This window comes from Squalius cephalus (genome assembly GCF_949319135.1).
Source record: "Squalius cephalus genome assembly, chromosome: 4".
NCBI lineage: Eukaryota > Metazoa > Chordata > Actinopteri > Cypriniformes > Leuciscidae > Squalius > Squalius cephalus.
The window spans coordinates 5,461,637-5,605,815 of NC_137125.1; the positions used below are offsets into that span (position 1 = coordinate 5,461,637).

The 144,179-nt window shown below is 38.1% G+C and overlaps 1 protein-coding gene and 3 long non-coding RNA genes across 5 annotated transcripts; 3 read left to right on the forward strand and 1 right to left on the reverse strand.

Annotated features, from left to right (window-relative positions):
* Positions 1 to 31,418: 31,418 nt before the first annotated feature.
* On the reverse strand, positions 31,419 to 31,859 carry LOC307157898. Its single transcript, XR_013821115.1, has 3 exons — positions 31,782 to 31,859; positions 31,594 to 31,696; positions 31,419 to 31,517 (listed from the first exon to the last, which is right to left on the reverse strand). It is a non-coding gene; the product is annotated as an uncharacterized lncRNA (long non-coding RNA).
* A 14,492-nt stretch (positions 31,860 to 46,351) lies between these two features.
* Positions 46,352 to 48,511, forward strand: LOC307157577. The gene is made up of 3 exons (XR_013821040.1): positions 46,352 to 46,465; positions 47,833 to 47,941; positions 48,410 to 48,511. It is a non-coding gene; the product is annotated as an uncharacterized lncRNA (long non-coding RNA).
* Positions 48,512 to 77,419: 28,908 nt separating this feature from the next.
* On the forward strand, positions 77,420 to 89,501 carry LOC307157205 (uncharacterized protein). Of its 2 annotated transcripts, none has more exons than XM_079869053.1 (3): positions 77,420 to 77,499; positions 78,535 to 78,691; positions 88,516 to 89,501. In XM_079869053.1, the coding sequence occupies exons 2-3, from the start codon at positions 78,607 to 78,609 to the stop codon at positions 89,358 to 89,360; spliced, it is 930 nt and encodes a 309-aa protein (XP_079725179.1). In that variant the 5' UTR covers positions 77,420 to 77,499; positions 78,535 to 78,606; the 3' UTR covers positions 89,361 to 89,501. The 2 variants fall into 2 exon arrangements, with proteins under 2 accessions (XP_079725179.1, XP_079725180.1); XM_079869054.1 differs by lacking the exon at positions 77,420 to 77,499 and adding an exon at positions 77,828 to 77,874 and having other exon boundaries at positions 88,516 to 89,494.
* Positions 89,502 to 99,544: 10,043 nt separating this feature from the next.
* On the forward strand, positions 99,545 to 119,851 carry LOC307157305. Its single transcript, XR_013820925.1, has 3 exons — positions 99,545 to 99,729; positions 100,138 to 100,294; positions 118,372 to 119,851. It is a non-coding gene; the product is annotated as an uncharacterized lncRNA (long non-coding RNA).
* Positions 119,852 to 144,179: the final 24,328 nt, after the last annotated feature.

The following is a 144,179-nucleotide window of genomic DNA, read 5'->3' on the forward strand; positions in this document are numbered from 1 at the left end:
TAAGATTATCACAGTTAAGAAGGGGTATTTACAAACTCCAAGAAAGTTTTATCTTCTGGCCACGAACATCAAACTTTCTGAGTTTATGAATTAAAACTACTCAATGTAGTCTATAATATCGAGCTTGTAGCTTAATTAGATCTTTTTGTTTCATTGACTTTAATAAGGTGGGTTTTCAAACACAGAGACAGTGAAAAGTATTTTATGGATTTTAATAAATGCAAAACTAGAGAGATTATATGAGCTACGAATATAAACGTACGTAAAATGCAAACAATAAAACAAACCAACATTTAAACAAACATGACGTGATCGGAATAAATAACATGAAAGAAAGAAAGAAAGAAATAAAGAGATAAGAGATAGAGGGTAACTTAATTCACAGACTACGAGCTAGACACCAGGAATCAGCTGTTAGAGAGAGAGATACTTGCGAGCTGTTGTACTCTTTCAGTGTGATGCTGGAAAAGGGACGCGCGCGTGTCCGGCTGGTTTGCGTCTAGCTTCGTCTTCTGGGTCGTTTTGCAAGACGATGTAAAGGCTCACTTGAATTTAACATTACCGAGAAAGTTCAGATCATTTCCCTTTTGGAGGGGAAAGGCACGTATGAGCTTAGTTGCAACGGAACCGCAGCTTCTACATGACGCAGGGTATGCGTCCCAGAGGCCAAGGCAAGGCCTGTCCAGCTGGTTGCGTTGGAGCAGCGCTGCGCGTGGAGAGGAGGAGGTCAGAGCGAGAGCAGGAGATGAGAGAGTGAGCGAAGTGAAGGTCTCTTCTTTTTAAGAGACATCTGTTTACTCCCTCTTTTTGGGACACAGCAAATCAGATTTTCTGATCTGGAGCGGGAAAAAGTTTCTTTGTTTGTGAAAGAAACGCCTACTTTGACTTTGTCGTATGAGCGATAGAATTAGTTTTTTTCTCTTACGATTGTACACACAGAACAATACATTTTACTGTAATCTCCTCAACCTGGTCTCACAGGATTCCGTGAAATGTCCACGGGCCCTTAACTCAAAATCCGTGGAGCCATCACGGAATCGCCCCAAATTCCGTGAGGCGGCCACGGATATTACTCCAACGCAAGTCAATGACACTGACCTTCCGTGGTCCACACACGGATACCCGTTTCAATGACGGAGTACAGATCTCACTCAATCGACGTGCTTTCTCATTTGGAAACGCAACATTTGAAGTATTTGTGAACTTTTCCAACATCAAATGCCATAATGACGTTAACCTGACTGTTATTGAAGCTATTGCATTGTCCTGTCATCATAAAATTTCGGTTTGTTTCAGTTAGCCTAACCAAAGTCCCGTGATGGCACCACGGACCTCAACAACCTGACCTCACTCATGGACGTTGTAATGTTGCTGGCTTGTTTAGGAACTTATAAGCTTTAGGTCGACTGTGTTGCAATGGCATGTAATTAACTTGACATTTTGTCTCGTCCTGTCATCATAAAATCCAGTTTGATGGCGTTTTTACACCTATTGCTCGCTTGGCTATAGTCAGATCTAAAATCTGTGGTAGGAGCACGGATTGAGTCTGTGGTGAGACCACGGATAACTCCAACGTTCGTGGTATGGTCACGTAATTTAATCTATTGATTCGTGCCACGGACACGTTTATTTCGTAATTTTTCGTCTTTCGAGATCACAGCTCGATTATTTCTGCCTGTCGGCTGCAGCAGAGAAGCTGTTTAATCAACATTTATTCACAAGATCTTATCGTGGTTTATGTATTTTTTTAATGTTATTATTTCGGTCTTATTGCCAGGGGAGCTGGATTGCTTTGCTGTTTATTGATATTTTTAAAATGATATTTTATTAGTAGGAAATCGCGCTGAAGAAGTATCGTTCCGAACACATCGCGATATTTGGCATCAGTTCACGTGTGTCAGCTGTTGGTAAGTAGCCTAGTAAATAAATACCTAAATACGCTGTCCTAATAATGTGTGATATAATGTCTTTTCTGTTTTTCCATATTAATCTGCCATTATATCTGCCATTTCCACGGAGACTTTGCGTTTCATTGCTTTCTAAATATAAACACTGCCTGTCACGTGACGTGCTATAGGCTTAGATATTCATATCAGATTAAAAATAGTAGCCTACAATTAGTTCCAAAGTTGTATTTGTAGTAGAAGCACAGTAAAAACAACACTTACCATGCTTTTACCACAGTAACATTAGTTTTACTGTGATAAGTGTAGTAAAAAGACAGTAATCACAAAACTTACCATGCTTTTACCACAATATTGGTAGTTTTAATGTGATACTTATTGTAAATGCACAGTAACCACAACACTTACCATGCTTTTACCACAGTAACCCTAGTTTTACTGTGATAGGGTGTGGTAAAAGGACAGTAACCACAAAACTTACCATGCTTTTACCTCTGTATTGGTAGTTTTAAAGTGATATTTGTTGTAAATGTATATTAACCACAACACTTGCCATGCTTTTAATGCTTTATAATGTAACATCCAACATTTGTAAGGTAAATCAGTACTTTTTCCTTTAAATAATCCTATATATTATACATAATGATATTTTCTTTTCTCGTTTTTCAGCTGAAAAGACCAAAAGGGCCTTTCGGACTCAGTCAGCCCATTATTGTTTGAGGAGAAGTAAACGGAGGAGACGGAAAGCTGCAAAGGCAAATATTCACAATGGTATGTATGTGTTGGTTTTAACCCTAAATCAAACATTTTATCAAGCATTTGTTGTTTCTTAAAACTTTTCTCACAAAACCCATAGCCCAATCAGTACAAACATAGTCTGAAAGTCTTAATAATTCACAAGATTTAACAAGTTGTCAAATTCGTACGATACTCGTACATATTTGTATACTCATACACAATCCTGCAGCTTTTACTCCTGGTGCTGTCATTGGCTACTGCCTCAATTCCTGTACATATTTATCGCGATATTTGTAAATCAGTTGCGCCACTTCTTGGAAAGTTGTCGGATGTCACACACACTGTCAGAAAGTTTATATTAATTGCAAATTGGTCCCCGTCTGTTAATGTTCCAGTGATACATGATGTCTCTCCACACCTCATAACCTACCTCTGTTTGCAAGAGTGGAAAAGCTTATCTGACTTGTCACATGACGTCAAATACTCGATTATTTTGTCATAATCAGATCAGTTAAACTGCTGATAACTGTCCCGTTTGCATGTAAATCATTTTCATATGATTATTGCTTGCTATTAAAGACATACTTTTATTCATAGAAATGCCCACATATCAGTGAACTTATAAAATAAAAATGCTTTTAACATTTAATTATGCAACACTCTTTACAGAAAACATATCCCACGGTTATGGATAAACTCACAACGTCATCATCAAGTTCTGTGCTGGGCACACTGGTCAACAAGTGTCCTCCAATGTATTCGATCCGTGGCCAGGTTCTTCACATCTTCCCATGGGACACTGACATTCTTCAGATCTTCGTGAAACATCTGTCTCCGTGTCTTCCTTGGTCTTCCCTGTCTCCTGCATCCTCCTGGCGGTGTCCAGTGTCCACTTCATCACTGTGTTTGGGTGTTGTTGTTTGGGCATGTGTAGGATGTGTCCAGCGAGGTGCACCCTTTGCTCTGTCTCAGTTTCTGAAAGTCTTCATGTGGAGTCCCACTCCTCCTCAGGATCTCTTTGATATATGCAGAACCAATATTGAATATAGTGATTTATCACTTTCCATATTGTTAAAGCATTTTGTTTTCTCTTTTCAGCTTCATAAACTGTACTTGATTTCTGCCTAATGCCTTTATAAAAAAGGGTCAGTGCTCATCAGGTGTTTTGCTAAAGGACATATTTATTGCATAGTTACAATAAAAGTGACCAATAATCACAAGGATATAGAATGAAAGTTGAGAATGTAAAATGTTGTGCTTATGTTTTTGCCTATTTGTTCTTTAAAGCGACGAAACAAATGTATTTTCACATAACAAAGTTGAATCTCATCTTTTGGTTTGTAAATATATAACTTTATCATAGCAATTTTTTTAACGTTAATGTATGTGTCACTATAATAGATTGCCCCTGTATCTGGATATTTTAAATTAACTGATTTGTATACTGTTGTGCAGTAGTTTTGGCGCTACATTTGTCTTTAAACAGTTTGACATTAAATATTGGAATAAGCTTTCAAAATTGTGTCCATTCATTGTGCTTTTGTTACATTTATTTGAATATAATTGATATATGTTTGACTATACATACACTGTAAATGTTAGAAGCACTTTAGTAGGCCTACATGCAATTATCTTTAATTAAAATACTGCAAAACTACCCTGCTGTAGGTCATTGCTTAGAAAAAAGTTTCTCTTTCAAATGTATTTATGCATCAGTCTAATAAAATAAGCAAATTTGTGTCATTGATCATGTGAACTCGTTTTTGGACGGTAACCACACAAAGAGTCTTGTTTTTAAATATGAGTTTTATAATTTAATTAGAAATAATACATGTTTAACAGCCTAAATATTAAATATTTAAGGTATCTATCCCTGCAGCCGGAACCAGAAGAGATCTGTCATCATTTGCCATAAATGGGCATGTAAGTGTGACGCATTTGTTCAGCTGGGTTTGTATTGGCTGTGACTTTATCGCAGAACTCGCTGTGATTGGACAATCGTTTAACCCATATAAACTGGCGCTTCATGTTACAAAGTATATATTGGTGTTATTATTACATTAGTTATACATTAAGCTAACTATAAAGTGTCTCTATAATGTGAGAAATTACTCCTTTACCGAGATCCTAACCCTAACCCTAAGCATGTCTGCACATTTCAATGAACTACAGAACAATGCTTCCTGTTCCACTGATAGAATGACAGAGATATGTGGGTAATGTAGTATAAAACGTTTAGTAATAAAACAATAAATGTTAAATATAAATTATATATTTAATGGACAACTGGATATCTTCATTGCGCAAACCTTTATGACATATATGAGGGACAGGCTGAAATTTGATATTTTACTGTGAGCACTTTAAAAATAACCTTTTATGCCAGCTTTCCATATATGGGCCATTCTACAGAATTGGTGCAAACTGCTGTCCCTCATCCAAAAAACACATTTGAAAAGCATTTAATTATTAAAATCTTAGATGTTTACTAAGATCCTTCAATTATCTATTGAAACCCACAATAATATTTAAGATATCAGTAAGCTTTATATATATAAAATCATAATTTATGGGCTACTTTCAATTAGGAGGTGGCTGTCCCAAACCCTAACCCCTAAATTTCAACTTGTGAAAATGATATTGAATAATTTTTTGCAAATTTTTCCATTCTTGTTTTAAAAAAAATATTTTTGTTTTTTTTAAAAAAATGAAGTTAAAAAAAATATTTATTTTATATTTTATTTTTAAATCATGAAACTTTATCTAAAAAAACATGTCCCGCATTTTCATGTCACTACCAAAACAGTGAATGTTGTAGTCCATTGGCTGAGACTGATTTTAACCACACTCCTACATTTTTGATCAGGAAATATTCCTGTGTCCCTCTCTCTCATGTGCTATATGGTGAGTAGATTGATCCCATCATTTTGAGGTAAATGTGTTCTAAAGTCTAAAAATCTGTGTGTAACTTTAAGGAATGTCACTACCAAACTCATTTTTTCTGCTATTGAGTATTTTTTTTGGGATGTTATTCCATAAAATTTAGTTGTTATATGTGTTCAACTGTTCTGACCAGTGATGGCTAACCATGTGCTGATTAGCATCTTCGAGCTAGGCTCAAAAGTTATCTAAAATTGTCACTACCAAAACAGTCACAACCGAAACATTTTCTTGAAGTTTCGGTTGTGACATTGTTTTGGTAGTGACAAAAGGGAACACATAATCCTTTATTTGGAGGAATAAACTACATTTTAGTACAGTTATGCAAATAATTACTACTGTAGTATGTTTTAGTAGTGTTTTAGTATGCAATATTCTGTTAAAATTCTGTAATGTGATGAGGTTACAATTACTTAAGGTTGCAGTCCATGATACTAGCTTAGGTGTAAGGTTGTTGTCAGTAATGTTAATTTCTATGATTAACTTGGCAAGGAGAATGACATAAAACACCAACATGCCTAAAAAAAATAGAAAAACTACAACAGAGAGACAGAGAGAATACAAACAAAGGTTGAGGGAAGACCCAGTGAAGTACGAGGAATACTTAAGGAAAGAAAATGAAAGAAATAAGAAACGAAGGGAAGAAGGAAAGTTGAAGAGTATCAGTGAATTATCTGACAGGGAGCAAAGACATGTCAGAAAAGCATGGAGGAAAAGACAGAAAAGACACAGGATGATGGTGAAAAGACAAAAAGAGATGGAGACATTTTGCAGGGCTTCCACACCACCTAGCACTTCCAGTGAGGGTGATCAGACACCAGTACACACACACACACACACACACAGTTCAGTGGTTCTGGAGATTTATCTGAATGAGGAAAATTATTCTGAAATTAATGTATTATGTAAACACACACACACACACACACACACACACACACACACACACACACACACAGAGTTCAGTGGTTCTGGAGATTTATCTGAATGACTCATAAACAAAATGTTGAAAATGTGAAAATAAAACAAAGTGGTTCTGAGTCTACATTGTAAGTTGTTGTTTTTTTAGGAAGAAAAATCTATGAGCATACCTCTTCTCACTTGCACCTCAAGACCAAAGTATAGAATAGCTCGAGGTGTTCTTATAAGATATTTACTGTCAGATGTGTGTCTGCTATATGTACTGACTGCATATGTGCATCATAGTTATTTATTTATATTAACATAAAATGTGGACAGTCTGATTCAGCCATGGCAAACTAATTATTGTGGTCACTACCAAAACATTACTGTCACTACCAAAAATGTGCAGTCACTACCGTAACATGGGATGTTTTGTCAAAAATAAAGTATATTGAATTATCAACTAAGATGTTATGATAGTGTTTGGTTCAATGCATATTAATACTAATGAATCCTTAACTTTGAAATCAGTACGATAAACTTTATGCCTTCTACAAAGAAAGATTGGGTTCAAAATACAACAAATCTCATAAATCACACTTAAAATATTATTAAAATTATAATCTTTATTGATTTAACCAGTAAAAATATTTTTTAAAAATAGAAAAAATATATATTTATAAGGTAGATGTAAACAAAATCTTAATAGGTCATTATAAGCCTTCTTAATAAATTATTTAATATTGTGTTTCGGTAGTGACAAATTTGGGGAGAAGGAAAATATTCCAGCATTTTCTGAAAATACAATATGAGAATTAACTGCACAATTACTAGAAAAGCATACCTTGGATATTATACAATTTGCATACATGCAAAATTTGTGGGAAAAAACAAAAAAATTTCAAGATGTTTCCAACTCTGACTTTGCACCAATTCTGTAGAATGGCCCATATATCTGAAAACTGTGGCCAACATTATTTATTATACATAGCATAAGCAGTCGTCCTGCCGATTTTCTCTTTGATACACTAACCGGACTTCGAGTTACAGCCATTTGAAATGTGCATTTGTTTGCTCTTCTGGGGGCAATTGCTGGGCCATACAATCTACACAGATCTACACACACTATTACTATTACACAAGGGTAATGCACCATTCAGTAAAACAACAAAAAAACAGTGCCAACATTTCCTTTTCACCCCCTCTGATTGCTGCTTATATGCCTGACATCAGTGATATATGCTTTCATTCGAAAAGCAGTTGTAGATGTACTAGAATGATCAACATGGATCATCTTCAATTAAGCGTTAAGTATTTATAGCAAGATAGCCCACTGGAGCCTCTTGTTATTCACATAGCTTCCTTTTATTTCACTGCAAACTGGCATACATGCAAGTATGTGCAACTTTTGTTGCATTGTTGTCCCAAATATCATTAACCAGATCTACATTTTTTATGTCCCAAGTAAAAGAATCATGGTAATTAATTATATGTAGTAATTTATAAGTTATTAATTATATGTAGGCCTAGTTATTTTTTTAATTAATTAAACTAAAGAAATAAGAAATTAAAATTTCTCAAATAAAAATGTCTATTTACTGTACCAAACACCACTTTCAATACACAATAGTCACCATACTTTATTAAACAACACTTTATTGGAGGACACAGAATAAAGTTGATAAAGTAGCATAAAGACAAATGAGATTCAAGATAAATAAAAATGTGTCTTCAAAAATACATTAACATCATAATAGTCCATTCACAGCTGCTGAAGCCATAAAATTAGTGCCAGAGAATCATATTCAGTCACCTACAGAAAACAGATTTGATATTGTGTTGGAAAATAATGATTCATTATCACAGCTAAACTGGTTTCTTGCTCTTCCCTGAACATGTCTCTATCATGTTCATGTTCTTCTTCCTCGTCTAAACAGTTTGTTCAGTTGAAGAACAGAAGATGTGATCACTGATGTGGTGTAGCTTTTTCTCAACCAGAAGAAGAAGTCTCAACATCCCATTGTCAGGCGTTCTCCAGTCCTGGTCTGAAAGTAAAACAGAAAACAGAAACCATTCAAATAAAGTTGTTTAATGGACAGTCGGGTCAGCTTATGTTCTTTGTTATTTAAAGCAGTAATGGGCTACTCTGGCCCTCAGCGTCCACTGTCCTGCAGGTTTAGCTCCGAACTCAAACCCTCCTGCCTATTGTCTAGAAGTAAACCTGAAGACTTTGGTTAAAATTTTCAGATGTGCTCGATTAGGGTTGGAGGTTAACTCTTAATTAACCTCAAAAAGTAGAATGCAAAGGGCCAGAGTTGCCTGTTCCTTACATAAATTTACAAAGCAGCAGTCAGTACATTATATAATATACACATTGAAGTATTATATATATATATATATATATATATATATATATATATATATATATATATATATATATATATAGGAGCACATAATATAAGCTAAGTACTGAACAAAAACAGTTTTACCCATATCAACTGCAACCTATTTTAAAAGATTTTTAAGAAAGGCATGGTCTCTTTTGAGCCTTTGCCAGTGATGCTTGATTTCTTTCCAGACAACATACTTTTCTGTCAATTGTTTCAAGAGCTTCACATGATCAAAAACCAAGGGAAAACCTGTACAATGTAAAATTGTCAACATCAAATTATGTACTACATTTTACAGCATTGTTTCAATACAATACATACCAATGGACTCGCTCACTTTTCTGTCTTCTTTGGGCACCAGATGTTCCTTCCTCACCCGAAACAAAGGACTTATTCGATTAGCTTGCGTTGATATAAGGACTGGTCTTCCTTCTCTGCTGTAAAACAAGAAAGTCTCGACTTACTCTATGTGCAATTACTATTGTTCCTGAAACATAAATTAAGACAGTATTAAATAAGTTAATTTACCATATGATTCAGGAGAGAACATTTAATGAGTAAATACTGATTGCAATATTCTAGAAACTTCACCTGGGAAGGGCTGATCACGGCAAGATTCGCTGCGACTAACTGGTAGCTCTTGTAATGGTTGGCTCTTAAAAGAGCTGTTGAGTTTGATATTGTAGAGCTTTAAAAAAAGGACTAAGTAATCCTGCAAAACAGAAAGGAAGGTCATTTTAATACATTACTTGCAAATAGTCAGTTTATAACTGTATGATATGTTTTCTGTAAAGAGTGTTGCATAATTAAATGTTAAAAGCATTTTTATTTTATAAGTTCACTGATATGTGGGCATTTCTATGAATAAAAGTATGTCTTTAATAGCAAGCAATAATCATATGAAAATGATTTACATGCAAACGGGACAGTTATCAGCAGTTTAACTGATCTGATTATGACAAAATAATCGAGTATTTGACGTCATGTGACAAGTCAGATAAGCTTTTCCACTCTTGCAAACAGAGGTAGGTTATGAGGTGTGGAGAGACATCATGTATCACTGGAACATTAACAGACGGGGACCAATTTGCAATTAATATAAACTTTCTGACAGTGTGTGTGACATCCGACAACTTTCCAAGAAGTGGCGCAACTGATTTACAAATATCGCGATAAATATGTACAGGAATTGAGGCAGTAGCCAATGACAGCACCAGGAGTAAAAGCTGCAGGATTGTGTATGAGTATACAAATATGTACGAGTATCGTACGAATTTGACAACTTGTTAAATCTTGTGAATTATTAAGACTTTCAGACTATGTTTGTACTGATTGGGCTATGGGTTTTGTGAGAAAAGTTTTAAGAAACAACAAATGCTTGATAAAATGTTTGATTTAGGGTTAAAACCAACACATACATACCATTGTGAATATTTGCCTTTGCAGCTTTCCGTCTCCTCCGTTTACTTCTCCTCAAACAATAATGGGCTGACTGAGTCCGAAAGGCCCTTTTGGTCTTTTCAGCTGAAAAACGAGAAAAGAAAATATCATTATGTATAATATATAGGATTATTTAAAGGAAAAAGTACTGATTTACCTTACAAATGTTGGATGTTACATTATAAAGCATTAAAAGCATGGCAAGTGTTGTGGTTAATATACATTTACAACAAATATCACTTTAAAACTACCAATACAGAGGTAAAAGCATGGTAAGTTTTGTGGTTACTGTCCTTTTACCACACCCTATCACAGTAAAACTAGGGTTACTGTGGTAAAAGCATGGTAAGTGTTGTGGTTACTGTGCATTTACAATAAGTATCACATTAAAACTACCAATATTGTGGTAAAAGCATGGTAAGTTTTGTGATTACTGTCTTTTTACTACACTTATCACAGTAAAACTAATGTTACTGTGGTAAAAGCATGGTAAGTGTTGTTTTTACTGTGCTTCTACTACAAATACAACTTTGGAACTAATTGTAGGCTACTATTTTTAATCTGATATGAATATCTAAGCCTATAGCACGTCACGTGACAGGCAGTGTTTATATTTAGAAAGCAATGAAACGCAAAGTCTCCGTGGAAATGGCAGATATAATGGCAGATTAATATGGAAAAACAGAAAAGACATTATATCACACATTATTAGGACAGCGTATTTAGGTATTTATTTACTAGGCTACTTACCAACAGCTGACACACGTGAACTGATGCCAAATATCGCGATGTGTTCGGAACGATACTTCTTCAGCGCGATTTCCTACTAATAAAATATCATTTTAAAAATATCAATAAACAGCAAAGCAATCCAGCTCCCCTGGCAATAAGACCGAAATAATAACATTAAAAAAATACATAAACCACGATAAGATCTTGTGAATAAATGTTGATTAAACAGCTTCTCTGCTGCAGCCGACAGGCAGAAATAATCGAGCTGTGATCTCGAAAGACGAAAAATTACGAAATAAACGTGTCCGTGGCACGAATCAATAGATTAAATTACGTGACCATACCACGAACGTTGGAGTTATCCGTGGTCTCACCACAGACTCAATCCGTGCTCCTACCACAGATTTTAGATCTGACTATAGCCAAGCGAGCAATAGGTGTAAAAACGCCATCAAACTGGATTTTATGATGACAGGACGAGACAAAATGTCAAGTTAATTACATGCCATTGCAACACAGTCGACCTAAAGCTTATAAGTTCCTAAACAAGCCAGCAACATTACAACGTCCATGAGTGAGGTCAGGTTGTTGAGGTCCGTGGTGCCATCACGGGACTTTGGTTAGGCTAACTGAAACAAACCGAAATTTTATGATGACAGGACAATGCAATAGCTTCAATAACAGTCAGGTTAACGTCATTATGGCATTTGATGTTGGAAAAGTTCACAAATACTTCAAATGTTGCGTTTCCAAATGAGAAAGCACGTCGATTGAGTGAGATCTGTACTCCGTCATTGAAACGGGTATCCGTGTGTGGACCACGGAAGGTCAGTGTCATTGACTTGCGTTGGAGTAATATCCGTGGCCGCCTCACGGAATTTGGGGCGATTCCGTGATGGCTGCACGGATTTGAGTTAAGGGCCCGTGGACATTTCACGGAATCCTGTGAGACCAGGTTGAATCTCCTATATGTGACTGGTTGAATTAAAACAGGACGGTCAGACAGACACCAAGAATGACAGGTAAAGGATAAAAGGATGACAGGGTAGGAGAACATAAGGTTACATTCATATGCATCATTACACACAAATAACGTTGGATTAAACACACAATAAAATTGTCAGTGTTTCCGTTATGGCCAGTGACAACACTTGAGAAACACAGGAGTACATATCAACATTGCTATTGGATCACATGTGTGGAAATGTCTGTTTCAAAGTCCAGAGTGTGTTTTGTGTGTGTGCGTCTGTTGGAATGTCACAAGGCTGTAAAGTCGGGGGGAAGGTCATGCTGAACTGGGGGGTACCAGCCACACGGGCGCTGGTAAATTGCCCCGTGGGGAATTATTAACCAGCGCTGTTTTCCTAAGGACAAAGACGATGTGTTCGACATCACATGATTCACTTAAAGGGGGGGTGAAATGCTCATTTTCACTCAATCTCCTGTTAATCTTGAGTACCTATAGAGTAATATTGCATCCTTCATATCTCCAAAAAGTCTTTTGTTTTATTATATTAATCAAAGAAAGATAGGGTGTACCGAGTCTTTCTGGAAAAAACCGAGCGGCTGGGGGCGGGCCGTGTGGGCGAAGCTTAGCTGTGCTAACGAGCCAAGCTAGTGACAACACACAGAGACATTTGTTCAACAGTTACTCACCGTCCGGTTCCAACGCACGAACCTTTATCATTGCGACTGCTCTATCCTTAAGCATTAGACGATCTGGGCTTTGTTTATAAAACAATCATCGTCGAAATGTAGGGAACAAACAGTCTACAACTCCGTTTATGCTCAGGAAAACAAACTCCATCCACGGGTTCCTTAACGCTGGGTTCTTTGGGAATCTGTGCAGGGTTGTCTTGCCCTGGCAACCAAAAACACACTTCTTTGGTGACATTGACTTCCCAAAAGCCGGGCAGGGCGCTTTGATGGCGTACTGCTTTCACTCTCTTGCTCTGGTCTGAGTGCGTGCGCGCGGCCGCGATCTTACCGGAGAGGTGCCCTTAGGACCCATATAAGGAAATTCCGCTCTATCTTACGTAAGACAGAGCCATACTCGAAAAAAACTTTCCGGAACTTGTGACAAACCGGAAGGAGTATTTTTGGAACAAAAATACTCCTTCAAACGTACAACTTAGTTTTTGAAACTTTGTCCATGTTTAGCATGGGAATCCAACTCTTTACCAGTGTAAAAAACTCAGTATGCATGAAATAGCATTTCACCCCCCCTTTAATGTGAAAAGCAGATGTCATTGTTGCTACAGGGTGTAGCCTTTTGCCGATTTGAATAGGCCAGGAAAAGCACTGAAAGTTGAAAGGGAACTTGTAAGATAAGTAAGGAATAATTGACGACAGGCCGTTGAATTTTTAGAAAAATAATGCACACCCGAGGTGGTAATGCGGTCACGACGCGAAGCGGAGTATTATTCCACTTATACTACAGTTACCACACCTCGAAACATTGTTCAGATTATGTATTTCAAGACGTTTGTAAAGTTTTTGTCATTAAAACGCTCTTGTATGTAGGACTAATTTCTTACGCATCTAAACCAATGCCTCCGTTGCTAATTCCAAAACGTAATTTTAGAGTTAGTAACGGAGGTTTGAGCCACTGATAGCAGACTAATGCTGGGACACACGACTAGCTGACACATTCTCTGACTGTTTTCATCGACTGCAGCAGATTTTAAACACCGACTTTGAACACAGACTGAACGCGCTGAACACGCGTTTGGGCATGATCAGTCATAAGTATCAAATTACATTCATAACCGGCCTTAAAGTGTGTCCCCGGCTTTATGCAGTTATTAGAGAGGGATGTTGCAATAATGAGACAGAAAAGCATGTGCGTCAATATTATTATTTATTTATTAATTCAATTCGTTTTAATTAATTCGTTCATTCTTTTTTTTCTATTATTGACAGATGACAGACTAGCCAAATAAATAAATAAATAAAGCCTTTTAACAAGTAGGCCTATCAATAATTATTTATTTGTTATATATTATCTGCAATAATAATCCGTGCTGCAGGACTATCCATTTATTTAGCCTATATTCAGTTTAATTTTCTATTGATTATAGATGGGACTGTATACTTTATTAAAATTAAACTGCATGTTTCTATTGATTGTGAAGCTAGACATTGAAAATTGTAGATCAAGCGCATGGGGCTAAATGCTTTTTCTTGTTATGAATTGTATCCTATTTTCCGTTATTACAGTTGACTATGCGAAGTGATATGGAACTGTAATGCGGTCAAGACCTGCCTGGATCTACTTTAGCTGTGCGTTTCCCTGAAAATAATGCACACCTTAGAACGTTCGTCAACCAATCAGATTCAAGCATTCAACGGCCCTGTAGTATAAAGGTATTTAAGAAGCTGTTATACAACATTAATTTTAAAACATCTTAGGTTCCAGTTCAAGAAGACCCTGAACTTTATTGAAGAGTTTTTACAATGACCATCCAGTTCAGGATGGCAATGATGTTCCATCAGGAGGCTGTCTGTTGCCACCTGGCACCTGCTCTTCCTGACCCTGTACTTCATCTGTGAAAACAACTACATAGGTCAATAAAATCCTCGGAGCTACATATAATGAACAAAACATAGTTTTGCAGCTGACTCTCTGTGACTCCCCCTACCAAAGCCATAACAGCGCAGTGGGCTCCAGTTTGGATCCCACCTTTGTTGATGTCTTACCTTCTTTTGATTTTTTTTGTGCATCTCATCATGTGTCTTTTGTATTTTATGTGTCTTCTGTGTTTCATCTTGTAAAGTGTATTTGGACCATGCATGCAATTGTTTTTTTTTTTTAGGTATTATTATGTGGGCAGTTTATTTTTATAGCAAGGGGGGAAACTCAGTTTTAAAAAATACCCGTGAAACAGTTAAAATTACGTCTGGACATGATAAATAGTCACATGACCTGAAAATAATAAGTTTTGTAAAGGTTTCAGTGGTCACATTGATATTATGTTTTGTTGTTACTTACTGTGCAGCCATTATTAACAATAAAACGGTATCTTAAGGAATGACACACAGCTAAATAATCTTAAACAATGTTAACAGCACACTTACGGTTTTGTGAAGATGGTTCAGCTTCATTATCCAGGGCACTCCTTAACAAGGCTACCACCCGCCTGGCAGCGTTTTGTAACTGTGCCTGTTACACGTTACAGACATAAACAACAAAAAAGCTAACGTTAGCTTACGTCAAGTCTACAACATGCTGCTGGCAGATAGCGGCGGCAATGTAAAGTAAGCTAGTAAAATATTTAACTGAATGCCAAGCTAAGGAAATGATAACACTGCATGAAAAGTGGGATTTTCGTCAGTAAGCGGCACTGTAGATTGTCGTGGAAGTTCAGGTTTACGACTGCACTCGGCAATTTGCAGGCAACACCGAAAACTGACGTGAATTGTCGGAAATTGACGTGGACCTTGCTTGGCAGTTGTCCCCCCATGACCCCCCTAACCCTAATTCTAGGGGAGGCTTTAACATGTAAATGAAAATGCTGTGAGCTATACATGTAAATCAGGGCAGGGGGAGTTTTACCCCAGGTAACATTTTTCTAAAAGGTATTTACTTCATTCTAAGAAAATCTCTGGTATAAATAGATCAGGCTCAGTATAGCCTAATTATAGACTCTTAAATTTTAGCTTAAATTGATATATTTAATGAAAGTAGCTAGATTAGTTACTATGTGTCATTAGCAATGGCCAAAGTTATGTAAAAAAGACACAAAACCATTTATTTCAACAATTAATTTCAATCAGGCTTTGCCACAAATGTAAAATGTGCATTCCATGCAAACAGCATCACAATCTCCTAGAGCTCAACCACTGTGCATAATACAACTGTTCACGAACAGAAGATTGTATTTGACTCATGCTGCATACACATACGCAATGACAAGAATTATGCCTACTGTACATATAGAGTTACAACTACGATTAGAGTTGTTTGCATAAAATGTACCGTGAACATTCACATGTTTGCCCTGTGATAGGCTACAATTTATCTCTATAAATACTATTTTCTCAATTCGCGTGCGCGCGACCAGAGAAGCCATTTTTCACTGTTCAGGAGAGCTCCATGTGGTGCGTGCATCGATCGGATTTACTGTGTTATACGATCTTCTTTCTTGGTAAATATTACTCCAATATCTTTATTATGCACAAATAAGTCGTGAAGCGAAGTTAAAAGAACATGTGATGTGTACATTTGTTTATAGATTTATTTGGAGCGCATGTGTGACGAGTGAACCTCGTGGTGATCGGACGGTAAAGGATTGGGTATGTACGTTTCATGGTTTATGGGGGAAATTACTGATGGCATGTTAATTTGATAAATCTGTTAATGAGTTGAATCTATATTCTGTGATTATACAGTATAACTTTATGGTTTAATGCATATTTCTGGTTCCGCATGGCATGATTAAACGTGGGTTGTGGCTTTGTTAAAGTGCTTTTATTTCTCTTGTAACTTAGGCCTACCTCGCCACTGCCGTATTCCAGTTTGTGTTATCCTATTTAATTGTAACATATTTTGGTTTGGAGAAATCAATTTAAATCTGACCAGTTGCAGTGTATTACACTGTATTTCAGTTTGAATTGAGTTAAGTATTCTGTGGATTTGGGCATTGATCCACTGGTTAAGCTTTTTGTGACATTTGATTGTCATCTTCAAATTTACTGTTTCTACAATTTCTTTTATTTATTTTTTTTAACTTAGTGAAATCTAAATTTTTCTTGTGAAATCTCTTCGAACAAGGCAAACTTTTTTCTTAATCAGACTTTTATCTGTTTAGTTGTGCTTCCATTGACCCTGTCACTTATTTTAAACAGCAGTCAGAATAAAACCCCAATTTCAAAAAGCATAGTTTGCTTCCGGTGTGTATTTCTTTAATTTCACCCGGTTGCATTTTTTCTCCTTTATTGTTTAATTTTACTGTGACTTATGTTGTTCTTATTAATTTTACTGTGACTTATGTTGTTCTTATTAATATCACTCTCAATTAATTGTTTTCCAGCTGCCTTTAAGACATATTACGCGGCAGTGCGCAGGAGCTTCAGGTACAAACAACCAGATCTTGCATTGCAGGCGGAAGCTGTGGTGAATTCAGCTTGGAGTCGAGCGAGAAGAAAGACGGTACGATTTATTAGGTTAGATTAGTTTTTGGTCAATGTGACTATTTTTCAGGTACATTAATAGATGTGTGTTGTCCATACGCAGTGCATTGCGCAGTACTGATTGCCTTTATTGATTTTTACTGCTAGTAGAAGCGAGACAGAGTGTGCTAGCTGAGGATGAGGTGGGCCTTCGGAAGTGTCGCTATCATAGACCTGATGTCTGATGAGGAAGACGGCATCGTCGGCGGGGTGTCTGGATGGATTGTGCGACCTCCGTCCTTTCACAGCCAGGAGCTCACCGAGCTAAGGGTATTTAACAGGGCTGATCACTCACAGATATTCTTATGTTTTGAGGCCTGTTCTCTACAGATATTGAATAGGATAAAGGTTTTTAGGATAAATAATTACTTTTTTATTTTACTCTCAAATGTGTATTATTGATGAATTCAACATGTACACATGTTTTCAGGGAATTTCTGTCAGCAGTTTCTACAGTACAAGAAAGATAGAGGTGAAGTCTGTAGTTTTGCCATCTGATGGTTCATCAGATTCAGAGGAGGGATCCAGTGAGGAAGATGAGCTGTATAGGCCTACAGAGGGACGGTGTGAGGATGACAGCAGCAGTGACCATTTGAATGGCAGCTCTAGTGATGAGGCCGAGGAAGGAGCAAAGCAGAATAAATGAGGGAAGATGTTTAAGTAATTTAGGTAATTAATGTTTAGATGTTTAGAGGAGTATTTCAAATCGTTATGTGAAAGATCTAGTGGTTTTGCTGTACATATTGTATCATATTTTTATTTGTAATAAGCTCAATACTGAGCGTTTCTCAAGTTTTGAGCTTCAAGTATTTGAAATGCAACTGTCATCTCCTGTGCTTTGTGCTATTGTTTACTGACCACCTGGACTTCATTTCAGAGCTGTCTGTGTTTTTAACGGATATTATTGGGAAATATGACAAAATATTAATACTGGGTGACTTCAATATTCATATACGTTGTCCAACAAATTCTCTCTCAAAAGACTTTTTAAATCTCATTGACTCTGTTGGCCTTCAGCAAATGGTTAACGGTCCTACACATATCCATGGACACACGCTGGATTTGATTCTGTCACTCGGCTTATCAGTCAGTGACATTATCATAGATGATCTTCTGGTTGCTGATCAGAATCCTGTTCTATTTACTGTTCTGTCAACCGAAAAAATTCTGTATTAAAAGAGACTGGTTCGTTCGATAAAATCAACTATACATGGGGATTTCAATAATATACTCTATGCAGGATATAAAAACGGACTTCCTATCGCCCCATTTTAGCGTGGAGGAGTCGGTTAACGTTTTTAATTCTGTATGTTTGGACACATTTGATCAGGTAGCACCTCTAAGGCAGGTGCATAGAAAGCACAAACCAACTCCATGGTTAAATGGACAAATTAGGTCCCTAAGAAGGGAATGTAGAAGATCTGAACGGAAATGGAAGAAAGATAAGTTGCAAATCTCTTATGAAATGTTGAAAGATTCGTTGTCTAACTTTCAACGGGCTGTAAAATCTGCTAGGACGAGCTTTTTCGCAAATGTTATTGAAAAAAATCGCCAACATCCACGAGTTCTTTTCTCAACAATTGATTCTGTTTTGAATCCTAAATTAGAGGCACCTGCTGTTGTGTCTATTGATTTATGTGAAAGTTTTTTACACTTTTTTGTCGATCGCATATCAGAGGTTCGGAATAATTTACAGCAGTGTACATTGGTGCCTTCGAATGCACTAGAAATCATTGCTAATTTATCGCAATTTGAGCCTATCACTATACTTTTAACAATATTGTTTTTAAGCTGAAGTCTACATCTGCTCCTCAAGACATTGTTCCGACACCTCTGTTAAAGCAAACCATTGAATCGGTTGGCCCATATATGGTTTCTATAATAAATAAAAGCTTACTTTCATGGATTGTTCGCGAGTATTGTAAACATGCTGTAGTCAAGCCTATGTTGAAAAAAGAAAATCTGGATAAGAGCGTTCTTTGCAATTATAGACCTATCTCAAAACTTCCATTTCTGGCAAAGATCTTAGAGAAATGTGTTCTGATTCAACTGGAGTCATTTACTGATGAAAATCATATCGGTGAAGTACTTCAGTCGGGTTTTAAGAAGCACCGTAGCACAGAAACAGTGTTATTGAAGGTTTTTAATGATAATTTTTGGCAACCGATCAAGGGAATGTGACGGTTCTTCTGCTGTTGGATCTCACAGCAGCGTTCGACACGGTTGACCACAATATTCTTATTTCCCGGCTAGAAACATGTGTAGGCATTTCTGGAAATGCCTTAAATTGGTTTAAGTCCTATCTCTTAAATAGACGATTCTCTGTTTGTATGGGTGAGTGCACATCAGCTTCATCACCTTTATCATGTGGTCTTCCACAAGGGTCCGTTTTAGCACCACTTCTCTTTTCTTTTTATATGCTTCCTTTAGGTTCAATCTTGCGTAAATACAGTGTGTCATTCCACTGCTACGCAGACGAGACGCAGCTGTATATATACCACTTAAGTCAAATGACTCCACTGCCATAGAAAGATTGTTGGCATGTTTAAATGAAGTTAAGGCTTGGATGTCTACAAATTTCAAAATAAAGTTTTAGATAGACTGCAGATGGTCCAGAATGCGGCTGCAAGATTGCTTACAAGCACTCGCAAATTCGATCATATTACTCCGGTGTTAAAATCACTACATTGGTTGCCTGTCACTTTTAGGATTCATTTTAAAATTTTGTTATTTGTATTTAAATCTCTACATGGTTTAGCCCCATCTTATATTGCTGAACTAATCCAGGAACAAAAGTCAATGAGATCACTACGATCACAATTTCAGAAACGTCTTGTTGTTCCTCGGTCTAAGATGAAGTCTAGAGGGGATCGCGCTTTTTGGTAGCCGCCCCGAAATTATGGAACAGTTTACAATTTATATATCAGGGACCTTCCTACACTCGGTCAGTTTAAAAGCCATCTGAAAACATATTTTTTTTATGATAGCGTAGCGTTTTTTGACTGTTTTATGATGTTTGTACTTTTTATTTAGATATATTGGATATGCATTTTTTTTTTTTTTTGCTTTTCTCTACTTATTATTTTACTGCTTGTACAGCACTATGGTCAACTTTGTTGTTTTATTAAGTGCTTTATAAATAAATTTGAATTTGTGTGTGTCCACATGATGTGTGTTATGGTGATGTGTTAGTAAATGAGTGGAGGGAAGAGGGAAGGAACCCCCCTTCCCAATACTTTCTCTATTTCACACACACACACACACACACACACACTTCCATCATGGGCAGACATCCATCATGTGTCAAGTGCAAAGTGAGGCTTTGCCTGGTCACTGGACAAAATGCTCGCAACTGTTTTCTCAGCTTCCATTGCCCATAGAATATATCTGGTGTGGGGCACCACAGGGAAGATGGCAGAATTAAAAAAAAAAAAAAACAGGAAAAAGGTGTTTTAAAAATCGGCACATAACCTGTTTAAAAAGTTATGAAATGTTAAATGTATATCCTACATAGGCAATGCACCTTGGGAGAAAAAGTTCATTTTTTCCCCCAATTTTTCTAATGTTGTATGGATGTGACGAGTGTATGTTGTTACACTAGATTATTGATATAATTTAATCAAAAACAGTATTATGTTATGGAACTCTTATTTTGAAGACATTCGTTTTGGAAGTTGCATAGTTGTCAATGGTCATGTGATCATAAACTTAATAATTTGTGTTGTTTTAAATTCCTCATACGTTTATTTCTTATTTTTTTGTATTGTTTTTGGTTTCATTCTTGATAAATATTTCTGCACTTAATTAAGGAAGCACTATTACGTAAGCGACGTCATGCGTGAGGGTAATGCTGATGCAATTTGGGTGCGCGCTCTCTCTTTCGCTGGATCTCGTGGCGAGAGGTACGTTTTTATCTGCTCCTCAGAGAAGTGTGTAAATGTGCTTTATTGAGTGTTGTATTGGGATTTTCTGTATGTAATGAGTTTATTTGTTGTCTCTTCTGTACTGAGAGATCAACAATCTGGGTTATAAATGTTATAAGAGTATGTTTGATCGAAGTGCGAATTTGATTAATGGCCGCTGTTACACGTGCGGTATGCTTGATATGCAGGATATGAGTTTAGAACGATATATTTTTCGTTAAGACATTTACAGTTGAATTTAATGTGAGTTATACATTTGTAATCGTGTAAAGTTGTATTTGTTTATTTTGAAGGATCCATGCAATGTTCAAATGTATTTTCTGTATATGAATTTATATTGAGATATCATGTGTTGATTGACAGGCACAACTAGTCCAGAAATGCCAATTACCTGTGACTGTGATCGTGTCTGTTATTTCTTTTGACACAGACAAAGTGAAGCTGAGAGTAAAGCAAAACAACAGTACATCATTGTGTGAAATCTCTTTATTTACAATCAAACACAACGCAGAAGAAAACCCACTACATGGATAACATGAAAAAATGTAGCTAATTATTCATTAAATGTTTTAAAAGTTGTCATATGAACTATAATAAAAAATAATACATTGCAAAATATTACCCTAAATGAGCAATGTATCTCGGGAGATACAGAGTGTAACTTAGAAAATAATGGTCATATTTTGGAAAAAATGCATGAACTGTCATTTTAGTCTAGATACATACAAAAATAGCAGAGAATCATTTTTCCATTAAATGTATTCATTAAAAAAAGGGTTAAAATGAAAAATGTAATACACAGAATATATTATACACCTCGCTCTGAAATGTTTTATAATGAAACTGATTCCCTCCCCTGTGTGGGACAAATGTAGCACTGGGGCAATCGGCAGCTTTCTCCATGTGTTCTGGGAATGTCCTTCAATCCTCAACTTCTGGGTTGATGTCTCTTCTGTATTATCACAACTTTTGGAACTGACAATTAATCCTGAACCATGTCTTTTCCTTCTTCCTTATCCTCTGCTGCCCTTACGTTAATTCAAAAACGGACTCTCTTCTCAGGATTAATAGCTGCCAATAAAACCATAATTAGTTCTTGGTTTCCTCCTCATTCTTTATCAAAACAGCAGTGGTTGTCTTATGTTATAGATATTGTCCGTCTCGAGCGATCCACTGCCTTAATTAATAGGGCAAAGATTAAAACTATTATGCACTGGAGCCCAAGCTCATGACCGCTTGATTTCTATTCTCAAAACCTAAATGATCTAAGTTTGTTTTTCTTTTAATTTTATTGAGGCCTCAATTATCTTTATTTCAATAGACATTTTCTTCCTGTAAATCATGTATCTGACTATGCATATAGTTCAATTTTTATTTTGCATTATTATTATTTTATTAGTCCTTCTGTATGTGTATATGTTTCTCTTCTGTATATCTGTTTTATATTTGTTATCAGTTATGTTTTCCATATTGAAGTAATTTAGTGAAAATTTGTCAGTTTGAATGCTGATAACTTTGTTTGCAAGAAAATCAATAAAGTATTAGTCAAAAATACTTATTTTTATTTATCTTAATCCAGGCCCACCCATAAATTAGCCGCTTCATCATCTGTATAGTGTCTTCAGGCAGACTAAAGAAAGGTATTTGGTCCAACAAATTCTCTCTCAAAAGACTTTTTAAATCTCATTGACTCTGTTGGCCTCCAGTAATTTAGTGAAAATTTGTCAGTTTGAATGCTGATAACTTTGTTTGCAAGACAATCAATAAAGTGTTGGTCACAAATACTTATTTTTATTTATCATAACCCATCAATTATCCGCTTTGTCAGTCTTTCAAAGTCTTCAGGCAGACTAAAGAAGGGGGGGAAAAGAGCAGAGATTAAAATGGATGTAGTATACTTTGTTTACGACACATTTAATTAGCACATAAATTGCTTAAAGAACACTTAAATCACAGGGACGTCTTTCGTTTTGTACAATTGCTGCCCCTGAGGGTTGTTCCATAAAAGCCGCTTAGAAAAGCGGGGATTAAACTCCAAAACCGGACTTGAATGAGCCTAACAAATGAGTTGGGGCTAAAGTGGTTCCATAAAAGGTAATTGAAGCTCACGCAATCTCACTAATTTGATCCAGGTTTATCTAGTCTAGATAATTGCATGTGCACGTGTTTTTGAAGCAGCCCTAGAGGTTGATCATGGATCAAATCGATCCACCATTATTTTGTGCTGTTTTATGCGTTTGTAATATCCCCCCCCCCCCAGTGCAAAACTTACATTTTACTGTTATATTCTACATTTGTAAACGTTAGAAAGTCATGCAAATGTATCCATTTTGCTGCTAATCTTCATATTGAACGAGCGCTGCTGTGCGCATGTGCGCTAAATACGAGCGCAATAATTCTGACTAAAATATACATTTTGGACTAGAAATATCTTCTAATTATAATAATTTATCTTTGGATAAGTTGCAGTGAACTTCTAGCGAACAGAAGTACTTCAGTGAACAGAAGTAGCCTAATTCAGGGAAGTTTATTTTAAGAAACTAAATATATAAAGATACAAAATATAATAATAATAAGTTTTATTTATATAGCGCCTTTCCAGAGCTCAAGGACAAAATATAGTTTTACAAGAATTACAGCTTTTAATGCAATACTTTTTTGGAGAAAGCAAGAATCCCCAGTTTTAAATGAGTAGATTTAGTTTTTAAAGTACATTATTGAGAGGATAACATGAAATTAAGAGCAAATTTTGAAAAGATATGTGCAACTCTAAAATCAAAGAATATTCCATAAAATAAAGGAATATATATTAGCCTACATTAACTACATTTTCATATAACCCTCCCTCCCTTTTATTTCTAGTTATTTGTTATTTTATTTATGGACTTATTTAATATTGAATATTTGATATTCAAATAATATTACTTGAATAACTATTAGGAATTGTGTGTCATTATAAGAGTTTGATATAAATATGTGAATGTTAAATTTTTATTCATATTTATTTGTTTTTTGTCTTTTCCCCCTTAAATCATATCTAAATGTCTAACTATGCACTTTTTGGTTATTGCTCTAATCATGTGTTTTTTAGGCTATGTGTTGGTGGGTATTATCATAAAAGAAAAAAAAGTAGAAGGAAAAATAAATAATAAATAAATATTTATTGGGGGAAAATATGATGTCTTTAAAGGAACTGTCCATTTGTATAATTGTGTTAAATGTATTTGAATTGAAAGCCACAATAAAGTACATACTATATATATATATATATATATATATATATATATATATATATATATATATATATATATATATATATATATATATATGCATTCTAAAAGATTTGTTATTTGGATTCATCTAAGCTCAGATTCATCTTACCAGCTAACATTTATACTCTGCTTTTGTAATCGTTTATTTTTAATTTTGTGATTTTAACTTCTGCTTTAAAAGCTTTTTTTAGATTGTGTTCTAATGTTCTTCTAATAATCATAAACATGTACTACAGTTGCCAAACAAAACCAGAGAGAATTGTATTCATAAATCTTTAAAACAATCTAATTAAATCTTGGGCACAAAACATTCAGCCAGTAAAAAAAGAAAACCTGTAGTATATATTGTATTTATCTATCAATATATCTATCTATATAGATATATATATTGTCTAATTTATCATTGTAGCCTTATTTAAGTTGATTTTCTGTATACTGTGTATTATTCATAATGGTTAATAAAGTCCAATAATGGTATGAGAGAGTGTCAGTGTTAATATCATTGTGTTCTTGTCGGTCAGTGTTACAGGATCTGTGTAACATCTGTAAGACTGAAAATACTGGTTGGGGCCCTGATCTAAGACAAAAGGGCCTTGCTGGCTAATTAGCATTCGACCTCCCCATACAGCCTGACTTCCTCCCAGAAACAACAAAGAACTCACAAAAGAACATAGTTTAATGTAAATGTTTATGATTGACTGGTATGTTTTTGGTGTCATTTGAAATGTCTCAAAGTGAGTGGTACAGATATCTCATATCCAGATAGATAAAATAAAAGGTAATAAGGTTTAGAGAAGTTTAGAGAAAACTGGTTAAGCCATTTGAGGGTGGTCTTCCCCATCCCCCATATCACCTGGGCAAACAGTATAAAGGAAGGTGTGCTTGCTCGATCTGGGGGCTTGGACTTGGCTGGTGAGAAACGGAATAGGTGGTAGCTCTCTCTCTCTCTCTCTCTCTCTCTCTCTCTCTCTCTCTCTCTCTCTCTCTCTCTCTCTCTCTCTCTCTCTCTCTCTCTCTCTCTCTCTCTCTCTCTCTCTTTCTTTCTTTCTTTCTCTTTCTCTCTCCCTATCTCAGGTACAAGCTGGGTAAGATTCTTTGGTGTAACCAATGTATAACCATGTTCTAGATATTTGAATTGATTGTGGAATTAATTTCTGATATCTGAAACATTAAAATGTTACATTCGATTCACAGATATTATTAAAACCTTTCATTTATGGAGTCAGATGAATTAACGAGAGAATACAAAACTAAATGTATTGTAAATTTAACCAACCAAATACTTTGCATGGGTAAGGACAGAGCACGTGATAACCTTCCCTGTGTTATTGGAAAACCTCCATTGGACCAATTTCACGGGCCTTACACAGCTGAGGCTTAGCCTGACAGTTAGCCTGCCCTGGACCAGGCTAGTTTCCCAGCATAAGTTGCCAGGGTAACTGAGTTTGAACTATATTAAGTTTGCTTTATGAAACAGAATCCACCGACAATAAGTCTGACTAACCAAAATAAGCTTGTATTCTAATCTTGTTTTATGGAACAACCCTCTGGAGTGAAAGAGCATGTAAATACTGTGATACTCACTAAATAAGATCAGGAGGAAGATTCCAATAATGACTACCATTAAAATGATGCCAATGGCCCACCTCTGCAAAATCAACAAACAAGTATACATTGTCATTTGGTGCCTATGATGGCGCTTTCAGATCACTTATACATGATTTTTGTTTTATTTTTTGTTTGTTTGTTTAAAAAAAAAATACTGTATGTCGTTGTATGTCGCACCAAGCATGCATTTGAAAATCTCACTGCACGCAATTGGATAACATTATTGTTATCACTGATATTACTGTTACCGTCACCACAAAATATTATTATCATTATTAATTATTAAAATACTTCTACTTATTACTATTATTATTTGTCATTGCTGTGTTTTTCATTACTGTTATTATTACTGCTGTTTAATTGTTGTTTTTGTGTTCTGTTGTTGTGTTCTGTGTTCACCTTATGTAGCCTATAATAAAAAAATAAAATAAAAAAAAGAACTCTGGATTTCCAGGGTACATTACAGCTGCATGAAGAACAAAACTTCCAATCATCTCTAAAGCCTTAATATCTATTATAAAACGCATTTAAAATAAATGAGTGCATGGTATGAGTGCTGAACTCCCTTGTTTTATCTTTATTTTCTTCCATTTTTGCCTCATGGCTGCCAGTAGTCCCAGTGGTGCTGCAGGTGGTGCTTCTACAGGAGGTGCGCTCCTGATAAATGATGGAAAAAAAAGAATAATTTTACCACAAAATGAAAGAAAAGTATAAGATTTAAGTTTAACATTAAACAACGTCTAGACAAAGTGACACGGTCCTTATTCCAAGAATTGTTGGTGCACAGAGCCCTGAAAAGGGAAACCACTTCATTTTGTGGGTATGTGTGGATAAAAAAAAATACATTTTTACTCAACAGTTGTTACTCTGGTTAAAGCAGTTTCTGTTTATTTTGTAAAAGTCTTGGATGGTTTGCTGAATCGTTTTCGAGTTTACGACCCCACTGGCAACTACAAGTCAATTTCTGAAAATACTTGGGACTTGGGAAAATGGACTGTTGAGTACCCAGAACAGTGGAGGCTGGCTGACTCTACTACTGTGGGGTTTTGGTTTGTACAGTAAGTTAAATAAATGATATTATTTATTTATTTTATTTTATTTTTATCAACATTACTTTAACGACTTTTATTGTTTATGTAATATGTTCATTGCATTAGATGGCAGAAATGGAGGTGAGGGACAAATGGACCTCTATGAAAAACGAAGTGATACAGGGAGAAGATCTGTGGATCTGTCCTCATTCATATAAATCAATTTAAAAGTTTAATAATTCAAGTAGATCGATGATTTTTCAAATAAAGGACAGTCGAAGAGGTGGAAAAAAAGGAATTTGTTCTCTTGTCAGTGATACTGAAATTCTGGTACATATAAGACTTTACAAAAATTTAAAATGGCTAGATATTATTTGCTATACTAAATATTTTTTTCAGGAGTTGTTTCAAGGAATTGTGAAAGGCTCGGTGAAACCCATGTGGAACAAATGGTGGCAAATAAAGACTGGGAAAATGACAAAACCTTGGAGCTTTCATCCAGCCTTGTCAGCACATGTTGAGGAACTTCTAGGACACATCGACAACATTGTGTTTGAGCAAAAAAGCTTGAACATACTGACCTTTCATTGGTGAAATCAATTGAAGCGTTTGCGTGAAAATGAAATGAACCTTTTGGCTGGGAAGCCATGGCTTGTTTCGGTGAGCTCCTGATAAATGATGAAAAAATAAGAATAGTTTTACCACAAAATGAAAGAAAAGTAGAAGATTTAACATTAAACAATGGTAAAAAACAAACATATTACATGCAAAACAAGACCGCCGTGACACAGGACTGTTTGCAGACGCTGTGGATTACAGGTAATGTTGTAAATAATGTTCAGTTTCTTTGACAGACCAATTGTTTTGCTTCATACGACCTCAATGAATCGTCAGGAGCCACAGGTATCAATTTTGTTTTGCCTGTAATATGTTTTTTTTTTTACTCAAACTGACTGTAGCTATTGACTTGCATTGTATGAATCATCAAGGACCACATTTTCAGCTAAAAATCTTTACTGTTTAACTTGTAGTTGCGTAGCTGTCAATGGAGGGAAAGAAATCTCAGATTTCATTAAAAAGATCTCAATTAATTTGTGTTCAGAAGATGAATAAAAGTATTACTGGTTTGGAACGACATGAAAGTGAGTAATTAATGACAGAATTTACATTTTTGTGTGAACTATCCCGTTAACGGCAAGTAGAGACTTAAGTGTTTTATATAAACTTTGAGTACTTGTGCACAAATGATCAAAATAAAAAGAAAAGATGCACAGTGGCACTGTTTTGCATTGTTTCTTTTGTGAATTTGTTTTAATATGCTTAATAAATAAAAAATGGATCAAAAGTAAAGCCCTTGAATATGTCAAATTTACTGTCCAAATATTTTTTCTTTGAATGCATGTTTACTGTAATGTAGTGGCTGTGAGTTAGTGCTAGCAATAGATTATCAGGTGGTATTTTAGTGAAAAAAAGTACAGTAATTCAACTTTTTATTGCCTAAGCATTTTGTGTTAAAAACAGAAAAAATATCAGTGGCATAAGATATAAGATCATGTAAATGAGAAGATTCATGAAATTCTAGATATGTAGAGCGAGCGAGTGTGTTTGTGTACTGTCAACAAAATGAGCTGGCCCTGATCCGGCATGATTTTGGACCAGATCCAGAACAGAGCTGGACCAGATCTGGGGCCTCATTTATAAACGTTGCGTACGCACAAAAGAAGGCGTACGCCACTCTCTACGCAATAATTGATATTTATAAAAAGCAAACTTGACGGGAAAATGTGCGGTCCTTCACGCAAGCTCTGACCCAGGCGTACGCACAAAAACGGGTGAAATGAGAAATGGCGACACCGTCGGCAGATGGAAGAAACACGTGAAAGTGTGTGAAACTTTAGACCGTTGTGTAAAAGAAATGACAATACTGCCTCTCATAAATAATATAAAGACTTCACAAAGCAAGTCTTACAATTAATAGCCTACACGAACACCCGTTTGATCGATCTGCAGTGTATAACAAACAAAATCAAACGAACACTACAACAGAAATGCAAATTAACACATATCTGCAAAAAGAAAAGTGAAATATGTTCTGCAATAATATTGGCATGTTATGCAATTCATCCTCATAACACATCTGTAGCTTGTCAGATGCAATCAAATGGGTGGTAATAAAATGCCATGATGCCGTCACAATGCGTAATGACGTACAATGGCCGTCATGACGCACATTAGTAATGCCCACACTGTGCCCTTCAAACAACATTTTACTCCACTTTACTCATCTTTCCAACGATAATTTCTTCTTCACATTGAGTGAAGTTACGTTTCTTGGTTTTCCTCTCTGTGTTTGCCATGATTTCGCAATCGATGAATATTAACTTGTGGGTGTTTCACGGACTATTTATGAGCAACTATGGGCGTGACATGAAGCCGTAAAAGCTGCGCTACATTTAGAATTGATTGTAATTTATTAAGGGAAAACTGCGTAGGATGTGCGTGCGCACGGTTCTCTTACGAGAGGTCTCTTGTACTGCGTAAGATATCTTACGCTAGGGGAAAATCCTTTTTCTGCGAGATATTGAAGCCAAAAATTATCCTTAATTTTTCAATAATGCAAAACGCGTTGCGGCAGCATACAGACATAGGCGAGGTATAGGTGACGTCAGACCCAATGAGGGCCCTTCGCGCCCGCTGCGTCACATCCCGCCGAAATGGGTGAGGCCTAGGCCTATAAATACTGCTCGCAGGCAGCTATTATGATCTGATTTTTCAGCCTTCAAGCGAAGCACACGCATCGCTGGATCCGGAGAGAAGCCGCGCCGTCTGAAAAAGCACCTTCAGCGGGACGAGTCACTGAAGTCGCTGGCCGCGCGGCCTTCCTTGCCTTCCTGCTGCGCTATCCGGCGCTCATATCCTTTCACTCTCTGTTATTGTGTGTGTGTGTGTGTGTCGCCGCCGTGACACACATCCTAAAAGAGTAGCGTCTTTTTTAAGATGCCTTCCTGTGGCTCGTGCAGAGCCACACTTAGCGACGGGGAACGCCACGTGATCTGCGTTTCCTGCCTGGGTGAGGAGCATGCTATTGCCCATGGCGACTCTGAGGACTTGCCTGGCATTTTTCGCCGAGACTGCTCCCCCGCGGTATCCATATTATTTTAAAATTTGTGCAGTGCAGTGTTGACAGAACCGGGCTAATATGGTCATACTTCCTGGTTCTGGTAAGAACTCGAGCTGCTGCGTTTTGGACCAGCTGTAGTTTGAAGGAACTCTGCAAAACACACAAACAGCACGTCACATGCAACTGAACACTTGCACAGTCTTTAGTGCTGTGGAACATCACTCGCTGTTTTTGCTTTGATATGCAAGCCCAAAGGTGCAACGCAGCAGCAGACGCAGCTAGCCCGTTGAACCTGAGGTGTCATGGATGGACTGACTTGAGGGAACTCTGCAAAAACACACAAACAACACGTCACATGCAACTGAACACTTGCACAGTCTTTAGTGCTGTGGAACACCACTCACTGTTTTTGCTTTGATATGCAAACCCAAAGGTGCAACGCAGCAGCAGACGCAGCTAGCCCGTTGAACCTGGGATGTTGTGACATTAAAAGGCCATTTTAATGACACACTCCACAAGATAAGATATATCAGCCCAAAAGTGACTGAAACCTTCCGTTCGTCTCAGTATTATAAGGCTGATCTGTACAACAAAAGATAAAAAAAGTAATTACTTAATGTTAGTTTAATGAGTTAGTTAACCAAAACATAAAAATCAGCCATGTTTCTCCCAACATATTATCAAATGATACCAGGGTGAGAAAATGTGTTTTTTTTGGTGATATAAAAAATTGGAGTACTTATTTGTACCAACACGATCCCATAAAATGCTTACCTCAGGAATCAATTCACACATTAAAAGGTCAAAATGTTCAAGTTTTTTGTCCTTCTTTTGCTCAAACACAATGTTGTCAATGTGTCCTAAAAGTTCCTCAGCATGTGCTGACAAGGCTGGATGAAAGCTCTTAGGTTTTGCCATTTTCCCAGTCTTAATTTGCCACCATTTGTTCCACGTGGGTTTCACCGAGCCTTTCACAATTCCTTGAAACAACTCCTGAAAAAAATATTTCGTATAGCAAACAATATCTAGCCATTTTACATTTTGTAAAGTCTTATATGTACCTGAATTTCAGCATCACTGACAAGAGAACAAATTCCTTTTTTTTCCACCTCCTCGACTGTCCTAAATTTAAAAAATCATCGATTTACTTGATTTATTAAACTTTTAAGTTGATTTATATGAATGAGGACACTCATTTTACACATACCTTTTATATGTCATATGCTGAACAGCATATGCTGCCAGTGATGATGCGTGATATCTTCTCAGATGCCAAAGATCTTCTCCCTGTATCACCTCGTTTTTCATAGAGGTCCATTTGTCCCTCACCTCCATTTCTGCCATCTAATGCAATAAACACAGTTGTTAAACTAATGTAGATAAAAATAAAATAAATAAATAAAAGCATTTTTTAACTTACTGTACAAACCAAAACCCCACAGTTGTTAGAGTCAGCCAGCCTCCACTGTTCTGGGTACTCAACAGTCCATTTTCCCAAGTCCCAAGTATTTCGGAAGGCATTGCTTTTGTACAAAAGAAAAAAGAAATTAATACATGTACATTAGTAAATAAAGATCACAATTTTAACATTTATATGGCACATAATACCATAGTATAGCCAGGTCCATCGCAGAAATTGACTTGTAGTTGCCAGTGGGGTCGTAAACTCGAATACGATTCAGCAAACCATCCAAGACTTTTACCAAATAAACAGAAACTGCTTTAACCAGAGTAACAACTGTTGAGTAAAAATGTATTTTTTTATCCACACATACCCACAAAATGAAGTGGTTTCCCTTTTCGGGGCTCTGTTGTCCACCAACAATTCTTGGAATAAGGACTGTGTCATTCTCATCAAGGTCCTTTAAAATATTTTTAAGTAAATAAGTAAGTAAATGTGTCCCCTGCCACTGAAATTTAATTAATAGATTTTCATTTACCCTCAGACAAGAAATGTGACTGTCATTCACATGTTTCTTGATAGTGAAGGATCGCCACCAGAGCACGAACGTGTGCACCTGTAAAGCAGTTCCACCATGTGCTTTACAGAGCTGTGCAATCCTTGTGTCGAGAATCTAAAAGAAATAGTAGATTTCAATCAAATGTTTTGAAAAATATAAGTAGTACATATAGGAGGTTCGTGTACAAATGACCATACAAATAAGCTGCCATTGGACGCATATGGAGGGCTCGCTTGAGTCCCAAAATTTCTCCAATCATGCATTCAAGTCTATGTCTCAGCACCCTCTAACAGAATCCACGGTTTCGAGAATATCCGATTTTATCAGACAGGAGTGCATGATTGGAGGCTCTAGAGCCTTCCAGAGCTGAGATATGGAGATTCCACAAAGCATTTATTCCATTGGGGCAGACAGTGAAATTTGGGGATAAAATTTGGCCCTTTTTGCAGCTTTTTGTTTAACCGTTTTCTGGAAACCGGGACTAATTAGAGCTATTACAAATATGTTTCAAAAATGTTATCAAATTAAAATTCTAACGTCGTCATTCAGCCATGGGAAACTTTTCTTCTGTGGACACAGTGTCTCGAAATCTTCAACTATGGCCTGGCATCTCGGAAGCTGAATGAGTGGCCGCTTTCTGTCGGTTTCCTCACTCAAAATCCTCATATACATTTCCTAGAAAAAAAAATGCTTTGTAATTGTCTTACATATATAATATTATATATTAGATAACAGACTTCCATTTATTTGACATCTTACCTCTTCTAGCTCCAAGATGTGAAAGCGATCCACTGAAAACTGATTTTTTTTTTCAATTTCTGTATACACATTTGGATCAGTCACAAATCTTTTGTCAAAGTTACTTATTCAACTTTTTTAAAAGCAAATCAAATAAAGCATACCTGTGGGTGATGCATCACCTCCTGCCATGTCTGTCTTCAGGCAGTAAGAATCATGGTCATCATGAATATTCACTGAAAAAGGTTGTATATGTAATATTTTAAATTTGCCATAAACATTTACTTCAAAAAGTGGACCATCTACTGTAATGTACTGCCTTTCTCACCATTCAGGTTAATGTCACGCCGCAGGAATGGTTTGAGTTGGGACACATTGGTTTTCTGGCGGAGAATGTTGCCCGATTTGTCTGCAAGTGTAGCAACCCCTTTTTCGGTAATGTCTTTGACTACAAAAGGGCCTGTCCAGTTCCCCTCTAAACGTCCACCTTTGCGTCCCTCTTTTCTTTTGTTTGCTTTGAGTACCTCCTCTCCTTCGTGGATGTGAAATGATTTCACATTTTTTATTTTCCGGGACTCGTACTCTGCCTTTTGCTTCCCCTGTGCTTTTTCAATGTTATCCCGCACCTTATGAAAATAATGTATAATAAACAGACTTAATAGAATACCTTAAATAATGTGAATTATTACTTAATTATAGTTCATACTACAGACAATTACCTTTGCCTGTACTGCTGTCACCTCTACTATCCGTGTGGGCATTACTATATTCGGATCCTCTGCTACAAAGCAATCTGTCTCAGATACTACCTTTGTGTTTAGAACCTCTGGCGTGTTTGGGTGCCGGTGAAACATCAAAAAGAATGGTGTATACTTTGTAGAGCCCTAAAAAAAAGTGTTTCAACAAATTACATTTACATAATCAATTGCATATAATCATTTATTTTTCAAGCAGTTCCAATCACCTGCTTTGAGGTGTTGATAGCATGCACCACATCCTCCAGTTTTGTGTCCCAGTTATTCTGCATGTCATTGCAGTACTTTGACAATGACCTCTTTATAGTCTGATTAGTCCTCTCATCCTGTCCATTTGACTGAGGGTGGTAGGCTGACGTAACACACTGCTTCACACCCAATACCTTAAATATGTCCTCATTTAGCTGTTATCAAAAAGGTATGCAAGACATGGTAGATTCTTATAACATATAGCCTAAAAATTTAATAATAAAATCTTCTTAACTAAATAATAATAACCTGGTTCACAAACTCCCTCCCCTGGTCTGTGATTATTCTTTCAACCACTCCATATGCATTAAATGCTTGTAAGACCCCTGTAGCCACCTCAACTGCGGTCTTACACTTCAGGGATTTGGCGAAAACCTATTTGGAGAAGAGGTCAGTCATTGTGAGGACATAAATGTTCCCCTGAGGAGTGGTTGGAAATGGTCCCATCAAATCCATTCCTATTACAGTCCAGGCTTTAGTGACCTTGATAGGGTGCAACACTGGAGCCACTGTTTTAATAGTATCAGTACGCTGACACTGTGGACATTGGGCAATCTAAAAAAAAATTTGTAGGTGTTTGTAACATTACAAACAACAGAGACACATTACTTTGTACAACTACATCAGTGGTCTCAAACTCAGCATAGGATCTTGAGGACACGACTTAACACCATTAAGTGTTTATTATAATATGATCTTGTGGCCTCAATATAATATGTCGTGGCCTCTACATAACATACCAATAAGTTAATTATTTACACTTGAGTGGCTGTATGAAACTATCTTGTGGTTCGGGAATTTGAATCTACAATTATCTTACCCAATTCGTGACGTCTGAAAAGATGCCTTGCCAATAGTATGCGCTTGCAATCTTATTGCATGTCCTTGTTCTCCCCTGATGCCCACCTGTAGCTGGGCTGTCATGGCAGTCCCGAAGGACTCGTTCCTTCTGTTGCTCATCCATGACAACTAGACGGTTTGATCCGTCTGCAGTCTTGTAATAAAGATGTCCACCTGTGTTAGAGACATAAAGAGGTAATGTGAGGGAACGCAACACACAGTATATAAATCATGTTATTTATTGAAGAAAATATTATGTAAAATTAGTTGTTTTATCATAAGCAAATGTAGCGGATACTGTAAATCACAGAATACATAACACATTAAAAGGCAATGATATTTTACTACTTCCCCTGCACAATGAACTTCTTAGCAGAACGCCTGACAATTCTCTTCCGTCCGGTGTCGGCGTTCCCTTGGTAAACTCCACGCTCCAGGTACTCCTTCACCTCAGCATGCAACGCGAACTGTAACATAACTTTAACGCAGAGCAAAAGTAATGATATTAGGTTGATTAAACGTATTAATTGTGCAGTCAATCGATCTAAAAAATTAACTAGATTAATTACACTTTTGTTCTGATTAATTGCGATTGATCGCAATCATAAACACTCAAGTTTCAGTAACACTTTATAATAACGTTCAGTTGTAAGTCATTTATAAGTGATTAGTAAATGATTAATTAATCATTTACAAAACATGAATATGTGTTTCATACGTGATCAATAAATAATGTTATTTTTTTTGTATGTAGCTAGAGGGTGCAGAAAGTGTTGTAAATGCCTTGAATACCGTATTTTCCGGACTATAAGTCGCACTTTTTTTCATAGTTTGGCTGGTCCTGCGACTTATATTCAGGTGCGACTTATATATCAAAATTAATTCAGACTGAGATGAACCAAGAGAAAACATTACCGTCTACAGCCGCGAGAGGGCGCTCTAGTTGGCGGAGTTGTTCAGAAGCGACACCAAGGATGAAGAAAATTATGTGGAATGAGATTGCGGGAGCTTGTGAACTTGTTTACTGGTAACTTGCTTGTTATGGCGCTTTTCCACTACACAGTACCAGCTCGCCTCGGCTCAACTCGACTCGGCTCTGTTTGGTTTTCCACTGTGTAAAAGTTGTACCTGTACCTGCTTCCAGGTACTTTTTTTCGTACCACCTCCGGCGAGATTCTAAGCGGGCTGAGGCGAGCCGAGGCGAGTCGAGTTGAGCTGGTACTGGTAATGGAAAAGCGCCAATAGACTCGCTGGCTTATGTTAATTTAGCCTATTCAGCCTCCCAGGTATATGTTCTTTATGCTATTATGTAGCTGAATAACTGTTAATGTGTTGCGTTAACATACCGGACACCTACTCATCCTGTTGTTCTGTCTGTGTGCTACTGTGTAGTTGAATAACTTGCCTTTCCAGATTAAATGTCTGTTCTTGGTCTTGGATTTTCTGAAAAAAAATTCTAAATAAATGCGACTTATAGTCCAGTGCGACTTATATATGTTTTTTTCCTCTTCATGACGCATTTTTTGACTGATGCGACTTATACTCCGGAGCGACTTATAGTCCGGAAAATACGGTACACATACAGATCATTTGTAACAGGTAAGTGTAACACAGCTGTCTTCTGTAGTGTGTAGTGTAGTGTGTACTGCAGTGTAAGTGCTGACTGGTGAGGGTATAGACAGCTGTCTTCTGTAGTGTGTAGTGTAGTGTAGTGTGTACTGCAGTGTAAGTGCTGACTGGTGAGGGTATAGACAGCTGTCTTCTCTGAAACATATGGAGTCTTTAACCACTGTTCACCTGATGTGAGCAAAACATATAAAAAAATGTAACAATGAACATTTATGAAATGCATATTCATGTTGTGTAAATGATTAGTTAATCATTAAACAATCAATTGTAAATGACTTATAACTGAATCTACACAACATACATAAATAATGAACATATCACTTATTAATCATTTATGAATGTTTCATAAATAATTAGTTAATCATTTACTAATCACTTGTAAATGACTTGTAACGAATTTACATATATTGGGTGCTGTCCCTTTAAGACCTGCGTTGCCGACTGCCAACTGCTGCGCAGTGCGCACCAAAGGTGCGCGTGTCTGTCAGGACACGTGTGTGTCTTTTCGCGCTCGAATGTTTTAAAACCATTTGCTTTAATAGCATGATCAATGTAACGCTAGCTAAAGGATGACAGAAAAAAAAAAAAAATGGATAGCACGAGTTATTAATATATATATATATATATATATTAATATATTCAATGCAACTGTGCGCAAGTGCTCAAACTGGTTTTGATGTATTTATGCAAGTGCCTATAACGTTACCGTTACACGAGCTGAGGCCTTTAATTTTTAATTCTTCATTCGGAAACAAAGACTTTCGTCCAAATTGTATTAGGCCTATAACATTGCAAATAGTTTTTCCGAAAGAAAAGCATGCTCATGCAAGAATTATGAACTTAGTTTTAAGTGTCTATAACGGTAAAAAAAAAATTACAGGCCGATAATTGCGCTAATATTAAAATATAACTACAATTAAACATTATTAAAATACATAGGGTGATGGATATACTTACTGAGATGTTGAATGATGAGGGGGAAAAAAACAATAATTAATATGAAGTTAAATTGATAATTAAATTGTATTTTTGAAATAAGTAAGGTAAATGTATTGGTCGCAGAGATGAAATTGTCCAGAGATGTTTGGTCACAGAGATGAAACTGTCCAGAGAGATGCTCAGATGTCCAAAGATGAAATTTTCGCAGAGATACTTGGTAGAATTTCTGACGAAAGGGACCTGTGAAACATGACAATCGTATATATAGTCCCGCATTTAAAAAAAATAAGTGATTAGGCATTCTCATTGGTCATTTTCAAGTGTCTGTAAAAATGACAATATTTTATTGATGAGTCGCGTTAAATTGTTTTAAAAAACCTGTGTAACATATATATTGCCCTTTCGATGTGTGCAAAAATCAATTTCGATGTAGATGGTAAAAAAACGTTATCTCGAATAGTTTTTTTTTTTGTAATGTACAAACGGCATGGCAATATCATCTTTGCATTAGAATATACAGAATAGGGGTGTCGCAATATACCGGTATTGACGATAATCGTGATATTCAAAGCATGAAATATCGACATCGTGTTAATTTAGAGCAATACAATATACCGGTATTGGCGTTTTCTAGACGCAGCGCTCGTCCGCGCCCGCGCAGCTAGAGTGAAACACTCTGTCCACACCCGAAAAAAGTAAGCTGAGCTCGCCAGTATTAACAACAGAGTTCTTCGGCTTCAAAGAAAACAGCACCTTATGTGGTCGCACACCGGACGAGAAGCGCAGCGCCACGTCTTTAAAATTCGAACACATTCTGTATGAGTGTACACACACCGGACGAGAAGCACAGCGCGGTTCTATTCGGCGTCTGTCCGCGGCGCCCAGCAACGGCTCAGGACCGTGTTCAAAATCCTGCCGCGACACAGAGCGCAGAAAAATCACTGTTCAGATCACAGACTCAGCAACTATTGTATTTAATTGTACAGTATAATCATAACATAGTACAGACATTATCTCAATTCCATAATGTCCTTAAACATAATGATATTGCTGTTGGCCATAAACTGAGAAAGTGCGTGTCCGGTGTGCAATACCTCGAGTTGTCATAGACGCGACGCGGCTATTATTTTACTAGTCATCATGGAATGGGAAACGTGACATTAACTGTTAACAGGGGGTTTCTGTGTTCATATATTTAATAAAGGGTGATTATTAAATTTAAGAACCCCTTTTTCTTTACTCATCTTATTTTTGTATTTGTATTTGCACTTGATTTTTTTATTCAAATCTGCTATCTGCATGACTTTATTGGCGCCAGTGCAACAACAGGTTTAAGAGCTTTTCAGTTCTTCAGGAAACCTTCAGACAGTGTTTGGCTTCAGTTTGAAACCAGATAAACTTCACATGCTTGTCTTCCTTCACAAAAAATTGCCATAGATTGAGTACGCAAGAAGAAGTAAAGATGCATGTGCCTTGTGTTTATCAGTATCCTTATGTTTGTTGGGTAAAAAAGAAAAACTATATAGGCTAAACAAAGTAAAAATTAATTTGACTGATAACTACCCCCCCCCTAGCCTGGTAATACCAGACTCTGCTACTTCACTTTGCTTCGTAGAGAGAGTCTGGAATAGCATAATAGAGAAGTGTTTTCTCTCTCGCGGGGGGCGCTTGTCTGAAGTTTAAAATCATTGGTTACCCGTAAGCCAATCACATAACGTTTGGTTATGGCGTGTTATGTGCATGCTCAGCCGCATCTAACTTCCACTGTAAACACATGTATGATGCAAAAACTAAACCATCGAGCGAAATACCGGAGTGAACATGGCTGTGAACGACTTTTGCAGATTATGTGAAGTAAATCTACGCAAGTACGCATCCACCACGGTACAATCAGCGTCTACATCACGGCTCTCAGCCCGCCCTCTGTTCGTTGATTGGCCCGGCTGTTTTCAGGCCAGTGGAAAACTGAAAGATACGCTGCTATCTCAGACTGACTACAGGAGCGAAATGAAATTAGCGGAAGTAGGAAGTCTGACGTAGTCTAATACAGAACAGGTGCATAAAAGAAATACAGATACAGCAAGAAAAATTATAATCATAGTATTACAGTTTTTCTTGATTGCTTAAACACATTTCTTGAAACAATGCCTCATATTCTCAAAACTATAAACACAAATCCATAACGTCTCACCCAATTCCCCAAACATCCTATTTTCAGGTCAAAATGAAGCTCTACACTCAAAACCATTCACTCTTGCTGAAAAACCAAACTTTGCCCTCAGACAGGACACACAAGCCCTCAAAATCACACACACTACAACATAGTTTAAGACACTGGTGCAATAAATTTCCAAAACTGGTAAGTTATGTTGCTTGTGGTTCCCCCCATCACAAACCTTTTCACATGATGAACACAAAAGACACAACCAGTGGATACATTGGCACATTTTTATTCATACACAGAAAACACACACACACAAAAATATTTTTTTTCCTGTTTAACTCTTTTTTTTTTTACTCTCTCCTCTATTTATTTTTTTTTACAGTTTTTCTCGATTCATCCCAAAATTCCACTGTCCGCGAAACCACTAGTCTGCACAGTGTAACAAATGCTTCGTGGGATCTCCATATCTCAGCTCAGGAGAGGTGTAGAGAACAAGGAGTTGAACTCCTCTCTATGCCTCATCACCCTCAATCCGAATCCAGAGTTTCAAGAAGATCCGAGAAACTTTATTTTTCGACCCAAAAAAAACGACAGGGGTAGTAGTGTCCTTATAGTATTTTTGGGTCGAAAAATAAAGTTTCTCGGATCTTCTTGAAACCTTGGATTCTGATAGAGGGCGATGACGCGTAGAGAGGAGTGCAAGTCCTGCCTCTCTACACCTCTCCTGAGCTGAGATATGGAGATCCCTTTTTACAAATAACTTTTTAACGTATGCTTTTCTGGTAACAGGGCTGACACAATGAGCATGTCTCTGTCTTTCAGATATTACATAAACTCAAAGAAAAGAAGAGAACACTTGTCTTCTACCATCAAAGGCAGATGATGCAAGCAGAAGTAGAAAAATCATACTGAGGGACATGCCAGTTTCAACATTTCTGCAAGATGCTTTGCACAAAAATGTGATTAAAATCCTTTAAAAACAAAAGAAACAGAAATTAATTTATTATTATATTATGGAAACTAAATTATAAAATATTTTATTTGTTTTATGGTTTATTAAGATTTACAGAGCTTTTTTTCCCCTAAGAAACACAAAATGGCACGTTTACATATAATGGCCCAACTGTGATAGGACTCATTAGATATTGCTTGATGCTGCAATATTTGTTTTACCTACAAGAGTCTCCTAGGACAGAAGGAATGGGTGGATATTCCGGAGCAATTTGGCATTTCTGACTGACCATTTGCCATCTTGGTTTGGAGGGGAAAAAAAAATTGAAACACAACGGCTTGCCACTTGGTTTAAATTTATATAGGATGATGCACCAGGGTGGGTCCACTGAAGAGGATGATGTGCAACTATGCCATCAAAACCCGTGCAAATTTAAGATTTTTTTTTTTTATAGCTGTCCACTGTAGTGACCACTATGCATGAAAGGGTTAATTGTTATAGAAAAAAATATGTATCTTTTATCTATATTTTATTTTCAATGATTTAACAAATGAATGCTATACATTCATTTGTCTGTATTTTGAGTTTCTTTTATGATGTTAGTACAACTGCAGGGTGTGTGTGACTTCAGAGGTGAGAGAATTCCTGTTCTGTGGAGGGGTCAAGGGGGGGTCCCTTCTGTTCCTTGTGCTGTGGTGGGTGACAAGAGATAACACTATAAAAATGCTGGTCAACCTCTGCTCTGAGGCTCACTCTGCCTGCAGCTGAACTGTGGGTAGACTGGGAACATTTCTTGCAAGAAATCAATATCTTTTAAGGACAATTTGAATCCTGATGTCTCTTATGCCTGATGCTGTTTTGTTAGTTATTGTTTTGCCTTAACATTAATCCATATAAAACAGCGCTTAATCTTGCAAAGTACGTTTTGGTGTTACTGCTATCATTACGTTAGTAATTCATTAAGGCCCCGTTTACACGATGGGAAAACGCAGATATTTCCCTGCGGTTTGGCCTGTCATTTACACGAAAACGCCGTTTTTATCCCTGAAAACGATTATTTCTAAAAACTCCGGCCAAAGTGGAGATTTCTGAAAACGCCGGTTATGTGTTGCCGTGTCAACTGGGAGAAACGGGGTTTTAGGTTCTCAAACGTCACATTATGCGCCAGAAAATGCTTATGTCATGTGAGCACCCTATGTTTATAGTTTGTTTGGCTACTGTTTGATCATGGATGCTGTTAAGGTGGTACTCATTTTTACTTTAGTGAAAAAAAAATAATACTTTTGTGCAAACGCTTTTGGCCTGTTTGCATAAAAAAACACAACTGCTGAACTATATCGAGGAGCAGAGGCGAAGGAGTACACGAAAATCAGCATTTTTACAGCAGCTTTTCCTTCCAAAACGCCGGTACATTGCCTCCCAACGTCTGTTGTTTTGAAAGGAACTGGAAGTCGCTCGTGCTATTTGTTGTTGTCGATTTTGAGGATTCTGATTGGCTTGCATGGCTTTATCCTTCTCCCTACGCTCCCTCCCTCCGCTGCCCATAGGTTATGATGGCGCTCGAAGGCGAATTTATGCGGGTTGATGTAAACGACAATTTTTTTGAAAACGATGATGTGTGTACGATGTTATTTTTGAAAACGGAGGGGGGAAAATATTCGTTTCTCTAAATACCCGGCTATGTGTAAATGTGGCCTAAGTTAACTATAAAGTGTCGCTATGTTGTGAGAAGGTATTCCTTTGCAGAGATCCCAACCCTAACTAAGCATTTAACAAACAGAAAAAAATCGTGACATCTCATTGCTAGATGTTCTCCAGTCCTAAAAGTAAAACAAAAACACAAACAATCTGCATTTAAAAGATCTTTTAGAAAGTCATGGTCTCTTTTGGGCCTTTGTCAGTGATGCTTGAATTCTTTCAAGACAACATAGGCTACTCTGAATTACTTCCCATCCCATACATGAAAAAAAAATACATGCTGTGTTGGTGATATCATAATTATATATATATATTAAAATATTCTTACATAGGCTATATAAAATAAAATGACACAACCCTGTCTCTTTTTGTTAAATTTTAGTTTTATTGATCAATAATAGCAACTATGAAAGTATAAGTAGCCATAGTTATAAAACTAAACTTTGCCCTCAGCCAAAACGATTTGCAAGGGAACAAATTAATGATATCAAAGATCGTCCGTTAGACATAGCCTACACAAGACGAATTATATATATCTCATGTTTAACCACTCCACTAGACTAAGCGGCAAAACGTCAGCAGCTCTGGCCGAGGTAAGGCTCTGCCAGGCGGGATACATGAGCGCTGAGCGCCCGTTGATCCCTGTGGATCTCACATCTCCGAAAACGTCAGATAAAATTTTTAAATAGGCGCTATCTGTATAAACAAACAACATATTTGAGATTAAAACAACTACATTATCGACTGAAAAACTCTTAAAACTACATTTCGTGACACATTAACAGTAGTATTTTTAAATTTCGCGGTCTTTCTCCTGCTATTGACGCAACTTGAGATTTTAAATATTAGCTATAGAATATACACAATTTACATGTACAATATAAAATTTAATTTAATATACATTGCATATAGCGTCTCTCTGAAGAAGCTACCACATAATAACACTAAAACAGCTCACGTTAGCTTCAAGTTATCGCGAGAACATATTTAGATCAGGCATACTACTGGCATACTAATGGGGTACTTCGCCCGGACCCAATACACAGAGTAACCATATTATCCGCCACACCGGACGTACTACATGCGCCATGTTGGTATTGTCACGTAACATGCGCGGTCACATCAGCGCGAAAATTTAAAGAGCCCGTTCCACTGACTGCAATGTTTTTAGTTCTTCTCTCCGCTTTCGTCTGCGTTTTTACGTCGTTCGTGCTCACAATTCAGAGTCGTCGGTCAGTTGCTCGCACACACACAAACCTGTGAACAATGACAGAGGTTGATTTTTGGTAAGGAAAAAGTAATTCATTTGCTTGTGATATCAATGAACCATCAATGAACATGAATGAATCAATAGTATGCGTGTGTTTATCTCTGTCGATTCATTCATGGATGGCAATATCACAATGTACACACACACACACACACACACACACAGTGAACTGTAGGGTAACACACTGAGGTCAGATACAATACACACACACACACACACACACACACACACACATTCATTCATACGTGTATGAAGACTTCAGACGTAAAAGAAAAAAAATTATTCTAAAATGAGCATTTTTATCAAGCTTGTATTATTTAGGTTCAGTAATTTCACTTTAATGACAATTAATAGGTCCTTTTCATTGCCATTAAAGTGAAATAACTGAACATAAACATACAAGCTTGATAAAAATAATCAAACTAGAAGAAAATTCCAGATGGCACTTAGAGGCTTTTACATCTTAAGTATTCATATATATGTGTGTGTATATATATACACACACACACACACACATAATAAATAGATCATATACATATACATACATATTATATTTATAAATAATCCAACACCGAAAACAAGTGTCTTGTCGATTCAAATTGTATTCTAAAATAAACTATGAACACGTTTACAGATTGTGAGCCCTACAACGCCAATTCTTCATCTATATTTTAAAGATGGAGCTGACCTCCACCCCGACCTCCGACTTTCATGGTAGTCACTCCATCCAGTCACTGATTGCGACCATGGGAGGAAAAAAAGGCCATTGAGGTGCTGGTGTTCTAGCTACCTATCACATATTTGAGCTTAATTTTTTACAAATTATTTACTTTAAATTTGGGTAGGAAAAATACAAGTGGAAATCCAAAAATTACCCAAGGTGTAAAGTTCTCATCTTGTACACATGCTTTTAAAGAAACAGATTTTAAATTATTTTAAAGTGATGCCCAACAAATGAGATAGTTAGTAAGAAAGTCCCTTTAGATCTTTTAGAAACCTGTGAAGGTTACCTTACTGAAGCTGCTGACGTTCATTTTCTTCCCTCAAGATGACACTTTAATAAAAAAGTTTTAAAACTTTTGCTTTTGGTGGTGCTTTAAGCTCTATTATACTACTTTGTGCCAAAGTTTTGTGATTTTGTTTTAAACTTTTGTATTCTGTATCCATTTAAAAGTTAAATAATATACAAAAATAAAGCAAATATATTTTAAAGGTGCCTGGGGTGTGTGGGTATTTCTCTTCAGTGTGGCACTCATATTTTTCAGATATACCTGCAATTTGCTTTTCAAAAAAACAAACAAAAAAAACATCTGGAATCTGCCACAAAATAAGTGCACACACAACACCCTTTAAAAATATTAATTACTCCATGCCACATATTAAACACTTTACAACTGACAATCTAACTACTGTAAATCCCTGGGAATTAAGTGTTTTGTAATAAAACTTGCTAAAACAGCATTACAAAATGAACTTACTAACAAATAAATGGAAAGAGAGTGTGTAACATTTGTTTTCTTTATTATCATTTTTTTAGCAATTATTTCTAAAAGCTTAAGGAATCTTTCCCCTCTCTCGTCGCTCTTTCTTTTCTTTCCTCCCTTTCATTAGCCACTCTCCAGGTGTGTTCATCAGCCCCCTGCAAAATCAACACAGAATTTAACATTAGTGATGAACCATGGTCAATCTATATTATTAAATTAATATTAATGTTACATGGACAAGTTGAGGTACACTTGATAACAGTAAGTTAGCTTGCTACGTAGCCAACACATACTACATCAACACTGGTAAAGGAGAAATAAAATCGTTGTAAATTTAAAAAATAAAAGTTTTGTAAGCCTCTCATTTAACTGAGAAACAACGTCGTTGTTTAAATAAAACAGTGTTAACTAACGTTAACTTAGCTGACAGGCATTAGCTCGTTCTGTTCGGTAATAATAATAATGATAAAATTGTCCTTTTGCAGCCAATTCACAAACTTGTACCCTCGATTTATATTATTTAAACTTTTAACAAGTCAATCGTTTATTTATATGATGTTAAACGAATACAATTTAACCACAAATAAACAAAAAGTGTGTTGTAAAGTACTTACACTTGAAAACAGCCGCGTCTCCGTTTTCCGCCATTTTCAAATATAACGACGACAACTCCTCTCCTGTGGCATCATGGGATAGTAAAGTGTCCATCGTATGCGCACTTCAGAATCTCGCCGGATGTAGTAGGTCATCCGGGTACTTCTCGCCTACTGTTTTTCGAATTCTATGATTTCGGACATACTACTCTGCTCGCGTACTGTTTTTCGCATACTATATAGTAGGGAAGTATTCGATTTCGGATGCAGCCATAGTCATTGCGCTTCTTGGCTTGTGCTTCGCAGCAGCCGGTGTAAAGTCCCATAAAATAATGCATACTACTAGTACACTCAGTTTAAGTAAAGTTTTATTTGAGGGACAGATCAAAATTGTTCGTCGTAGTTCAAGAAACATTAATAATTTGTGTCCATTCATGAACGATTCGTTTTTTGAATCGGTTCTTTTTAGTGAACCTGTTGAATAAAATCACAAAACTGTCAGAATGACTCATTTGAAGTCAATCAGTTGACTCGCTGATTAAGTGATCCGGTCAAGCAGTTCCTAAAGCGATGTCTCCACATACAGAATGGATTGATAGATGTAAGTTATCTTAACTAATCAGTAGGCCTATGTCGGTACTGATCGTTTAAAAATTATCCTATATAGTTGTGCCTTTAGGTTAATCAGGTAAAAAGAGATGAAAAGTAATTTATTTTAATCTTTTCATTTTTGTACATTATTAACAATGGTCATGCATGAAGAAACATTACGCTGATGTCCATTTTCACCAGGACTCATGTTTTTTTTTTATCATTTGTTAATTATTTTAAATTCTGCTTTTTAATCTTCTGCTGTTAAATTTCAGATTTCTTTTTTTTTTTTTTTGAGAAAATGGAGAATGACTGAGGAGTGTTACTGGCCAGCTTCCTCCACTGTCAATGTTGATCGATGTGTTAGAGAGGGAAAAGAACCACAAGAAGATTGGACGAAATTCCAAGTGCGAGTTTTGGGAAAAGCTGGTAAGTGGTAGCCTAATGTTATAATTTTAGATTATTCATTTTTTATTAAATAGAAGCAAAGAGTTTGTAATACCCATGTTATAGTAACTTAAAATGCGTGTGGAAAATGTTTACATGAATGGAAAAGCTTAAATGTTCAGTTAATCTTTTTCATATTTCCTTAGCGGACTACACAGCTGCCAGAACAAAGCTGCGTAAAGCTGAAGTGACTTCAGATCTTCAGACGGATCCAGAACCAGAAGGAGCCAAGCGTAAAAGAAAGTAAGATTAATTATGTTATACAATCATGATTATTCAGATGTGTTGCTTTACATTAGGAATACAGATACTGAATGATTATGCACACTTAAATGTAATGTTCACCCCAAAACTATGGGTGTGTCTCAAGCAGTGTGTAGTTTAGTAGTCAGGGCACTGAACAAAGAGTCTGCCTTTTTAGAGGCCATTGGTAACACTTTACAATACGGGTGCAATAATATGCATTAATTCATGCTTAACTAATGCACTGATAATCATGTTTAATAGTGATCATTGACTATTAATAGTCATGTGCCATAATGTAGCTTGTGCACAACGCGCATACACTTTGCTTCTCTCATCTACACAAAAGCAGCAGTTTTCATTTTTGCAAATCATACATTATTACAAGATAAAATATTAAAACACAAGGGAAATCATTGTTGTGTCCATGACGATGTGAAAAATAGGCATAAATCTAGCTTACACATTTACCCAAATTATCATACGCCTGTTTAACCGAAGCTAATCTGGGTGTGTTTCTCCATCCCCAATGTCACTTCTCTGTCTTTTACGGCCCTGACGAGAACGTCGGTCTCCTCGGCTGTGAACCGCTCCTGGCAAATCCGCCGTTATAATAGCAATCCGCCATGGAACAAGCGCGCCTGCTCTTAAAGGGAATGTGAGATGTCGCTCTGATTGGTTTATTTCACGTTACGCCCAAACCACACCTATGAATAATGAAGCTACTTCAGACCAACACATTTTAGATTTGCGTCGGGCACAAGAGTCATTTATCCCGCCGGTATAATAGCAACAGCGCCCGAGATCCGCCCACAAAGATACTTGCGTTTCACGCTTGATACTTGCGTTTCAGATCGTTAAAATAGGGCCCTAGACGTCAGGTTTATTTTTAGAAAAAAAAAGTTTTTTTCCGTTTGATGTTTGAATGCACAATATAAAAAACATGTTTATGAAAATCAATAAAAACTGAGTTTTATCTATCTTGAACTTTTCATATATTTGCTGTATTGCTCTCAATATAGTGGTGTATTGCTGCAGTAGCACCCTTTAATTAAAATTAATTCATTATATATAATTCACTTTCTTGAAAACTGTCAGCAAGAAAGAGGTGGAGACAGCCCTCGGTAAATGGTTCACAAATGCTAGGGATAGAGATGGCAACCGTGCCTTGAGAGCCCAGCCAAACCTTGTGCGGAGAGCAGCACAGTCAGAGGTGTAAGTTACATCATTTATAACAAATAAAGGGAAAGCTAAATTGTTTATTTTTCATTCAATTAATAGTAATTTTTAACATCTGTTAAGTTAAGTTAACCAATCAGAATCAAATATTCAACAGCACTGATTTGTAGGGGTCAAACTGCAAAGGAAGACCCTTACTGTATTTGTTAGGGGCCAATCATTGAGGGTGCATAGGCACCTATTAATTTTGGTACTGGTAGTGTTCTTATTGTTATTAATGATCTTTATTATATTCCAATTTTCTAATTAGGGGTTCAAGCACTAAAATCTAGAATATCTATTGTATTTGCTCAGATCATTTTGGGGGGTATGAGCGTGAAGCTTGGTTATAATTTAGATTATACTCATGTATTTCTTTAATAAATATTCATGTAAAACTGATTTTTTGAAGTTCTGCTAGGATTTTTAAAGTATTTATTTGTCTTTTCTTTCTTTACTCTTTAGGTTTGAAGCTGAGGATTCTGTACAGGCACAGGACTGATAACTTTTATTTGAGGTTTTATCTTGAAGACATTAACTTCAATAAAAGAAACCTTGATTTACACATTCTGAATTGAAGTCATTTTTTTTCCCTGCAATTCAAATATTTTGTAATTTAGATATTCAAATATTAAAGTAACACAAATATCCTCCCACGTGAGGTGAACACAAATATCCTCCCGCGTGACGTCACAGCCATCTTGACGGAATAGAAAATGCTAAACCGCCGGTGATGCTCATAGACAGTACATAAACTACAGTGATACTACAGCTCATCGCGAAATATTCCTATCATGCCCGAGCGATGCTGTGCAGTTGGATGCGATCAGATACAGTACGTGATCATACAAAAGGAATATCTTTATACCATATCCCAAAAGAAACAAAACGGAGAAACAAGTGGTTGGCGGCAATAAACAGGCAAAACGCTGATGGTGGTGTTTGGCTTCCAACTGTTTGTGATAAAAGGTACAAGAAGTAAAATGTAAACAAATTATAAAAGTGCATGAAAAATATACAATAAAGTTTAAATGAAATTATACAAGGTTACTTGACTTTTTACGTCTATTCAGTTTTTGTAACATGTCCATGACAACCAATAGCCTGCTAAGCTTTTGTATGCTTTTAATGAAGCTCCGGTGTAGCGTGATGGGAAGTGAATAACTTAAGGTAGCTGTAAATGTCACCGAACTCAATGTCGGGAAGTTTTTCTACACATTTAATGCCTGTAAAAAGAACTTGTGGTGCTTCATATGGATCTATGATTCCTAATTCCTTTATCTTCCTCTATGTAACGTTATATATATCTTTTTGTGATGCTAATAAGTGCGATGACATGACGTGAAGAGTTAGCTGATGGCCGCTGCGCTAATGATAGTGGTGGGGGAAAAAATCTATTCTGTTCAGTATCGAGATATTTTGCGCACGCAATTATATCAATACTGTAGCGCAAAGTATTGCAATATTTAGGCTAATTATAAAATAATTATACTAATAATTATATTATTATTAGTATAACAATATACTCCCTAATATATTACCCACCCCTAATAATAGATCCATTGCCACTGAGTAGCTGACGGATATATACCGTCAAAATGGCTGACACGCGGCTAGGGGTCACGTGACTGGGAGATCCCTATAGCACAGGGATGGGCAACTTCGGTCCTGGAGGGCCACTGTCCTACAGAGTTTAGCTCCAACCTTGAAAAAATCACCTGCCTGTAATTTTCTAGTAATCCTGAGGACCTTGATTAGCTTGTCCAGGTGTGTTTGATTAGGGTTGGAGCTAAACTCTGTAGGACAGTGGCCCTCCAGGAACGAAGTTGCCCATCCCTGCTATAGCACATTTACTTGAACCACGGGAATCAGGTTTACTTAATAAATGGGGCCCACTGTGGTCCAGTGAGATCACCCATAAGGGTGATATATGGGACCCACCTTCGTTAACTTTGTGTTAAGTTTCATAACTTTTATATAGTAAAGTTATTAGATTTTTTTTTTATTGTTTATATAACTGTTTTATTATGTTTGTATATATTACGTATATATTTGATTTGTATATTTTGTATATGCTTTGGCAACATTGTTTCAAAAACTTTCATGCCAATAAAGTCCCTTTGAATTTGAATTTGTTATTGTGGCTGTGGTGTGTCATGTGACAAATATGACGCGTCGCCATGGAAACATTAAGGGGGAACGTTCTAAAATAACAGTCGCCTTGAAAAAACTCACTCTGGGGAGTCAGTTATAATATTTTATAAAATTAAGCGTGAAAGGGTTAATATATGCATAATAAATGATGCTGGCTTATCTTTTTATTAAGCGAGTTATCAGTGTGTTTTGTTCATTTATGGTATAAAGTTAAGCCCCCTTAACAATTTCACAGTCATTGTCATACAGCCCCCTCAGTCATTTCTTTCTGCAGCCGGGCCTGTATACCAAAACAAAGCACAGATCTCAGCTGAACATTGAGCATGACTTGAGAGCGGCAGTATCAAGCCTGCAACCCTGCTTTGAGGAATTGTGCAATGCAAAACAGGCCCATTGCAGCCACTAATGCAGGGATAACCTGCCGAATGGCTTTCTCTTCTTTTCTTTTCTTTTTTTTTTACAGATTGCAAATTGGCACTTTTATATATTTTCTATTTTTGAAATTAGTAAAATTTTTGACACAGCTGCACTTTTATTTTCTCAATTTTTTTTTTTTTTTTTCATGCAAGTTATTATGACACAGCTGCACATTTTTGAACTTTCTGTTATTTGATGTATATAGTTTGTATTTTAGATACAACTTGTTACTCTGATACTACTTGTTAGTTCAATAAATTGGAGCATGTTAAGCTTGTTGCGCATTTCATTAGCATTGTGTTGGGGCGATGGGGGCAGGTGGGGCTTGAAAATTCTCCCTTGTCTAAAGTGTGGAGTGACCAAAAAAGTTTGAGAACCTCTGACGTAGTGTAATAGTGTTGTACGTCCACACAGCTGTCCACATCTCCCTCTCCCTCCTCTTCCTTCCTGTCCTGAGAGACACACACACATACAGAGAGACAGAATGAGCCTTTAAACCTGTAAATGTGTGTGCGAGTGTTTGTGTTTGTGTGTGAGTGTATGAGTGTGTGTGTATGAGTCAATGTGTGTGAGCGCGAGTGTGAGTGTGTGCGAGTATGTGAGTGTGACCACTGCAGGCGTCGGATCCGGCAGATAAAACATGACATTCCAGCTGGGTCTGAGCCTGGCTTTTTGAGAGTGGGGATGATTGTCGCCATTTTAAAGCTGGATGGTGTCACACCAGAGTTAAGAGATGCATTTATAATGTCTTGCATTGGGTGGCAGAGGACGGGAAAACAGGCCTTGACCAGAGTGGTGGGCATTGGGTCAAGACTGCTGGTTGAGTGTGGAGTAATACTTTGTTTTTGCCTGAGAAAGGGCTTCTTTGTAGTTTGGGACGTGTTCTTTAAATTCTTCACGATGGACAGTGAGTGATTCTGTGAGTGAGTGAGACCCCACCCTCTGGGCGGGCTGAACACATGCGGGACAGCTCCTCCTACTGGCTGTAGTCTCTCGCCTCTGACCAAAAAATCCTCCGATGACGCAAAATGACGATTTGTGCGTCATCAAAGGCAAAAAAAAACATAAATCTCTCATCTCAGGGGGATATGAGGGAGGAAAGCACGGTAATTCAAAAATACTACAGGTTTTCTACTAATACTAAGCTTAATGCAAAATCCTGAAGTATCCCTTTAAAGTGTCATGAGATGTTGTTCTGAAATGAACTCACCCCTGGAGCTCTGACTCCCTTCGGGTCTTTCTTCTTATTATTTTCTTTCTTCTTCTTCTTCTCCTTGTATTTCCCCATGGCAGTGCTGGACGCGGGCGGAGCGGTTCTGTTGTGTCGTGTGCGCTTGCGCTCCTGCACCACTAGCTGGCGGTACTGCTCGTCAGAGTGATGGTCCCACATGGACTGACCCGTGGAGAAATTATAATAGTAACATTGACTTTATAATTAAGTACATCACAAATAAAAGAAATATTAGGTCTGAGAAATTGCATCTCAACACTTATCGCTGATCTGGGCTTGTGCCATTGCTGCTCTGTCTCAGTGCAGGTGTGGACCGGGGCACAACCGGCACATTCAGCTCAGAATAGTGTGCAGTCTGGAAGAGCAAAGCAACTGTGTGGTTACACACTGCAGTGCCAGCTACACATGAGCACTGGTTTCATATGAGGATGACCGAAGCACTATCTGTACAAAAAGTATATATTTTTTTTTACAAACATTGACACTGATTTGAAAATGTTGTTAAGCTTTAATTTATCATTCTTAATGAGTGGTCCAAAACGATGCCACTGATTTGAGTAGCAGTCTAGTTAAGGTCACTAGGGCAAGATTGGCAATGACATTAATACAATAACAGAATTTGTTATTACTGTAATAGTTTTTTTTTTTAAAAGTCTTGGTAGGCCTGATTTATGAATATTAATGACCGATGGCTGGCACTCAAGATCAAGGATTTACAATCAGTCAACTATACCCCAGTGACCTCACTATCCTATAACAAGTACATAAAAAACAACACTGAACTTGGAACAACTGTGCATTAACCAAGCATCTCAGAATATGACAGCTCTTGCTTTTCTCACCATGGTGATTAGATAGTCAAGGGGACCCAGTCGTGATCACTGATTAGTCTGCTTTATGAGAGGCTTGGTAAATACTGTCCCTGAACTGGAACATATTGAGAACTTGAACAGAACACCCAACCCATCCCTAACGTTACTCTCAGGCTGTGTGGCTTCTCCATTCTCCTCATAGACCTGTGACAGGCTGCCCTGATGCTTGTCTTTGTTTGATACTGGTGAAAAATCAGTGACAACGTGATTATGCTGGGGAGCATAGTTTAAAATATGGTTGGCTATTACCTGTACCTGTCTCGCAGTTTGTGTTAGACACTGATCTTATATATATATATATATATATATATATATATATATATATATATATATATATATATATATATATATATATATGAAGATAAATAAACACCAATATACAGCTCTAAAATAGACCTAGCTACCTCCCTGAAATAGCTCTATAGCTAACTTAGCAATCATAAGTTAGCTAACGTTAACGTTCATCAGTGCCGGCCCGAGCCTTTTGGGGCCCGCCCTAAGCAGAATTTGATTTGGGGGCCCCCTCCCACCACGCGGAGTCACCTGTGCTTGACGATTATTGACACAAATGTCACGCTATAATGTTAAATTATAAATTAATACAATGAGGTTATGTATTAATACAAAATAAATACTTAATAAAAAATAGATACTTAAATAAAAAGTTTTAACTTTTTCTTTACTCTTTTACTAACTTTTTGAAACTTCTGAAAACAAACTGTCACAAAACATATTAAACAAATTATTTGCAAAATATCCTCCAACGTTTTGCAACACTTTGCAGTTTGAATGATGTCTTGTATGAACATGACGGAGTATGTTTTTATATTTCCACTGTTTGATCGCGCCCGCGCCTCACACACACACACAAACACACACACACACACACACACGCCTGTTCGTTATAGCCGTAATAGAATATAATAATAAAATAGTCAACCTAACATATAAAAATTACACTGCTCTGTTTAAATAGTCAGTTGTACAATTCGTACATTCAGCGTAAGCACCGCTCCACTGTGATGTTTCCAAGCACATTTTAGCGCAAGTGAAGAGGATGAATTTTTTCCCCGTCAATATTGGAACGTGAGTAAAGTACAAAGCCTATAATAAAGAATAGTTTACCATCCAAATACATTGCGAATGTTGAAACATTTTGATTCTTTTGAGAGAGATACGTGAGCCCAACGCCGCTTACTTTCACTTTCGCTTTAAATTATTTCGTTTTGGCTTTATTGTAGTTATTTTTTTACTCTTGTTCTGTTCAGAATATTATTAAATTTAAAGGATAAATCATTGATTTAAATGTAAATCATCAACCATTGATCAAATCAAATTTTTGTGACATGGCTTAACATGCCGTGACTTTGCGCACGAATTGTCTATGCACGTGAGGTTATGCGCATGACTCAAACACTGGCAGACACAGTTGTTGTAGGCAGGTATATTGATCATGAAATCAGAATTTTCTTGTCTTGAATTAGTCATTAATTCATTCATTTATGTCACTTGTTTAAGTTAATTAATATGTAAAAAAAAACAAAAAAAAAACTCGATTGTCGATTGGGGGCCCCCTGGTGGCCACGGGGCCCTAAGCAGCCGCTTAGTTCGCTTATGCCTCGGGCCGGCTCTGACGTTCATAGATATTGTTCATGCCCTCGTAGTCGCATATGTATGAGGAAGCGTATAGCTTAAACCCTTTATCCATTTTGGTGGCAGGAGTTTTAGATGTCAACCTGCATATGCGATGTACATCAGTTATGCTCATCTTCGGTAGCTCCTGAAGACATCTTGAGTAAAACAGCGCCATAATCAACGTAGCTCGTACAGAACGTTATTTTTCTCGCTGATGATCTGATATGAACACAAGATAATCATTTTAACCAATTAAAAGAACAAAGGGATGAAGTGAAACCTTAAAATTGCCGTCAGTTCATTTGCTGCAATCATACTGTTACCAGAGACACTGCTGTTACCGCGCTGTCTTCGAAAGGCGGAAGTAATGAGACCTGGTTTCCGGTTTGGTCACGTGACGCTCGGCATAAAGCCTATTGAAGGTAGCACACAGCTACCGAATTCCTCAACAGCTGCAGCACTTGGAATTGCAATCCGCCTAAAATTAACTGAAGTTTAAAACTGAGCATACATTCAGGGCTCAAACTGCGCATGCGCTGAAAACAAAAAACCAACAACACACAAACTTAAATAAAAACGATCTATTTAAGCCGATCGACCAAACATTGCCCGTTGTTAACATTTAATCAACTTAGTATGATACATGAACACTTCCAAGAAAAATTTCTGTTCAATTTAATGTTTATGTTTCATATCCTGAACTTTAAGTTTGCTTCAGTGTGTGTACTGGTTTGATCTACATTATTAAAACATTAAAATCCACGCCACAAACATTACTTGGATACGCTATTTCATTGAAATACAAAATGCTGAATAACTAAATTATTTATTTTTTATTTTTTAGACCTATTAAAAATGCAGAAAGATTTTAGGGTTAGGGGCTGGAAAATGTAATTACCTTATTATACAAACATTACACCTGGATTGTCCAATTATTATTATTATAATACAATGCACCAACATCTCTCTGTCTGTCTGTCTGTCTGTGTGTGTGTGTGTGTGTGTGTGTGGCATTATGGAGTTAACATGTAAAATGTGCCATTCTTTTGTGGAGATTACAAGTGAAAAACCAAAAACCCTTTTAAAAAAGAAAACTGAGCCAATGAGTGGTCCTCTAAGACTAACAGATCAGATTAACAAAAAAAGTTAATACATACACATCGATTTTTAAACATTCAAACAATAAGGAGTCGCATTATATTATGATACAAATCTGTTGATACAAATATTATAATACAAATCGTACAACCAACATCACCAATCACCCTAAAACTTCAGAATGCTTAATATCTTTGATGGCTAATCAAATAGCCCTAAATCAAATGTATAGTAGGCTACCTTTTTGAATTTACATTGAATTTTTTTTTAATAAAATTAGTGAAAATAATTTATTCTTAAATAGCCTACATAACCTGTGAAACAATAGAATATTTTTTTTAAACTTCGATCGTAAAATGATGCAAAACAAATTCTAACTAACATAGTCTTAATGTGATAGGCTACCTTTTGTGTACAAAAACTACTAACAGGATTTCAACCAATCAGAAACAAGCAGTTGAATACGCCCATCTCAATTTGAAAAATACGAATATAAAAACAGCTATTTTCAAATATAGCTTCAGATGCGCTCAAGACAGCCAGCCGAATAGAAGTAAAAGAAAACTTCTGCAGAATGTTATGTAAAACACCTTTACTGGAAAAATGGAAAAGAAGACAGACAACATCAGCGAGGATGACCCGATAGTGGGGTACTTTCATGGAGTCTCTCCTATAAAAACCTCCAGAAGAAATACGCGCTATTTCAACGCTACAGTCCAAAGGCAAGACAAGAATATCACCAAGCCGTATTTTTTACACCAGAAAAATACAATAGCATTGTTACAGCTGAGAAGAACAAGACTCCCATCAAACTCAACAATGCAAGAAAAACAATTGGTAAGTACAACTTAATTTAAAAATAAATAAATATTATATAGCCTGCTATATTTATATATTGTTTTTATCAGTGTAATATTTTATTCTATAAACTATTACAAATTTATTTATACAAAACAGTACAAATGTAATTGTTTAACTAAATATAGTCATACACAAGTTAGAACAAATACATTTTTTTTAAAGCTATAAAAATGTCCTTAAAACCACTTGTTCAGCACTCATGTCATTCGCAGATAAATTGCCAATTGAAACAGCAAAATAATGAAAGGTTATCATTCCCACTTTTTTGTCTTGCTTGTTAAACATTAAATAGACTTTAAACAAATCTAGAGACACAAGAGTAGACTATAATAGCCAACTCGCAGCCGCACATACCAAAAGAGTAGGTCACGTACGTTACAGATAGAGTGCGAACTCCGATATCTTTCGCGTATCCGTCTACTTGTCTTGGATAGATACACACAACTGCCGAAATACCCATGTCGGCAAGATTGTCGTAAACAGTCGGTTATGTCTTAAATAAAGTTGAAAAAGAAATCGGATGCATCATTCGGTCTTAAGTGAAAAAGAAATAAAAAAATCCGAAAAATTATTCATTACATGAATTCTTAAAGATTTGTACTGACTTTGAAGTCCTCTTTTAATAGTTTTTTTAAACTGAAATATTACTAATGCCTATAGCCAATTAATAGTTTAGGAATAGGGTATATTTCAAGGCTAGCCTATATTTCACACTGCCATTAAACCACAGATAAATATATAAACTGGACTAGGCTACCTGTTTTCTTATTGTTTCCATATGAACTGAAGTATCTACATATTCTGCTTTTCAGGTTTCAAAGATGATTACGATATACAGTGCACGAGAGAAACATCTATAGACGTCACAACTGGAGCCGACTTCACCTACAGACCACCTCAGGAGACACAGCTAAACATAGCTGAAATAACAAACATGACAAATCACCACCCTGCAAACATGCTGGCTTTTTGCGGGCACAGTGGGCTAGGGCAAACCTAAACAGGTCCAGTGCGGTCTTGCCCAGGCGAGGCATTATGATTATCTTATTGATGGTACAGAGATATGAAGAAGTTATAACTAGTTATTATGATATCCATCACTCTGGCAGAGTCAGAGTCTTTTTGTCTGTTTTATAACATGCCTAAGACTTTTGCACAGTACTGTACATAAATGTCTTTATTCATTAGAACGTTGATCTATCTCTATTTCATTTGGATACAAATATAACTGTTTTCATTAATATTACCTGACATCGTCCCCAACAGTTTGTGAATTTGTTGGACATTGGGATTTAACAGTCAAAACTTTTATAACTTTTTACTTTTTCTTCTATTTATCGGATACCAGACACAGGATTTTTATTCTTGTCATCTTAATTTATTAAATCTCTTAGGGTATAAAAAGGATGTGCACATATTTTATTACAACTATTATAATCTGCCAACTATAGCACAGCAAGTGTGAGAATTAAACAAATTAAACAAATAATAATAATACATAGGTTATTTAGGCTATTCAAAACACTTTGGCCTCGTTGTTTAAATAAAGTTTAAATACGCTACTGATTTAAAATCACAGAATAATTTGTCTAATGAATTATCTATTTAAGTATCTATTTTTTTATCATTAACTCGGCATTACAGTTTAAATTACATTAAATAAAAGATTAATACATGCATGTTAAAAGTATCCAACTTCCGCTCATCAACAAATCAAACGTATTTGATTAATCAACGTCATCGCGCTATAGGCTGGCGCTGCAGTCGTCACTCGCCGCCTTCCTGCCTTCCTAACGGCTGTTTCTGCCTTCACAGTGGAATTCTCCTGACTCTGAGGTATACGCAGTGGGGAAACTACTTTTCCTCGATTTACTGAAGCCTATAATGTAAAACGCGTTTTGCAGCTGCACAGCCTAGCACAGTGAGTGTCTGGCTCACTCATTGGCTGTGCTGCGGCAACTGCACATCCAATGGCGCGGGCGCCTCTGATGTGTGCGCCAATGAGATAGCATCACGCCAGAGCCGTTGAAAAACATCACGCCATTACACGTCAGAGCCCGCCAAGGGGGCGCGGCCTTAGCCTATATTAGTCCCCGAAAAACGCCATTTTAGCAGAAAACATTTGAGAGAAAACTGGATGTGTGGCTGTAGATAGAGCATACAATTTTGGGGTAAGAGTTAACTATCTCTAATATAACAAAACACAAAGAGAAAATCACCCACTGCTCTTGACTAAGAACTTTAACACAGTAGCTTTATTAAGAATCATTGTATAATTTATACAGTGAAGTCTAGTGTTTTACTGTTATATTTTTATTATTGTTATATTTAATTTTGTACTTGAATGCTACTGTTAAATACACCTAAGTTAGCTGAAAAAAATAAAGCACTGTTGATTTGTATAATGTGTAGCCAGGGTTTTATAATTATAGAGGTCCCAATTTTGAGGTTTTTGGAGGGTTTTTAAGACATTTGAAGGCCAAAAAATGGATAAGAAATAGCTTCAAAACCATGTCAGTGTTTTGTCAATATCTGCTCTCTCATCTCCACCACTCTTTACAAGAATCGTGTATTTGACAGTTTAAAAAACAACAAAAAATATGAACGAAGTTACAATGACAGCCAGTGTGTGTGCGTGTGTGTTTTTGCTTCAGATAAGTGCACTCAGAAAACTATCTATTTAAACATATAGCTTTAAAACGTGTGGAAATAAAAACTTTAATAATGAAAGAACTATGAAAATAATAATTGACACGCATTATTATTATTATTTTGTCAGCTTTTGATGAATAGCCTATTCATGTTTTAACCAAGAGAGATAAAGCGCTTACACTGAAGCACTACAGCTATCTACATCTATCACACTGTATTAAAGTTCGACATCTATTGTTTGAATTTTGTTATAAAATAGACTGAATTAGAAAGTTGAGACCTTTTTTCATATTAAAACTAACAAAGCACAAAGATTATTGCGCTCATGATTTATGAGGTGTCTGTAACGGTTATGTCCATAATGCATTATTATGGTTGTTCAGCGCATGTAGTGAGATGAATTGTTGATCCTAATATGCATTTTAAACATAATTTAGCTTTGTATATAAAGTTATTTGCATTTATAATTGTTATATATAAACTTATATAAACGTTGTGATCTCTTTATTTTAGCCCTTATAAATTGCTAAAAAACAGGCAGTGCTGTTATTAGTCTATTTTCATTTTAAAATGGAAAAATTAGACAAAAGTTTATTAGTTTGCCTGATTATTTTAACAGAACATTTATGTTGACAGCATATTTGACTCGGCAAGGGAATGTCTGCCCAAGAAAGTGAAAGTCCTATATATTTTATCACAGGTTACGAGGACATGGCTTCCAGGAGTTATTGGACTAAGCGCAATTCTTTTGATTCATCATCTTCAGTTCAGGAGATTAATGGTGGTGAAAGTTTGGGAAAAGTTCATCCTGAATCCAATCTGGATGTCAATGATGAGGAAGATGATTTTTCATGGATTGCCTAAATTCATTTGATGACTGTGGCAACAGTAGTGATGTGAGTGATGCAGTTGAAGATGGTGATACAGACTGTAGTGATGAGAGTGATACAGTGGAAGATGTTGACAGTAGTGATGAGGGTGATACAGTGGAAGATGAATGTGCAAAACTATCAAAGGTGCTGTGTGAGTGGGCTCTGAGGAATGATGTGCCACAGAACACCCTCTCAGATCTTCTTTGTGCACTACAGGAGTTCCATCCAAATTTACCAAAGCAAGCTCGCACCCTGCTACAAACCGCAAAAATAGCAGCCAATGTTAAAAACATCAAAGGAGGTGAATATATACATTTTGGCATTCTCACTTACCTGCGGACAATTTCAACTCTCATCAACGATGTTAGCAACACTATTGGCCTCCAAATTAATGTTGATGGGTTGCCCTTGTACAAGAGCTCTGCTTTGCAGTTGTGGCCAATTTTGGGCAAAGTGTCATCTGCAGAGGAACCTTTTGTTATTGGAATTTTTGTGGCAATAGCAAGCCTCTGGATTTGGAGTAGTATTTGTCTGACTTTGTGCAGGAGGTAGCTAGCCTTGAGCGAGGCTTTGAGGTAGCAGGAAAGAACTTTACTTTAAAGATTGACTCAATGGGTACTTTGGGTGAGCGCTGCAATCAAGAAGGAGTCTATGTTAAGAACCACATGACTTTCCCAGAGAATATGGCTACACTCCGCACAGATGATCAGTTCTCTAGACAGGAGGATGAGGATCACCACAGGGGCAACTCTCCCCTTGCACGGATTAACATAGGCATGGTTACAATGTTCATTCTGGACTACATGCACCTTGTTTGCCTCGGAGTGACTCGAAAATTGATACGTTTTTGGATGAAGGGGGATTTTTCTTGTAGGTTGGGCTCTCGTGCAGTGATGGCTATCTCTGCGAGATTGCAGCAGCTAAGGCAGTATATGCCAATTGAGTTTCAGAGAAAGCCAAGAAGATGAGCAGACATTGACCGGTGGAAAGCCACTGAATTCCGCCAGTTCTTACTTTATACGGGCCCAATAGTTTTACAAGACATCCTTTCCTCTTCCCACTACAGAAATTTCATGAATCTCTCAATTGCCATGTACTTGATGCTCTGTCCTGCCTTGTGTAATTATTACTGTGACTACGCTGATGCTCTCATGAAACATTTCTTAAGCGAATTTGAGCAGTTGTATGGTGCTGATGAATTGGTGTATAATGTGCACAGTTTGACTCAATTGGCTGATGATGTTAGGAGGTATGGAGCTTTAGATGGAGTGTCAGCTTTTCCATTCGAAAACTATGAGGAAATTGAAAAAAGCTTCCACCAGTGAGCCCCCTTACACCAGCGAGCCGCCTTACACCAGCGAGCCACCTTCAACCAGTGAGTCAACTTTCACCTGAGAGCCACCTTCCACCTGCAAGTCGTCCATCACCTGCAGCCTTCCCCCTTCCTCTGAGGCACTCTCTATCAGCAGGTATTGTTTAGTAAACTGTAAAAAAGCTTCTAAAAACCTGTCTAAACCTGTCATAAAGGCTTAAAAAAGACTGTAAAAACCTCTCTAGCCTTGGAAGCAAAAGTATTTTTTACTCTTTGTGGTTACATCTTGTAATGATGGTTATTCATTGAGAATTGGTTCTTGAAAGAAATGTTAGTATCCATTTCTTTCTTATTAAGCTAGGCCTTACATTACCTAATAATATTTGGATTTTGTCTGTAATGTATTGTCTGTGGATTTTATTGTTTCATTAGTAGAGATGCACTGATTACAATTTTCTAGGCCGATTCTGATTTTCGGTCGAAGTCCACAGTAATCGATTGTCGAGTTCACGCGCATAGGTTTAGTTACCTATGATCACGCGTGTGAACTCGACAATCGATTACTGTGGACTTCGACCGGAAACAGGAAGTAAATACAGGTATGTGCGCTGGCTAAATTAACATCACTTTTATTAATATCTTTCACATCTACTGCAGTCAGATTCACCCGTGTTCACTCTGAAGGAATCACTCACATGACCTGTGCACTTGTAATGACACATCAAGGATGTTAAGAGGCTAAAAGCAGGTTTAAAACTTGCCCCATTGAAGTCAACAGGGTGCAAATTTTAAAAAAGAGGATAACACGGTGTAGGCAACACTGATTTTTGTTGTTGTTCTCTGTACTGACAGCACTCCAAATTTACAAAAAAATGAGCTCAATGTTAAAATTGACCGGAGTTCTCCTTTAACATGCATTTGACCGGCATAAAATCGGCATATGGACTAGGGATCGACCGATATGGATTTTTTAGTGCCGATGCCGATACCGATTTTTTTTCATCAGCCTTAGCCGATGACCGATACGGGCTGCCGATTTTCTTGGGCCGATATTTGGAGCCGATACTGCTTTTGCTCACTCAATTTAAATCATAAAAATGACACAATGATGATAACAAATGTTATAGTCTCAATTTAAAAAAGGAACATTTATTGAACTTAGAAAAGCAATATTTGACAAATATTAAAAACATGTGAGGTAGAACAAGTAAAAAAAAAAGTTCTGTGAAAAAAAACCTCCCACAAATATCACGGAACAACGTCGGCATTATTTAATCCTATGACCAGTGTTTGTAACAGCTGCCGTATACATATGGATAGCCTCAAACTTAGCTATTTGTAGCTCCCTAAATACAATGACGATGAGGCATTCAGCATTCGCGTTTTCCATTTGTACCCACAAACTTGCTTTTGCACGCACATATAGAGCAACGTGTTTCCACTTTCAAAGTGTATGGCAATGTTTCAGCTAAGTCAAACAGTTAAAAGATGCTTTGAAAGTTTAAAACTTGCCGTTGTCTTGAAGAGGCTTCCAGCACTCTGCTAGTGTGGGAGTTATGCTTTCAACACCGCGCATGCTTAAAGGGTTAAATTCTCTTGCACAGATGGGTGGACGTGAAATATGCTTGATGCTAGCTCTGCGATATATGCGAAGATCACCAAACATCACCATGATTTTGAGGCGGAGGAGGACGAAAAGTGCCATCACTGCACATATGCTTCAATTATTGTGTGAGAGAGAGATCTCAGGACTGGTGGGAGCATTTTGGCTTTAAATATTGGCTTTAAGGAGGAGCAGTGGGTCCGAAATTTTGTTGTGTACAACAATATGTTGTGTCAACGTTTTTTCACATTCCTCTCCTACGACGCCACAACGTTTCGTCGGGCCATCCGTCCCTTTGCTGATGCGCGTCGGGGTTTCTCTCGACATTAAAGGGTTAGTTCACCCAAAAATGAAAATTCTGTCAGTAATTACTCACCCTCATGTTGTTCCAACCCTGTGAGACCTTCGTTCATCTTCGGAACACAAATTAAGATATTTTTTATTAAATCTGAGAGCTGTCTCACTCCTCCATAGGCTTCTAAGGCATTATAACTTGCTGGCCCAGAAAATGTATTAAAGACATCGTTAATATAGTCCAAGTGACTACAGTGGCTCAATCTTACGTTTATAAAGCGCCGAGAATACTTTTTAGTGATCAATGCCGTGGTTGCCATCATCGGTAAGTGGGTTACATGCAGCATGTAAACAGGTAACATTGTCAGGATTTAATGTTAGGTTACTTTCTGGAACTATAATTTGCTCATTATCTTCCCGAACTACAGGGCCATCATAGTCAATACCAAAGTCATCAGTTTCTTCATGTGTGAGAAGCTCCAGATTTGGCTGCAAGAACATGCCCGTGTACCACAAAGCCAGGGGTGTCATGGATTGGCCTGAACTTAAAGTATGGTGGTTCCACTGCTGGCAAAATTGTCTCACTGACCGCTGTATCCTCCCGAGGTACACAGAATGCAAAGCCCATAAGTGGACTTCACTTGTGGAGTCCAAGATTTCAGAGTGTTCCATATACTGGAAAAGTTGCTTATAGAAGTCGGACACCACCCCATTTACATCACCCCAAAGGCGTTCAATTCTCTGATTATGAACACTTCGGCCCACTATACAACTCCCTCTTTCACTACCGCGATTATTTATCATGTACCTGGCAACTTCAATGTTCTCACCACCTCTGTCTCCCCCTGACTCTGTAAGGCAAACCAAATCTTTCAACACCCTGCTGAAAAAAGGTAATTACTGTAGATGATCTGTTGTTTGTACAGCACTCAAGGTAAATAACAGTCTGGCTACAACCATCAATGCACCCATGCAACACAAATCTCCATGCAATTAATTTGTGGCTCGAATCAATGTGCCTATAAAAAAAATAAAAATAAAAGTTTTGTAGAAATTGATGTATTTTTGTCTGCATAATATGAGTGGTATGCCAATGCCATTGAAATACATACCAAAGATGAAATTGGTCCTCTAACATTATATTCTCTCCTCCTAATTGCATGTCTTGTACGGATCATGGTACCAGCAGGGTCAACTGCTGCCAGTCACTCCCGGACACGCCTTCTTTGAATAGAGAGTCCTCTACTTCTGAGACTTCCTACAATGCAATTGAACAATGTCAGCATCATCAGTATAGGCACACATGACATCAAAATGACACATGATGAGATATCATTAATATGTATATGCTGTCTACTTGCCTAGGACAAGTGTGACTCTGGCATTATGTGTTTGGCTGATAATCCAACGAATCAGTGCATCGAGGTCAATGTCTGAAATAGTGCTAAAATTAGTCTCAATGTCATACTGAAGACGTCGTCTTCGTACTGTTCGACAGCTCACTCCCAAACAGGTAGAAATAGCTGTCCATGACATTCCTGTCTCTCTCAGCTGGGTCAACTGCTCTCTGGTCAGATCATACCTTTGTAAGGATATACATGAAAATGTATTAAGGACACTTGTAGGGATGTGGGTGCCATTTTTGTTTGAAACTGCTTTTCTCCTGGTTATGTGTAGTCAGGGAGATAGGGAAGTTAATTTGTTATTTTTTTTCTTTTTGTTTTATGTATAAGTAAGTTATGGTTAAAGCAAAGCTAGACACCTTTTTGTTTGTTGTGTTGGCCTTTGCCCCCTCCTGAAGCTTATGTTTCCCTTTATATTTTTCAGAGACAAGAAATTCCTGTGCTCTCTCTCCAAAATGTGTTACTGCTTTGCCTATTACCCCAAGACTAAAAGAGGGCTGGCATGTACCAACAGTTACAGCTTATTAAGAACTACATTTATTTATAGCCACCCACAGCCTAACCACAAGGTCTACTCTTCAGCATGTGTTCGACAAAACAAACTCAAATATAACTGAACATCAAACTTTAATTGAACTATTTACTAAAAATATTACTTAATTTCCACATTCTCCTGATCTATCTGAATGCAAAGCATGTTGGAAATGTCTGATAAATCAATAAAACATACATTAAATATTTTAGCAGTCGGTCCAGTCAATGCCATCTGTACAGCAGTCGCAATCCCATCTGTACAGCAGTCGGTCCAGTCAGTCCGGCAGTCGGTCCTGTCAATCCCATCTGTACAGCAGTCGCAATCCCATCTGTACAGCAGTCGGTCCAGTCAGTCTGGCAGTCGGTCCAGTCAGATCACTAGTCAGTTCGGTAGTCTCTCCAGTCAGTCCCATCTGTACAGCGGGTATGCTTGAGGGTGCTGTTGACGGTCCTTCTTGCACTCCTGTTTGGTCCCTAAGAAGTCGACCCAGTTCCATTATTAGTGCAGATGCCCTGTATCAATGGACAAATAAAAAGCATAGACAAAAATCAAATATAGCTGCGTCAAATGGAAATCAAATCAGCAATCATTGGGGTTCAAGCACTTCAAGGCCTTATCTAAAGACTAGACTAACCTAGCATGTTGTGTGGACAGAGGAGGAAAAAAAGCCAAAGCAGCTACTTGAAGCTGAAAACATTGAAATAATGAAATGGCCTGGTCTACACCTGACTGAAAATCTCTGGAAAACCATTGGTGATAAAGTTATGTCTAAAAAACCCACTGCAGTCACCCAACTGTGGAAGAGACTGGAAGAAGTGTGGACCAAAGTCACTGCAGAAGTGTGAGAGACTAGTGATGTCCAGTGGCCGCAGATTTGCTGAAGTCATTCAAAGCAAGGGGCTCTACACTTCCTACTACCTTTTGACTGCTGTAACCTTCCAAAATGTTAGTTGTAATCTTTCTTTGTGCTACAATCATTGCTGTTGTCTTGGTTAATTTGTAAAACACTGCTCTACTAGCATAGTATAGCCACAACTACAATTACGCCATGGACAACCATTGAATCATGCACTTAGCTATACAGACATGATGTATAAGATAAGTCATATTTACACACACACACACACACACACACACACAAAAAACATTTTATTTCAGAAGTATCATCCATAACAGTACTGCATTCTCTTAAAGAGTCAAGATTCAATGAAAAACACATTTTCAGTCATTTGGCACAACCTAGTGGCGAAAAAATTATCAACACAGTCGTTATTTTATGCGCCATTTTCAAAAGGTGATTTCTATTTAGTTTGCTACCGTGGACATCAGTTTTTATATTTAAACAATAAATCAGTCCTTATGGAGACACGTGATGGCGGCATAAGAGACAGACGTGTTTGCGGGAGTTCCGCGGGCGCCCAAACATTTTGCAATATTCCGTTAGATATTTCCCAATTTTTTGCAAATGCTGACGCTGTATTATGACTTTGGAACACTTTTGGACTAAACAACACGAAACGATGCCCTCTAGTAAGCGAAAGAACGTCAAATTGGATCAACAGGCTATGGACACCTCGGCCACAGTTTTAGCTCAACATGGCGAACAAGACGTCGAAAACAGCAGCAACCCGTCTGAACCTGAACTGGAGCCCGGGCTTGCTAAAGCTTTTGAGGAAATGACAAAAAAGATCATGCTCCAAATCAGCGAAAAGCTGGATCCTTTGGCGAAAACAGTCACGTCGCATACAACCGAGCTGACACGAGCTAATGAGCGCCTGGACGAAGCGGAAGCCAGAATACTACAGCTAGAAACGGCTACCGAGCCTCTCGCTGCTAAAACACAGGCCCTAGAGGAGAAAGTCAAGGCCCTCGCAGACCATATTGACGATTTGGAAAACAGGGGACAGCGAAAGAATATATGTATCTTTAATATCCCTGAAGACACAGAAGGCGAAAATGCTCCAGGTTTTTTTGAACACTGGCTGCCAACTTTCCTCGGCGTGGATATGAAGGGTGGCCGTGTCAAGCTTGAGCGTGCACACCGCTCCCTCGCACCCAAACCCGGGGATGGCCAGCGGCCGCGCCCGGTCATTGTCAGATTCCACTCGTTCCCAGATAAGCAGAGAGTGATGGCGGCGGCGCAGCGGAAAGCGGCGGAGGGCGACATTACTATGGGCGGCAAGCGGATTTATTTCTACAATGACCTCTCTGCTGCAGTGCTGCGGAAACGAAAAGAGTTCGCGGAGGCTAAAAAGCGTCTCAGAGATATTGGCGCACAATACTCCATGCTCTACCCAGCGAAGCTACAGGTGTCGTTCAACGGGATAAAGAAAACCTTCCTTTCGCCGGCCGATGTTTTTTCTTTTGTGTCCAGTGTTGCAAACCAAGGTTGAGGAACTTTTATTTACTATGACGCGGTGGGTTATATCATGTGTGTGTTCACACATCCATCTTATGAAGACTGTAAGTCAGTCCCTGTTGTGTTTAAGATTTCATTTATATTACCCGCTTGCATGTGTTTTATACTACTAATATTGGTTGAGAAAGCGATCTGCATTAAGATTTGATCACATATTTACTCGCGGGCGCTTGCTTTTGTCCCTGCCACGTTTTGTATCAGTTCTGGCAAGTGTTTATGCACCTCTTTAGGGCACATTCTAAAAAGGTGGCCCCCATAAAATCTGGGGGAAGTCTCCCCTCAAAAGAACTTTTATGTTATAGTTTTCTACTGTACTTTACAATTTTACATTTTTCCTTTTCTTCTACTATTGTCCTTTGCTGTTCTTTTTTTCCCTCATGTTTAGTGAGGTTTGGTTGGTCGTTATGCTCAGCTCTGATCTGGTAATTTTTTGTATTTTACGATGCATCATTAGGTTGTCGAAATTGCTTTATTGTGCAAGGTTTAATTACATGTTATATTAATAATCTTGATAATGTCAAATAAAAACGTCAAATTTTGTTCATGGAATGTGAGGGGTTTGCGAGTCAAGGTTAAACAGAGAAAAGTATTTGCTTTACTAAAAAAGGAGAAAATTGATGTGGCACTGCTTCAGGAATCGCATCTTAATGATAGTGAGCATCTTAGATTGAAATATGGTTGGGATAGCCAGGTTTACTTTTCCTCTTTCACCACCAGCAGTAGGGGTGTTGTAATACTTATAAGTAAGAAAATACCATTTCATTTAAAGACGTGTGTCAAGGACACACGTGGAAGATATGTTATTATTAAGGGAATCTTACAGGGAGAAGAAACTACTGTGATGAATCTCTACTGCCCTCCTAATTATTCTCCTGATCTTTTAACAAAAGCATTTTTAGAATTTACAGAAATATCGTCATCTGTAGCTTTAGTGGGGGGTGACTTTAACTGCTTGCTCAATCCCCTAATCGATAAGCATCCCTCGCGTAGCTCTGCTTTAACAAACCAGGCCAGTGCCCTATCTGCGATATGTGATGAGATGTGCTTTCTCGATGTGTGGCGAACTTTACACCCATCCGACAAACAATTTACATTTTACTCCCATCCTCATAAATGCCACACTCGTATAGATTATTTATTTGTCCCGAAGTCCCTCATACAATATGTCTCATCTTGCGAAATCGGGAACATTGTTGTTAGTGATCATGCTATGGTTTGTCTGAAATTGACTACTGTTGGACATTTTGCAGGAAGCAGGAGATGGAGATTTGATTGACGCCTTCTAAGAGATGAGAAATTTGTATCTTATATGACCAGTGAATTTAAAATCTTTATGGATATAAATTCACAGTCTACTGAAGACCCCTCTCTACTTTGGGAGACTTCAAAAACATATATCAGAGGTTTAGTAATTGGCTACTCTGCCTCTAAGAAACGAAGGCAATCAGAGCTCCAGTCAAAGCTTGAGAAAGATTTAAAGGATATTGAGAAAACGTTAACTTCATCATCCGACCCATTATTATTACAAAATAAATGCGCTTTGCAAGCCGCATTAGACGCTTTGTTAACTCAACGGGCTAAGAGTTCTATTCTCTTTTCTAGACAGCGACTATATGAATTTGGTGATAAACCCAGCAAGTATCTATCTTACTTGACTAAAGTCGAATCAGATCCTCAAATAATCACCTCAATAGTTGATACTGCCGGTATTCGTTATTTTGATAATAAAAACATAAATAATATTTTCAGAGAATTTTACTCACAACTTTATAAATCAGATCTTCCCCCAGGGGCCTCTGTGGATATGGAACATTTTCTGTCTCAAATAACTCTTCCTACTATTTCTGAAACTCAGAAGGTTGAATTAAATGCACCTATTACTAAAGATGAAGCCCTGTTTGCACTTAAAACATTACAATCAGGGAAGGCGCCCGGGCCAGATGGCTTGACTGGCGATTTTTATAAAGAGTTCCACCACGTGCTATTGGACCCTTTTTTGACTATGCTAGAGCATTCTTTTACATCCGGCCTTCTACCTCAATCTTTGAGAGAGGCAGACATCACAGTTATCCTTAAAAAGGGCAAGAACGCAGATCACTGTTCTAATTACAGGCCTATCGCTTTGTTAAACCAGGATCTTAAGTTACTTTCTAAGATACAAGCGCTCCGACTCGAAAAAGTTTTGCCTGTCATAATCAAGGAAGACCAGACGAGGTTTATCAAGGGAAGAAGTTCTAACCACAATGTAAGAAGACTCTTAAATATTATTAATATATGTCAAACTCAGAATATCGAAAGTCTAATCATCTCACTTGATGCGGAAAAGGCCTTCGACCGTGTTGAGTGGCCTTATTTGCATCATATTTTACATAAGTTTAATTTAGGAGAGACGTTTATAAGGTGGATTAGTTTGCTGTATAATAACCCTTTAGCTTCAGTTATCACTAATGGCTGTAGGTCTAACAATTTCTCACTTTACCGCTCGACACGCCAAGGCTGTCCTCTCAGCCCCTCCCTCTTTGCCCTGGCGATTGAGCCCCTGGCCGCGGCCGTCAGGCAAGATTTATTAATAAAAGGAATTAGCGCTGGCGACACTCAACATAAAATTTCTCTATACGCGGATGATATTTTATTATATATATCAGAACCAGCTTCAACTATTTCCCGTCTCATCAAACTAATTCGCCAATTTGGAACATTTTCGGGGTACAAAATAAACTTTTCTAAATCTCTTGCGATGCCTCTGGGGGCTCTCAGAGGAAGGACTAATTCCCTTGTACCTTTTCCATTTCGTTGGTCCCTGTCTGGTTTTGTGTATCTCGGTATCCATATCACCCCTATGTTTCACCAAATGTTTAAGGCTAACTACACTCCTCTACTAGATATCATAAAAAGAGATTTACAAAGGTGGTGCTCTCTTCCCTTATCTTTGCTTGGTAGGGTATCTCTTATTAAGATGAACGTTCTTCCTAGATTACTCTACCCCTTACAGATGATCCCCTTACTACTTTAAAACAAAATACTGAAACTACTTAACAGCTGGTTGAGTGAATTTATTTGGAATAAAAGAAAACCCAGGCTTAAATTTTCCAAGTTACAGTTACCTACGTCAAAAGGGGGGGTGGATGTGCCTAACTTCAGATTGTATCAACTGGCATCACATTTGAGGTTTGTAGCCTAATGGGTAAAGGAGGATCCCACCTCTGTTTGGTTATGTCTAGAAAAGTTTCATACTCACTGCTCATTGCTTGGTCTTTTATCCTGTAAGAATATAAAGTCTGTAAGGACTTTGAGCAATAACAACCCTATAGTTGTTAATACTGTTAAAGCATGGTTTGCAGTGCGTAAGTTGGAGGGAAGATCTTTACTGACTCCTTTGCTTTCCCCAGTGCAAGGAAACCCTGACTTTGAACCAGGCATGACAGATACAGGTTATGATATCTGGACACGCCAAGGAATTAAAAAGATGTGTGATTTGTTTGTGGGATCCTCCTTATCCTCATTTGAACAAATTCAGGCTAAATATAACCTCCCTGGCTCTCATTTTTTTAGATATCTCCAAGGGCGAGATTTTATATTAAAAAAAACTACATTTGCTTCTGAAGCCTCTTTATCTCTAATAGAAAAATTATTACTCAAATGTCCAGTTAAGAAGGTGATCACTTCTTTTTATAATGTGCTTAACCAGACATCTGTCATGCTGGCAGTCTCAGACGCAGTACTAACATGGCAAACTGAATTGGGTGTAGCTATTGATAAGGAGAAATGGGATGTCATCTGTAATCAAACAAAACGGATATCTGTCTGTAATCGTGCCAGGCTGTTACAGTTTAAAATTATTCACAGATTGCAAATATTTTCTAGCAAAAGACATAAAATGTATCCTCATACCTCTCCTGATTGCCTTAAATGCAAAACTGTGTTGGGTACATATACTCATTGTGTTTGGTACTGTCCTAAAATTCAGTCATACTGGCAAGATGTTCTGGAAGATATGAGCGCTTTTTTGGAACTGTTTTGACCTGTGATCCTGTCTCGCTACTCTTGGGATATAGAGACAGTAAAATCAGTCCTGGTTCAGGCAGACTATATGATATCCTCACCTATGCTGCACGCAAGAACATTTTCCTGTCGTGGATTAGCGACAAACCTCCTTCTAAAACATCTTGGCATAAACTCATCATGGAGCTCTTTCCTTTGGAATACCTAACTTGTCTTCTTCATTCCACAAAAGGACGTTTCTTAAATATTTGGACTCCCTATCTTCGTTTTACCGACTCTACTGTTGCATCTATATTGAATGGCGTCGCTATAGATTAATCATTTTTATTTGTATTGTGTCATATGTCCTGTATATAGTCCAGATGTATACTGTCCAGATCTATATTGTGCTGAGCTTTGTTCTCTGTTTTTCTGTTCTTGTTTGTTAAACCTAAATTTGTTCAAAAGAAAATAACAAAAAAAAAAAAAAAAAAAATCAGTCCTTATATACCGACAATTATGCCTACAAATATTAATACAGACTGTCCATTAGTAGAGAAGCATAAGCATGCAGTAGAGAATATTATATAGCAAAATGTGATCCAGCAGTAAGTAAAGATTTACGGCCTACCTTTTTTTGATGTCAAAGGAACACTCCACCATTTTTTGAAATAGGGCTTATTCACCTTCTTTCCTACATTTAGATAGGTGGGCAAATGCATTTTTGCCTCAGTGCATGGATTGTTTTAGTTTGACAGGGTCGGTGCTATCTTAGCTTATCTTAATGAATGGAATCCTTTGTTGGCAGCTAGCATGTCCTGAGTAAAAGGGATAAAAAAAACCCCACCTAATTACTTCTTGTGGCCTTCACAACGAATACAAATAGCGATGCAGATTAACACTAGGCGATTTCCTAGGCAGATATTGACTTGGGACTATATTAGGGGGAAGCACAGGCGATGCACTGCTACTTGGGCGCAGAGATATCACGTAATTACTAATTATAATAATAACTCCGCTTCGCGTCATGACTGCATTACCACCTCAGGTGTGCATTATTTTTCTAATAATTAAACGGCCTGTCATCAATTATTCCTTACTTATTGTGCTACGATATACATTTTGTTAATAATCTCTGTTTCTAACGATTTCACGATTCTGGATAAATCATATACGGCAAATCATATCGCAACATTCAAATCGTGCTGTTGCTGAAACAGAGAGAGCAAATAGTAGGAATAGGTGTAGAGCTGCTTCATAACAGTTTGAGGCCTATAATAAAATTTTACCTAGTAGCGTGTGTGTATGTGTGTGCGTCTAGCAGAGACAGCGCGCATCAGAGAGCGCGCGTCAGAGAGAGCTTAAAGTGATATTGATGTTGGTCTCGGGTCGGGTTCGGGCTGAAAAATTGCAAACATTTTCGGGCTGGGGCTGGATTAGGGCTTGAACACCACGGGCCAGGTCTCGGTTAGGGCTGGATTTTTTGCCCTGTGCAGGGCTCTAAGCAGTATGCTAGCTGGAGCCGTTTACCTCCAGTCTTTGTGCTAAGCTAGGCTAGTGGTGGGTGCGTCAGACAGTTATGGCACGCACGGAGATGAAAAGGGTATGTATGGACTTATCTAACTCTGGGGGATACGGTGAATAAGCTAAAGTCCCACAATGTTGGCATGTTCCTTTAACATATAAATATAATACTGTGTAGGAGAATATTAATGCTGTTTATCAGACATTTACATAGACATTATACATATGGAATGAAGTGACACCTTTTGAAGTAAACAGTGAAACAAACTCACATTGTAATTTAAAAAAAGTTAATTAAATGTAAATGTAAAATGAAAATAGTATTTAGATATTTTGGTAATATCACCCAACTGTAATTGTATCCCCTACGAGACGCGTGTCTTAATTGCTACACTGGACTGCAATTGCATTGCATTGTCCATGTTTTGTCCAGATTTGTTGTGTACAGACCACTGCGACAAGAAGAGGAGATATTTTCACTTTTAAATGTTGCATTACATGAGCTACATATCTATTCTATTCCAGTCCAAACCTGTGAAAGATTTTTCTTTCTCAGTGAACAGCAGCTGAAATATTTGCTTGACGAACATTTCACAGTTAAAGAAATTGCTGCAATGTATTCTGTAAGTCAGCGAACAATCTGGAACAGAATGACCCAGTATCAGTTATCTGTGAGGCAGACACTGAGAAAATAGAAAATAGAACACAGTCATCCATATTTACTATGCGGCCTTCCGGCACCTGGAGGACATTGCAGTTCTTGACCCGAACAGTGATGTTCATATCACATGCCTACACTATGTGATGATTCCGAGGCTGAACTGGCATCTGAAGTTCTTTTCTGACAGCTGGGCCCGACATCCCCTGTCTTCGGAGGGCTACAGGTCTCCCCAGCAGTGTCATGACTTCGGTCTGATCAGCTGTGTGTTTGTCTTTTCCCTGTGTGCCTTGTTGTCTTTGAGCGCATGTGCTTGTTTTGACAGCTTGCCATGTGCTCCGCTGTCACTGTGGTGTGGTGTCTTCCCTCCCACTCGTTAACTATAACTTAACTATCCTTGTTCTCTTCACACCTGTTGTCAATTAATCCCTCATTATCTCCCCTATTTTAGATCCTTTTGTGTTCAGTCCTTTGTCAGACTGTTGTTGTAAGGCTTTTCCTGAGTTTGACTCTTGCGTTGTCTTTAGTGATGGGCAGATCGAGGCTTCGTGAAGCAATGAAACAGTTGAACCAAATGGGCCATATTGTTTCGAGGCTTCGAATCAATCCGACACCCGTCTCAACGGTGACACCTAGTGGTCACTTGCAGGTGTTGATCTGAAACAACCTTGACGAGCCATTAAAAAAATGTGTTGTTTTTTTATTATTGTATTTTTCTAATATGTGAAGCTTGTAACCTATAGGCTCCTCACTGTGCATAATGTTATTTTGGTCATGAAAAAATGAATATTAATAAAAGAAATCAAGCCACAATGTCTCACTTTTTTAGAGATTTTTATTCAAAAATATTAATTTCTCTGCTGTGGAAGGACTTAGCCTACTTCTTTTTTTACAGATAATTTCTCCAGCCTTCGAAAAAATCTTCTCACAAGGGACACTTGTTGCTGGCATGCAAAGATATTTTTTAGCAAGGACATACAAATGAGGAAAGATTACTGCTCTCTCTTTCCAGTAAGTTAGTGGATCATGAGTTCTGGGCAAATACGCATCGTTGATGTATTTTTTCACTTCCATTGTGGCATCAGCTGTAGCAATGTGTGTCTCATATGTAGACCTATAAAATGTATATTCACATTAATGTTATATTATATTATATTATATTCACATTGAAGCTATTTTTAACATGATTGGCAGCTGTGATTGGGACATTAGGTTGTAGGGCATTGGGCTATGGACTTTCTAAACAGTGTCCCAAAGGTTTGTAATTATATTTCAATTATAATTATATTTAAAACAATGCATACCTTGCATAGATGGCCCAACAGTGTCAGTAGCAGGCCTAGGTACAGGGGGAATGCCATCCTCTGCACCCTGCAAAATGGCAGGATGAGTGCTCCTCAAATGGCGCATCATGGATGGTGGATTGTTGCAGTAGGCTAGCTGTCGATCACAATACACACACATCTCACTTTATTTGGGGTTTCTAAATGGAAATGCTCCCACACCACAGATGTACGGCATCTCTTCTGGGGAGCCTCCATTTTATATATCTATCCAAATCTATCTATCTATGTATCTATCTATATGAATCTATCTATGTATCTAGATATGTCTCTATAATCTATCTATATATCTAGATATGTATCTAGATATGTACCTAGATATGTATCTAGATATAATCTATCTATATATCTAGATATGTACCTAGATATGTATCTATATATCTAGATATGTATCTAGATATGTATCTAGATAATCTATGTATTTATATATGTACAGGTAATCTATCTATATATGTATCTATCTATTAATCTAGCTGTCTATATATATTTATATCTATGTATCTATTAATGTGTCACTATATGTATACTCTGTCTGTCTCTAGCCTATCAGTCAATGTGTTGTGTAAATTTAAATGTAAGCCTAAATAGCCTATAACTAATCAAATCGCACTATGTCACTATATCATAAAAAATCCGCTATCTCAAAATCAAACTCCTCTCACAAAAACCCACGAGGTCAATATGCGTTGATTTCACTTTTATACAGATGTGCGATTGTGTGGTCTGTTCCCGACCGTTCCAATCAAATGCTGATTCGGTGGACCACACCTGATGAAACACTTAGTGAAACACTTCGAGGCTTCGTTTGGTCATAGTCACGTGACATGGGTGTTTTGAATCACGCTTTGGATCAGTGTTTTGAAACATCTGCGCTTCGGGATCTCGCAAAGCTTCGGAACGACTGTTTCGCGTCAGCCATCCCTAGTTGTCTTGCGTTGTCTTGCGTTGTCATCAGCAAAGGTCAAAATCTTGACATCAAATTGACATTGACACTTGACTTTCATTTTTGACCTATTTCGTGACGTAATTTTGACATCAATGTTGATGTAATATTGATGTTAAATTGACATCAAATGCCCACTGGGGTATTATGGTTAGCTGGGTCATTTATGAGACGAGCTCCAGTTCATGTGCCGGCGCCTCCGTGTCGTGCTTATCTATTATCTGCTATATTTACTTATCTATTAAATCCAGGTAATTGGTTGATAAAACATTGATTAAAATTAAGATACAATTCATACAAAACGAAATTCACTTTAAAGATTTCGGTTTCATGTTGCGTAGACCTATCGTTACAGCCCTATTAATCAACATTGTATTTTTTGTTTTGTTTTTTTGTTCATATATCAATACTTTTAGCATTATTTATTACAGTTGTGTATCTGTATGTTCTTTGTATAGTTGGTTTTGTCAACATGATTGGGAATTAACTTTTGTTATACAATGTATTTTCTTTGTTGATTACATTTATTTTACTATATTGGTTATAATATATAATATAATAAAAGTTCTAATATATTTTATATATATATTTTTTTGTATTAATACATTTTTCTTTTCTTTTTTGAGTACACTTTTGTTTTTTGGACACCTTTGAAGGAAATGTTGTGTAGTTACATAATGTTGAATTAATAAATCAATCCATAACTTTTAATGTAATAAGTTAAGTAAATTCAGTTCCTAAGAATAAACTTACCTCTATATTTCTTGTCCAGTGACGTTTCAATGTTTTTAACGGGTCGACTACGCTTCACAATGGAATCACAAAAGACCATGTAGAACACATGAAGTGTGTGAGGAACACTTCAAGGTCATTTACATCCAAAGCACAACCTGGAAACCTCGTTTTGGTGATTTCGGGTGAATGTGTTAGAAACCAAGACGGCATCCAGAAAGTAAGACGTGATATTTACATTTTAAGAATGTTGCATTAACAATGTTACACAACAATGTTTATGCAACGTTGTAAAAAAACGTATTTATAACGTAAAAAAACCCCTGACATCTCTCGTATTAAATACGTCAGATAAAAACGTTATCACAACCTTTTCACAACGTGAAATAAATGTTTTTAAAACGTTTTTGTGTTTGCTGGGATATCAGCACAAATTCCATTCACCAATTTTATTAAAGTTTGACATTAAAGTGTCATTTAGAAGAAAATATTTCAACCATTATAATTTAAGTTTTCCACTCAGATAGTCACAATGAATTGTTTTAAACCTACAATCAGTGTAATACTTTACAGTCAAGGCCATCAACGAAACAAAGCTGAAATGTGCTTATATTATGTAGATAAACTTAGATGAAATAAGATGATATATTCATCATGATAAGGATTCAGTTTTAGTTAATAAATTAAACAGTAGATCTTTCTCTGCAACCACAAACTTAATTGTTTAGCTACAAATGCTCAGTATTTGGTATAATTATACATAATATAAATATATATCATATAATAATTATATTTAGATATAAGCCAGAAGCTTTTGATAAAATCTCAGTGGCATTGAAAGAATCTGCACTGGGAACCTGCGATTCTTACTTTGAATCCTTTATTTTATATTATCATTTGAATGTGTTTTCTGTGTGTGAATTTCTATTTCGTGTGAACGGGACTTTTATTTTGGCGTGACAACATGACATCATAAGGCTGCGCCGCTTCTGCATCTGTGATTCTGCTGAAGAAAGGTTTGTTTTTTTAATAATTTAAAGTATTTAAACCAATGTAACCAGTTCGGACAATTATATAGAAACATGTTATTTGTTAAATGTAACATTATGTACTTAATAACATTAATGAACATAGTTTTTATGAGTAGAGTGCATAGATAACATTAATGAACATTTTTTGTGAGTAAACATGTATAACACAAAAAATGCGTATCATTTCGCACCCTATATTGTGAATCAGTTCATCATAAACACGCTGTTTGCTCTCTGGCAAGTAATGATAGAGAAGCGGAGCTCTTTGAAACCGGTTTAGATTCAAATGAATCAAATGATTCAGAGTTTGTAAGCGCTCGAATCACCGAATCGCGCTGACGACTCCTGCAGTTCACCAGTGTAAATGCAGCAAGAACAACAACACACACATGTGGAATGACAACTGACATTTTTTTTCACAGTGTAATCTATTAAATATTATTTACAAATGCCAAAATATTTTTTTTGTCTGTATAATATGTGTTCCTTTGTTGATGTGTTTTTAGTCTAATCAGATCATTTAAGTCCATTAACTCTCTCTCTCTGACTGACTCTCTTACCAGTGAACTGAACTACTGAACTAGATCTGATTGACACACACTCAGAGATTTAGTTTAGAGTGTTTTTAGTCTAATCAGATCATTTAAGTCCATTAACTCTCTCTCTCTGACTGACTCTCTTACCAGTGAACTGAACTACTGAACTAGATCTGATTGACACACACTCAGAGATTTAGTTTAGAGTGTTTTTAGTCTAATCAGATCATTTAAGTCCATTAACCCTCTCTCTGACTGACTCTCTTACCAGTGAACTGAACTACTGAACTAGATCTGATTGACACACACTCAGAGATTTAGTTTAGAGTGTTTTTAGTCTAATCAGATCATTTAAGTCCATTAACCCTCTCTCTGACTGACTCTTACCAGTGAACTGAACTACTGAACTAGATCTGATTGAGACACACTCAGAGATTTAGTTCAGAGTGTTTTTCTTACTGTTAACTATTCTCCTCTTAAACAGGACAGAGTGTCCAAACACACAGAAAAACTCCTGGTGAAGCGACTGAGATCCACGTGACACACTATTATAAAGATGGCGTTTATTAAAGAGGAGAGTGAAGACGTGAAGATTGGAGAAACATTCAGAGTCAAACATGAAGAAACTGAGGAACAAACAGGTTAGTTTGTGTGTTTTACTGTGTGTTTTACTGTGTGTTTCATGTGTGTGTTTCACTCCTGTCGATCCCACAATGTGTGTTTCACGTATTCAACCGAAAACTTCTGTTAAAAGGTGTTGTGTAAATACCCCTAAACATTCAGGGGTGCATTTCCCAAAAGCAGGACCAGTGTTGTGCCGAATTTCGACTCCCTGCCAGAATCTGACTCCCCCTCCCGTGCATGGGCAATGACGTCGGTGCGACTGTTTTATTTTTCGTCTGTTTGTGTTACTTAATAAAGTTTGGTGTCTTTTTTTTTATTTATTTTTTTTAAACAGGTGTTTATTATCAGTGTTTTCCAGAAAGCGTTGCGAAAACTGATCACTGGCATACAGGACATTATGTTTAAGTGCACTATACTTACCAAGTCAAATATGAAATGTTAATATTTAACATTTATTCCCATTGTGCACTGTTTACTACTATAGACAGTCCAATAATACCATGTGCAACAAGTTCTACTTAATTCTGCACATAGATTATTCTTAGATATACTCTGCCAGTACATTTATTTAAATCAAACCCCAGAATTATTTTCCTGTCCAAAGCACAGGTGTAAGCAAATTATATAAATCATACTTCCCTAATTTTTCAGGTTTGCAAAATCAAAGACACATGAAACTCATGCTGGTTACACCTCTTACTATGGATGCTAAAATAATTTCTCTGTTTTACACTTGATATTGTATTGTGATAGGCACTTTCAATTCATTCTGGCTGATATTTGCCAGTATAACTGGGTGGCTAGTCATCTGAAGTGGACATAACACTTGTCCATTTCAACATTTACCTACAACTTTAAATGTATTTTATGATGGTGCACACTTTCTGTTTTCAGGATGATTAACTGCATTTTGGTGATAAAAAAACAAATACATGTAAAATGCTTATAACTGAAATCATTCAGGAATGTTTTTATTATTATTAGCTCAATGAAAATGTCATTTCATTGCATTCACCGTTGGTCCCCCTTTTATGTACATGTGTCACAGTAAAATAATAATTTTTATTGAATGTGCAAAGTTGTCTTGAATTGTGGTCTCCAATGAGCTGGTCAAAAACGCATAAGTTGGAGAATAATAACTTAAAGGGATACTCCACTTTAAAATAAAAATTCTGTCATCATTTACTCACCCTCAAGTTGTTTCAAACCTGTAAGAATTTCTTTTTTCTGCTGAACACAAAAGAAGATATTTTGAAAAATGTCTGTAACCAAACAGTTGATGGACCCCATTGACTTCCATAGTAGGAAAAAGAAAATACTAATGAAGTCAATGGGGTCCATCAACTGTTTGGTTACAGACATTTTTCAAAATATCTTCTTTTGTGTTCAGCAGAAGAAAGAAATTCATACAGGTTTGAAACAACTTGAGGGTGCGCATATGATGACAGAATTTTCATTTTTGGGTGAACTATCCCTTTAAATAGGATTACAAACTAAACAATAATAAAAAAAAGAGAAACTACTGCTCAACACTTGAAAATAAATACATTTATTTAATACAAGCTGGACACAAGTAGTTGGTAACTTCCATCGATGTTTTTGCGCAGTCACAGTGGTACCACCGAGGGCACACGCCACAGCCAATCTTAACATAGGGACGAAGTGAATATTAGTATGCACCACAATTATCTTTTAACATCCATTATGATGAAAAAATAAATATGGTGTACTTAAAGACTACTCTTTTCAACAACAAAAAAAGGATCAAATAAAAAGTACAGTTAGAGTACCCACCCAGTCAGTGCCATTGTCAGGACTTTCTTCCTCCCCACAGAGAAAGCACAAATCTTTTAGATCATCTATGACAATGCCAGGGGAGAAGAGCCAATATGACACAAGGCCAAACCTCACAATTACTTTAAAGGTACAATATGTAACTTTTTTGCTTTAAAAATAGCAAAAATCACTATATCTATGTTATATATATATATTTTTAGTTGTGTACTTACATTATCCCGACTGTTTCCAACAACTTTCAAACCAGGAGAAATTTGTAATTTAATTCAAAGACACTGCACGTTTCTTTATTTTCGTTTTGTCGCCGTCAATGGCGTCATATCCGCGCTGTCCCTGGTTTCCGCTCGTACTGCCATAGTAACCAGAGCCCTCTGATAGTAACCAAGGCGACAGATGTGGACAACTGTGGAGTTCGTAATGTCTATCTGCACGCTGTTGTTGTTTCGTTCAAACATTATGGACCATGGCAAGCAGACTTTGGATAAAAAAGGAGAACTAAAACGAGAATCAATATCAGCGCGGTGTTTTCGAGATGCCTAGAGCTCCCATAGACAGTATATAAACGAGAGCTCCACGTCCGAGACTTCGACCGCTTCTACATGTACTTTATTAAACAGGTGAGCACATTTACATAAAACTAATCAATGTTATATAGTTCAACAATGATAAAATGTTAGAATATGATCTGTAAGTTATTCTAATGTTGATCTAGCTCACTGCTAGTCTCATACAGACAAACTAACACATCAATTTCAACACATTCAAATGCAGTTTAGTGTGCTAGTGTAATGTTAGACCAAGTGAAACAGTGCTGCGTTACCTCACAAGTTTAATTTGTCTAATAAACTGACCTGTGAGTTGTAATTCTGCACTTGCGTGTAGTTCGGTAGAATGAAATGTCCATATACCTTTTATATCTGCGGGACTCGCGTCGCGTTTGGAGCTGATAGCTGTCTCTTAGCAATCCCGAACTGCTTCATATCACAGTCATGATAAAAGCATCGATGTATTCACTCATCCATAAACATTATTAGATTGGTCGGCTTGACGTTGACGACAAGATCCATAATTCTTAGCAAATGTTGCGTCATCAAACTACGCCTTTGTTATTGTATGAGGTTAGCGACCCCTAGTGGCGAAAAAATGACATACTGTACGTTTAAACAGACTCCTGAATAGACTACTTTAAAATAGACAGTCTGAATATTTGGATTTTTTGGCAAGGTGATAGTATTCCACACTTACCTGTGTTTTGTAGGAGGCAAGTAGCTATGGCCAATCTGATGGAATTCACATTTGTTTTGCTTGTTGAAAACAGAACTGGCTTTTTGTCCAGCATACATTCAGCAAACTAAAAATAAACAATTAGAACAATTTCATTGTTATAAAGACAAACAGCTGTGTTGGTATCAAAAATTGCAGCCAATACACTGACATCAATAAAGAAAGAACACTATGTAAATCTTACTGTGTAACTGTCAGTGAGTGGTGAATGTGGTCAGCATATTAATGCTGGAGTTTGAACTGATTTTTATGCCATTCATTAGGGACTACTGTCTTTTTAATCAGTACTCTTAGCCAATTCCATAATTCTTACTTTTCCGACAAAGGCCCCACAGGAACTGCTGTCCTTTTGGTCTGGGTGTGGCAGTGTGTCATATGCCCACGTGGACACATGGATGCCTTTTTGATTCATGAATGACCTGTAATCAATAATAAAAAAAAAAGCTCAGAACAGCACCATTTTTTTTTCTATTCAACATTCATTGATAATTTGCCCCATCATAGGACTTGTTTAAAAGGTGTAATTACCTTGTCACTTCTTGGCATCTTTTAAGGTCAGGTTGCCTCTCCCCAAGAGGATCCAAATACAGAACCCACTGTTCCTTTGGGATCATAACCTTAATAATTGGAATATTACAAATGTTTTTTTTACAAAATCCACAAAAAAGTCCCACCTACTCACACATTAGATGTTGCATTATAGGCAAAATTATGATTTAAGCTGTATATATAATATTTAAAGTTACCAAGTTGCTACAAAATATTACCAACAAAGTCCAGTGATGACAGTCATTGATGATCCCAAATATATATTGGTACAGCATTGGATCCATCTAAAATTTAAACAGTTGTAATCTTACATGTAGTTCTGAAATGTCTAAAAGTTACAATGAAGATTTGAGAGTTTAATTAAAAAAAGAAATCCACCAACCTTCACTTTTGCTGTTTCCCCTTCCCAAATGCGCGTCATTTCAAATAAATCAATTGCTGAAGCCCTTTCTGTTGTCTCCCTATTAAATTTTTGTACTAGATAGTACATATAGGCGTTCATGACCTTACAGGAATCAATGGAGTAAGTTTATCCGTTTCAGGTAAAATAGGATAACACACTACCCTGGTAATCCAGAGTTCTCGCGAGAGCACAAGTTGAATTTGCTCAGCGAGTTACTCTGGCGTCGAGCAATGGAGCTCATTAAATATGCCCCTCGATCTGAGCTGCACCAATCACAGCGGGTTATCTGATATAGGCGGGCCAGAGGCAAGATAAACAGAAACATTGCAAGATGGCTATGGATGAATAGCAGTTGTTTGAAATGGCTTTGGCCACTACAATGAACGAGTTAGAATTGGCTTTTTATCTAAAAGAGGAACAGAAGACGGCGCTCGAATCGTTCCTTTGCAAGAAGGACGTTTTTGCTGTTTTGCCGACCGGATATGGTAAGAGTCTAATCTACCAGTTGGCTCCGCTGGTAGCTAAGCGTATGGGGTTTATTGTTGTGATTGGTCATAGTGTTATCCAATTGCGTGCAGTGAGATTTTCAAATGCATGCTTGATGCCGCCCCTCGAGCTGGGCGATTTTCATTGACCGATGCCAGACCATTAATCTTTTAGATTTAGGTCTGGATTTCCAGGCTAATAACACACAGTAATAGACAGTAAATAAATAGTAGATTTTGATGATCTTTGCAATAGAAGTGAATTAATCAAAACTAACTTTAGCTGGACAATAACTTTATTCTAGAGCTGCTGTAAAGCCAAAACAATCTCTGTTACTGTAATTTCCTATTATCACTGTAAAGCTGCTTTGAAACAATCTATATTGTTAAACGCACTATATAAATGAAGGTGACTTGACTTGATACATTTTACGTTTAATGCTTTGGAACAATTTATGTGGATTCAATAAAGGCATTGCACCAAGTACAAATATGAATACCAGACCCATGAAACAGCTAAGACTAACCTCACTTTCAATTTGTAGAGAGGGAGCAGTTTTCCATATGTCTTCAAAGAAAATTTTAAATGGCCCCAATTTTGAGAGGACATGAACATTCTTTCCTTCCCAGGCTTCTCTCACACCTGTAAAATGAATAATATAGAGAAGCATGGTCTTCCTCTGTACATTTTATGATACTGAATATGAAAGGCAAGAGAAAACAAATGTTGGTCTTACATCATTTTGTTTTTCACTTATGGTGAAACAGTGCCATAACGACAAAAAAACAATTCTACAAAAAATTAAGATGGATCTCGTTTCACTACATACATACATTGGTCGATGTCAATTGTGGAGTCTGACAATGCTGGGGCTGGTGTGGAGGCTGGAGCAACAGGAGAGGGACTTGCCAGGGAGGAGCAGACAGTGGAGGCTGGAGCAACAGGAGAGGGACTTGCCAGGGAGGAGCAGACAAGAGGGAGTCTGTGGTGACAGGAACTGCAGATGGGTTGGAAGGCTTTTGTAATCTTTGGGGAACTCTGATCACTTGAAGCACCATATTGATGATCTACCCAATGTTAATTTTGGGGAAAGTCACACCCCTTGCATTTTCAAGATCGGCACTCTTGCCTTCCAAGCAAGTGATTGTAAATGGCCCAAGGTAGTTGGATTCAAGTTTTCCCCCTTTCCGTTGTTCGGCTCTGATGTTTCTCCTCCACACCTTGTCCCCAACTTTGAAAGTTGTGAGAGGTTACTTCAGTCTTTTTTTTACAGTTTCATGGCTTTTTCTAATGTTCCCCTTAACATCCATTAAAATTTTACTTAAATTAAGAGTGGACTCTGTAACCTCCTCAGTGGACACCGTGTCCTCCACAGTCTTGTCAATCTGAAAAGAAAGTTCTTATCTTGGTTAGTATATTGAAACATGTAAGGTGATCGTTAACATATCTGTTTCAAAAGTAAAAAAAAAAAGTCCAGTTACCCTGTAGTGCTCTGCAATTTGAGAGGGATAACGTGCCTCTCTCCCAAACATTAAAAAAAAGGCGAGTATTTGGTTGTCATTTGAACTTTTGTTTTTAGTTTTTGGCTGGCTTTCACCAGTTTGCAGATAGCTCTGTATATCAATACAGTATATTATTACATTTCAAACCTTTCAATTTTAAAACATTTAACGCTTGCACCATGCTCTCTGATTTTATAAATTTTAAATATGTTCTATTATAAATGCATAAATCTAAAACATTATAAATACATTGACTTAGAATGAGTCTTAGATATGCCATTCCATGTTGGAACTAAGCTGACCTCCAGTGTGCGTCCTGGGAATCAAACACATTACCTTAATACCATTCTTCATCTGCTAAACTACAGCAATGTACACAGCTGACTTATGCAGCAGCCAGACAAGGGCAACATCCGCATTGGCAACTTTTAATTACAATCAGTATTCAATATTTAAAACCCACCTCTGGATCGTTCCATTCATTCTTTCCACGAGTCCATTGGTCTGCGGGTGGTACGGGGCGCAGAGGGACATTTCAGTGTTCAGCACTTTGCAGACATGTGCATTGAGCTGCAATTATAAAAGAAAAGGGACAAGGACAACGCTTCATGAGATCAGTGTATTTATGTAAATGTTTGCATGTAAACTAACCTCATTGACAAACTCTTTTCCTTGGTCGGTGAGTACCCTTTGAGGGGCCTCAAACTGATACACAAATTTTAGTAAACAGTCTGTGACTTCTTGCGCTGTTTTTGTTTTCAGTGGGTATGCCTGGGGCCACTTTGTAAGGTAGTCGATTATAACGCAAATATACTGGTTTCCATTACTCGTAACTGCGAGCTTGCCTATCAGGTCCATGCCAATCAATTCAAAGGGTTGTGTAACCTAGTAAAGAAACCAACAACCATACTTCAGTAATATTTTGAGCATTATCAACATCATTAGGCCTACAGTTTGTCTCTTATTTAAAATTTTCATATTTCAATATTCAATTTTCTGTTTAATCTGCATGTACATATATAGAGCTTATTTCTGTAGCTTTATGCTGTATTATTCATTATTAGTTATTTAGGGTTGTGATAGGAAAAAAAAGCATACCACAATAGGCGTGTACTCAGCCTCCTTTTTTATTGAGGATCTGCTGGCCTGGCATGGTCCACACTGCTTCACCTGGCCAAAGCATACAACATTTAAATAGTAAATAAATAAATAAATAAAGAGAATACAAATAATGCACTACATATGAATCCACTTCAACTGGACATCAGTAAATGCATGATTAAACAGTCCTGGAATCAACAACATAACATAAAATATTAAAGTACTGTGAAGTAAACTCTACAATATAACATACAATATTACTTTGACAATGTCAGTAGATGCGTTACCCATGTGTCAATATCATCTGACATGCCAGGCCAATAAAATCTTCTGCTGATGGCATCTCTGGTCTTCTTTTGGTCAGTATGAGCTCCATGGCTGCTGGCATGGAAGTCTTTGAATATTTCATCTGCCTGTTGTGCTCCACAAACAACTTTTGCTTTTATTTCGGATGGAGTGCCTTTGTGGCGTTTGTAAAGCAGTTCACCATCTAGGAAAAAAAATCTAGTTGACATTTGTAAATTACCCTCACTGACACTAATGTGACTCACACTTCACCCGACACCTATATTACTATCAAATCAATCTTACCTTGAATGTCAAATGTGTTTGCTCTTTTTCGGAAAGTGTTTTTTTCCGTCTTTGTGAATCCATCAGGGTATTTTCCAGTGCTCTTGTAATTTGTAATTTGTCTATAAATGGAAGGATCCATGTCAATCAATGAACCAAACAAACAAACACAATAGATAAGCACACCTAATAGTACGTTGACTATAAGGATGAGCTCTCCTCCGCCCTTAAAAGCTTTCCTAAGCAGATGCAGGTGCTCTTCAATTACAAAATAATAAAATAATAAAATAATCAAAATCAGAATCACTTTTATTGCCAAGTACCTTGGGTTTGCATGTACAATTAATTTGTCTTGGTGTACTAATGTTTCCAATAGTAGCAAAGAATCAAGGGATGATATCAATAATAATAAGATTAATTCAGATGAATCAGACATCTGTGAGATAAGATAATAGAGTGAAAGATAAAGTTATGAAAAAAATACATAAGTACAAATAATCACGTAATACGAGTTTCATGTGTTTTCTCTTGCAAAGCTGACATTGGAGTGGGAGTATAAATTCGGCAGGTGCTGTGTTTAAAAATTATAGTGATTTTATGTGTGTCACTGCATAAATACATATAGTTATAATTTATGCTGTTAGGTAACCCTATCCAATTAGGCCTAGTAACTCAATATAATTCGTCATATCTATCTGATATAACAAAAAGTTGGGTTTTCCTTTAGCCCATTTTTGTTTATGGTATTTCCCCATAATCAAACAAAGATTAACAATAAAGGCCACATTTGGTGGTTATCTTTGTATATCAAAATAAAAAAAAATACATATTATTCAGAAAAGTAAACTTTCATGCCTAAGCAATTTACAAAGCAAACATATGAGCAGTAAAGTAATTGACCGCCGCGTCTAGTTAAGTGACATCATGCGCGTGCACGCGAGGGGAGTCAGATTCTGCCAGGGAGTCGAAATTCGGCGACTAGTGTGGTGACGTCATTGCACGTGCACGTGAGGGGGAGTCAGATTCTGGCAGGGAGTCGAAATTCGGCGACTAGTGTGGTGACATCATTGCGCGTGCACGCGAGGGGGAGTCAGAAATTCGGCACAACACCGGCCCGTGGCTTAGGAGACAATGGTCAATCAGAGGCGTTTAAGTTAGTCAAATTCCATTCACCGCTCAAAATGCTGGGCTTCCCGAGTTCTTTCTGCATGTTAAATACTATGTTGAGTGGTGATTGCCTAGAACTGTGGTTAATGAATAACGTGATTAATGACTGAGAGTCTTCTCGGCAGAACTTGCGGTAGAGCTCCCATTTCCTGGAGGGCCACAGCCAGGCAGAGTTTAGCTTAAAGCCTAATTAAACACAACCTATGCAGGGAATCTAGGCCTATTTGAAAACTACAGGTATGTGTGTTGAAGCAGGAATGAAGCTAAACTCTGCAGGGCTGTGGCCCTCCAGGAACTGAGATTTACAACCCTGTTTTAAGGGAAACGCACCTCAGAATTACAGACATAAAGCATTACATTCAATTAAACAACTGGACCAGTTCACCTACAAAACCCTGGTCCTCACTTACAAAGCCCTCCACCATCTGGCCCCCTCATACCCCACTGACCTCATTTCCCCCTACCAACTCTCACGGTCCCTCAGATCCACCTCAGCCGGTCTCCTCTGCATCTGCAAGTCCAACCTCCGCAGTTTTGGGGACAGAGCCTTCTCCAGGGCAGCTCCCAGGCTCTGGAACTCCCTCCCCCAAGAGATCCGCACCTCTGAGTCCCTCACCATCCTTTAGTCCCGCCTCAAGACCCATCTCTTCACCTCTGCCTACCCCTAGCCCCATACCCCCTCCATTTTCATCTGTGCCTGCATCTTGTTTTGTTTTGTTTCTTTTTCTTATTATCTACCTGCCCTGTAAAGTGACTTTGAGTTCGTGAAAAGCACTATATAAATTCAATTTATTATTATTATTAGGTTCAGATATAACAGGTTGTTAGGTTCCGATATAACAGGTTACACCTTTGTTAGTTGTTTAGTGGATATAGGATTCAGCATTCGTGTTGTAGGATTTGATGTTTTACATGTTTAAATGTGTTCATGTCTCTGTGCCATTAAACTGGTATTAACTTGATTTGTTTCTTTTTACCCTAGACCTGATGGAGCTGAAACAGGAGAGTCAAGAACTGAATGAAATGAATGAGAAATATTGTGATTTCATGACTGGGGAGAAATCTTTTAGTTGTTCACAGACTCATAAAACAGAAACTAGAAACCTCCAGATGAGAGTTCACTCTGGAGAGAAGCCTTTGACCTGCCATCAGTGTGGAAAGAGCTTCAGTCGAAAAGACAGCCTTAAAATTCACTTGAAAATCCACGCTGGAGAGAAGCCGTTCATATGCCCTCAGTGTGGAAAGAGGTTTACACAGAAAAAAAACCTTAATGTTCACTTGAGTGTTCACACTGGAGAGAAGCCTCACACCTGCCAACAGTGTGGAAAGAGATTCACACTACAAGCAAATCTTACGACTCACATGAGAATTCACACCGGAGAGAAGCCTTTCATATGCCCTCAGTGTGGAAAGAGTTTCAGATATAATGAAAGCTTTAATCATCACATGAGGATTCACTCAGGAGGGAACTGTTTTACATGTAATCAGTGTGAAAAAAGTTTCACAGACATGAATCACCTTGAGAATCATGTAAAAATTCACACCGTAGTGAAGCCTTACATATGCCATCAGTGTGGAAAGAGTTTCAAACACAGAGCAAACCTTGAGGATCACATGAGAATTCACACTGGAGAAAAGCCTTTCACTTGTCCTCAGTGTGGAAAGAGCTTCACGGTGAGGGGAAGCCTTAGGATTCACATAAGGGTTCACACTGGAGAGAAACCTTACAAGTGTCTTCAGTGTGAGAAGAGTTTCAAATATCACTCAGACCTGAAACGACATTTACAAACTCATTCTGAAAAGAAAATGTTGTTTCCCTCGGTGTGACAGGAGGTTTAAAAAAAGGAGAAATTTCAAGAATCATCTGCACATTCACTCTGTAGAAAGACAATTCAGTTGTGATCTGTGTAATAAAAACATCACACTTACAAATACATAAATAAAAATACATAAAGTCATGTAAATGTGAGACCCTGTTTGTGTCCTTTGTTAAAGAGTACGGCAATAGATAATGTGTATCTGTTTGAAATCAAGGTCATTTTCCCGCAGCTGAATGTGGGCTTCATCTGACTGTTAACCTTCATTACCACTGCTTTTATTTGTATTATCATTTGTTATTTATATTCTTCATCTCTTTATACTTTCCCTTGAGGCTTTTTCTTTTCTTTTTGTGGTTGAGGTAGATGACCTTTCATTTAGACTGTGTGGGGGCGTTACATGTCATTCAGTTGTAATCAAAATAATTAAAGGGTTGGTTGATTATGATTTCACTTTTCTAACTTTAGTTAGTGTGTAATGTTGCTGTTTGATCATAAACAACATCTGCAAAGTTACAACACTCAAAGTTCAAAGCAAAGGGAGATATTTGCTTTTAAAGAAATAGTTTTTTTAAGGACTACAACAAACGGCTGGTAGGCACTACACGACATTCCTCCCGGGTTAGTGACATCACAAACTCTAAAATTTACATAAACCCCGCCCCCTGAACACGCAGTCCATGTTAAGTTGTTGTAGTTGAGCACATTTGTGAGTCAGCTCAAACAGTAGCATCCATCTTTTCACATGCAATAGAAAGTCACTCTGTGTGCATCTCACAACAGTTCCTGTATGAGTGATTTATAGATTGTCATGACAGAATACGCTAATTGAAGATAGTTAACTCCACATCAGCAACATAAATTCAACATAACCATTCAGAGACGTCCTGTTGCATTCTGCGGGTTGTCACTTCTTCTTGAGTCTCTCCATCTTTGTCTGACTCCGTTTAAACATAAAAGGCAGAACAGGTAATCGGAGCTGCTAACACACTCGAGCTCTTGAAGCTCCGCCCCCTTTGCCGGTAGCAGCAGCTCATTTGCATTTAAAGGGCCAGACACAAAACGGTGCGTTTTTGCTAAACCTCAAAAAGTGACAACTTTAACATGCTATACTGTATAAACATATCTGTGGGGTATTTTGAGATAAAACTTCTCACACACACCCTGGGGACATCAGAGATTTATTTTACATCTTGTAAAAAAGGGCATTATACAACCCCTTTAAACCCCCATTGCAAATAATGTTTATTTGCAAAATTTACAGACTTTCAGCTGTTTGCATTTAACAAATCAAACAAAAGTAATTGAAATACCTCAACACAACAAATGTTCAAGTGGTTTCACCAAATTCAACTGAAAATGCAACTTTTAATGGCTTTTTCAGGCTCAAAATTATTTAGCCCCTTCATGGCAAGCATCTGTAGTACTTAGTAGAACACCCTTTTGCTGTTCTGACCTGCTGCAAGCGAGATGTATACTGCCGTGCAAAGGCAAAAGACCGTAACTTCGTTTTTGGTCGAAAATGAGTTATTTATATTTTTGGCACATTCAAGACCTTCTTTATCATGTGGATAAGTATCTTGAATCAATTCCGTTTTTTTTTCGAGAAAATAATGATTTGTCTTAACAGTAACTTCCAAAAGCCCATGAGAAACCAAGGCAGAACACCGTAACATCAGTTACCGCTCTTTGGCTTTGTTTTGGAACGCTCAAATTACGAGTTACGGTGCTCTGCCTTTGTTTAGCCGCGCGTCAATATGAAGTTACTGTGCCGGTGTTCAATCAAATAATGCTACCTACCAGATTGTACGGTTATCTGCCTTTGTTTTAATGTCCATTAAAATTTAAATTACGGTGTAGCCTGTGTACTTTGTACAGCTGCCATCAGTCGCTCTAACTTCTGATGTTCTCAGAGCGGTCAGAACATTTAGTATGGTCTGCTCCATCGACAAACGTGCGATATCGATCGCGAAGGATTATGCAGGGTTGACAGAAAAACGTTACACATTGCCGTATCAGATGAATACAACCAAGAATTAAAGCTTGGCAAACTAGCTGGCAGAGTGCCAAAACTTCGCCTTCAGCCCCGCCCTAAACGCGGTCGATCGAGTCAACGCTGGACTAATAGGTATTTTGTCATGTCAAATGTATTAATAATGCCATCAGAATGCAACCAAAGCACAGGATAGCAATAAGTAGATGGCTATAAATAATTGTAAATCATACAAAATAAATGCCATGATCACTAGATTTTATACAGGTGTTACTATAATGATTTTGTTAATGGTGATCAGCAACTAAATATTGATAATGTGGAAGTTACTGCCTTTTGCCTTGGCATGACTTCTCACTTTTTGCTGACAATACAAAGGCAGAGTACAGTAACTTTAAAATAGTGGTCAAAAGTCAAGTTTGAGCTCAAGATTTTTTTATGTATATAATTTCCATTACTAAAACATCTATTTGCCAGATTTCCAGTGTCCTACCTATAATTAATTTGGCGGGACAACTAAAAATCTTTAAAGTCATTTTTCTCAGTTCCACACTCTAGCGACTTAAGGTCTTTTGCCTTTGTAGGGCAGTATAACCAGACACCAGCTTCTGGAAGCGTTTCTGAGGAATCTGAGCCCGTTCTTCATGAGCAATGGCCTCCAGTTCAGGAATATTCTGGGGTTTGCGGGCTGCAACCACCTTCTTCAAATCCCACCAGAGGTTATCTATGAGGTTCAAGTCAGGTGGGTTTGATATCACTGTATCTTCCAGGACTTCTGCAACCAAGCCTTGGTGGAATTTGAGGGATGCTAACACAGTTGAGTTTGCTTCACATACTTCAACTTTGCCCAAATCAGAGTCTGTTCAAACCGACACTGTGACTTTACAACAATGATTGTATGATTTTTGAGATTCATCTTTTCACACAAAGTGCAACTGATGACCTGATGGACTCACACATAACTATTACAAATGGTAAAAACCATGGGCATCGGAAGCAAAAAAAAGGGGGGAAATGTTATCTTTTAATTAAACAAGTAAACTAAACTCTGCTTCACGTCGGGCTGTTCTTTGACTCCACGTCGTGCATTAAATGCACAGCTATCCGTAGATTATACCGCTGTTACCATGGTCATTTGCCACTGACAACTTAAAGCTGTTATTGATGTTTGCAACGCAATATTTGACAAAATATTTTTGTCAGTTGCAGCTTGTTGAGAAATATAATGTAGCGATTCAGCGGAAATGGAGTTTAATTTATTAGGCAAGGCAAGTTTATTTATATAGCACATTTCATACACTATGGCAATTCAAAGTGCTTTACGTAGAGAGGAATAAAAATAATCACAATAAAAGCAAGGAAAATACAAACAGTTATTCAAAAGCTTTACATAGAAAGGAATTATAATAATCACACTATAGCAATTCATAGAGCTTTGCATAGAAAATAGACACAAAATAAAAGCAGGGGAAATTAAGACAGTTATAAAATGAATTAAAAGAGATAAATAAACTTCTCATCTGGCAAAACACCGGTGTATCTTATTTTGACTCTGAGATTTCCCCATGACGGTCAGTATTCTTCTGTGGATTTTCACATACCGTGGATTATCTGAGTCCACCAGATTAGTAATCTGTACCAATCCAGACCAGTAATCTGTACTAGTCACCACAGCATTCCCTTGACCGTCATGAGTCAATCCCTCTCAAACTCCTCCACAGAAAGGTGAGCACTTGCTCACAAATTTGGTCATCAGGACCATCAGGGTTTCCCCCACTACTACAATACCCTTCACAAAACACCGGTTATCAATCAGTGCCATTTGAGTTCAGTTTAGAGTAAAAAGGAGAATGCAGAGATAAAATACAGTGTAATAAGTCGGACGCACAGTGGCACAGTGCTCATTCAGTAAATGCACAGCTAAACAGAAGTGTTTTGAGTCTGGATTTGAATGTGACTACAGTAGGAGCACATCTGATCTCTTCTGGAAGCTGGTTCCAGCATAATAGCTAAAAGCGGACTCGCCCATGCTTAGAGTGAACCCTTGGTATTTCCAGCTGATGTGATCCTAATGATCTGAGTGATCAGTTGGGTTTATATTCAGTGAGCATATCTGCAATTTATTGAGGTCCTAGGCCATTGAATTATTTATACCAGTAATAATACTTTAAAATTAATCCTAAATCTAACTGGGAGCCAGTGTAAAGACCTGAGGACTGGTGTGATATGTTCATATGTTCTGGTTCTGCTCAGAATCCTGGCGGCAGCGTTCTGTATGAGCTGACACTGTCTTATGGTCTTGAAGGGGGTGGATTGGAATCCACTGCTGCTTTAATGGATATGTAATGAGTGATTATAATAAAGGTATTAATCAATATTTTTCCTTCTAAATATCAAATGAGTTGAATGACTTCTCTGGAGATTTTACTTTGTTATAGAAGTTACCAGTGTGATTACTGAAATGTTCTTTTCATGTATTCTTTAATGTCAGTATTTGATATTTGAATGCAGTAACATTGCTTGCCTATTTATCCCAGCTTCCAGAAATTAAATAGGGACTGGTTTTGTGTTTGAGAAAGGTCTTCAACGTGTTAAAACACATAGGGGTCATTGAAGCCAATAGTTTAAGGGACCATTTCTTTGTTAAAGCCTTACTTAGACTAAAATGTTGCCTTCCTTGAGAAATAACACATTATCTTGATGTTTTGAGATGAGGCTCCTGTTTATAGTTAGAGCCTGGCCAAATCCAACCTTGGAAAAGATGTGTGTCGGTGTGTGTGTTAGTCTTCTTGCTTCCAGGTTAAGGAACAACTGGCATTGTTGGAGATTGATTGAGTTGTTGTTCGGGACATGCTGGCACCCAGCATCCCAAATATGTGACCTGGAAGGTCACAACGTGCCTAACTTCAGGGTCCGAGTGTCAGCTGCATAATCTATGGAGATATGCTTCAGTCTGTCTGCATATGTGTGGAAAATTACTATGTTTATCAATTTCTTAGCCAATGAGAATCATTCTGCCTGTAAGCAATGGCGTAGCTTAGACCTTGGAAATGGTATAACTGCTGTGATCTTTGTAACTGTAAGCAGGGCGGCCTACGAACTCCTGTGTGAGTCTTGAAGCTGAGCTTCTGCTGATGAAACTGCAAACTATCTTCAGTAAAACTTTTCTTCAATTTTTTATAATTCTGACTCCGGGTCTTCTTTCAAACATCTGGTCCTTGGGTCCTAAACTGTTAACCCCTTACAGTCTTTTTAATAGGTCATTCCTCAAGTGGAATGGATTTGACTGACGGCGCTCTGAAAAGTGAACAAACATATGCACTGAATTAGAGACGGTAAAGTGAGTGGGTCCAATATCATTGGTCTTATAAAGTGGTTGGGTCTTGTCCCACCCATTTGCAATGGTTCCGACGCCCATGGAAAAAAAAATAACATTATAACAAATATGAAACTAAATGCGCTTATTTAATGGCTACAACACATATAGTAGGCTTACAGACTCTCCCTTTGAACAAATTGCTGCACATTCATTTAATTCTGAATTATGCACACATAAGTTGAAAGGCATTTGTTTGTGCATAGTAAACATATCTGCAACATTTATCAAGTTCACAGATAATTGTGCTTGCATTTAATAATCATTATGATACTAAAATCATAATAAAGTAGGTTATGCTAAGTACAAAAGATCAGCTGAGCCCAGAATATGAACGCAATTATGTCAAAATAACGAGATATGTCGAAATAACAGATAATTATGTCGAAATAACGACTTATTATGTTGAAATAACAACTTAATATCTCGAAATAGAAAGTTTTCTTTTTTTTCCTGCACCATTTGTTTCAGGGCTTCCACAGAACACAGTCTGTGTTTGGGGGTGCTATCGGGGTGCTTTGGTCTTTCTTGGGGGCGCTGAAGAGCTAGCCCCAGCCAAATCTGAATGATAAAAAAAACGCCAAGTAAATAAAATAAGCTATCACAATCTTGTAAAAATTAGCAGTATTCTTTACTGCTCTCAAACGCTGGGGGCGTGTCCGTTGGCAGTGCTGAAACCACGCCCACTCGTGGGAAGATGAAGGCCGATGCAGGAGATAGTCGGTTCGGCCCCATTCACCAGTAACTGCGGATTATAGTGAATCCCAGTTGTCTCTGACAAAAGTTTATAGAACTATCCCGTGTAAAATGATCACTACAGAGGCGGGTGTTGATGGTGATCCTCAGCTCTCCATCAAGGTGGCTCTTCACAAAATTAATCCACCTCTTCTTGATGTGATCGTTTTTCAGAAATTTAAATAAGGACACCGATCTGTTTTGTACGTGATCGCATCCAGGTAATACGCATTTCCGTGACGAAGGCATAGCTAGCTAGCAAACTGTAGGCTGTAGTAATAGTAGGGGAGAGCCGGGATGGTTGAAACACTTTTCAGATTAACGTCGTTTTCTAAGATAAGGTTAAGATAGATTTTTTTTTGTTTTTGTAATCATCAACTCACATACTGTATGTGTTCTCTTAGTATCATGTGTTATTTGGTACAAATATAGAATGATTTAAGTAAAATTTGACTTTGAACGGTAGTTGTGCTTTGTTTCAATTGCAACACAGGGGTGGGACGGATGAAACATAACAGTTTAAACGGCTCATTATTCATCTAATGCTTGTTTTTGTGAACAATACCTGACAAGTAACTTATGTACATATTGTTACAAACATATTTTGTAATTTATTTTAATTTAAAGGTTCATATAAATCATTTGTGTTCTGTCACCCAATAAACAATAGGCGATGAGCCTATGCACATTTTGCGTAATCTTTCTAATGGGCTATTTTGACGAAAACAGACAAATCCGTTTACAATTCATATTCTTACATTTCTTCCTTGAGTCAAATTGAGTGTTTGCTAGTTGTATAGCCTGTTATTATAAATAAAACGAGGTCAGGCAGAAGACGAAAAATGAAATTTATTGAAAATTGGACAATTGATGATTATTAAAGAGATAACATGGAACAGTAGCCTATATGAATTTATTAACAGTAGCCTATAGGCTAAATAACAAATATATATATATATATATATATATATATATATAAACAATATATTATATAAATAATATATAAATAACAGGTTTAATTCATGTCACAAATATCACAGATGTAATGCTCCTCATGGGACCAGTGGAGGCAGAACAGGCACTGCACCCACACTTCCCCAGGCATGGAGGAATTAAAGGCCTCGCCGCACACCACACATTCCTCCTCCTGGGAACCTGCGTTTGCGGTGGCAGAAGCGGTAGCCGGAGCGATTGCAGCAAAGGCGGCGTTGTCAGGGATGGAGAAGAGTCTCTTTTGACAGCGGCGCTTCTTCAGAGTCACATCACAATCCCGTGTGCCCTGCAGAAGTCTATTGCTGCTACTGAAATGTGGGAGTGGGGGTTGTCCAGCAACAGAAGCAGCATAGACTCCTTGGACACACGGGTGTGAATGGCAAAATGCTGGAGGAAAAGCAAAAAGTCTGCCTCTTGCATCCACTCGGATCCATTTGCAGACCCAATGGAGCCAGCCGGACCATCCCTGACGAAGTGGTCCTTCCACTATTTTTTGTAACTTTGAAGTGTTGCCTTCTTCTCTATTGTTGGTTCCGAAGTACAGGACCACTAAATGCACTTCCGGGTCTATGTTGGTCTTGGATGTGGGAAATGTGCTCTAATTTGGCTCCCGGGTAACTGACTGTTTGTATCTTTTCGTTTTTGATTTTGGGTAGGTGAGTGAAATTTGAGTCTCCTAGAAGTATGATGCGTTTTTTGGGTGTTAGTGACCAATTCTCTAGTTTGTTTTGGCGGTGCTCTTGCCTTTCGAAAATGCAGAATTTTTGAATTAGTGTTTCTTTGTCTTTCATGGTTTTTGACTCTTGTGTGGGTGATTTTTGTGTTTCCCACTCACTCTCTTCCACTGTCGGAAAAAAGATTTCATCGTCTGAAAAGCCTCCACTGGTTGTTTTGGTGTTTTTTGTAGTGTGTTTGTGAATCTCATTGTCGGGATCTTCTTTAATGGTTTGTTCGTGTGTTCGTTTGCCAGGGTTGATTTTTATCTCTGTTTTCAGTTTTGGTATGGGGGTCAGCAACACAGTTCCAACCGTCCCAACAGCGCCTCCTGTCAGTTAAACCTGATTTGTCCTTAAACTAAATAACTCTTTACACACTTAAGGGTGTGTTGCAGTACTAATACACCTTCCGTATTATCATTACAATGGCACATGAAACAATAAATACAACTTGTCAGTCAAAAAAAGGTACTGCACGAAATAATTCACTCACCACATTCAAAAGAAGCTTTCCCGCACTAACTATAAAACGGCACAACGTAAAGAAGAAATGTTTTCGCGGGTCGGGTAGGCATTGCGTGCTGTACGTGCTGACGAAATCTGACGTACATGACGTGAGTGTTTTTCAAGGAAATCTCAGTGTTTCATCCGTCCGCGTTTCATTACCAGCATTACCAGCATGTCATTATTAGGTCATCCGTGTCAGCTGTGTTAGTTTATCTTGTTTGAGTTTGTGTATATATGTCACCTTATCCTGCACTTGTTGTCTAGTATGGTTAACACTATGGTGTGTGTTTTCTTTGTATGGATCGCTACCTGTTGGATTATTATAAGTTACCCATTTGAACCTACATCTTCTGTGTCTCTGTCTTCCTAACGGCATGCACTAGGGATGGGCAAATGAAGCCTCATGAAGCACTGAGGCTTTCCCCTGAATGTTTCGGGAAAAGATTCGAAGCATCGAGAGTGTCGAAAACGGCGCCATCTTGTGGCAGGTCAAATTTATAGCAGCCATGTGTATGAGCAGCTGAGTGCGCAGCGCCGTTGTTTTATCCATTAAGCACAAATAAAAGCCTGACAATGCTAAATGTTCAGTTTTCTGATAATATAATTCACATATTAAAGTGTGGCAATAAATTAAATGTAACAATTATATTAATACTAATTATAAAAATACCAACCATTGATTGATGCAAGTAAATGTTGGTCTAATTATTTGATGGTTTCTATGCTGTTTATGTGTCAGAATAGATGAGCATGTAACATAGGCTATAGACTTATTTATATATATATATATATATATAAAAAATGTTTGTAAATGGACTTGAACTTCCAAAAACCTGTAGAGTAGTGGTCTGGGTTCAAGCATTCACGTGACTGGAGATAAAGTGAGGCTTTGTTTTTCGTTGATCACGTGTTTCTCAGTCCGGCACGGAGCTTCACGAGAAATTGCATACTCGATACATGCTTTGAAGCTTCAGTGACAAATGTAACATCACTAGCATGCACTTGTTACAGCTATTATGAGGATTTAAAAGGGTTTGTAAATCTATTTCCAGTAAATGAGAACCTATTTGTGAAGCTGAGCGCTTAAGAGATTTTTAGTCACACATCAGCACAAATTCCATTCAACAATTTTATTAAAGTTTGACATTAAAGTGTCATTTAGAAGAAAATATTTCAACCATTTTAATTTAAGTTTTCCACTCAGACAGTCAAAATGAATTGTTTTAAACCTACAATCAGTGTAATACTTTACAGTCAAGGCCATTTTAATAAAATGCACTTTAACGAAACAAAGCTGAAATGTGCTTATATTATGTAGATAAACTTGTAGAAATAAGATGATATATTAATCATGATAAGGATTCAGTTTTAGTTAATAAATTAAACAGCAGATCTTTCTCTGCAACCACAAAGTTAATTGTTTAGCTACAACTGCTCACTATTTGGTATAATTATATTTAGATATAAGCCAGAAGCTTTTGATAAAATCTCAGTGGCATTGAAATAATCTGCACTGGGAACCTGCGATTCTTACTTTGAATCCTTTATTTTATATTATCATTTGAATGTGTTTTCTGTGTGTGAATTTATATTTAGTGTGAACGGGACTTTTATTTTGGCGTGACAACATGACGTCATAAGGCTGCGCCGCTCCTGCATCTGTGATTCTGCTGAAGAAAGGTTTGTGTTTGAATCATTTAAAGTATTTAAACCCATGTAACCAGTTCGGAAAATTATATAGAAATATAACATGTTCATTTTTTTTGCAACATTATGTATTTAATGACATTAATGAACATAGTTCATAGTAGAACATAGTAGAGTGCATAAATAACATTAATGAACAGTTTTTGTGAGTAAACATGTAGAAAAATGCGTCTCATTTCGCTCCCTATATTGTGAATCAGTTCATCATAAACACGCTGTTTGTTCTCTGGAGAGTAATGATAGAGAAACGGAGCTCTTTGAAACCGGTAAAGATTCAAATGAATCAAATGATTCAGAGTTTGTAAGCGCTCGAATCACCGAATCCCGCTGACGACTCCTGCAGTTCACCAGTGTAAATGCAGCAAGAACAACAACACACACATGTGGAATGACAACTTCTACAAATCAACTATGTTTTCATCACAGTTTAATCTAGAAATAAATACATACCACATGTAAATCATAATTCCTAAATATTAATTGCCTGTATAGTCTAATCAGATCATTTAAGTCCATTAACTCTCTCTGACTGACTCTCTTACCAGTGAACTGAACTACTGAACTAGATCTGATTGAGACGCTCTCAGAGATTTAGTTTAGAGTGTTTTTAGTCTAATCAGATCATTTAAGTCCATTAACTCTCTCTCTCTGACTGACTCTTACCAGTGAACTGAACTACTGAACTAGATCTGATTGAGACGCTCTCAGAGATTTAGTTTAGAGTGTTTTTCTTTCTGTTAACTATTCTCCTCTTAAACAGGACAGAGTGTCCAAACACACAGAAAAACTCCTGGTGAAGCGACTGAGATCCACGTGACACACTATTATAAAGATGGCCTTTATTAAAGAGGAGAGTGAAGACGTGAAGATTGGAGAAACATTCAGAGTCAAACATGAAGAAACTGAGGAACAAACAGGTTAGTTTGTGTGTTTTACTGTGTGTTTCATGTGTGTGTTTCACTCCTGTCGATCCCACAATGTGTGTTTCACGTTTTCAACTAAAAACTTCTGTTAAAAGGTGTTGTGTAAATACCCCTAAACATCCCAAAAGCAGGACCGGCCCGTGGCTTAGGAGACGATGGTCAATCAGAGGCGTTAGTCAAATTCCATTCACCGCTCAAAATGCTGGGCTTTCCGAGTTCTTTCTGCACGTTCACGAATCCTTTCGTTATAACAAAGTGTTGACACTATGTAAATAAGAGATTAATTATGCAGTGTAGACAGCTTTATTGATTATAACCAGGGGTGCACATAACTATTTTGGTCTGGTTCTCAAAGGAGCTCCTGGAGATCTGCTTGGTATTCACACTTAATGCAGCACACTTGTCCTGTAAGCTGTCATCATCACACATGAAATAAGTAGTGCTTCGTGTTTTTCAGGCAAATTGTAATGTATTAATGTAATTTATACAATTTATACAATTTATCTGTGTTAATCCTATAAAAGTGATTTTCTCTTTTCTCTTTTGTTGTTTGATTAACATTGGGTTAACAAACAGCTGTGGTTATATTAGGCTGCTATCATTTAGACAAACGGGGGATCTTACCCATAACGCAGGCTCTGTGTGCACGCACTAAACAGCACGCCAGTTCCAGTCTTGTTCTTTTCTATTTCGAAAAACGTATGCAAATGATAAACTTTCACTCCACGATGGGTAAACTTTGCAATTAATCCGCGAATTGCATGCGTTCCAAACCGAAACCGGTCAACTTACATATGTGCATGACATCACTCATCCTGTGATATGACTTTTTTGCGGATACGCACATCGTGATATTGATACTAAAATGTTATATTGTGCTGCCCTAATCATGATTGCTATATTACCAGAGATGGAGAAAAATCCTACTCCAGTAAGTAAACGTGTCCTTGTCCCCAAAAATGTTGGTACTCAAAAGCGCTTCCCTCCACGTTTTCTGGTGCGCATTGTTAGTTTTTTCATGATATTCATTTCACATTTGCTTGTATTGCGCAGTTCTCTGTCTTCGCAAGGTTTAGTGGAAGGTGGTTCTCCTTTATCCAGCAAGAAATGTCTGTCAGACAGGCTGAGATGCGAGCAGAACTGAACAGTCGGTTCATCTGGTTAGTTGTGTGTGATTGGAATCCATGTTTCTGAATCACAGATCCTAGTGATGACATGAAAAGAGAAATGGTCCCAGCACTGAGCCCTGAGGCACCCCAGTAGCTAGATGTTGCGCCTTAAGCCACTTTCCGACCGGAGGAACCTTTTCACAGTTCCTAGAACTATTGGCTAAAGTACCCGGATGTCGGCGTGTTCGCACCGCAGGAACTAGGAATGATTTTAGTTCTAGGAACTCCATTTGGAGGAACTAATTTAGGTCCTACTTCAGAGTCGGGTCTAAACCAGCGCTATAGGAACTACCCGTGGCGTTAGTGTACGCTGATTGACCGAACGCACGCGGAACACCAGCACCCGACATTTTTAAAACAGCTAGAATGTAAACACACAGATTATAGCCTATATATTTACAAACTAACTATACAAACATGGAAAACAGTGATAGATGGGTCTCTAAACCTTTATGCTGAAGAGAAAATCCAACGCAACTTTGAGGGGACCAAGTCAAACATGATTATGTTTAACTGCCCAGCTAGCAACACAGGACATCAACCACACGGCATAGGCTAATAACCTTTTTTTCATATACTGTCTACTTTCTATAACAGTTCTATCTAATAACATATTAAACAGTACTGTTAGACAGATCGCTAACTAATGAACACAGAGAATGCGAGCATTGTTTGCTCTGGCGTTCTCAGCGCCGCCAAAATAAAGGTCCGTCGCGCCGTCAAAATAAAAGTCACCGTGCTTGCGTCACTCCCTTACCCTTCCTACCAGTTCCTATGGCCACTTGGCCAGTGCGAACGCAAACAGCAAAACTGAGTTTGGGGGAAGAGTAGTTCTTAGAACTGTTTAGAAGTGGACAGTTCCTAGAACTAAGTTCCTGTAACTACTTGGTCGGAAAGCGGCTTTAGACACCTCACCCTTCCTCGACAGCCTAAAGGACCTACCTGAGAGGTAAGACTTGAACCATGGGAGTGCGGTTCCCGAGATGCCCTTCATCTTTAGGATTGGCAGGAGGATCTGATGGTCAAACGCAGCAGACAGATCCATCAGGATGTGAACTGATGATTTAGAGGTTGCTCTTGCCAGTCTCAGAGCTTCAGTGACCGAGAGCAGGGCAGTCTCAGTTGAGTGTCCGCTGGTTGTTGTCCAGAAGGTTGTTCTTCGTAAGAAAGAGTTAAAAAAAGGTCTAAAGTACCATGAAGATTAGGCAAATTAGTCCGATGATGTAGGACTGCGTGCTATTTTACAGTTCCCACTGGATTTCATCCTCTGAATTTAAGCATAATAAAGCCTGAACCTCGTCGTAAGCCCCATCCGTAATCCAAATCCGGAGGGTAGCAGATGCTTTTCATCCATTCATTTGTCACGATGGAACTTCATTCAAAGCAGAGCTCCACCAAAGAGCCTGCACTCATTGCGGAAGGTTATCTAAAGCAGTGGTTCTCAACTCCAGTCCTCGGGACCCACTGCTCTGCACATTTTGTATGTCTCCCTTATTTAACACACCTGAATCAGATCATCAGCTCGTCAGGAGAGACTTCATGAACTGATTTGAGTGTGTCAGATAAGAGAGACATACAAAATGTGCAGAGCAGCGGGTGCTGAGGACTGGAGTTGAGAACCACTGATCTAAAGTGTGCTAAGAATTTTGGACGTGTGGGGCTAACTGTTTCTTTTCTTAGCTGAAGCCGACAACAGGACAAAATAAATGTAAAGAGAGACATATTGGGGTTTCTATTTTCGTTTTGACAAGTATAATAAATTCTGTTGTCTATCCCCTAACATGACCTGGCAAGTGACATTATTCTAAAACGCATAAGAATAACTCTCCCGACATAGTAAGAAAATACTGCCTCTAGAGCCAGCTGCACAACAAGAAAATGTCATGGCATGATCAGAATAGCCTACAGAAGCCCTGAACCGCAACCAGAAACAAAGAAATCTTCGAGAATAAAGTCAAAACTATTTCGAGAATAAAGACGAAACCCATTTTGAGAATACAGTCCTCCGTAGAACTTAAGCGTGTGCTTGCCGTTGTTTCACGTTGCCGCACAGGCATTCATAACGGTGTGCATCCACTGGCACAGAGCGAGTGTTTCCAATTCATTACTCACGAGCGTGTGTGCGTAAAGAAATGTGCTTGTGAAGTCGAACTGCCTCGGACATGGCTCTACACAAAATAATAGCTTTTTACTTTTATCTGGGCTTTCAACAAAAGGAAATTCTACAGGTGCCAATCTACCAACATGGCATTAGGCTTCCATTATAGGACGTTATAAAGTATAATGCGCCGGAATAGACTTTAGCCTACAGGCGCAAACATTTTAGACTGGATGGAGACATCCAGTTTTATGAATGAATGAATGATGCATTTATATAGCACTTTCATATGTCTACTGTAGGCCTACACTCAAAGCGCTTTACAATCATATCAGGGAATCTCTCCTCAACCACCACCAGTGGTTCCTTATTATACACTGCTCACAAAAATTAAAGGAGCACTTTAAACAACCACATTAGATACATCAGATCTCAATATGAAGTTGGATAACTATACAAATAACGACAGGGCAATGTCTTAGGAACAAAAGGTTGCCAAGTCTTTTAATGGAAATAAAAGTTTTCAGCCTACAGAGGGCTCAATTGTGTAGACACCCTAAAATCAGAGTGAAATGAAGATGTGGCTGGCTAGTCCATTTTTTCAAAAACTTAATTTCTGCAACTCAAAATGCTTTTCAGTATCTTGTGTGGCCCCCACGAGCTTGTATGCATGCTTGACAACGTCGGGGCATGCTCCCAATGAGACGACGGATGGTGTCCTGGGGTATTTCCTCCCAGATCTGTGTGAGGGCATCCCTGAGCTGTTGTACAGTCTGAGGAGCAACCTGGCGGCGCCTAATGGACCGAAACATAATGTCCCACAGATGTTCTATTGGGTTTAAGTCAGGGGATCGTGAAGGCCATTCAATTGTTTCAATTCCTTCATCCTCCAGGTACTGCCTGCATACTCTTGCCACATGAGGCCGGGCATTGTCGTGCATTAGGAGGAAACCAGGACCTACTGCACCAGCGTAGGGTCTGACAATGGGTTCAAGGATTTCATCTCGATACCTTATGGCAGTCAGAGCACCATTTCCTAGGCAGTAGAGGTCTGTGCGTCCCTCCATGGATATGCCTCCCCAGACCATCACTGACCCACCACCAAACCTGTCATGTTGAACGACGTTGCAGGCAGCATAACATTCTCCTTGTCTTCTCCAGACTCTTTCACGTCTATCACAGGTGCTCAGGGTGAACCTGCTCTCGTCTGTAAAAAGTACAGGGTGCCAGTGGCGGACTTGCCAATTCTGGTGTTCTTGAGCAAATGCCAGTTGAGCTCCCTGGTGCTGGGCAGTGATCTTCATGAAGTCTGTTCCTGATTGTTTGGGTAGAGACATTCACACCAGTGGCCCTCTAGAGGTAATTCTGTAGGGCACGAGCAGTGCTCAGCCTGTTCCGCCTTGCACAAAGGAGCAGGTATTGGTCCTGCTGATGGGTTGAGGACCTTCTACGGCCCTGTCCAGCTCTCCGAGTATAACCACCAGTCTCCTGAAATCTCCTCCATGTTCTGGAGATTGTACTGGGTGACACATTAAACCTTCTTGCTGCAGCACGTGTGGATGTGCCATCCTGGAGAAGTTGGACAACCTGTGCAACTTCTGTAGGGTTAAGGAATTGCCTCATACTGCCAGTAGAGATAATTACTCAAGCCAAAACCAGCACGAGTGGAAAACCAGCCAAAAAAGATCAATAGGGAGAAACTTGAAATGACCTCCACATGTAAAACCAGTCCTGTTTTGAGGGTTTTCTCATTGTTGCCACTGTAGTGCACCTGTTGTTAAGTCCATGAACACCAATACAGCTGAAAGTGATTAACGATGCCCTCAGCTGCTTAGCCAACAAGAAAATTATCAGACAGGTTTAATTGATTTCATGCCAGGCCCAAATAAAAAAGTGTTCCTTTAATTTTTGTGAGCAGTGTATCTGAGGAAATCACGGGATCCGGCCAAATGATTGGACACACACACACACACACAATTACGTGAGTAATGAATTGGAAACACGCGCTCGGCGCCTGTGGATGCGCACCAATATGAATGCACACACACTCGGCTGTCGCCGCATCATGGTAGGTGCACTGTATATTTTTCTGCTTTTTTGTCCTTTGGCTATTACACCTATGATCACGTGTTTCGTGTTTATTCTCACACCTGCAGTTCCACTAATGCTGACAAATCTGTTTTAAAAACAGTAAAGCTCTTTTCATGCAGTCACGATGTTATAATGTGTTATAATGTGTCATAAAGTGGCTGGTGGAACAAGTGCCTACCGAAAACTTGAGAACCGCCACGCGCTGGCTTCCTACTCAAGGGTCTCGCTCTGCTCGGGCCTGGGGCTCGAGAACGTGGGGCCGCACGTGAGATCAGAATCAACGATATGATTCTGTGTCGTTATGGTTGCAATCGAGACGCGGGTGAGTGAATGCAGGCATCAGTTTCTGCGAACATAGTAATGGGTGTTAACCGGACTTAAATACTATATGTCGAGTGGTGATTGCCTAGAACTGTGGTTAATGAATAACGTGATTAATGACTGAGAGTCTTCTCGGCAGAACTTGCGGTAGAGCTCCCATTTCCTGGAGGGCCACAGCCATGCAGAGTTTAGCTTCAAGCCTAATTAAACACAACCTATGCAGGGAATCAAGGCCTATTTGAAAACTACAGGTATGTGTGTTGAAGCAGGAATGAAGCTAAACTCTGCAGGGCTGTGGCCCTCCAGGAACTGAGATTTACAACCCTGTTTTAAGGGAAACGCACCTCAGAATTACAGACTTAAAGCATTGCATTCAGTTAAACATACCATTAGATAAATGTGTTTAAATCAAAGAACCACGCATGACAAATGACTTGGGCCTAGTAGTGGGCCTCAACTTTTGTTAGGCTACAACAGTTTGGCTGCAGCGGAGCCTACAAAACATAATATTAAAACTTATGTGCAATAACACACACTTATATTTGACAAATAACAATAACAGTTAAACACTGTGATAACCCATTTCTCAGTAGTATCTTGTTTAGTATGTGGAAGAAGAAGGAAGGAACTAGAGTGCGGATCGGGCCGAATTTTTCTGTCCGAGCCCGGCCCGCGTCCGACAGAGCAGTAACCGAACCCGACACGAGCCCGACAGGCACAAAGATATTTATGTCCGAGCCCGATCCGAGACCGACAGTTAAAATCCCATTTTTTTTCTCATACTAATGACACATGTATGTTTGTTTGTGTGGAAAGCCCGCTTTTATTAAGCAACTGTAGGAAGGCATTCGGAAATGTCAACAGGATGAGTGCATCAGCGCGCACGGAGAAACAAGCGCACTTAACACAGGCGCACATGCGGCTACATAAACAAATTTGAAATTTGCGCACACAGGAAGACAGATGTTATGGTAAAATTTTACAAAAATGAACGTTTGCATCAAATGAAAGCATCAGGCACATTGGCTAACGTTACCTAATATAATAAGCTGTTTTAAATTTAAAATGTTCAATGCCTTATCGCGCTGATGTGACCGAGCCCGACCCGAACCCGAACATAATTTCTAAATATCTGTCCGAACCCGGCCCGACGGGTCCCGTCGGGCACGGGTCGGGTATCCATCCTCTAGAAGGAACCCAGAGGTGCCAGATTTGTGCCCGTTGTATATGAATGATTTTGAATATTTGTTGCAACTTACAAAGTCAAATTCTTTCCCATTTTGTTTTCCAGTATGTTGTATTTCTATACCACTGTGACCAATAAATCATTCTCCTACATCTCCATAATCAGCTGCAATTAAATATTGCTCTTACCTGTTATATCAAGGATGTAGTATGTCGATTCAGGGTCCTTGGCGGAGCCTCTAAACGGATCAATCATGAATTCGAATGCACTGGGCGTTTGCCAGTATTAATATTCCATGACCAAAATCATGAAATATTTATAGGAAAAAAAAATGACTCTGAGACTTATTGAAAAAAGTTTTATGAATCACAACATGATTTTGTTATTTTAAAAAGATTCAGAATAATACAAAGACAAAATTTTCAAAGGCAAAAATAACAAACACGTAAAAGTCTTCACCCGAAATGCAGCCCCGAAAAAACCTATAAATAACCTATATAAAATATTGTTATTGTATAAAATTGTATAAAATATTGTATTGTATAAAATATAACCTATAAAAAGCTTTTTATACTAACCCTATTTTCTGGGCCGCCTTCTAATTATGGGCTGTCATTATAGTACAGCTAATTCCCTTATAAGGTAATTGATTGATTGATTGAAATCTTTATTTCGAACATGAGAGAAGAATATGTAAAATAAAATACAAAAATGTTTTAAAAAAGAAAATAAAAAAAAATAATAAAAAAAAATAACACCAGATAAGCCGTAACAAATTACACTTTTTTTTTTTTTTTTTTTTTTTTTTTTTTCTTCCTGTGTGAACATACTTCTATCTCATGTGCGAAAAGGAGTAGGAAGAAGCTAAACTTATGTACTCCTACCCCTTTAATTCTTACATTCCTTTAAATAACAATTTTTTATGTTATTATTATTTTTTTGTTATCTGCATCTATGCACATACACACTTATACACACATACATATACACATACATATACATACATGTACACATACATATACATACATATATATACATATACCTATACATACATACCTACATATTTACATATCTACATACATGCATCAAAGTGACCACTAACAAGTATTTAAATCATAACAAAGGAGCACTCCTACTTTCACTACAGTGCTTCTTGATACTTCTTGAAAATCTTTTCTTTATACATTTTTTTGAAGAGGAATATGTTAGGGCATTGCTTTAAGTTTTCATCTAGTTTATTCCACAATTTAACTCCGCAAATTGATAAACATAATCTTTTCCTTGTTGTTCTAAATCTATTAATCTTAAAATTTCCCCTTCCCCTTAAGTTGTACCCTCCCTCCCTCTCTGAGAACATCTTTTGTATATTCCCTGGCAATAACCTATTTCTTACTTTAAACATGAATACTGCAATTTGATATTCAATTTGATCATGGTATTTTATTAATCTAGACTGCAAAAATAATGAATTTGTGTGTTCCCGAAATCCGACATTATGAATAATTCTCATTGCTCTTTTTTGCATTATGACTAGCGGCTGTAGTGAATGTTGGTAAGTGCTTCCCCAAACCTCTACACAGTAATTCAAATAAGGTAACAATAATGAGCAGTACAGGATACGAAGAGATTTAAGATCCAATATATGCTTAGCTCTTGCTAAAACTGCAATGCTTCTGGACAGTTTGTTTTTGATGTATTTTATGTGAGGCTTCCAGCAGATCTTTTCATCTATGATCACTCCAAGAAATTTATTTTCATGTACTCTTTCTAAGTTAACACCCTCTATCTGTATCTGTGCTTGATGATTTGACTTACAATTTCCAAATACCATAAATGTAGTTTTACTCAAATTTAGTGATAACCTATTAATGTCCAACCATTGTTTTATTTTCTTAAATTCTGAAGTGATTAATTCCAAGAGTTGCTGTAAGCTGTCCCCTGAACCAAATATGTTTGTATCATCTGCAAATAATACAAAATTCAATACTTCAGATACTTTACAAATATCATTAATGTATAATAAAAATAACTTTGGTCCCAACACTGACCCCTGTGGAACACCACAAACCATGCTCAAACATTCAGATGAATACTCTCCTATCTTCACAAATTGTTTTCTGTCTCTCAGATAACTACTTACCCAGTTTAAAACTACCCCCCTAATCCCAATTCGTTCCAATTTACTGATTAATATTTCATGATTTATTGTATCAAATGCTTTTTTTAGATCAATGAATACTCCAACTGCATAGTTATTTTTGTCTGTGGCATTTGTGATTTCTTCAATGAGTTCTGTTAGTGCTAATGATGTTGAGTTTTTTTTTCTAAATCCATATTGACTGTCAGAGAGTAGGTTATTTTTATCTATGAATTTTTCTAATCTGTTGTTAAATAGTTTTTCTAAAAATTTTTAAAATTGTGATAATAGAGAGACAGGCCTGTAATTTGTGAAATGGTGTATATTTCCAGTTTTGTATAGAGGGGTGACTTTTGCTATTTTCATTTTTGTTGGAAATTTGCCGGTTAAAAATGATAAATTACAGATGTTCTTTAGTGGTTTGGCAATCCCCTCTATTACTTTTTGTATAATTTTTATGTCTATTCCATCATGATCAGTGGATGGTTTGTTTTTGCATCCTTTAACAATATCTTTTATTTCTTTTTCATCAACTGCTGTCAAAAATATTGAACTGGGATTTCTTTCTACTAAATTATTATAATTCCCTTCTAATATTTGTGGAACTGGAATTTGCTCTGCTAAGTTAGGTCCCACATTTACAAAAAATGTATTGAACTCATTCACCACTTCCTCCATATTATTGATATTTTTATCATTATCAATGAAGTAATGTGGATAAGTAGCCTGTCTAGTATTATTTTTAATAATATTATTTAAGATGTTCCACATACCCTTAATATTATTTTTATTATTATCTATTAGTTTTGCGTAGTATTCTTTCTTACAAGTTCTCATAATACTGGTTAACTTATTCTTATATTTCTTATATCTATGTTCAGTCTCTATAGTTCTATGTTTTATAAATTCTCTATAAAGTGTATTTTTCTTTTTACAGGCATTTTGTAATCCCTTGGAAATCCATGGTTTATCATTATGTTTTTGTTTCTTACTAAATATTTTAATTGGGCAATTTTTATCATATAATAATTTAAATATTCTTAGAAATTCTTCATATGCATTATCTACATCTTTTTCATTATCCATAAACTCCCAATCTTGTGCTAGCAGATCAACTTTTAATGCCTCCATTGTTTCTTCTGTTCTGACCCTTTTGGAAAATGTTTTTTTATCCTGTCTATTTAAACTATAATTATTGTCATACACTGTAAAAATTGGTAAGTGGTCACTGATATCATTAATCAGTAATCCACTCACTGTATTATTTTGTATGATATTTGTAAATATATTGTCTATTAGTGTTGCGGAATGAGAAGTAATTCGGCTGGGTCTGGTAATTTGGGGATACAGGCCTAAACTAAACACGGTGTTAATAAAATCTTCTGTCATTTTATGATTATTTGGGTTTAACAAATCAATATTGAAGTCCCCACAGATGAACATGACTTTTTGCCTAGTTTTTATAAATGTTTCCTCCATCCAGTCCTTAAATGTGTCAATATTCGAACCTGGTGATCTATATATACAACTTACACTAATATTTTTCTTTTTTTCCATACATATTTCTATTGTGACACATTCCAGCAAATTATCCACCACCATTGACATTTTTTCCACCACCTTATAATTTAAATCCTTGTCCACATACAGTATCACACCACCCCCACTCTTATTTACTCTATTAATAGAAGATATTTCATATCCTTCAATTTCAAAATCTGATCCTTTTTCACTGTTTATCCACGTTTCAGTTATTGCAATTATGTTAAAGTGCTGTTTCAATTGTTTTAGATAGTATTTGATACTGTGAAAGTTGGCATACAGACTTCTACTATTAAAGTGGATAATAGATAACTGCTGCTCGGTCTTGATTGAACTATTAAATTGTTCATCAGTGTAATAGTGACAGTTATTGTTGATGCTAGCAAAAAAATTGTTCACCGGATCAATGTCATTTTCCATGTCCTGTTCATGGTGTTCCGTGTACTCTAAGGTGTTCAGTTCCAGGTGCTCATATTCAACCAATCTTTGTATTAAGTGACTATCTCCGTTATGTGTGTGAATTTTATTTTGTGACATAGTGGGCTTTAAAATTTCAACATATCATAGGCCTACCTGTTTATGTGTTGATATTAGCTGGTCTTGGTTGTTTTGGTGTACTGGACCGGGGATGAATAATCAGTTTATCCTGCCGTAAATAGGCAATGTCCCCCTTTTCTCTCGCCGCTCTTAAATCCGGCATGAGTTCTTTTCTTTTCCTTCTTACTGCCTCTGTGAAATCTTCGTTGATGTATATTCTGGAACCTTTTAGATTTTTGGATCTTTGTAATATTTCCGTTCTGTCCTTGTGCCTTAGAAGTTTTACCACAATTGGCCTCGGTCGGTCTCCTCCGGGTTTCCCTGTACGGTGAGCCCTCTCTACCTCCACCTCGCGTTGCAGCTGTAATTTTTCCTTCACAACTTTTTTTATCTTCTCCTCCGTCTCTGACCAGGTCTCTCCTTGTGACTCCTGTATCCCGTCAAATACCAGGTTATTTCGCCTGGTTTGGCTCTCCAGATACTCCATTTTGTCCGAGACCGCCAGCAAGCTGTCACAGACTTTAAAAATATCATTTTGCATCGAGGTACTGCGTTCCTTCAGATCTGTTGTCTCAGTTTTAATATCATCCACTTCTTTTTGTGTATATTGCAGGCTGGTTTTTATTTCTTGTAGTTCCCTGGTTATTGACTCTAATCTAGAGTTAGTGGAATCCATTATTAGCTTAACAAAGCCTTTGAAATTGTCGTGTTGTTGTTCCAGTAATGCGGTATACATTGCCTTTTGTTGCTGCAGCAGTTCATTTACACTGCTGATAGTCACATATTCGTCTTCCTGTTTTGCCTCTTTTTTTGGAGGCATGTTTTCCACTCAAACGGCTCAGTTTTCCAGCAAAAAACGGCTCTTTCCCACCAAATTATAAATCCAACTCAATCCAACTCCTGTGTGTGTCTGTCTGTTGGCAGTTTTTTGACCCAGAGTTTTGAAATCTGGTGTAGGTCTGTCTCAGAGTTGTCCGTCGTCGTCCTTAGGCTCCAAGGACGCAATTGCAGTATGCAATAGCAAACCATAACGATCCGTTCAACTAGCAACTAGTTGTTTATGTTTATGTTGACTTTACATAAACCTCGCTCCAGTCCAGACCAAGACGATGTCAACCTGCTTCAGATATGTGTATATTAGTCTCCATCAGGTCAGTTGCTAGTTGCCATGTCTGTTCTGTGAAGTACTTTTGTTTATGTTGACTTTACATAAACCTCGCTCCAGTCCAGACCAAGACGATGTCTTGGGACTAATTACTTGGGACTTATCCTAGTCCCTATATTAGCATATGCTTGCACAAGCACATGTTCAAGTTATCTGTTATTTTTTCCACACTTTTTCCACATTCTATGCAGCATGTACATTAAAAGCTTTATATGGTAAGTTCCTCTATCACAGCCCTTTTGACCCCTCTCTATCCTCACACATTTTCTATGTTTGAAGCAAGAGACGTCAAAAGTTCTCTTCAAAACTACATTGGATTTTAACACCCCTAAACATGTCATGTCCATATAGCTACACACATACATCACACTTTTAACAATGACCCTTTTTTGGTTTTGTGTAGTAAAAACATGCTTTAATATTTTCGGAACATTTGGTGACTAAATTGTTCTTGTTAAATCCCTGGACCTGCTGTATATTTTTGACCTCCCACTCCTGCAGCAAAGGTACCTGCAGCAAAGGTAAAAATGCCTGATCTTGCTAGATTTGTGTTGGGACCAGTGGGATCCCAAGCCAGTGTTCTATTGTGTGATTTAAAACTGCCAGCTTGTAATTATTTGGGATGTGTCCTAAAGAAAGCAAAGAATTAACAATATTGACAAGAGGTTCTCATTTCACTCTACACTCTTACTGTGTGTCATCAATTGAGTCGTGTCTTTCAGTATTCTTGAGAGGTCGCTGGTGCTGTTTAATCGCCGCTTCTCCGTCTACTATTGCCTCTTGTGTTCCTGTTTCTTTGTGTTCGCTGTACCCCTACCTCTGGACAGCCTCTCTGCTGATTCCCAAAACTGCTTGGGCCCTTCGACTGGACTGTCACCTCGTCAGTTAGCCACTATCTGGCTGCCCTAGTTCACCCAATGCGTGCCGGCTAATCCTAGCTGCTTCAGCAGCTAACCCGATTGCCTACCTCCTTCTCACAGGCTACCTCCACCAGATGCAAGCCGTGACCTAGACTGGACTTTCATCTCCCCCTGTCATGCCGTGGATCATTTTGGCACTCACATCAGTTATCCACCTCTGTGCTTCTAGTCCATGACTAACTGCTATCACGAGCTCTCAGTCCCTCTATCATGTTCAAATATTCAACTCTGCAACTGGTCGAACTAATTAACTACTCCACTCCATCCTGCATCCCAGTCATCAAACAGCTCAGACTTCTTCGTCGACCCCGTTACATCCCCAGAAGCTTTCGCCGCAAGTTTGTTTACTTCCACCACGGACAATCCATTCCATCAATCTGGTCACCTGCACGCTCTGTCGCACCTCTCCCGAGTCATCAGAATCCTTCCCCCACTGGATCACATATGGCTGAACGCACCGTCAGGCTGCACAGTAAACCCAGTCTGGACTACAGTGCTATCCGCACTTCACATACACCTATTCTCCAATCATTTGCAAATTCACTCACTGTCCACACGCACTGTGAACTGGGACAACCTCAGATCTTTCCAGCCTGCCATTCCTGATGGAATTGAACATCCACCCTCTCACCGTGCCAACTTTGCCCTCCTCAACACTTAATCACTCAACAATAAAGTCCCTGTTTTCCAAGAACTCATTCTTGGAAAACACTCTGGATTTCCTTCTGCTCACCTAAACCTGGCAACAACCCAATGATTTCTTCTCCCTCAACCAAGCATCCCCCCCCCTGGCTACAACTACATCTGCAAACCCTTCCCCTCCCGCCGTGCCGGTGGCCTCGCCGTTATTTTCAATAAGGAGCGCTTTCACACTAGCACTTTTGGTGCGCACCCGGGTTCGAATGACGTCAGAGTTCGGTTCGTTTGGATGAACGCTGTCTTCCAAACTCGGGTGCGCACCCACTCTACTCGAGTCCGATTAAAAAGGTGGTCTGGGGTACGGTTCATGTGAACTCGGGTACGGTTCGCTGCTGATATGAACACAATCGAACCAAACCGCGGAAGTAAACCGCTATTGATGACGTATAATGTGTCTTCGGTGGACAGACCGCTGTCTTTGAAATGTTTTCAGAATTTTTGCGGCAGACAGACGCAAGTGTGTTTGTGTATGTCTATGTTAAAAAACAAAACCAAAGGTTAAAAAAAAGAACAAATGTCAACCGATCAAGTCTATCCATTCGGGTGCCTTATCATTCGCGGTTACCAAGCAACAACATTAAGCCAGGTGCAGCCTGATGACGCAAGCGTACCGTGGTTCGGATAGAAATAATATAATATGAACATAGTCCATCGGGGGCAGGGGGAGGGGGGAGCAATCGAACTCGGGTTCGGAACAGGCAATCGAACCAAGTGTGAAAGCACCCTAAGAAATCACGGATCGCAGAACTCACCCTCCCCTCAGAATCATCATTTGAATATCTCGCCTTCACATCTGTTTCCTCCTTGACAGTCATCCTCATTTTCCGGCCACCTAAATCAAATCCCTCTTTCCTCTCTGATTTTACTGAACTCCTTACACTAGTCTCATCTTTCTTCATGCCTGCAGTTACTCAGTGACCTAAACATCCACATAGACTCTCCCACCTGCAAGCTGTCATCAGAATTCACCATTTTACTCTCACCCAACATGTCACATTCCCCACCCATGAAAAAGGATACATCCTCGACCTGATCTGCTCCACAAACCAACCGGTGCTCAACCTCCATCCCTGCCTCTTTCCCCTCTCTGATTACAAACTGATACGGTTCACCATCCATTCTCCAAACCCACGCCCCCACCTCCTCAGAAAAATCACCTTCCGCAACCTTAAATATATCGATCCCCGCCATCTTTCTGACCTGCTCTCCACCACTCTCCACCTAGACTCAACCCTCACCTCACCTGATGATCTCACAAACCACCTTAACTCCACCTTGTCTACCTCCCTCAACACTCTGGCCCCCCTCAAAACAAAAACCGTCACTTTTAACACCTCTTCACCATGGTACACACCTGCACTCCGGAAATTGAAACAAACTGGCTGCCAACTTGAACGTCTGGCAAAAAAATAATCTCTCACTGTCCACCATGAAACCTATAAACTCAACCTTATTGCCAACAAAGACGCCCTCATTGCTGCCAAATCTGCCTACCTCTCCACCATCCTCACCAACCTCTGTCAAAACCCCAGAACCCTCTTCTCCACAATAAACAACCTCATCAAGCCTCGGATCAACACCCTCCTTACCTCTACTCTGGATCTCTGCAACTCATTCCTACACTTTTTCGCTGAGAAAATCAACATCATTTACCAATCTCTATCCCCTGTACCTGACCTCCCAGGATCTACTCCGGCACCTACCATGGCCCCTCTTCTCCCCATCCTTCGTGACCTGGTCTGGATCCCTTTTCCCTCAACAGCTCCCGGCCAATGTCCAACCTCCCCTTTCTGTCTAAAACCCTGGAACATATAGTCGCCTCAACTACAAACACATCTTCATGCCAATAACCAATTTGAACCTCTCCAATCTGGTTTTCACCCCCTCCACAGCACAGAAACCGCTCTCCTCAAAGTCCTCAACAACCTCCTCATCTCTGCTGACACTGGTTCCCTCAATATCCTTATCCTCCTCGACTTGAGTGCAAGCCTTCGATACCGTGAGCCACAACATCCTGCTCACCAGACTCAAAGACCTTGGTATCGAAGGTACTGCACTCAGCTGATTCCTCTCCAATCTTTCAAACAGATCCCACGTCTTCTCTCTCCATAACCACATCTCTACCACAGCCACAGTCACCCAAGGTGTTCCCCAAGGCTCTGTACTCGGCCCCCTCCTCTTCATCATCTACATCTTCCCCCTTGGTTAGATACTTCGCCACTTCAACGCCGATGACACCCAGATCTACCTCAGCACCAAATCCCCCCACAATCCTCCCCTCTCCCACATCAATCCTGTCTGTCAGCTATAAAAACCTGGATGCAACACAACTTCCTCAAACTCAACAGCGATAAAACAGAATTCCTCCTCATAGGCTCTAAATCCACACTCAGCAAAACCAATAACCCCACTCTCACCATCGACGGCTCCATTGTCTCCCCATGTCCCCAGGCCCGCAACCTTGGCGTGATCTTTGATTCCACCATCTCCAAAACCTCCTTTTTTCATCTCCGCAACATCACCAAACTCAGACCCTCTCTCACACCCCCTGCTGCTAAAAGAGTCATTCACGCCTTCATCTCCTCCCGACTGGACTACTGCGACTCACTTCTCCTTGGCATCAGCTCTACCTACATCAAACGACTCCAGCTGGTCCAGAACGCAGCTGCCCGACTCATCACCCGCTCCAAATCCTGGCACCACATCACTCCAGTTATAAAACAACTCCACTGGCTTTCTATCTCCCACCGGTTCACCTACAAAACACTGGTCCTCACTTACAAAGCCCTCCACCATCTTGGCCCCCTCATACCCCACTGACCTCCTTTTCCCCTACTAACCCTCACAGTCCCTCAGATCCACCTCAGCCAGTCTCCTCTGCATCCGCAAGTCCAACCTCCGCAGTTTTGGGGACGGAGCCTTCTCCAGGGCAGCTCCCAGGCTCTGGAACTCCCTCCCCCAAGAGATCCGCACCTCTGAGTCCCTCACCTTCTTTCAGTCCCGTCTCAAGACGCATCTCTTCACCTCTACCTTTTTTTTTTCTTTTTTCTTATTATTGTAAGCTTGCGCTCATTCGGCCCAAAACTGGCATCCGAGGTCTCTATGTGTTACTGTCCTTTTCTCTAGGCAAAGTATTTTTTGATTAAATGCAATACATTTGAATGTGTATTCTCTCGTTATTTCATCTGACTCCATAAATGAAAAGGTTTTAATGATATCTTTGGATCATTAATTGTGAGTGGGATCATTAAATGTGAGCGAATGTTTGACTATTCCTTTTAACTCTTTAATGAAAATGTCAAAGTCTGTTAGAATAATCAAATGTAACAATTTATTATGTCAGGTAAATGTATCATGCCAATTTCATAATCAATTCAAAGATAATTGATACAAAACATCAAATGCTCTGGAATAGAGAGAAGAGATGCAACCTAACATTAAGAAATACATGAGGCTGGGACGTCTCACTCTCATGGGCTAATCTGAAATACAGAAAAGGCCCCGAATTCCCCCGCTGCATTTCATTATATAGACAAACCTTTCACATGGAAACATGTTCTAACAAAAGAAATTTGCATTCAGAGGTTACACCTTTTGGGGGGGTAGGAGACCATTTGTCAAGAGATCATCTTTCTTTGTCTGCCAGTTATATTGAAACTCTTAAAAACCTTATTACCTTTTGTTTACTTGTTTGGAAATGAGACATTTGTACCAGTCGCACTGTGACATTTTAAATGATACCAAATATGTATTAAACTGGATGATAATTGTTAACATTAAACCATATGGATTTCTGGGTGATTTACATGTGGTCTCAGCATGAGAGAGGGGGAGTGGGGAAGAGGGGAAGAGATGTATTCTGAAGTGAGACTCTTCAAATGGTGAGTTCAAATAGTAATTTCCAGAGAGGTCCATTGTTCTCTCGGGGTCTGGTTCGCTCTTCAACCAGACTGTCCGGTATTTCCTAATTTCTCAATTCTTACATTATCTACCTGCCCTGTAAAGCGACTTTGAGTTTGTGAAAAGCGCTATATAAATTATATTTATTATTATTATTAGGTTCCGATATAAAAGGTTACACCTTTGTTAGTTGTTTAGTGGATATAGGATTCAGCAAACGTGTTGTAGGATTTGGTCTTTTACATGTTTAAATGTGTTAATGTGCCATTAAACTGGTATTAACTTGATTTGTTTCTTTTACCCTAGACCTGATGGAGCTGAAACAGGAGAGTCAAGAACTGAATGAAATGAATGAGAAATATTGTGATTTCATGACTGGGGAGAAATCATATAGTTCACAGACTCATAAAACGGAAACTAGAAACCTCCAGATGAGAGTTCACACTGGAGAGAAGCTTCACACCTGCCGACATTGTGGAAAGAGATTCACACTACAAGCAAATCTTATGACTCACATGAGAATTCACACCGGAGAGAAACCCTTCATATGCCCTCAGTGTGGAAAGAGTTTCAGATATAATGAAAGCTTTAATCATCACATGAGGATTCACTCAGGAGGGAACTGTTTTACATGTAATCATTGTGAAAGGAGTTTCTCAGACATGAATCAACTTAAGAATCATGTAAAAATTCACACCGTAATGAAGCCTTACATATGCCATCAGTGTGGAAAGAGTTTCAAACACAGAGCAAACCTTGAGGATCACATGAGAATTCACACTGGAGAAAAGCCTTTCACTTGTCCTCAGTGTGGAAAGAGCTTCACGGTGAGGGGAAGCCTTAGGATTCACATAAGCGTTCACACTGGAGAAAAGCCTTACACCTGTCCTCAGTGTGGAAAGAGCTTCAGGGTTAAAGGAAGCCTTAGAAGTCACTTGAGAGTTCACACTGGAGAGAAGCCTTACAAGTGTCTTCAGTGTGAGAAGAGTTTCAAATCTCACTCAGACCTAAAACGGCATTTGCAAACTCATTCTGAAAAGAAAATGTTGTTTCCCTCGGTGTGACAAGGTTTAGAAAAAGGAGAAATTTCAAGAATCATCTGCACATTCACTCTGGAGAAAGACGATTCAGTTGTGATCTGTGTAATAAAAACATCACACTTACAAATACATAAATAAAAATACATAAAGTCATGTAAATGTGAGACCCTGTTTGTGTCCTTTGTTAAAGAGTACGGCAATAGATAATGTGTATCTGTTTGAAATCAAGGTCATTTTCCCGCAGCTGAATGTGGGCTTCGTCTGACTGTTAACCTTCATTACAACTTCTTTTATTTGTATTATTATTTGTTATTTATATTCTTCATCTCTTTATACTTTCCCTTGAGGCTTTTTCTTTTCTTTTTGTGGTTGAGGTAGACGACCTTTCATTTAGACTGTGTGGGGGCGTTACATGTCATTCAGTTGTAATCAAAATAATTAAAGGGGTGGTTGAGTATGATTAGGCCTGTCACGATAACAAATTTTGCTGGACGATAAATTGTCCAAGAAATTATTGCGATAAACGATAATATTGTCGTTCTGAGACCATTTTCATCTAATATAATGATAATGGCATAATAATGCAGGTACAACTTTTCAAAGATCTATAAACTTTTATTTCTAAAGAATATTAAACATTGAAAGCGGAAAACATTTTAAATATCCACAAAAAATGAACAAAACAACCTAAAACAATAAAAGCAATGGACTCTCAGTGTCTGTTAACAAAAAAATTAACTTGAATAAATACCAAAAACAATTAAAAAAAAAATGGATGTAAACAAAATAGTGAATAAATAGTGATACATTCCATAACAGGCAAAACTGCCAGTTAGGACCTTGGCTTTGTAAACAAATAAAAAAGCCTCAAAAGGCCATATCACACCATTTTGCACTGTCCTCCTGTTACTTTTTCGACTAAACGTGAGTGATTGTGTACTGTCGGGAAGACTGAGACGCACTTTATTGCGTGTAAATGCTACGCACTGAAAATACTTGGTTAGGATTAGGGGTGAGGAGTGCGTGCGTATTACACGCCATACAGTGCGTATCATATGCACGCAAAAACTATTTTTGGCGTATAAATGGCACGAGACATAACATTCGTGGTATAGATACGCATTTTCATGAGATCGGGCTCGCTGTCACGTTTGGCTTTGAAACCAATTCCATCTTTTTCTTTTTTTTCCCTCTCCAACTCACAACTAGCGTCTTTCTCTCTCTCCCGGCAGTCGCCGCAAGCAGTCCCGCCGGCGCTTTCCCATACAAAGACCATGTGACTGACAAGCGCCGCGCTGCCGCCTCCCCACACAAAGACCATGCAACTGACAAGAGGGTTCACTCCTCCTATACGCTAAGGAACCAAGAGTGGTCATCCAGTCTCTTTGGTAGAGAGAAAGAGAGACGAGGAAAACAAACAAGCATGCAAATGGAATTATTGTGGCCGGAAAAATTATCGAGCTCATTTTTTTTATCGGGCGATTAATTGATTTATTGACTCTCGCGACAGGCCTAAGTATGATTTCACTTTTCTAACTTTAGTTAGTGTGTAATGTTGCTGTTTGAGCATTAACAACATCTGCAAAGTTACAACGCTCAAAGTTCAAAGCTAAAGGAGATATTTGCTTTTAAAGAAATTGTTTTTTAAGGACTACAACAAATGGCTGGTAGGGACTACACCACATTCCTGCTGGGTTAGTTACATCACCAGCCCTAAAATTTACATAAACCCCGCCCCCTGAACACGCAGTCCATGTTAAGAGTTGTTGTAGTTGAGCACATTTGTGAGTCAGCTCAAACTGTAGATCCGTCTTTTCACATGCAGTAGAAAGTCACTCTGTGTGCATATCACAACAGTTCCTATTCGAGCGATTTCTAGATTATCATGACAGAATATGCTAATTGAAGATAGTTAACTCCACATCAGCAACATAAATTCAACATAACCATTCAGAGACGTCCTGTTGCATTCTGCGTGTTGTCACTTCTTGAGTCTCTCCATCTTTGTCTGACTCCGTTTAAACATAAAAGGCAGAGCAGTTTCTGTGATTTTAGCGTGTGTCTGCGAGAGGTAATCAGAGCTGCTAACACACTCAAACTCTTGAAGCTCCGCCCCCTTTGCCGGTAGCAGCAGCTCATTTGCATTTAAAGGGACAGGCACAAAACGGTATTTGCTAAACCTCAAAAAGTGACAACTTTAACATGCTATACTGTGTAAACATATCTGTGGGGTATTTTGAGATAAAATTTCACACACACACTCTGGGGACATCAGAGATTTATTTTACATCTTGTAAAAAAGGGCATTATACAACTCCTTTAAACCCCCATTGCAAATAATGTTTATTTGCTAAATTTACAGACTTTCAGCTGTTTGCATTTAACAAATCAAACAAAAGTAATTGAAATACCTCAACACAACAAATGTTCAAGTGGTTTCACCAAATTCAACTGAAAATGCAACTTTTAATGGCTTTTCAGGCTCAAAATGATTTAGCCCCTTCATGGCAAGCATCTGTAGTTCTTAGTAGAACACCCTTTTGCTGTTCTGACCTGCTGCAAGCGAGATGTATAACCAGCCCAGGTGAAAAAGAATTCTATTAAAAATATACTTTAGTAAATTGTACTAAGTGTATCTTCTACATTTTGTACTATTTTCATCAAATCCAAGTATAGTTAAGTGTATAAATTTTATGTATTAACTTCAACTTAACATCTATTTGACTACACTTCAAGTGTAAATAGTACACTAAAATGGAACAACTTTTTTAAAACTTCAAGTGCACTAAAATACACAGATTCATGAGCAATTAAGCACACTTACAGTACAATTGCATTGTATCACCATTCTAATGGAAATACACTTAAAAGGCATTGCAACGCAAATTATAGTTGTGTTTAAGTACATTTTGTGCATACTGCTATCATACTTATAATTACTATAAACTATGTTAATTTAGTATGCCTCTGTAATATTTCAAGTGATCTACAAATGCACTTCCTAACTATATTTAGTGCTTTTAAAGTGTCCCACTATGACAATAATAATGTTTTTGAAGTTAAGTTCAATTACAACCTAAACATCATAGACATACTTTCAGTGCAATGTTATTATAGTGTAAGGTAGAAACAAATTGTTTGAAGTATATTTCATCTGTACTTTTATCCCCATTTTGTTATACTATGCTATTACACTACAAGTGTATTATATTACAATTCAGTTCAAGTGCATTACATCAACAGATTACAAATTGCATTTCAGAAAAGGATCTTTATTATTGACACAAAAGTAACACAAAAAAGCAGATATTGGCAAAAGGAGGAACCTTGAACAGTCGACTTTCTCTGAAATGCTGGGAACAATGAACAATGGCGAACAACTTACTACACATGCACATCTAGCTCTGACTTGAATTACTAGAGGCCTTGTAGCTCTCATTGTTGCACTTCCTTCGTAGAAGGGCCCGATCTCTGCCACCTCGGTGTTGGGGAATCGCTCCCTCACTGCATCTGTGAAAACAGGAAAGAGACATGGGCATGAATTAAAATAAGATAGACTATGTATAACATTGAAATACAATAATTGATGATAATGGATTTGTCAATCAATCATGACAATGGATTTGGATTCATAACTATGACATTACCTATAATTGCGTTGTTTTTTTCTGGCTCAAGCTACTCCTTCAGCTCGCCTTTTTTCCTTTCCCTGTGAGGGTTGCCTTGGCCAAAGTTTCCCTGCCAAACACCAATGTGGCCAGTTCCTGTGTGAAGAGGGACATCCTCCTCCCACTCAGCCTCTGATAGAGGCGTTTTGGGACTTGCACTAATGAGTTGCCCAAGGACACTTGTGAAAACACACAAGCAGATTAAGACAAAAGGTAAATTACAAACACTTCTCTATAGGGCAGGTTGGCACGTGTCTTGGCTTCAAGTGTTTTAACACAAACAGTACCTCCACAATTTTGTAAGATTTTTTTTGTGCATGCTTCTTGCACCCAATCATAACAAAGACATAACAAGGATTGGTTTATGGTCCTTCAGTCATACCATGTCTTCTTCACTGCCGGTGTGCGGTGATTCGCTTTGGCTGGAAATCATGGAAGACAAAGGTAACTCTTTCATTTTGTTTAGGACTGTTTTGAGTGAAGACACCAGTCCTGGCAGCTCTAAAATAAGGATATAGTATAAAAAGGGTCAGTATCACATTATGACACAAAGAATCAGTATCACATTGTAAAATAGCACCTATATAAATGTAATTTTACAACAGCTACATCTGGTTTAACTTGTATTTATTTCTGATTGGATGAGGATCCTTGCTCATACTTTTCACCGCTAGCATGCATGTCTGACATGAATGTTTCACTCACTCAAAGCCACAGGGCAGTAATTCCATTATTGAGTGTGAAGATGGAGTAGGGCGAATGTTCAGTTTAGCTTGTGAAGTATAGAGAAGCACAGGGTTCCCAAGTTAAGTCAAATGTAAAATTGCATGACTTTCCCAGACAAAAAAAAAAATTGAACTTCCATGACCAACTATGAATGGTGCAATAAACTAACTGACCAAAGATTTCAAAGCACCCTCATAGCGTTCAAGCATCTTTTACTTTTTAGAGTGGGAGATGAATAAATGGTCATTGACTTTGAATTGAAGTTGGGTTAACCACAACTGCTCAAGCAAGCAGTAAAGCTAATAACCAGATATACACCAATTTTGTGTAGAAATATATTTGTATTAATGTATTTTGGCAAGACAATTTTAAACTCAGGGCTGCCAACTCTCACGCATTGAGCGTGAGACTCACGCAATTGACACTTTTCACACGCTCTCACGCCACACATCCATTTTCTCACGCACAGAAAAATTGCGGAGCAAAGAGGTACTTTTAATATTAAACTAATTCTCAGCTCTTAGATTCCATCAATTTTATTACGAAATTCAGACAAAAATACGTTTGGCGCTTGTAAATGTGATGTGACAGATCGCTGAGCGCCTCAGTTCAAGTGCACGTGAACCGATCATCTGTTACTATTTTATTTAAAGATGCAGTACAACTTACCGAAAGTATACATCATATCGACAAATTAGTGTTTTTCAACCACGGAAAGAGGTCAATATAACAGCAGGAGAACAATTATGTCACATAACGTTACATTTACCTCAGGAAAGCCATTTAATGACCATAGCATGTTAATTGAATAGAAAAAATAGCTAGAGAGATTTTGCTGAGCACTATATTACATATGTATTATATTTTTACTTATGTCATTAAATAATTGTTATTATAACAAAAACTGCATTATATTTAATTTGATTTGTTATTTTTAACCTTTAATAATACCAGCAGATTGGGCCCTCTGTGTTTACAGCATTAGGTGAGATTATTTTTTTAAATAAAATTTAAAATAAACATGTATCCAAATTAGTCAATATTGAATCAAAATCGGAATAAAATCACAAGAATGGAATTGAAATCTTAAAAATTTTGTCAAGCAATAATAAAAACTGTATCCTACCAGTCATTGTAAAATGTAAACATTGTAAAATTTTGTCACTAAACTTCATAAAATTTTACTTAGTTACCAAATGTTTTAACCCCCCCCCCCCCCCCCCCCCCCCCCCCCCCCACACACACAAAAAAAAAATCTCACTCCAAGCTAAACTCAAAAGTTGGCAGCCCTGTAAACTGCTGAAACAAAATTCCCTGATACTCCATGACTTTGCCCCAAAAATTATCACATTTCCTGACTTTTCCTGAAAATCCATGATATTCCAAAAATTCCATGACCTGTGGGAACCCTGCAAGCAACTGCTGCAAATTCTTATGTCTTTATCTCACTGGACCCTTCTCTTGACTGATATGTTGTGATGCTTGGCAACAGAGATGGAAGTTTAGAACTATTTCTTGGAGTGGATGAAATAAATAAATAAGTCTACAATAAATGATCGAAAACGCAATTTTATATCTTTAATCGCGATGGAAGGGGAACAGATGTATAAAAGCAATATGACACTTGTGGTCACAGTATTGGTACCTGCGCCACTCTGCCAGAGGCCTTGTAGTTATATCTGTACCAACCCACTGTCACTTTTGCCATATTGCTTAATCAGTGAAATTCAAACAAGGAGTATTAACAGTAGTCAATGACGGCAGAAATGGCAGAGTTAAGTGGATTATTTTCAAATTTGTAATGTGGGAAGTCAGTAACATGTAACATGCATGTTCTTCAAAATTAACAGTGGGATGCATGTCTTGAATTCATAAAGTTGACTTCATGATCTCAATGACAGTGACTGCAGGTGTATGGGAGGGTTCAGGTGGTGGCAGAGATAACCCTGGCATCACATATACACCCACCCACCTTTCAGAGCCTTCAAACTGTCCTCATCCATGTCAACAAAAACTGCAGGCACTGTCCCTGGCCGCTGAGACTCCGCCTGAGGGATGGCGTCCTCCTCCTCACTGGTGTCAATCACCTATGCAGAAAACATCAACCTAATTACCTTAAACAAAAAGGGCAGCTATACACTCCTAATCATACACACGCCAAAACACAATTTTCATGGTGTGAGTGTGTGTGTAGAAATCAACAGAGTTCATACACTCTTGAATAGTAATTCATTTTCAAAAAAATGCAGTTCTGCTACATCACAAGCATTACCCTGAGCACCAAGGGCATAGGTTTGTAGGTTGGGTTTGGACTTTGGTAATGGGACATAATTCAATTCAAGCGCAAAGTGCGCTAGTGCATGCATTTCAGCACAAATAGGCTATAATCCACCACTGTAAACTCTGTAAAATTATCTGGGGAACACTGCACATTATTTGATGAAGTCAGTTACATTATTAAACTTACCATGTTTCGTTTTTTTGGGCAGATCAAAAATATCACAACATGTGACGTCATAATCAGACTCATATCTAGCAGGAGTAGAACTGAGTTGTCTTGTAGGTTGTCGTTTGAGGTCCATCTTGAGCTGTTCGCCCATCTTGGCCATCTGTGAACCAGACTGACAACGTACATCTTGTTTAAGAGAATGATTTTGAAAATGTCCACACCACCACTTTAAGTAACTGCAGAGACTCATTTTTTAATAGCTTCTACAAGTGCATTTCTTTATATTGCGACTACAGCACACTTTCCAAGAATCCACCTCCATCCATCCATCCATCACTCTGACAGTATTTGTAACAGGAGACTGAATCTTGACTTAACATGCCTGACAGTACAAAATAGCTAACTTGATTTGTTTCACTGTCTTTTAAGTAATATTTATCATTTCAAATAGATATTTGCTGGCTAAATCTGCTAAAAGCTTGTGCACCCAGCTTGGAAAAGTCTGCAAAATTCACAATGTAACTCCCATGGCAAACATATTCCACTATTCTACGATGACACAGCATTATTTGTAAACTGGAATCACAATGTTCCATAACTGTTAAGTCATAAATCAAGCTTACGGTCATTCCTTGTGTGGCAGAGTGGGTTAGATCCCGCTTTATTATTGGTGGTTGTCACATGAGTGATAGATGTGACAGCCTATTGGCCGCTGTCCCTGGCCTATTTAAAGACTGTTTATACCACCTGGTCATGCATCATTGTTAGCTCCGCCCTTGTTGCGGGCGTGCTGCCGTTCAATGTTGAACATGTGTTTGGTTTGAGGCTCTGCGGTGGTGTGCAGGCTGTTTTCCCCCAGGTAGGTTAATCAGATATTTGTTGATGGGGACTCGTGCCGTTTGCGGTAACCTGCGTGCTCTTTATTCCAGTTGGTCTGTTTCTATGTTTCATTCATAAGCTGCGGTGCGCAATCGTACGCCTATGCGGTCCCGTGATCACCTGGTACGTAAAGTTGTTCTTTTAACTAAATATTTTACTCAATTGAGCTAACCAAATGTGTCTTTTAGCAGGATATTGATTCCTTTGAGGATGCTCTGTCTTAATGTGGGTGTTGGGCTGATCGTTTTCTACATAAAGGCCATTTAGATGGCGCTGCTGTTTCATTTTGTTGTATGTTTTCCACGCTACAGCCATTCGATCTGTTCGGCGCTGCATGCGCCGAAGTTGTCTACGTGGACTCGCTCTTCAGTCATATTAGTATTATTATTATTGGCTGCGGGTGTGCTAGTTTGTATTTCTTTAATTTGTTTTTGTGTTAGTTTGATTATTTTATAATTTATTAAGTTGCAACTTTGTTGCTTTGTGATTTGTGATTCTGTTTTGTTTACCAGTTAATGCTCCCATTGTGGTGAAGGTTTTGCATCAATCAGAATTTTGTCTAGTATCATTCGTTCAGTGTGTTCATTAATCTCTTTTTTTTTTTGTGTGTGTGTGTTTATTTTAGGCTGATGGACCCCGGGCTGGGAGGCTAGCTTTTCCTTGGCTTCTGGTGGTGGTATTTCAAGCACTGAGTGTGGTTTGCCGCTTATAACCGCTTACACCTCACTTGGTGTGTGTGTGTGTGTGTGTGTGTGTGTTGTGTGTGTGTGTGTGCGTGCGTGTGGCTTTTGAGTTTGATACCTAGCTAGCCTACCCCGCTACGGGTAAGCCTCAGCCATCATCATTTTCTTTTATTTTGTGTGTAGATGAACGGTGTTGTACTAGTCATTTGAGTGACATTCTGCCTTGCATTATCCTGAGAGTTTTATCTATTGATGTGAACTTAATAAACAAACTTTTGTACTGATTATCCACGTCTCTTTGCCCTCCATGGTAACGAACCTGTGTGCCCTATTTGTATTGGGTAGTATTTCCCCTTCTCTAAGAAAGGGGTGGCGTAGTCAGCTTGTCATATTAAATTACCACTATACGACCTGGTATTGGTCCACAGTTTACCCCCACCACCACCACGCTACACTTGCTTCACCACCCCCTTATTAATAAAAAATAATAATTTCAAGACAGGTATGTCGCTGTCATTTAATTTATCTGTACTTTATTACTTTCATCAGTATTGGGCACTTGTAATGTCCACGTTACGGCGGGAGTCCATCCCCTCTGTACATTGAAAATGTCTCCTTGACACAACTGCATTTGTTCTATATTTTCGCCTGTTGCACCTTCATGATAAATATGTTGTCCCCAACAACCGAATGACTTTATTAACTTTGACTTAACCAATTATCTGAATTTTCATTAAATGGACATGCTGCATAGCGTCGACGAATTCCATAATACTACTAGCTAAACCTTCACTAGAACCTAAGCCAAACACTTCATAGATAAGCTATGGGTCTGTAAACGCTAGTGTTGGAGCGTTCTCTACAGGAGGACTTATTAATTATGGCGTTTTTCCATTACATGGTACCTGCTCGACTCGCCTCGACACACTGTGCGTCCGTTTTCCATTTGCAGATTTTAGTACCGCCTCAGCGTGGCTGGTCGTCTTATATGCCGGCTCGACGCACACACCAGCGCACAAGTATAAACATCAGGGGCCTCATTTATAAACGTTGCGTACGCACAAAAGAAGGCGTACGCCGCTCTCTACGCAATAATTGGTATTTATAAAAAGCCAACTTGACGGGAAAATGTGCGGTCCTTCACGCAAACTCTGACGCAGGCGTACGCACAAAAACGGGTGAAATGAGAAATGGCGACACCGTCGGCAGATGGAAGAAACACGTGAGAGTGTGTGAAACTTTAGACCGTTGTGTAAAAGAAATGGCAATACTCGCCTCTCATAAATAAAAATTTTTGTGCGTACGCCTGCGTCAGAGTTTATACTTGTGCGCTGGTGTGTGCGTCGAGCCAGCATGTGTGTGTGTGTAAGTGGCCTGGGGCCTCATTTATAAAACTTTGCGTAGGATTTGCGTCAGAAGTGGCGTACACACAGAAATATTCAGATTTATAAAACCGTGCGCACGCACATCCTACGCAGTTTTCCCTTAATAAATCACAATCAGTTCTAAATGTAGCGCAGCTTTTGCGGCTTCATGTCACGCCCATAGTTGCCCATAAATAGTCCGTGAAACGCCCACAAGTTAATATTCATCGACTGCGAAATCATGGCAAACACAGAGAGGAAAACCAAGAAGCGTAACTTCACTCACGCGCAACCGTGAAGCGCATGATCAGCCATTGTGCGTCATTACGTATCGTGACGGCATTATGGCATTTTATTACCATCCATTTGATTGCATCTGACAAGCTACAGATGTGTTATGAGGATGAATTGCATAACATGCCAATATTATTGCAGAACATATTTCACTTTTCTTTTTGCAAATATGTGTTAATTTGCATTTCTGTTGTAGTGTTCGTTTGATTTTGTTTGTTTTACACTGCAGATCGATCAAACGGGTGTTCGTGTAGGCTGTTAAATGTAAGACTTGCTTTGTGAAGTCTTCATGTTATTTATGAGAGGCAGGATTGCCATTTCTTTTACACAACGGTCTAGTTTCATCACACACTTTAACGTGTTTCTTCCATCTGCCGACGGTGTCGCCATTTCTCATTTTACCCGTTTTTGTGCCTGCGTCAGAGTTGCGTGAAGGACCGCACATTAAAAATTGCGGGTTTGTTCAGGACACCCCCGTCTGTTACTTTCACGTCCCCTTTTGGTATCGGCTCAGCTCGCTTGGAACCTCGACTGAGGTGGTACTAAAAAAAATGACCTGTTAGCAGGTACCAGGTACTTTTTTTTGTAATGAAAAACCAAAAATGGCGAGTAGAGTCGAGGCGAGTCGAGCAGGTACCATGTAATGGAAAAGCGCCAGAAGCACGTTATCTCATTCTAATGTAACTGCCTCATATTAATCAATCATCTTATTAATGCATAATGCGTTGAAATTATATTTCAACGTATCATGACAAGCCTAACGTTACATCACCTTCCACCATTTTCTTAGGTTAGCAATCTGGCATTAGCTAACATTGCTGGCTAGCATATTTCAACCCATAGACTGTATTTATAGAACTATATATACAGTCTATGTTTCAAGCACTTCATCATCAGTACCGTTAAATTACATGACAGTAGTCAGTTAGTTAATGTTACAAAGAGTATTCAGAATATTTCCAATGTTTTAGAACTTACCCGCCATGAACAGCAGTTTGGCTGCAACCGGCTTCGGATCTTGCCTGCGTTTAGTTGGCAAAATCACCTCTATCCAGCCTTCCTGGGACTGGAGGTCTTCCTTGCAGGTGACTGTAATACCAGCATTTATATATGCATCCTGTATAATAGATGTACTATCTGCAATAACGGACCCGTCTACGAAATAAAACAGCCCATACATTGTGCTAAATTTACCCTGTTACTGCCTGAGTATCAGCGATGAATTTCAAACATTAACCGTTACTATTTGGTAGGGCTTGCATAGACTGGTCGAGTAGTCGATAGATCGACTACTTCAACCACTAGTCGACGCTGTCGGAAACAATCGACTACTCGAGCGTCCATTAACCATAAATGAATTAAAAATTGCGAACGTCACCAACAGACACCACGCGTCAGATGTGTGGAAGTATTTCATCAAGGATGGCAAAAATATTGTAATTGGCCAACTCTGCAAGAGGCCGTTCACATATTGCGTCTAAAAACGCTAGGAAAGCACGCGGCCGTGCCGCTGTCTCCTACAAGCGCTTGCGCTCCCGTGGCGTCTGTCATCGCTATGCAACCAAACTGCGCTCTCCATGATGACGACGAAGAAGTTATCATTCAGCAAAGCAAGGATTCATTTATTTCTAGCCCTTGCATTAGCTTTACTACTAGATCTATTTCTGGAGATGAGAAGGAAAAACCCGCCTGGAAAAACTAGCGCACCATGTTTCTTTCATTATGAGCGCGCTCACCGCGCTCCTACATTTGAAATAACGACCTTGAGCGCGGAAAAGACGCGATATGTGAATGGCCCCTAGAAGCAGATGTCTGAAATGAAAGGCAAGAACGGCTATTTATTTGGCTTTAGACTGTTACATGAACATTTAAAAATAAAATATGTCATAATTATAATGTTTTGAGAGTTTACTTATGTAATTGTTGCATTAGGCTATGAATTAATAAATGTGACCCTGCCTGTGAAAACCCAGCTAAAGTCATTTTTTTGTGATTCAGTGTTTTTTACATAAAATCATCCTACACAATGTAAAGAACATTCTGTGAAAATATAACCTTAATATCTTTAAAATTGACTGAGTAAGGCCATGTCAAAGATTTGCTCAAATTCGGCCTCAGAAAATCATATTTTTGAGAAATTCCAATTTAAAAATAAGTTATTTTTTAAAACTGCAACACATTTGATCCATTAGTTATCCTGCATATGTGACTTATAACACATTAAAGCTGAGATTCTCCCCTTTTTAGTGATATATGACACATCAGTGGAAAAATTCTTAAAGTTTTGTAAAACAGATCTATTTATTATGATGTGCATGTCCAAAAAGCTAAAAGCATAAAAACATTGAAAACGAATGGGGGTACCACAAGAGCTTTATCGTAGCAACAATTACCATGTCAATTCAGTGGAATGATTTGTATAACTTTATTAGTAAAATGAAATATCAGTGAAATGTCAATAATATATCAATTAAATAACATACCATTTCTCATTCTCTGAAATTATCATTCTCTTACTGGCCCACGGTGTAACATTGAGTAAATCTGGAGTAAAAAATAAATAAACAAATAAAATTTCAAGGGATAGTTCACCCAAAAACTACAATTCTGTCATAATTTACTCACCCTGATGTTGTTCCAAACCTGTATGAGTTTCTTTCTTCTGCTGAGCAAAAAATAAGATATTTTAAAGAATGTTTGTAACCAGACAGTTGACGGACCCCATTGACTTCCATAGGTGCCGCCAACTGTCTGGTTACCAACATTCTTAAAAATATCTTATTTTTTGTTAAACAGAAGCAATAAACTTATACAGGATTGGATAGGGTAACATGAGGGTGAGTATGAGTATGAGTAAATAATTTTTGGGTGAACTATCCCTTTAACAGGTCAGTCTCAAACTTTGTACACATTCTAAAATTGTCTAGATGCAAAATAAAATCCTGAGTGACAGCAACTCTCCCTCCTTGAAAAATAAAGAACACTTTTCCCCATTGAAATACTTGCAGTTGCAAGAGAAACTGATTTTCAGTTTCACATCTGGACTTCCAGCATTCAAAGCAAATTCTTCTTGCTTGTGTTCCCTCTTCATGTTCGCCAGACAAATAGCTTGGGGTTCAATCACCAAAACTGGCTTGTCCTCCTCATCATGTTGGTCACTGCCTGAAAAAGCAAAGATCATTTTTTTTCAATTCAAAGCAAGATACCTAAAAACATGATTGTGTAACATGCAAGAATGGGAAATGGGTTTAATTTCACATTTAAAATGGATAATGAAGCATTTTATATGAAAATATCAGAAAATATTTTTTCAGTTTAGTCAGACTGGATCTGATTAATTGAGGGGAGGGCATAAGAACAAGAAACAGCCTATAGGTGGTTAGCAGACTTCAATTCAGAGTGTAATGAAACAAATAAACATCATGCCATAAACGTAATTAATTTAAACTGACTAAATCCCAATCAACAAATGTAATAAACATTTAAATCCACTATTTTTGCATCACAGATATGTGTTAGCATTACATTGGCTGGACTAGACAGTATACATTTACATTAGCATAAAACAATAATAACACAAACTTACCATCAAATTCCTCGTCAGTTTCGTCAAAGAAGTGTCCTGTTCATCATCACAATCATCCTCCAGAAAATAATCCGCAATAAAACCGGTTAAATCATAATTTGGGTTCAATTCCACCGAGATTAATATCAAGCAAGCTGTTTAAGCAAGCAGCTATTTTCCGTTCCTGCTCATACTTCGGTGTCGCCGGCAGATGTCAAAACAACGCATTACGTTACCATCATCCAGCAAATAACACGTAGCAGGCCAAAAATGTCCTTAAAATAAGTTTAATATTATTGGCAGAATACTAAGCTACAAAACAAATAAGCAGTTCTTAAAATATTGGCTATGACAAGAAAAAATCACCACAGACATCTAAACGCGGCTGACATCTTCTCTCTTTTTTTGCATTGTGTTGACCTGATTACCGGCGCTCGCGGATTGATATTAAAGTCTGTTTTTACTCTTTCTAATAGAAAATACACAGAAAAGAAGTTCCTGAACCGATTGATATACGAATCAGCAGTGTTGTTGCGCGAAATAAACGCAGAGACGACTGAAATCAATGTTTAGGAAGCCCACGTCCGGTTTTTTTTTTTCGCAAAAGTATAACGTAGTGTCAATAAAAACATTAATTTCAGTATTTATCATGTTATAAATGAAAATGTAAGTATTGCATCTCAAAACCAATGGTATAATCTATCATTTACAGCAATAAACACACATGGACTATTTTTGTCATTTTTATGGCTATGACTACTTTGACGCTCGTTAACTCATAATTCGATTCTGCGACTTTAGCCGGGGTTTCACAGGCGGGGTCACAAATGTTTATTGATAAGATCTAGCTATTTCATTTACAGTAGCATGAACGACGAGTAGTCGAATAACGAGTAGTCGAGTATTGTTTTGATAAGAAATCGACTAGCAGAAATCAGTAGTCGTGCAACCCCTACTATTTGGCTACGTTGTAGCTGTGTAGCTAATTGCCGCCCAAACTTCTACATAGTGATTGGATGTCGATGATGCTGCGCACACTGATTGGATGTGGGATCCAACTGGTGGGTAGGTCCAATTCCTGGGTCCATTCGTAGCCATCTACTGCTTAGTCTTGATTTTTGAATCTTGATCTGTTGCAGTGCTCAACAATAGTTTTTCAAATATGCCACCTGTACAATCAAAGTACAAGTCCTACTAATAATTGGTCACTAATAAAAAAATACCAAAATAAAAGTGTTGTAATCGGAGCGAAAAGATAGATCTTTATTCAAACGTCTTTTAAGACTCAATGCACGCTGTTCTACAACTGTCTTATTGTTTGGCATCTTGAGGTATCTTTGTCTTACCGGCAAACCGATACTATAATGACCACCAATGAGCTTGGCAGACTCAGAGACAGACTCAATGAAGCGCTTGTCCTCCCTTGACAGACCAGGTTGTTCATCCTGCAGAGTTTCAGGGAAATCTACCTTCAGCTGTTTCTCCCAGAGCTCATCAAGCCTCGCCACTGAAATACGATTGACTGTGATGTGGGGCTGCAAACTCTGATCATTAATACTACAATCTCCTCGGAGTGGGCCATTCACCGTCCAACCCAGGATGGTCTTAATTGCATAAGGGCCCCCATTCACTGCACGAACCACCTCCCACGGCTCCAGAGCTTGAGGGACATTAGTTCCGATCAGAAGGTCCACATCAGCATCGATCTCTGATATTTGTATATGTCTCAAGTGCAGCCATCTTTGGAGGTCTTTTGAGCGTGGAATGTTACCTCTATGAACAGGCATGCTTTTTTGAGTAAATATCTCAGGCAGGTCACAAAAGCTGTCCGAATCCAACCCCGCGACTTCCAAGTCTGACAACTTATAACTGTCCACCACTTTCTCTTGTCCCATAGTTCTAAGGAGGATTCCCAGCTTCTTCCCTGTAAGATTGAGCCGGTTCATGAGTCTCTCTGTACAAAATGAGGCGGTACTCCCCGGATCCAGAAAAGCATACGTGACCAAGGTCTCTTGTCCCCTTTTAGATTTCACCTGAACAGGCAAAATAGAAAGCGTACAGTCCTGCTTACCGGCCCCAGTCAAGCCACTGGACTGAACAGACACCACAGCACCTTCTCTAGCCAATTCCAAGCCACTGTCGGCCTGAGTCGAACTCTTTTGTTTTGCTTTGGGGTGGAAATGCAACAACGTCGGGTGCCTATAATTGCATACTCTACATATTAGACGTTTTCTGCAATCTTTACTCATGTGCCCAATGCACAGACATCCAAAGCACATACGGTTCTCCTTCAAAAAGGAAAATTTTTCATCTTGTGTCCTTTTGTCCAAAAGAAAGCAAACATCCAACGAATGTCCAGCTCCGCAAAACAAGCAAACTTTCGCTAGTGAGTTCTCCATTTTGTTCCCAGACTCCACTTTCTTCTCGGCGGGTGTTACAGTAGTGGCAAAACTACTGCCTCTAGCCTTTGAACTAGTTCGAGAATGAGACATGACCATTTTTAATTCCTTTCTTCCTGTAGCAGGTGTATCTTGTATATTTCCAAAAAGAGGGTCACTTGCTATCTTGACTTGCCTCTCAACAAACTTCACAATGTCTGAAAATGTAGCTCTTCGACAAAACTTCTCTTGAATATCGCAGGCCACACTTCTCCAATGATCCCGCAGCTTATATGGTAGCTTTTTCACAATGGTTTGTATATTTGTAGGCACATTCAGGTCACTTACGGCAGCTCCCATAGAGTTGCAACATTCCTGCAACAATAAACTGTAGGCCCTTAAAGCATTGATGTCTTCTGCTTTAATCATCGGCCATAAAAGCACCTTATCCATATAGGCAGAGGCTACTTTGAATGGATCACCAAAATGCTCCTGAAGTAGTGACTTTGCCTTAGTGTATCCATGGGATGTAGGCAGATGTTGACAGCTTCGGATCAAATCCCTAGGCTGACCTCTCGTATACTGTTCGAGGTAATACAAACAGTCCTTCTGGCTTTGTGTTCTTCCTTCAATGTTGTGTTCGAATCCTCTTATGAAGGATTGATACTGCAGTGGATCTCCGTCAAAAACTTGTAGGTCTCGCTTAGGTAAGAGAAAAAGTGACTGTTGTCCAACCAATAAAGATGTAATTTCATTTTGCCTTTCCAAGACTGTGAGAAAACGCTGATCGGAATTATTCACGGTTACAGGTGCAGCTTCTGGCTGAAAATAAGTAACTGGTGGATGAAAGGCACATTCTGGCATAGTGTACATACCAACCCCAGTCGCAGCAGTGGGCGGAGAAATCAAAGTGGACCGACCAGCCCGGGTCACAGCAGCAGGCCGCTCAATTTTGTTGTGTGTCTTGGGCCTCACAGCAGCATAACCTGAAAGCAAACCTTCCCCTCCAGCCTCTGCAGCCAATGGTTGAGTGTTGAACTCAGGCACAAATGTTACAGCGTCATGTCTCAACTGTGTTCTTTTCCCTCTTTCCAAATAGGAGTTCATCCCATCTGATTTCACAGAAACTCTAGACACACGAGATCCTTCTGAAGCCTTAAACACACTCACTTTAGCCATAGATGCTGCCAGCTCCATGTCCAGATCCAGCTCCTCCTTCTTTCTCCTCAACAGTTCCTGCTGCTCCTCCAGGGCGTGCTTCTGACTCAACATCCTTTGACGAGCCATAAGAGCAGCAGTCTCCGCCTCAGCCCGTAATCTAGCTGATGATGTAGTGGACATAGATTTACTCACCACTGTGCTGCATTTCTTTGACCTCACTGACACATTAGAAACACTATCACTTGGTCTAATGTCATCTTCTACAATTTTAAATATACGTGCATCATCATTGTAAACAGATTCTAAACATGGTGCAACGACGCACTCTTCTGGTGTGTCTGGCGCCTCCAGCAACCATTTATTTGTCTCCTTCACAAAGGCAATTTTGTGTTCTTCAACACTACCAAACCAAGTGTTTTGTTTTTCTTGTTCCTCAGGTGGGAGCATAGGAACCACAACACCATGAAGATGACTTGCTTCTTTAAACAAGCTCGATATATTTTCAAGACATGACTGTATCTTTTCTGCATTATCAAATTTGCATTAGGTCTTTAATTTCTCTTATTGCACCTTTAATCTTCCTTATTTTTCCTTGCCGTTCTTCTTGGAGCTTTTCCAATTTATATTCAAAAGCCTTGGGTGTAAGTTTTATTTGTCTTTTTTCAATTGACCTGGTATCATTCAACTCCATTTTTCATTTACCAAATAATCCAATAAATCACAAAAATATCTACTAACTACACTTAAACACAGCGCCCTTTTTTTTTTAACTTGTGTTTTCACATGAAAGAAGTACAATGCATTGTCTTTGATTCCCCCTAACTTCCACCGAAGCTAAGCTAAACTCAACCCTAGTCTTCTGTGCATACTAGCGGTGGGTATTTATGTACCTTAATACCGATAGTCTTGAACCAGACTAACCGTCTTAGAACCAGAACTACGGCGGCACTCCCAAGCGCAATGCTTCACCCGCTTGATGCACGAACCAAAACACTACCAAAAAATCCCAAAACAAACAAAAAGTACAATCACCTTATGCGAAAGTACTGCTGAACCTAGCAGGGAATACAATGCGTCATTGACAAACAATGCACAAAGAATAATAAACGTGTACCTTTCAATAAAGGCGACTGTGATGACCAAACAAGCATAGTAACTGCAAATTTGTGAATGAATGGGCTTTACGCGAGTCCAATGAGCGTTCACGTCTATCGTTTACAAGTTACAACCTTGAAAAGCGATCTCAAACAACCAGTGTTATCCCGACAAAACGTTTCCGCGCTTTCAACAAACTTTTCTGTTGACAAAATATCGCGGCATATTAACTTAAAAACTAAATCGAACGCCGCAGCAGGCTAAGACATGCGGTTTTACACTGAAGACGCGTCACGCTGAACCATTGCACATGATGGGATGTCTTTATTGATCCATTTCACAAGCTTAGCAAGAACCAGCACTTACTTGAATTAATGCATCTCATAAGCCGTGCAAAGATACCTCAGACAGTGCAGAAGAACAGAAGATGACGATGGTGACGGTCAACAGAAAGTTTCTCCACATGCTCACCCTGCAGCCATAATCCAAACACGCCGCCGTGCCACACAGGTGAACACACACACACTAATACAAACACCACACCCCCGGTGACACCCACAGTAACCAATGACGTCACTATGCGCATGCACATACACAACAACATAGAAAAAGGAGGAATAATCATAAAAGACTAAACAAACCCAATGTATGGCTCCTACAGAGAGTATTTTGCTAAATATGTGTACTATATTACATATTTATTATATTTTTACTTATATCATTAAATAAAGTTATTATAATAAAAACGTATTATATTTAATTTGAGTTATTTTTAACCTTAAATAATACTAGCTGCTGATAGGGCTCTCTGTATGTTTACAGAATTAGGTGAGCTGTTTTTTTCATGAGGTAAATTAATGCCTATCTTGTGTAGCCTACCTAATATTTATCCAAATGAGTCAATATTAAATCAAATCAAAATAAATGAATTGCAATAATAAAAAAGTGTAGCTTACCAGAAATTGTACCATGTAAACACTGTAACATGTCACTAAACCTAATAAAATTCAGTTTAGTTACTAAAATATTTTGTCATTTTATTTTCACAAAAGTTTTTTTAAAAACATGAAAGTAGACACTTTACTTGCATTTTAATATGTTTTTTTAAATGTTTTATAAGTAAAATTACTTCTGTAAATTTAATTTGACGTGGACACACACACACGCTAAAACACACAAACTATTTTGATTTAATTTTTCATAGATGGAGTACTCTTTTATATCCGCCATAAGGGCACAGAAAGACAGGTGAAAGTAAAAGTGGTCAGAGGTGCTGCAGAAGCAGACAGCATTTTTAAAGAATTCCATGCCAGTGAGGCAGGTATATATATATAGTGGCAAGGAGAAGACAACACATGCCATTTCTAATAGATACTATTGGCCTGGAATGTCAGTTGATATCGAAAACTGGGTGAGTTTTAATAACATTTTGCTAAATTGTATAAACAGTGCCAGTTCCTATAAAAATAAAAAAATAAAAGAATACTAAACAATGTTTTTTATTCCTCTCTTCAGATTAAATTGTGTTTTGCGTGCCAGGCGAATAGACCTATCAAACTCCAGGAAGAGTACACTCCAATAATTGTGTGTCTTCTTTTTCTTCTTCTTCTACAAATGTTGTCCAAAAATACATTGCCTGATTTGTTTGTGTAGGTGACTGAACCATGGCAGTTGGTTGGCATGGACTTAATTGGCAAGTTGACGATGAGTTCAAGTGGGAATCAGTACATCTGTGTACTCATAGATTATTTCACAAAGTGGGTGGAGGCTTATCCACTTGCAACCAAAACAGCCGAGGAGGTTACAACCTGCATTGTTAAAATGTTTTAGCGTTTCGGGGCGCCGAAAAGAATACTCACAGACCAAGGCAGGGAGTTTGTGAATCAGGTTTGTATTTGCATTTGCTCAACTGTTTACTTTATTATTAATATTGTTATATATTTTTTTGTTATTTTTTTTACTATACCAATACAATTATTTTCTCCAGATCAACAAAGAAGTTTGTGAATTGTTCGGTATACAACGCAGTCTTTGTTCACCGTACCATCCACAAACCAATGGGTTAGTGGAACGCATGAATGGCACAATACAAAGGTAAGATTAGTAATTGTAAAAGTCAAGTCAAGTCATCTTCATTTATATAGCACTTTTAACAATGTAGATTGTTTCAAAGCAGCTTTACAGAGATAAACGTATAATTTAAGGTAAGATTGTTTTGTCTTTATAGCGGTTCTTTAACCCCTTAACGCCCACTGTCGCGAATTTGCAACAAACCCCTTCCATTCAGACTGCAGGCGAGATCGCGTGTGTTTTCCCCCAATGCCTGTTTGTGCACATTCGATACATACCTAGGAACATTTTGCACGCACTGGTTTATCGTAGGAGCGGTCGGAGTGGGAACTACATCCGGTTCACCGAAGCTAATATTTTGTTTTGCAAAATCCGCATATCAAGTGCGCAAATGTGGAGAAATTTCCCAAAATGAGTTAAGTTGTGCTAAGATAAAAATATGTACCAGCTTATTGATTGCTTCTATAGCTATGTTATTCATATAGACTTCATGTGACGAATATTTTTTACGTACTTTGTAGATTTCTGTTTGTAGCAAATTTGCGACATTGGTCCATAACGGCTGGATTGGGCTAATGGCTACATATTATAATAATGCTGTATTTAGATGGTTTCAGCCAAAAAAAATTTTTTTTTTTTTTTTTTCACAAAAAATAGCATGTTAGGATATAACACTATAAGAATATATAATGTATGCACTGGAGAAACAAGGAAAGAGTTAAACAGAGTGTAACATGGAATGTATAAAAACTACTGTCAATGTTAGGGAGTAGGAGAGTGTTTTGTTTCTTGCTGTTGTCAAGATTCATTAATTTGTCAAAGTTTATAAGTATAAAGTTTATAAGTTCTAACAACTTTGTGCCATGAATAAAATCTACATTCCTGAGATGGGAAAATGTGTTTTATTAATTTTTCCATTTTGTAAAAAATTACCCTAAATGCCCACTGTCGCAAATTTGCAACATACCAAAATTACCCTAAATGCCTGTTGTCGCAAATTTGCAACATACCAAAATTTCTATTTATTTGTTGTGCAAAAGTGAAATTGATAATCTCAACATTATTTACCATCTACTTAAAGTCAAAAACACACAGAATTTTTTTTTATATATACAGCTTAAGTCATGTTCCATCTAAAGTTAGTTTTGATTGATTCGCTTCCGTCACAATGATCATTTGTTATTAAATTAGGGGCCACTAAGACAACACCATTCTCTCTATACAGACTTTAAACGTGAACCTGTGAGAAACGCTGATGGCGTTCACATGTGCATTAAGAATGGGTTCTATAGTTATGTGCGTTTGAATATATGTGCGCAGGTTTGGAATTCCCTACAAACCAAGCCTAAACAAAGTACTGGTGTTTTCTTATAATTTTAAAACAGAAATATATATAAATATAAATATATACAAAAACACCATAAATATAAAAGTATTTATGCATCTGTCTTTCAGGTATCATTTAATTGCATTTATGAGACATAAAAACTTGATGTGTGAAATATAGTAAATTTCTTTTTATGTTATATATTTTTTTTATTTACTTTTTAGAATTTGAAAGAAATAAAAGAGATTATTATTGGAATATTACAATATAAGTGTAATAATGTAATTGAATTGTAGTCCTTGAAAACCAAAAATAGTGCTTGAAAACCCCTTGAAATCCCTGGAATTTCAATTTACAGTGTCTGTATGAACCCTGCAAATAATACCTACATCGGTGGCCTATGGGGCCTGAACATAAAGAAAAAGCAAACAAATTATACAGAGAAAGGGATGGATGACTGAAGGTGCACAATATACACCTACAGTGGGGAGAACAAGTATTTGATACACTGGCAATTTTGCATGTTTTCCCCACTAACAAAGCATGTAGAAGTCTTCAATTTTTATCATAGGTACTCTTCAACTGTGAGAGACTGAATCTAAAACAAAAATCCAGAAAATCACATAGTATGATTTTAAAGTAATTAATTTGCTAAATTAATTTGCATTGTACTCCCCACTGTATATGTTAAGTGGACCTGATAACATGGACATTGAGTTTTCATACATTGGTAGGCATGAGTCCGGTTCATAGTACTTTAATAAAGCAGTGTTTTGCTTCATTTACACATTGTGTTGCAGAAAGTGGAAAGCAGTAAAGAACTTCACAAACAAAAATGTATAAGCAGTAACCATATACCATTAAAGTAGTTGTTTTTTTCAGCGCCCTTGGAAAACTGTGTCAGGACAAACCACAAACATGGGACAAATACCTTGATGCTGTGCTGTTTAACATCAGGTCCAAAAAACAACTGACTACACAGTATTCACCATTCTACCTGATGTTTGGAAGAGAGGCACGCTACTTCTCAGAAGTTCCTGAATCTTTTAGTGTGAGTTAATTCACTGCATATCTATATCTTGTTTCAATCATTTTTAAATATTTACTTTTATAAATATATAATTTCCTATCATTGTCTAGGTAACTGAAACAGTGGAAGATGTGCTCCAGGAAGAGCTAATCAAGCCTGCCATACAGATGCAGGACCAAGTGTATGAGGCAGTGAAGAAAAATATGCAAGCCTCCAGGGACAAAATAAAAGCAAAAAAACAAGCCTCAAAGGCTGTAATTCACAAATTTGTTCTTGGGGAAAAGGTGCTCAGAAGGAACATCAGAAGTCAGCAGAGGAAAGGAGGGAAGTTAGACAGAGATTTTCTGGGGCCCTTCACCATTATTTCCTTACAAGGCAAAAGTGCAGATTTAATTAGTGATGATGGAGTAAAATTTAAGAAAATTAATCTAGATCACTTGGTCCCATATGTGGAGGAAGTAGCTCGAGTTCCTCACAGGCTCAGAAGGTTTGACACAGTGAACCCAGTGCCTCAGGTCCCAGACACAGCGTCTCTGGTCCTGGTCCCAGACACAGTGCCCATGGTCCTAGACACAGCGCCTCCGGTCCTGGTCCCAGACACAGTGTCCCTGGTCCTTGACACAGCGTCTCCGGTCCTGGTCCCAGACACAGCAGTGCCTCCGGTCCTGGTCCCAGACACAGTGCCCCTGGTCCTTGACACAGCGTCTCAGGTCCTGGTCCTAGACACAGCGTCTCCGGTCCTGGTCCCAGACACAGTGTCCCTGGTCCTTGACACAGCGTCTCCGGTCCTGGTCCCAGACACAGTGTCCCTGGTCCCAGACACAGCAGTGCCTCCGGTCCTGGTCCCAGACACAGTGCCCCTGGTCCTTGACACAGCGTCTCAGGTCCTGGTCCTAGACACAGCGTCTCCGGTCCTGGTCCCAGACACAGTGCCCCTGGTCCTTGACACAGCGTCTCCGGTCCTGGTCCCAGACACAGTGTCCCTGGTCCTTGACACAGCGTCTCCGGTCCTGGTCCCAGACACAGTGCCCCTGGTCCCAGACACAGCAGTGCCTCCGGTCCTGGTCCCAGACACAGTGTCCCTGGTCCTAGACACAGCGTCTCCGGTCCTGGTCCCAGACACAGTGCCCCTGGTCAGTGATACTGAAAAAAGTAAGTTGCATCTTAAATATAGTATTTAATATAGTATCTCACATTCCTGCATCCAGTGGTTCACAGCTGGAACTTCCAAAGGCGTACAGGGGTGGTTAGTAACTGGGTATGCACTGGAACGGTGCTTCACACTGCTTCAGATGAAATAGTTGATCATGTACTATAGCGTTAGCAGGTGCATCTGGTGCTGATGGCATGGTTGAATCTGTGACAGTTATATTATATTTTTATTATATTTTTTCAGTTCTGAATCAGGGTAATTTATTGTTATTAATGTAATTTTTCCCTTACATAATTTTTGCAGGCATCAATGCTATTTGGTCTGGTAAAAAGGTTTGTGTCCTGATGGCCAAAATTGGGCCATACAAAATTTTTTCCATGGACATATCAAACCTTGCACCTGGCAGGGAAGTGGAGAGCGAGGTACAGTATTCAGCATTTTCAGTCTAGATGTAGTAAAAATGTATTTATATTTTTATATATATATATATATATATATATATATATATATATATATATATATATATATATGGGTAGTTGACAAATGGCCAAGAAAAAGTACTTTTTTTGGAAAACATAACTTTTTAAGAAAAAATACATATTTATGTAACAGTACTGTGTCCTATGGTGTGACATTATAAAAGTACTAAGAAATTATATTAAATAACAAAAAAAAATACTTGAGGAAGAAGTGTTAACATTATTAAAACATTATTTTCTTAAAGTGATATTTATTTTACATGAAAGTACTAATTAGAATCATTTCCACCATGAATAGATGCACTTGATAAACTTTTCCCTACGAATTGTCAATAAAACTTTTTCGCCAACCTTACAAAACTGTTTGAAATTGTACCTATCTAAGAGGACATATTAAGTTGCAATAACAAAGACATCTCACACAATGTCATATTTGCATTAAAAATGTCATAATTAAGCGAATGACACTTACTGACATTTGTCATAAACATGCATAAACCTCCTTCATATTCATGTCTTATGCACACCCCTTCAAGTAAAGTTTTACCTAATACTACATAGTCCTGCTGTTAAAAATACAAATTTGAATTAAAAAATGAAATTTTACAAAAAAAACTTAACTTCAGTGCTCTGAAAAGATAGTTAAATATTTGAACAATTCTGAGAGAAATAATTACCATGTGCACTGCTCATGGGCTTCATAGGGCTCTTCAATCACATGACCTTGAATGGGGTCTTTCAACTAAATGTTGT

Coding starts and splice junctions, on each gene's coding strand:
- LOC307157205 (XM_079869053.1), top strand. CDS start 78,607: ATGGCGTTTATTAAAGAGGAGAGTGAAGACGTGAAGATTGGAGAAACA. Junction 78,692..88,515: donor AGAAACTGAGGAACAAACAG/GTTAGTTTGTGT, acceptor TTTTTACCCTAG/ACCTGATGGAGCTGAAACAG.